Below are 144,179 nucleotides of genomic sequence, written 5' to 3' on the forward strand. Positions count from 1 at the left end.
TTATCCTTGCTGAACTAGGTTTCCCTTCACACTCATCTGCAATAGGGTGAAACTGCATTTTCCGTCAAATCTGTTGATGTTGAATTGGGTAGAACTTGATTTTACCGTCATCTCATATTACTCCACACTTCTTGGTGTAGTGCCCCACCTCGAACAAGAATCTTCTTGGACAATCTTTCTACTCCCAAAGATCCCTCTAGTCGCGATCCAACCACAACACCCACGATCACTCCACCCGGCCTCGACGATCACTCAAACCTTAGCTTTGATACGACTTGTTGAGAAAATCTGCCGGGTAAAAAAATTCGACCGTGCACAAATTAAACAGAAAAGTAAAACAAACAAACAAGCCACAAGATGAACACCAAGATTTTACGTGGTTCGGCCAAGCCTACGTCCACGGGCAAGAAACACGATCTTCTACTACTAGAGAAACAAAATACAAGAATTACAATATATTAATCACAAACCACAAGCCCGCAACCCTTTCCTTGCTTATCAACCCCAAGACCATACAAGAGAGTAACCCGAGAGAAAACCCAAGAGACTAACTCTGAGAAGAAAGTCAAGAAGAACCTTAAAAAACACTCAAAGAAGAAACCTTATTTCTCCTTCTCTTTCTCTCTCCCTCTTTCTCTCTCACATTCTCTCTTTCTATAGCCATACACTGTGAACACTCGAAATTTTGAAACCCAAACTTAAATTTTTGTCCACCCTTCCAAAGGGGAGGGCATTTTTGTCTTTCGAGTCCTATTAGGGTTAGGACTCTCAATTGAAAACTATAAATGCATCCTTTAAGGTTCTGCAAAACATAATTCAATCCTAATTGTTTCTGCAATCTTAGAAGAGAGAGAGAGAGAGAGAGAGAGAGAGAGAGAGAGACGTACGAACGACCTTGAAGGATCGATCGCGGAGCCTTCGTCTGCGAATCCGGGTAAGAACTTTGAGTATTCTTCGTTTGATACGAACTAAAAACAAGAATGATAGATTTTGATAATGTTTAAATCGGTTAGAACTTGGTGTATGATTGATATAAGTGATGAATTCATGGATCCCTAAGAGAACTTTGATTTTAGAACTATAATTAGGTTTAGATCGATCCCTAAAAAGATTTGATTAATTTTTGGTAATTAGATCTGAAGATTTTCTAGCATGAAATTGGATTAGATGGAATTCTCTCGTCGATACTAGTCTAAAGGATCCAATCACGCACGATTTGGATGTCAAACGTATGAGTTATGGCCGTTTTAGTGTAAAAAAGGTGAAAAATCGCATTTAGAAAAAGCTGGGTCCACGCAGGGGCGGACGACAGGCAAAATTGGAGGACGTCCGACTGAGTGCAGTCGGGCAAACTGAAAGATTTCCGGACGTCCGGCGCGGCAGTTTTTCCCCAAGCAGCTTAAACTTCAAAAATTCTTAACTTCTTCGTTTCTCGTCCGTTTTCGACGCTCTTGTACTCTACGGACATGCCGTAAATTCGTTCTTTCTGGAGAAAATAGTTTCGAAAAGTTTTGGAAACTTTATAATGATGAAAATTTAAAATTACTAAAAAGAATCCTATGACGGTTTACCGATTCTTTTCTGATTGAGCACCAAAGAGTATCTTGTGTCAGTGGAAGGATATATATGCCTTATAGGACCGATATTAATGATGAAACTCATGGGGAATATTTATACTATTGATTGTAGGTAACTAAGGTGTATTGTGAAGAGGATTTCGAACTTCAATCGAGGTGAGTAATAAGGGACTATACTGATGGGTTATCCCAAACCCTTTTTGAGTACTTTCTTATTGTTCACATGCTTTATTGTTTGAAAACTAATTCAGATTATTGATTATTTCACCCTATAGAATATTGAAAACCATGATACCTTATAGATTGAGACTGTATACCCATTATGAACCTTTTTGAACCACATGCTATTGAATACCTAAGCTTCTGAAAATCGATCAGTTTTTCTTGGGATGCTAATTTATTTCTGGACCCTAAGCCAATGGGGGAATGCATAATACCTTTGGCACCTAGATACCATTGGCCAGTGTAATTACTATCATATAGTAGACAGATATCAAATCAATAAAGATAGCACTATCGATGTGTCAAGAAACTCTAACCTATCGAATTTGACACCCATATTGAATGTTGAAATTGAATGATGCCTTATTTATGAAATTATTGCCCATTGAACTACCAATTACTGTTATCATTGAATGCGTTACCGTCTTTTGATTGCCTACTGACTATTGTTGCCTTTGATGCTATATCTGTTAGTGTAGTTTCTTATTATCTCATATGAGCGCGATTAGCTTACCCTTATTTAACATTTTCAGATCCCGAGGCGTGACTCCAGTGTGAGGTTGGAGCGGCAAGGGAGATTGCTATTGAAGATTCAACCACTTACTTTATTTAGTTTTTTTAGTGAGTATTAGTTGATCATGGATTCGCTTTATTCTTTTAGCATGGGTTGAGAGGAGATGGAAATAGATTGTAATGGAATAAATCATTTATGATTGAATAAGAATTATATGAGTTTTAGTTATGTTGAGCATGGTTCTGTATATTGCTAGCCTTGCATGCTTGTAAAGGTAACTTTACAAGTATGTGGCGCTGTTATGTTCTAAGTCATGGTAGGTGGTCTGGGGCATTACATACACCACTCTGCTGAAACCCAATTCATGGAAAGAGTGGAAACCTTTTATAGCTTGTCTTTTTCCAATAGCCTAAAAGAAACAATTTCTATTTTTAAGCATTTGCCTTCCCACCCAAGTAACCCACGTGGGTGGGAAATAAGGCAACTTTCACAACAGACGAATTGCTCTCTGTCGTCTCTTCTTCACATACACTAGAGCCTCATATCCTTAAAATCTGTTCATGTCTGCCTACTGATCGACGGTTCGATCTCCTCCTCTGACATTGTCCATAACAAAATCGTCACAACCTCTGATCGTACGGGTGCAATTGATCATGCTAGCAAAATCTTCCATAGGCTACTGTAATAATGGTAGAGCGGATGCTGCCCAGTTTGATGAAATGCCAGAGAGGAATGTGGTTTCTTGTACATCACTGATTTGTGGGTATGTGAAGGTCAACAATATGGAGGTCGCAAGGGCCTTGTTTGAAAGAAACCCTAGCTAAGACGATCATGTGATGTGATGATTTCTTTCAAACATCAGCATGGATTTTAACCCATTTGAACTTCATTCAAATGTGTTTGTAGGAGCATGGATATTGGCTATAGAAGGCGTGCTATCAGTAGATATTAGTAATTATTTTCCTCTAAACTAGAGGATAGATTTGACATCATTTTATAAATTTCAAAAAAAAAAAATTCAGTATTTGTCTTGCAATCTTATGTTATTTGCAATGGGTAGGTCAATTGTAATTTCCTTGTATAATTCATGTACAGAACCACGAGTGACAATTTGTAATTGTATTTTTGCAAGTCATTGTCATTGCTTCTTAAAACAATGAGTTGTTTCTTATGACTCCATGATTTCGGCATGTAGTGTGCCTAGTTTCCTACAACATAGTATGCGATTTATTTCTAATCCAGTAGTTTCATGTGCTATTATTGACATGTTATACCCTCACTTGATATTGAAAATTTGATTTCATTATGGCGTTCGACTGGGCGGTACCAAACCCTAGATTCGGAATCATGATCGATTCCCTTGATAAATTCTATTGCTTACCCAAACTCTAGAATTGGATTTGCCATTATGTTTACAACAGATTTGGAATTGGAATGGAATGTGAGCTGATTTTGATTCCTGATTCTGAAAATCCAAATGCACCCTTATTGTACTCTAATATACATCATGCGATTGATGGAATCTTAGAAAATCCTCTAAGCTGGGTAAGACCTATATTTCCATGGTGAGTAGGGTGTCAGGAATCTGCTAACCTAATTAGGGTCGAAACAGGACCACAAAATACATCGAGTAGGGGTTCTAGGTTCATTAGACATGTCGGTGGAATTAGCCCTTGAAAGTGGTGCTTGAATTCCTCATTAGGGTTTGTCTGTACGAATTAGCTCCTAATTAAAGACTATTGATCATATTGCTAATCTTATCACTCATCTTATACCAACAAGGCTACACGTTAAAAGCGCTTAGAGTTATCCGCATGTGTTGGGACAAGCAAAATAAGAGTTTTGTTAAAGTATAAAAGATTAAATAATGCCTTTCTCCAACAGCTTAAGCTTTTGGAGTTACGGGTAGTTTCACATGGTATCAGGGCCAAAGGTCCTGAGTTCAAACCTCTTGGATAGCAAAAACCACATGCAATGGCCAAACCCAAAAGAGGGGTCAGATGTGCCACGTGTACGCCAAACCCAAAGAGGGGTCCCACGTGAGGGGGAGTGTTAAAGTATAAAAGATTAAATAACGCCTTTCTCCAACAGCTTAAGCTTTTGGAGCTACTGGTAGTTTCACAAGTTTTTAAATAAATACTGACAGGCATCTAAGGACATTTCATGTTTGTTTGGGCTGGTAGAATTTTTAGAAATTTTGAAGGTAAGACTATCTTGGCTTTCTCTCACTATTAAGGAGTTGAGACCAATATCTAGGAGAAATAAGAAGCATTTTGGATGGCCTTAGATACTGTAAAGCCTTTAGTTTCTCAAATGTTTGGGTGAAATCTGATAGTAAGATCCTTATTGAGATGCTTTTCACTAATAAGGTACGTTCCCAGTTGGTCTATAAAGTACTATTGCCAGGAACTTAATCCTCTAATCTATCAAGTCTAATTTTTAACATCGATTTAGAGAAGGAAACTTGGTGGCAGATCATCTTGCTAATTTTGCATGTGAGATTAAGAATTATAAGGTGTTCTAGCATAGAGAAAAATCTTTCAAAGAAGGCTAGGGGTGCCTTGATATGTAATTCCTTGGGCATGCTCCAAGTATTCATAGTAGGTAAGTTTTTTTTTAATTATTTTATTGTTTCTTGAAGTAAGGTGGTATGCCCCCCGCCCCTCTTTGTACTCTTCAATCATATTAATAAAATTTATGGTGCCGCTTGGCTTCCTAAATAAATTTAGAGTGAAAAAAACCAGACCGCTCTCTTTTAGTTGTCTTTGGAGGCAAATCCATACTCCCCTTGGAATTTCATACTCATTTACCATTAGGGCCCGTTTGGATACCTGGTATTTTGTATTTGGATTTGGAATTAAGTTTTCGAAACAAAATGAATAGATCCTGCTAGCTCATGTTGAGGGAGACAGAGAGGGAAGAGGGTATTTCCCACTGGAGGGGAGAGGTTGAGGAGCAAAGAGGGTGAAAGAAATTGCCAGATCTGTGAATTTCCAATTACTTATTTCCACAGCATACTTGGAAATCTGATCTTTTTCACTGTCAGTTGCTGATTTGGAAACCCAAGGATTTGATCCGGATCCAAATCACAACGCAAAAAGGGCTACAAATTTGAGAAATCAAAATCAAAATCTTCTCGCCATCCAAACGGGCCCTTAATTATTTCATGATAGCAATAATTGTCTGTCTCAAAAGAGTGGAATATCTCTATTAGGCTAGGGAAATTAGAGGCATTGGTTCAATTCGACTCTGAGTGAAATATCTCTATTAGGCTAGTGAAATAATAGGCATTGGTTAAATTCGACTCCAACCTCAAAAAATCTAGGAGTCTACCAATTCCAATGGCTATAGGATTCGAAAAAAGGTATCAGTAATAAAGGATGAACAAATCTGAATTCTACCAAACTAGTAATATCATTGGAAATTTCACCTTGTGGTTATTCATGTACAATATTTTATAATCAAGAAGCATATGAGGCAATTGATTGTTTGCCAACAATCATAATTTTGTCTTTAAATCCACAGCAGTAAAATAATTTGTTACGACCCCGAATCGGTTCGTAACGTGATTCAATCTTCTTAGAGGGAAGATCAACTTCTTGATCCACTTCGAGGGAAGGATCAATCCTCCTTTGTGCAAGAAAACACAATTTCCAATAACATACGCTTATATAAAGCACTTAATGATAAACATAGAAAGATCTAGAAAGATCTTATTATAAGAATAGAATCCTAATCTAAATTAATATTCTAATCTATCCACTACTAAATATATCAGATCTAGAAAGATCTGATCTTACTTTCTAAAATAACAAAGTAATTTATTCCATTATAAATGGGACCCATCTAGACACGTATCATTCCACCCCTCTTAGAATCAACCTTGCCCTCAAGGTTGGAAATTAAGCTTGAAAATTAAGATGCGTAGAACTTTCTAAAATTCTTTTCTCTTTTTTTTTTCTTTTTCCTTCTCACTCCTTTTCTTTTTTCTCTTTGTCTTACAATTAATTACCATTTTCGTCATCAATGGTTGAGGCGACTCCATTTTCAAATCGATATCATCGTGCTGTTAGTCAAGGCTCCTTCATTGCGATTTCTTTGAATGATTTGGATGTTGGCGCACCGATGGTTGTGGGTAGGAATCTTTTCGATCGCATTGGACATGTTGAGACTAACGATGGACTTTTCGGCAACGACCTTTCTTTTGTGAATTTTTCAGCTTTTCTTATATTTGATTTCTTTCTGCCTGATTCTTTTCTCCTCTTCCTCTATTTCTCCATTTCCTTTTTATTGTGTAACCCTCCTCGATCTCTACGCTGATTTTGTTCAATCCTTCCGCGAACCGACGATGTCCTTCCATCAAATCCAAAACAAACGCTTTGATCTTCTGAAAATCTTCACGAATCGAATCCAAAATCTCCGAAGATATATAGCCATGGCGTAGGATCGACCGCTCTGACACCAATTGTTACGACCCCGAATCGGTTCATAACGTGATTCGATCTTCTTAGAAGGAAGATCAACCTCTTGATCCACTTCGAGGGAAGGATCAATCCTTCTTTGTGCAAGAAAACACAATTTCTAAACTAGTTTCTTCCTTGATTTCCATTAACAATAACATACGCTTATATAAAGCACTTAATGATAAACATAGAAAGATCTAGAAAGATCTTATTATAAGAATAGAATCCTAATCTAAATTAATATTATAATCTATCCACAACTAAATATATCAATAACAAAGTAATTTATTCCATTCTAAATGGGACCCATCTAGACACGGATCATAATTCGAATGGTTTTTTGCGTTCAAGAATAACACGACATTCATAATCCATGACTCTTCTGCCAAAAACGAACCGGATCCCAAGTGTAGCCTTGAAATGGTAGATCACTATGCCAGTCCACAAGTCCCATGCTTGCATATAAGAACGTCTTCCACTGAAATGAAGTTCTTTTTCTCAAAATTGAAATTTCTCTTATCAAAAGTTTGAGAAAAATTGTATGAACTGTGTTATGAGAAGAACATTACAAGTAGAGAAGTCGATAAAAGAAGTCAATTGTGTAAGCAGAGAAAACAAAAAAGCATAGTCCTCTAGTCTACAAGTAGAGAGAAACTGATGCAGGAGACTATGGTCATCTCATCCATACCCACATGGCATGGATGGAGCATCCAAAGAGGGCCCACAAATAACCCATTTAAACTTTCCATACGTTCGTTCCTTATTTTTAGAAATTCCTCTCTACAGTATTGTTTTTATTTATCTCCAATTTTAGATTTGCTATTATGTTATCTTTTTGAAATAGAAAGTAATTGGTGGCTGCCAAACATGAAGAGACAAATGGCTGAATTCCAAATTCCATATGGATACATTACTATAGGTGAAGGCAAGCTTTATTCCCATCTTGAGAAGCTGCTGTCAATTAGCAACTTCTCTACTCGTGAGATGCAATTGCTGATTTTTTAATTTCTTGGAGAAGAATGGTTACTTTATAGATGGCAAGCTGCTGCCAGATTAGTCTAGTTGCTATTTTTCCTTTTATTTTACATGTAATATCTATTATTAGTCAAAAGTTGCTGTTATGCTTAGTTTTCTTTTTTATGAATTGTAAGAGGAAGAAAGGAACGGTTGAACATTGGAATGAAATTTTGAACAAAGTTCTGTTTGTGAAGAGAGTGCTCTCACGTATTCATTGTAGTTTGCTCCAAAATGTGGTTTGCTCTTAGCACCACGATTACTTTTATTTCATACTCTCTTTGCACAAATCTCTTGTTGCTACTTGTACGTGGTTCCAACGTTAGAAAATCCTAAAGGACTGAAAAAACAATTTAAGCATAAAAGGCTCTACAAGAAGAATAGCAAGAGAAGGACATATGTGGTGAAATGGGAGCTGCGCTTGCCTTTTATGAGAAAAAATTAGAGACATGAGAGTCCATCCTGATGCTCGCTTGCGGATTACAGCCCTTTGCTCGCCCGGGGATCACAACAAGAAACAATACTTTTTGATGAAAGAAAACTATATTCATTGAAAAAAGAGATTACAGATTCACATCACTGGGGAGAGAGGACCTAGAGTAAACTGAGTCCCTCAATGCCTCAGATTTACGCAACCTATCGGCTAGATCATTGTCACTCCGAGGGAAATGAACAAAAGAAAGAAAATTACCATTAATCATACAAATAATCTCATCCAAAAACTTAGTTAATCTCCATGGTCCCATGCTCTTACCTTGAACCCAAGAAATGACATTTGAAGAATCGCCCTAAAAGGGAAGCTCAACTCCAAATTAAAGAGGCTCTGGAAATGGAAACTCTTGACTTGAGTCTCCTCTCTACTCATCATTTTTCTATAATGGAATAAACTTTAGTCTCCTCATATTTTCTACAGAACACCTTCCAAAAATCCATTTTCAAAACACAAACTAACCCGTTTACCTTTTATTTTGAAAATATTTTCATTAAGGTAAGCATATTTGCTGATTAGGGTTGTTGATCCATTGAGCCATTACATGAGTGACCAATGGGAATCCCTTTTGCAGATTCAAGCAATGTAAGGAATAAAAGGATATGTATCCCTCTCTGGTGATCAAGTGAATAGGATCATTCGAGAGAAAAGTACAAAATGTGGGCATTAATTACAAAATAATAATTATGAAACTCGGGTGATTCTTCAAAAACGAGTGGAAAAAAGACCTTAATACCCTTCTGACATGATATCATGCATCCTCGTATGTTGGTGCAAGACGGTACTTCCATGATTCTCTTTGCAGGTTACTTCAGGTGGCTTAAATGACACATTATGGTCAACAGATTCATCCGGTGGCGTACTTGTATTGTACCGATGGCGCACCTGTAGCATACCTCTATTGTACTAGTGGCGTACCTATAAAGTACCGGTGGCGTACTCGTATCATACGACGTGACGTGATGGGAAAGGGCACCCTCATTATGAGTCACCAATTTCTTCTTCCAGGAGGTGGTAAATTCAAGCCGTCGCCAAATAGATAGTGGGCCTTGGGTTCTTCATTTTCCCATCCCATTCTTCTCGCTTTCTATCATTTATCTACTACTACTGTAACTCTCTCAACACCATGTCTGAAGATCTTGATTCCTACTAGGATTGGCTTTTGTGGACGTAGAATCATCACCGGACAGTAAATACCTCCAGAAGTGCACTGGAGAGCCGGTGGGCGGTGGCCAAGAGGACATGCCGGGCAACTCTTGCAAAGGAAATTGAGAAGGTGGGGAGTTCCAATCCAAATCCTCCCCCTCCACCACTAACCAGGGTCTGCGATCTTCTGATGAGGGTCGCCACCCTCGAGGAGGAAAACAAGGATTTGGAGGCTCGGCTCCTAGGCTTGTCCAAAGGTGTAGGTCCCTCTAGAGACTGATTGTTCAATATCAGTGTATAGATGATTGATTGTGCAATGCCAGTGTATAGATAACTTTCTTATTTGTTTAATTGCATATAGTCAAGGCCCATCTCATTGTATATGAACTTTTGGTTAAATCACAAATGAGTGTTAGTATGATAGAAAATGTCCATGATAGATCAATTCAATGGAAACTTATTCTCTCAACAGGTTTGTCTGGCTAAATTCCATTTCGAACAACAGTTTACATTGTTATACAATAAGGGAAATGTTATCAACACTACTATATTTTGATGAGGGAACTCCTCACTTTATTAAAAGTATGGTCCATACCGCACCATATGATGATCCAAACCATCCATTAGATGGGCCACAACCTAAATAGGTTGTGCCCCAAAAACTATTTCCATAGGTTGATCCTAACCCTCTGATCTATGGAGGGTTAGGATCAACACTCTAACATTCAGATCGGAGGGTTAGGATCAACCTGTGGAAATGATTTTTGGGACACAACCTATTTAGGCTATGGCCCATCTAATGTACGGTTTGGATCATCCTATGGTGCAGGTCATACCCGTACTTTTAATAAAGTGAGGAGTGCCCTCATCAAAATGCAGTAGTGTTGATAACATTTCCCTACAATAATTATAGGCTAAAAATCAAACCAAATTGATTAACTGGATAATTTAATTTTAAATACCGATGGCGTTCCCTCTTTTAAATAACACAAAAGAATATTCAGCCACACCAAAGTAATAACTCCGGTTCCCTCTTTCAAATTATAGGGTAGAAATCAGAAGAAAATGATTAGCTGGGTAAATTTCATTTCAAAATAGATTGCTAGGTTCTTGGGTAGCCAAGTGCTCCAGTAAATCATGATCGATTCCATATAGACCTCTCTTGTTTCTAGCCACAAATAAATGATGGATTTTACAAATGGTTTCCTTGAAGCATTTTACAAAATGGTTTCCTTGAACCATTTTACAAAATGGTTTCATTGAACCATTTTAGAAATAAATGATGGATTTTATAAATGCCGACCTCCTAAAAAGATGCCGGCGTCCTTATAAATACGCCGGCATTTATTTAAAAAAAAGTTGGCTAGCAACATTACAGAGCGCTCAATTTGAATGCTTTACGCTGGTGTTAAATTAAGGCAAACAAAAGCACATCACTTTAGAGTTACGAGTCTTTCTGAACAAGAGTTACTAGTCCATCAGAACAAGATATATTTTCAAAGTGTTTATATTTTAAGAGAGTTAGAAAGTATTTGAAGTTCTCTTTGAAGCTCTCTTGAAGGTCTCTTTGAGGCACTCTTTGGTTTTTCAAATCCTGCAAAATATAATAGTTTTAATGGGTTTAAGGGGTAAGACATTTATCATTTTTTCTATATTAACAGTAAGGGTATAAGTCTCACAGTTCTCTATAAATCACTGGCATATTTGTTGTTGTCTATCAAGGATCAAATATTGTTGTGTTTTTGCTTGCTTCTATTCTATTGAATCTTAACAATCTGGGTTAAGAAGATGGAGGGGGGTAGAGTTACTTTTATAGTATACAGGAGTATTTGCTAGTGATTTGCTATTGCTTGATAAATCTCTTCATGTAATAGCAAAATATTCATGAGGAATGACAATGTATGATGAATGATGATTTGGCAGAAGTCCTCATGCACATTAACTGTCACGCCCCAAACCCCCACCCTAGGCGTAGGACATGACAGCGCTGTACACTTGCAAGACAAGTCCCATAGATGTACAAGGCTACAAAGCAATAATAGTAGAAAACCTGGCATTTCATAACTGAAATATTAAAGTCTCAATAATTGCGGACCCAATACAGTCAAATCAAATCTCAACTCTCCCCTGAGTCAAAATAAAATATATAATGAAGTCTTTACATCTTATTCAAAATACTCACTTCCTAATAAATCTGAAATAACTAAACTAATCTCCAATCCAAAGTCCAGATCCAAAGCTAAGCGTCCTGTTCCTCGTTAACCTCACGAGGGTCAAGACCTGAAAAATGTTATATAACCACAGTCAGCTAAAAAGCTCAGTACATAATAAAATACTACTCTAAGTATAGTCTAAGCTTGCCAAGGCTCAATAGGGGTCAGATAAACAGAATCAAAGCTGAATACTGAAGTCTCAACTAAATAATATGCACAAAGTAGATACAAGTGCATATCAAATAAGGTTTTTGTTAGCCCAAGGGTTCCCCATGGGTTCATTCAATCACCTTATTTTGATGATTAACAAACACAAATTGATTAGTCTTTTATGGACTAATTGTTTGCCTTGAGTGTTGTGCTATGGACAGGAAATTCACAGGTTAATCCATGATAGCATCAACACACACACCATTGATGGCCTATGCTTGAAGATGAACCAAACATATGTCAAAGGAGCTGGAGCATACTTCGATCAATCATGCCTTGGAGGGTCAACCAAGGAGAAGCTCAACATCAACCGTCTCAAAGCATTGAACAAACAAAGGAAGATCAATGAAGGCCAAAGCTTGTGGATCAACAACTTGGAAAGGAGCTTGAACCAAAAGGTGCCATCATCCTTGGAAGGTGTCAACCAAAGAATCTCAACCTTGAAGATCCTGAAGCAAGCCATACACTCAAAGAGAAGATCAAGCAATAGGTACCTCAAGAATTCATTCAAGAGAGTGGTCAAAATGGTAGAATGTATTCCTCTCTCTCTCTCTCTCTCTCTTGTGTTTTCTCTTGATCAAGGTACATCTTTAAACCCCTTTAAAATATATTTTCCAAAGAGACTAACACACCCTTTAAGGACTTAAATGGATAAGTGAATGGCCATGGTGGTGTACCAACATGTTGGGACCCATATGGCATTCAACACAACATTTAATAAAATAGAGATCTGAAGAAACAACCTGAACCAGCAACTAAATCCTATCAAATCTTATTTAAAATATTTTTAAATATTTTTGAAAATATTTTTAACAGATAGCTCTCATTTTTCTCATATCCGTAGAGTATAAGAAAGTCGAAATCCGACAAGAAACAAAGGAGATATGAATTTTTCAAGTTGAAAGCAGATTGCTAGAAATGCAGTCTCGGAGCTCCGAGACATTTCTCAGAGCTCCGAGAAAACAACCAGGAACAAAAAAAAATATAGCTGTTGTGGCCCAACGGCTAGTTGATTGGTTGACCCAGTTTTGACTGTTTTGCCCCCCAAACAGTCATATTGAATTGGGACTTCATATATACCCATTCAAAGGGTCTAAAAAGATGGATGAACATTCTCCAACTCAATTAAACCCTTGAAAATTATCTGGCCATTATTTTTGGGTAAAAATCTCTTTCCATCTCACTTGTGCCTTGATTTTGAGAAAATCATTAGAGGTTGGATTAGGCTTTACTTGTAATTATCTTTGAGAGACTATTGTCAGCTTTACATTGTATCAAGCCTTCAAGAGGCTAAAGAGTGTGCTTCTATCTTCTTTTTCATTGTAAACTTGGCAACAAAGGGCGCCGTATTTAAGACCCTTGGAGCTTGGACGCTCTGATTGTACAAGGCGAAAGGAACACCGTATTTAAGTTCCTTGGAAGATAGTGGATTCCTCAAGGAGAAAAAACTTGAGAAGAGTGGATTAGATCTTGGGATTAAGACTGAACCACTATAAATCTTCGTGTCTCTTGTGTGGTATTTATCTCTCTCTCACCCTCACTCTTATTTGTGCTTGCATTTATACACTTAGAATTGAGTGAGTAGTTAGCATTGGTAATTAACTTGCTTATCTAGTACCTTGCTAATTAGCGCCTTTAATCTTGTTAATTAAGTTTGCATGAACCTTCTCCCAAGTGTTTGATAGAAGGCCTAAAAGAAACCATTCATCTTATTCCTTTATCTTGTTGTGGGATTTACATTATATTTGTAATATTTAATCATCCACCAACTATTTTGATAAAAAGATTAAAAATGAAATAATCAACTAGGGTTTTCAAAAGTCACCTAATAAGTTTTTGTTAAAAGGGTCTAAGAGAGAATATCCACTTAAGCTGTTGAAAACTAACTAATCTTGCAAAAGTTTTTAAGGATGATAAATTTTTTAAAGACACCCAATTCACCCCCCTCTTGGGTTGCCTATTGGAATTTCAGTTCTGAATTAAAGGTGCAATAAAGCAATTCAATATCTAATTATGGTCAAAGCCAATAGGTTTTTCAGAATTCAAATACATTTCGAAGTCATCGGTATGGTCCATAAGACATGTTATTGCTTATACACCGACAGTACACGGTGTTGAAACTAGTTCCTCAAGTTCAGATACAAGTCGACAGGGCCAGCGTTTTATCCCACTGACGGACCAGAAATTCCAGTGTACTACCCCCACGGTGGGTTTCAGAATTTGCCAATTGTACTACCCCCATATAGCAGGGTTTCAGAAATACCTAAGCCTCCACAGAAGTGTTCAGAAGGTGTCCAAGGTTCATATTCAAATAGTTCTAAGTATTCAAAGTTCAAACTGATAGTTTCAATGGTTCAAAGTTTAGAACAAATATTCATATCAGTTATTTCAAAGATTCGAAAGTACGGTAGGTGAAACAAAATGGCATGCTAGACTCAAAGCTAATTCAGAACTTCAAAGGTATCAATGCAGGTTTCCAAGATCAATATTGATTCATAGTGAAAAGGGTTTATAAATACCCAAAGTAGTACGTTATTACGTACCTCAATGTCGTTTGTTCTTCCTTTAAATCCGTTTATGTTACAATGTTCCGATCTAAACAGGGCTTAGATAACAAATAAGGGTTGCAGAAGGTAACCCATAAAGCCAAAAATCTAATATTTAATGTTCACATTGATTTTCAAAATTTTCAGAGTTCTTTTTAGTGTTTTTAGGATTAACATCATCATGGAGTCTTCAAACATTTCTGAATCTATTTTTATCATAAAATACGTCTTCTACCGAGTCCATAGAGTACAAAAGCATCGAAAACGGATAAGAGATGAATAAGTTATGATTTTTCAAAGTTTTGTAAATTTTCAGGGTTCGGAAGTCCGATGGGTACCTTCGAAAGTCCTAAGGTCCCAAACCAAACTACTGGACCCCCTCGGAAGTCCAAAGGCCTCGAACCAATTCTACTGGCCTCCCTTCAGAAGTCCGAAGGTTTCTTTCGAAAGTCTGAAGGCCTTAGAATGGGTTTTTCGGGAGAATTCCATATTCGTCCCGAAAATTTCAAAAGGCCATAACTTCTTTGTTTTAACTCCGATTCGCACGTGGTTGGATTCGTTGGACTCGTATAGACGAGAGGAATCCATCTAATTCAATTTCACTCTCCAAAAATCTCAAATTTATTTATCATAATTAATCTAAGCTTTAAGGGCATAAACCAACCCTCGATTCTTAAAGTTCCAGAACTAAATTCTTAGTTTATTAGGGATCTTTAAATTCATCCCTAAATTCTTATACAATATTTTTTTACGCAAAACCGACATAAATCTCACCCTGATTCACGGCTTCGACTCCGAAATCGCGATCTCCTTGATTTTCTTCTTCTCTTTGTCTGATTTCTTTCTCCAGGACCGAACAAAATGTTTAGTGTTTGTTTTAGGCACGAAGCAATGTATTTATAGGCTTTCTTTGTGAAATCCCGAAGGGCAACAACCAAGAGGGGGGTGAATTGGTGTTTTAAAATTTTTCTATTTGAAAAGCTAGGGCAAGTGAGTTTGGCCTAATTAGTTCTAACCCTTGTTCAAGTTATATTAAAAATAAAAGGGAAAGAGATTACCAACACTACAAAAGAGAGGAGAAAGAGTAAGGAGACCACACGATGATTTATAGTGGTTCGGTCACAACTTGACCTACTCCACTACCCAAGTACTTCGCCTTGCCTTGGGATTTTCTTCACTATGGTGAGACTCCTTGACGCCATCTCACAAAGTGCATACACATTCACCTCCTCCACAAGGGGACACACCCTTGTATTACAAATCCACCTCCAAAGATGTTCTTCTTAGTTGCACTTCGGCCTTGATGCAAGAAACTCTTCTTTGCAATCTCACATACACTTGAAGGGAAAAAGAAAGGAAAATGAAGAACACTCAAGCCTCTTATAGGCGTATACAACTCTCAAAGCTCACAAGACTCCCAATGATTAACACTAAAAGCTTAGGGAGAACCTCTTGACAAGAAATGAATGCAAGTTTAAATGCTCAAGAGATTTGAAGAAGAATCCTTTTGATTTTCAAGAGAAAAGCTCTAAGTTTGATTTTCAAATATTCAAAAGGTGTTTAGAGAAGGTCTTTGATGGCGTTTAAATAGCCCTAGTTCATTTGGGAGAGAACAAGGGCAAAACTATAGTAAAACTGGGTGGTTGCTCCTACCCACTGTACACCCCAGCGTCTCTTTTGCGAGTCCGCCGCGGGTTACCGAGCCACGGCGGTCGCCCGCCCTTATCGGGCGCCCTTCTTAAATTTCAAAATCTTTATCGCTGCTGTCGACCGAGGTAGTCGCGGTCGCCCGCCAATAGCTTATTGTTTTAGAAATATTTTGGCTTAAAAAGTTTACACGGTCGACCGGACCTTCGCAGTCGCCCGCCATGGGCTTACTGTTTCTAAAATTCATTTTGCCTAAAAACTTTTCGCGGTCGACCGGCCCGATAAATTTCGAGATGTCTTGGAATTCCAGTAAGCATCTCGCGGTCGCCCGGCATGTCCCGGTCGACCGGCCTTGAGTAAAAATCTATTTTTAACTTTGAAATTCAGGAGCTTTTGGGCCATGGTTTTTGGGCTTTAAACATGTGGTTTCAAATACATTTATGTACTTAGAAAAATGGTTCTAGAGATGATTTGAAAACATGTCTTGAGATAGTCTTCAAACATGTTCTTGCACTTGTGGATCCCTTCATTCTTCAATACACCATACGGCTTGAAGGGAAACCACCAAGACTTGACTTTCTCCAAGACTAGCCCTTGTTTTTCTTGCTTCAAGTGTTGACATGAATGGACACTGTCTTAATTACAACACTAGAGCAACCATTAGCAAACTACCATTAATTTGGATTTGTTGATCGTCAAAACAAGAGAGGGATGTACCATTGGGCTTACATTCTCCCCCTTTTTGATGATGACAAGCCTAGATTGATTATGGGGATGGAGGCTCTCCCTTGATAAAATATTTATACAAATTTTGCCTCCCCCTCAATATATGCTTATCATAAATATGAAGATTAAAAGATATATGAATCTATTCGGAATAAATGACAATGAGCACAAGATAAGCATAGGTAGAGCTAACATGGTGGCTAGGGAAAGCATATGCATGGAACACAAAAGTGTGAGAACACACATGCATACATAAGCAATTTACCATTCTTCTCCCCCTTTCGTCACATAAAAAAGAATGGGGAATGATAAAAGCAAGTGAAAAGCCCCTTTTGTGGTGATATATATATATTTTTTGTTTTTTTATGTTTTTTGGAAAAATCAGTTTCTCCCCCTTTTATGTAGAATACATGCCTAGATATATATAGTATTTAGAGAGCAAGTAGACATGATCATGGTCTTGATGAGGCATGAAGCCTAATGATTAGAGGTCTTAATTAGAATGTGAGTGTACACTCTCTATCTAATGGATAAGAGGACTAAGAGTACAAATTGAGTAGCTTTTAGGTTTAAGTTGACATCATGATCATGCTTCTCATAACACACAATCATTCAAATATATATATATATATATATATATATAGTATATATATATATAGTATATATATATATGTGGATGCTATTTCAAAATTCTTTTACCTGTTGAAGTGACCACATATTCAAACCACTCATAAGATCACAAAATCTCTCTTCACTTAGGGGTTTGGTGAATATGTCAGCAAGTTGAGCATCAGTGTGAACGTAATCAATTAATATGTCACATTTCTGTGAATGAACTCTAAGAAAATGATGTCTTATCTCTATATGCTTTGTCCTAGAGTGTTGAATAGGGTTCTTGGTTAGATTGATAGCACTAGTGTTATCACAATGAATTGGAACACACATAAAGGTGAGACAATAGTCTTGGAAGGTGTTCTTCATCCAAAGGACTTGTGCACAACAAGCTCCTGCAGCAATGTATTCGGCCTCTGTAGTGGATAAGGCGACCGAATTTTGCTTCTTATTAAACCAAGAAACAAGAGATCTACCTAGGAACTAACAAGTGCCGCTTGTACTTTTTCGATCTACTCGACATCCAGCAAAGTCAGCATCAGAATACCCTACTAGGTTTAAATCATTGGACTTTTCATACCATAAACCTAGGCTAGGAGTCCCCTTGAGATATTTGAATATTCTCTTGACACATTGCAAATGGGATTCCTTAGGGTCTGATTGAAATCTAGCACATAGACAAACACTAAACATAATGTCCGGTCGGCTAGCAGTCAAATATAATATACTCCCTATCATACCCCTATATTTCTTTTGATCAATAGATGGGCCAAGATTATCTTTGCATAGTTTGGTGGATGTACTCATGGAAGTAGGCTTTGTTGGAGAGCTATCCATCCCAAACTTTTTAAGCAATGCTCTTGTATATTTTTCTTGATTGATGAATATGCCATTTCTTAATTGATGAATTTGTAGACCTAGGAAATATTTGAGTTCTCCCATCATGCTCATTTCAAATTCATCTTGCATACATTGAGCAAACTCTTTACACATACTCTCATTTGTTGATCGAAAGATGGTATCATCAACATATACTTGTACAATGAGTATGTCACTTTCTTGACGTTTGATGAAAATGGTTTTATCCACCTTACCCATATCAAAACCTTTGTCTAATAGAAATGAACTAAGCCTGTCATACCAAGCTCTAGGAGCTTGCTTCAAACCATACAAGGCTTTGTCCAATTTATAGACATGGTTAGGGAATTTGAAATCTTCAAATCCGGGAGGTTGTTCATCATAAAACTTCATCCATTATGTACCCATTTAGGAATGCACTCTTGACATCCATTTGATATAGCTTAAATCCTTTATGGCAAACAAATGCAAGAAGCATCCTAATAGCCTCTAACTAGGCTACGGGGGCAAAGGTTTCATCAGAGTCGATTCCTTCTTCTTGATTGTAACCTTGGGCTACCAATCAAGCTTTGTTTCTTTGAATCTCCCATTTTTCATCCAACTTATTTCTATAGACCCATCTAGTGCCAATCACAGGATGGTCTCTAGGTCTAGGAACTAATTTTCAAACTTTATTTCTTTCGAATTGATTTAGCTCCTCTTGCATGGCAATAATCCAAAAATTATCTTTCTCCGCCTCATCTATACTCTTAGGCTCTATATGTGACAAGAATACAGCAAACTCACAAACATTTCTATACTGAGACCTTGTTTGACTCCTTGAGAGGTATCACTGATGATTTGGGTACTTGGGTGACCAGATAGAATCCGTTTCCCTTTCCCTTGATCATCAACCTCTTTAGGAGGACTTTCTAGCTCCAGTGTTTCTAGAGTTTCGCTAATATTATCAACAGGCACTTCATTTTCAATTTTGTTTAGGTTTGTGTTTCGGGGAATAACCTCATAGTCTTCATCATCATGTGATCTTTTAATTTCTTCACTAAGTTCATCAAATTTCACATGAATAACTTCTTCACAACATGGTGTTCTTCTATTGAATACTCTATATGATTTACTTCTAGTAGAGTATCCAAGAAAAATACCTTCATCGGATTTGGCATCAAATTTATGAATGTTATCTTTTATATTCAAGCTATAACACTTACATCCAAACACCGTAAAATATTTAATATTAGGCTTTCTACCATTCCAAAGCTCATAAGGTGTCTTATGAGTCTGAGGTCTAATCATGACTCTATTAATGACATAGTAAGCCGTGTTAACGTCTTCTGCCCAAAAAATTCTGAGCACATTTTTGTCACTAAGCATAGACCAACCATTTCCTGAAGAACCCTATTTTTTCTTTCCACTACACCATTCTGTTGTGGGGTTTTAGGTGTTGAAAAATATGATCAATTCCATGTTCTTTGCAATATGAACTAAAGTGAATGTTTTCAAATTCGGTTCCATGATCACTCCTAATTTTTGAAATCTTACAACATTTTTCAACTTGTAATCTAATGCATAAAGTACAAAATTTTTCAAACATTTCATCTTTGGATGCAAGAAAACAAACCCAAGTAAATCGAGAGAAATCATCGACAATCACAAACACATATCTTCTACCATTAAGACTACATGTTTTCATAGGACCAAACAAATCCATATGCAATAATTGTAATGATCTATAAGTAGATATGATATGCCTAGGCTTAAATGAATCCTTGTATTGTTTACCAAGTTGACAACCTCTACATACAATATTATTCTCATATTTTAACTTGGGTAAACCTTTCACAATTTCTATTGAGGCAAGCCTCGACATTAGATCCATATTCGCATGTCATAGCCTTTTGTACCAAATCCATGAATTGTCTTCCGCAGAGGAAAGACATTTCACATCTTGGTCATTTAGCTCTTCTAGGACCAATGACTATAGGCTTCCATCTCTAGCCGCAGCAAATTTAATTTTACTCTCATTTTCTTTCTTAACTATGCACTTGTTATTTTTAAACAAAAATTCACAATTAACATCACATAGTTGGCTAATACTTAACAAGTTTTGATATAAGCCTTTAACAAGAAAAATATTTTTTATACTAAGATCTTTGAATTTAATAGTACATTCCCCAATGATTTTTCCTTTGCTATTGTCTCCAAAGGTAACATGTCATTGATTTTCCATGACAATGCTTGAGAATTTGGTGGGGTCTCCGGTCATGTGCCTTGAGCATCCACTGTCCAGGTACCATCTATCTGTTGTGGCTCTTGAGCTCAAACACTCCTACAAGGAAGATTTAGGTCTTGCTCTTAGGTACCCAAGCTATGTTGGGTCCTCCAATGTTAGTATCAAAAGACCTATCTTTTCTTACCCAAACAAGTTTAGATGATTTTCTCTTTCTACATGCATAGTTGTAATGCCCATGTTTTCCACAAAAATAGCATGTTGGTGAGTAGATGTCAAAATTCTTAGAGTTGACAAACTTGTTTTTGTAAGCAACCATCTTTTGGGGCTCTTGGTAGCCAAGACCTTGTTTCCCAATAGAAACCTTGCTTGCTAAAATTTCATCCAGTTTGTCTTTTCCATATGCATGTCGAAGAACAAGTGTATCATTTTCACTTTTAAGTTTCTTGTTCTCATTGTATAGTTTTTCAATATCAATATACAATTTTTCATTTTCTTCTTTTAAGTGATCAAATTTATATGTTTGATTTTCATGCTTTCCTTTTAGTAAGGTGTTCTCCATAAAGAGTTGATCATTTAATGAAGATTTTTTATCAAGCTCATTCTTCAATTTTCCAAAATCCTTGGTTATCATTTCAAGAGACTTTTTCAATTTTTGATTTTTGAAAACTTCAAGAAGTAGTGCTTTGTTGACATTTTGACAAGTGTCTATTAATTCATTCATGGTAGGTTGTTCATTTTCATTTTCACTTTCACTACGACTACTATTATCACTATCACTACCTTGAATAAAAGCATATAAGATTTGACTTACATTGAGTTTTGAGGAATCACTTACCATGTAGCACACGAAGTTGAATTTCTCATCTCCACTTGATTTGCTGTCTGATGTGTCGCTCAACCCATCCCAATTAGCACTGAAGCTCTTCGTCTTCTTGTCATCTCTTCATTTTCTTCTATCTTCCTTCTTCTTTAATGATGGACAGTGAGTACGAATGTGTCCCTCTTTACCACATTCGAAACATCGAATAGTATCATCATCATTATTTCTTCTTCTTCTGTCTTTATCTCTCTTTGGGGAGGTGCTTCTTCTTGAGCTTCTTATTTTCCGATTGAACTTTCCAAACCTAGAGATCCGTTTGGAGGGGAGAGCCATTTTTGAAGTTTGGTTTTTCATACTTAGCTCTCTGTCACTGTCATCTTCTTCGCTTTCGACCCTTGCCTTGAAAGCCACATCCTTCTTCCTAGATTCTTCCTTCTTTCATTTTCTTTTGCTTTCCCTCTTATTCATCTTCATCTCATGAGTGATGAGGTTACCCACGAGGTCGTTTAGTTCGAGGTATCCAAGTCTTTTGATTGCTCTATTGCCGTGATCATTGGATCCCATGAGTCAAGAAAGCATCTTAGGAGCCTTTGGACTAGTTCATAATTTGTATAGGTTTTTCCTAAAGTATTCAGCTCATTTACAATATTAGTAAACCTTGTGAACATGTTGGAGATAGATTCTCCTTCATGCATTTCAAAGGCTTCAAAATCACTAATAAACATATTTACTTTAGATTTCTTCACTTGAGTTGTCCCTCCATGGGTTGTCTCAAGTGAGGTCCAAATTTCCCTCGCCGTCTTACAAGTCGAGACTCTATTGAATTCTTCAGGAGAAAGAGCACAAAATAGTAGTGTTACTCCCTTGGCATCTAATGTAGCCTTTCTCTTGTCGACGGGACTCCATTCCTTCTTATCCATTGTGGGTTCAATGTACCCATCTTGTATTAACTCCCAAATTTCAAAATCTACGGATTTTAAATAAAAAGCCATTCTAATTTTTCAATACCCGTAGTTTAGTCCATTAAAATACGGAGGTCTATTTGAGGCATGACCCTCAATATACCCCGAGGGAGCTACCGGAAGAGGAAGGGGATTAGATGAGGATGGAGGAGGATCGGTTGCCATGGATCTTTCTCTTGTAGATTTTAGGATATAAAATCTCTATTAAGAGCCTTTAGCTCTGATACCAAGTGAAATCCCGAAGGGCAACAACCAAGAGGGGGTGAATTGGTGTTTTCAAATTTTTCTATTTGAAAAGTTAGGGCAAGTGAGTTTGGCCTAATTAGTTCTAACCCTTGTTCAAGTTATATTAAAAATAAAAGGGAAAGAGATTACCAACACCACAAAAGAGAGGGAGAAAGAGTAAGGAGGCCACACGATGATTTATAGTGGTTCGGTCACAACTTGACCTACTCCACTACCCAAGTACTTCGCCTTTCCTTGGGATTTTCTCCACTATGGTGAGACTCCTTGACGCCATCTCACAAATCGTATACACATTCACCACCTCCACAAGGGGACACACCCTTGTATTATAAATCCACCTCCAAAGATGTTCTTCTTCGTTGCACTCCGGCCTTGAAGCAAGAAACTCCTCTTTGCAATCTCATATACACATGAAGGGAAAAAGAAAGGAAAATGAAGAATACTCAAGCCTCTTATAGGCGTATACAACTCTCAAAGCTCACAAGACTCCCAATGATTAACACTAAAAGCTTAGGGAGAACCTCTTAACAAGAAATGAATGCAAGTTTAAATGCTCAAGAGATTTGAAGAAGAATCATTTTGATTTTCAAGAGAAAAGCTCTAAGTTTGATTTTCAAATATTCAAAAGGTGTTTAGAGAAGGTCTTTGATGGCGTTTAAATAGCCCTAGTTCATTTGGGAGAGAACAAGGGCAAAACTATAATAAAACTGGGTGGTTGCACCTACCCACTGTACACCCCAACGTCTCTTTTGCGAGTCTGCCGCAGTCGATCGAGCCACGGCGGTCGCCCGCCCTTATCGGGCGCCCTTCTTAAATTTCAAAATCTTTATCGCTACGGTCGATCGAGGTAGTCGCGGTCGCCCGCCGATAGCTTAATGTTTTAGAAATATGTTGGCTTAAAAAGTTTACACGGTCGACCGGACCTTCGCGGTCGCCCGCCATGGGCTTATTGTTTCTAAAATTCATTTTGCTTAAAAACTTTCCGCAGTCGACTGAGGGGTTGGCGGTCGACCTGCCCGATAAATTTCGAGATGTCTTGGAATTCCAATAAGCATCTCGCGGTCGCCCGGCATGTCCTGGTCGACGGGCCCTTAGTAAAAATTTATTTTTAACTTTAAAATTCAGGGGCTTTTGGGCAATGGTCTTTAGGCTTTAAACATGTGTTTTCAAATACATTTATGTACTTAGAAAAATGGTTCTAGAGATGATTTGAAGACATTAAAACATGCAAACACAAAATGCCAAGATGACTCCCATGCATTCTACGAACTATAACCTTGGGTCTTCTTGATCTTCAATCTTGTTTGGCGCTTGCACGATCTTCTCCTTGTCTTGAGATAGTCTTCAAACATGTTCTTGCACTTGTGGATCCCTTGATTCTTCAATACACCATACGGCTTGAAGGGAGACCACAAGGACTTGACTTTCTCCAAGACTAGCCCTTGTTTTTCTTGCTTCAAGTGTTGACATGAATAGACCCTGTCTTAATTACAACACTTGAGCAACCATTAGCAAACTACCATCAATTTGGGTTTGTTGATCATCAAAATAAGAGAGGCATGTACCCTTGGGCTTACACGTAGGAAGCCTTAACCAAATCTAATTCCCAAAGACAAAAATGCCCCTCTTTACAAGAGGGGGAAGAATTTTTGTAAAGGGGGGTATTTTTGGGTATTTACGTTCTACCCTCCTTACGAAAATTTTGTCCTCGAAATTTACTTATTGCGTACCTGAGTTTTCAAAGAGGAACGAATATTTCGATCGCATTTTCTCCTTCAGCTCTCAGGTGGCTTCACGTTCCGAGTGATTCTGCCACTGAACTTTCACATATAGAATAGTTCTTCGCTTGAGAACTTAGTCCTTATAATCTACAATACGGATAGGTTGTTCTTCAAATGACATATCTTCTCTCATATTCAAAGGTTCCAATTCAATCACATGGTTCGGATCCGGAATATACTTTTGTAACATAGACACATGAAACACATTGTGTACTCCAGATAATGATGGAGGTAAAGTCAATCGATAAGCCACTTTTCCAATCTTTTCTAATATTTCATAAGTTCCTACAAATCTCAGGCTGAGTTTTCCTCTAACCCCAAACCGCATCACTCCCTTGATGGGTGATACTTTCAAAAGTACCTTATCTCTTTTCTGAAATTCTAGTTCTCTTCGTCTGACATCTGCATAGCTCTTTTGTCGGCTTTGTGCCTTGCGAAGATGCTCTCTAATCAACTGAATTTTATCCACAGCTTGTTGAACCAAATCCGGGCCTAAGAGTCTTCTTTCACCTACATCATCCCAACATATGGGTGATCTACATTTTCTCCCGTAGAGGGCCTCAAAAGATGCCATCTGAATACTAACCTAATAACTATTATTGTAAGAGAATTCGATCAAGGGAAGATGATCATCCCAAGGTCCTTTCAAATCCATTACACAAGCCCTGAGCATATCTTCTAAAATTTGGATAATTCTTTCAGATTGTCCATCTGTTTGAGGATGAAACGCTATACTGAACTTAAGGGAAGATCCCATTGCTGAATGTAAGCAATTCCAGAATTGGGACATAAACCGGGTGTCTCTATTAGATACAATGACTTTAGGCACACCATGATATTTAACTATCTTATCAACATACAATCTGGCCAACCTTTCAGGTGTCAGGCCGGTTCTAAGGGGTATAAAGTGAGCTGTCTTTGTCAATCTGTCTACAATTACCCATGCAGAATCATTGCCTAACGGAGTACGAGGTAAAGTTGACACAAAGTCCATCGTATCTCTTCCCACTTCCATGCAGAATCATTGCCTGACGGAGTACGAGGTAAAGTTGACACAAAGTCCATCGTATCTCTTCCCACTTCCATTCTGGGATGGGATGCGGTTGTAGTGTTCCGGGTGGTCTCTGATGTTCTGCCTTAATCACCTGACACGTTAAGCACTGAGATACATACTGAGCTATTTTCCTCTTCATATTATTCCACCAGAAATTCCCTTTCAAGTCCTTATACATTTTTCGTACCTCCAGGGTGTACAGAATAACGCGAACTGTGCGCTTCCTTCAAATTTTTATTTTTCAAGACAGAGTCATTCGGAACATAATTGTGGTTACCAAACATCAAGGTAACGTCATTGTGAATTCAGAATTCAGATTCAAATTCTTCTTCTAACTTATTTATGATTTTACAAAGTTCTGGGTCAGATTCCTGAGCTATCTTGATTCTTTCCTACAATGTGGGCCGAACTTGGAGTGTTGCCATTAGTACCCCAAAGTTTGGTCCATGAATTTCTATTTCTCATCTTCGGAGGTCTTCCAAAATATACTTCTGAGAAGTAATCAAAGTTGTCAGATTTGCAAACAACTTTTGACTTAGAGCATCAACTACCACGTTAGCCTTTCCGGGGTGATAGCTTATGGTTAAGTTGTAGCACTTCTATAGTTCTAACCAACGCCTCTATCTCATGTTAAGTTCTTTCTGAGTAAATATATACTTCAGACTCTTATGATCAATAAAGAGTTTACATGGTTCTCCATACAGATAATGCCTCCAAATTTTCAAAGCAAACACGAACGCTGCCAAATTCCAAATCATGAGTTGGATAGTTTTCTTCATAAGGTCTCAACTCATGTGATGCATACACAATCACTTTGCCATTCTGCATTAACACACAGCCTAAGCCTTTCTTCGAAGCATCACTGTAAATTACAAATCCCATTCCGCTAACAGGCAAAGTTAGGATGGGAGCGAAAACTAACATTTGCGTCAATTCCTGAAAGCCCTTTTCACAATCCTCAGACCAAACAAGTTTTGTCCCTTTCCGTGTCAAACGGGTCAAAGGTGCAGCTATATGCTAAAAGTCTTCAACAAAACGGCGGTAGTATCCCGCCAAACCTAGAAAACTACGAATTTCAGGAACATTATTCGGTCTATTCCACAACATTACTGCCTCAATCTTCTTTGGGTCTACGGATACTCCGTCTTAGAGACCACATGACCCAAGAAGGAGATTGAGTTGAGCTAGAATTCACACTTCTTCAGTTTCCCATATAGCTTCTCTTTTCTTAAAGTTTATGAAACAACTCTCAAATGACGCTCGTGGTCAGACTGACTTTTAGAATATATCAAAATGTCATCAATGAACACAACCACAAACTGATCTAACAATGGTCTAAATATCCTGTTCATCAGGTCCATAAAAGTTGCCAGGGCATTAGTTAATACAAATGGCATAACAAGAAACTCATAATGGCCATACCGAGTTCGGAAGGCTGTCTTTGGAACATCTTCTGATTTGATTCTTAACTGATGGTAACCCGATCGAAGGTCGATCTTTGAAAACACAATTGCCCCATGCAATTGATCAAACAAGTCCTCTATCCGCGGAAGCGGATAGTTGTTCTTTATGGTAACCTTGTTTAATTCTATGTAACCTATGCACTACCTCATACTTCCATCTTTCTTCTTCACAAACAAGACTGGTGCTCCCCAGGGTGAAACACTGGGTCGTACAAAACCCTTTTTCTAACAGTTCCTCCAACTAACTTTTTAATTCCTTCATTTCCAAAGGTGCCATACGATACGGGGCCTTAGAAATAGGCATCGTTTCAAGAGTTAAATCAATAGTAAACTCAACTTCTCTACTCGGATGTAGCCCTAGAAGGTCTTCAGAAAACACATCTGCAAACTCCGTAACCACGGGAATGTTCTCAATGTTCAGATTATTATCATTAACTTCAACTGCTAACGCCAAGAAAGCTTTGTACCTTGTCTAAGAAGTCGACAAGCTTGCATTACAGACAAAACTATAGGAGTCGAGTGAGCTCCACTCCCTTGAAAATAAAATTTCTCCTCTCCAGGGATCTCAAAATTCACTACCTTCTTATTACAATCTACTAAGGCATAATGGATTGACAATCAGTCCATTCCTAAAATCACATCGAAGGCACATCTTACTAATTTGGTTAGTCAAAATTTCTTTTCCTACTGGAGTGCTAACACACAGATCATAATCAAGAGGTGAAGTAGGCAAACAGTGTAGTGCAGCAAAAGTAGATGAAACAAATGAGTGTGTCGCACCAGAATCAAATAATGCATGACCATAAGATGATGCTATATGCAGAGTACCTGATACTACTGTGTTGGCAGCCTGAGCATCCTGATGAGTGAGAGCGTAAGCTCGTGCCGGAACACGAGGCCTGTTGGTCTTTTGCTGCCCTTGAGAATTTACTGGTGCAGCTCTGTTCTGAATAGTCTGAGTCTGTACTGTCTGAACTTGAACCATAGGTGACCCCTGAACTGATTGGGCATCGCCCGCTGGATGAGGACACTCTGTGATTCTGTAGCCTACCTCGCCACATCAAAAACAAGCCCCAGTATTCCATCTACAACTCTCAGTAGGGTGGTTCTTCCCACAACGTTCACATTTAGGAGTAACGAATCTTATCGGTGCTGATTTATTCTGATAGCCCCCACGATTTTCTTGCTTTCCTCTAGGCTCTTTGAAACCAGGAGGTTTGGGCGCTTGCTGATTCGGGGCTGATCCCCTAGGAACTTGTCCTCCTTGGATTTCACTATCTCTATTTCTTTTCTTTTGATTAGCTTGAGTATAAGCTCTCACTTCTTGATGAACTGCCTCAAGTTTCTTTGCCCTTGTAGACACCCCCATTTTGCTCCGCCTTAACCATCAATATTCCGAGAAGATTTATAGGGTATAGCTCATCCATGTCATGGCCCGTCATTTGGACTGTTCAGATCATCTTATAGAAATGATTTGGGGCGTGACCAATTTACATTTCAAACCATTTATGTTTTGGCCCATCGAATGAACAGTTAGGATCATCTCTGGGAGGTCATTTTGGGAGGACAACCAATTTAAGGATGAGAGTATCATCGACAACCCAAAAATTTTAAGGACGAGAAAATTGACTTCCTTTTCTTAGGGGTTTCTAATATAGAAGGATTCTAAAAAGACAAATAAATAGAGAAGGGAAGAAGAGATAAGGAGAGATTGGAGGAGAAAAGAGGGGGCGGTTTCGGATTATCTTGCTTCCCCTTCATGATAAGTGTTCCTCATATATATCGAATAACTGCCCCTTCCCAAGAAAGGATTCGTTTTGGATCTCTCTCTCTCTCTCTCTCTCTCTCTCTCTCTCCTGCTGGTGCAACTCTCTCATCTTCCTCCATTAACGTCACCATCCCTGCTATCCTATTCCTCCATAAAGCCACCATCTGCTATCTTCTCCATACCATCCCCACACCATATACCCATCAGACAACTCTCTTCATTCTGCTTCATCCATTATATTCCCCATAGCCCCACTGAACCACCCATTGATAGCCTACCTCTTCCATCTGTTTTGATTGAATTTCTTAACTCACCCGAACTGCCTTGGCCGATCGCCCTTTTCATCCTCAACCTTTAGGCCCACTCAACACCGTGATCACTTCCAATCTATCACATCGACATTTATCCAAGACAGCATCAACTAGCGGTCGGCGCGTAAGGACCAAGGAAGTGTTCCGAAAAGTGGTAGAGTTTGACGGAACCGATCTCAAAGTATAGCAGCACTAAAGGCCATCATCCTCATAGATCTCAACAAAGGAGTACAAGGAGATCTCTTCACTTTGGTAGGCCTTTCTGCATCCTTTTCATTATTCTAAGCATAAAAAAATCATTTATATGGCATCAGATCATGATGTTCTGTCCTGTGTAGTTATGTTTTGAAGATTGGTCCCATAAATAATATGGTTCATGCTTATGTCTAGAGTCCCATGATCCCATAAATAATCAAAGCTCGCCCTTTATTCATCTTGGAAACAGTACTAACGGAATCATGTTTTGAAAATGTTTCTTAATTGGGTTCTCTGAGTTTTTGGAGTAATAAAGTTCTCTGATGGGGAAGTTAATAACGTGAGAAATGAGGAGTTTGGCGCAACTATCAAAATACGGTAGTGCCCCTATCGGTACCTTCCTTTAGGCTCCTGATGCTAGCACTACCATGTCTTAATAATTGCACCAAAACGGCTTGTCTTTGCTAATTTAATTGGACTCAGATTTTTTTTAGTAACTGCAATAACCCCTGTTGGCTGCTCTAGTCAAGGATAAAACAAGTTAGTGCAATTAAGAGTGTGTGGTTATGGTGAAATCATTCCCTAAAGGCAATTTTAGAGAACTGATATCTACACTACTACGTTTTGATAATGGTATAATTCTGTCATTTTCCCCTCTGTATTTATTATGATACATAGGGGAAAATACTGTAACCAAGCTAATAGCCCATTATAAAAACGTCGCAGTGAAGATTACAGTTCCCAATTGTTGAATGGTGCTATTGGCCAATATTTTCACAAAAATTAACTTGTTTCCGTCGTTCCGCATGTTTTTTTTCTAGTCGCACCCAAACCTAGACCGTACCAAGAACTCGCACCCTGAATCCAAAATCCGTGGCCTACATGGCCTTGATCCGAACCCCTGGCTCATTCAACCTTAACCCAATCCGGTCCCAACCCGGTGCAACCTAAGTCAACCCAACTCGACTCGGTGCAACCTAAATCAACCCAACTCGACTCGACCCGGATTCAACTAAATTCAACTCCTCGCACCTCACCCATATGCACTGTGTGCATTATTAGCATCCGAACCCAAAGTCCAAAAGTCATGCACTATGGTGCATACATCCATGCAATTCAATTTCTATCTACTGTGTGCATGCATCCCGTTTCCCATAGCCTATCCCACATCCTATACATCACCTAGCCCAAGCCTATATCCTTGATCCACAATTCTATCCACGTAAGCTAATCCTCATCCTCATCTGGAGCCCTCCGCCCACATGATCATACTCCCATGCTTCATCAATCCTCATCACCCAAGAGATCCCATCTCCTTAATTATTCCCCACTCAATTGGCCAAAATGCATGCACTTTGATGATTAGTGCACTGAGTGCATCCCACCCATTCAATTCAATGTACACTGCCAATCTACTCGGACCCACTCGGTCCAACCGAGCTGCAACACTCGGACCTACTCGGTTCAACCCAAGTCGCGCCTATTTAACTCAACCCCAATCCGTTCCAACCTGGACCCAACCCGGTTTAGCCCGAGTTGAGCCCAAGTTCAACCCGAGTCAGCCCGACTCAACCCGGAGTTAACCCAACTCGCTTCAGCCTAGCCTCAACCCGAGCCCAAACTGAACCAACTCACCCCAACTTGCCCCAATTCATCTATGATGCCATCCAAATTCCATTCAGGATGCCTACCCAGTGCCTAAGGCAACTACCCAGAATTGCCTACCCAGTGCCTAAGGCAAAACTGCCCAGAATTGCCTATCCAGTGCCTAAGGCAAAACTGCCCAGAATTGCCTACCTAGTGTCTGAGGACGCCCACCAGTGCCTAAGGCCACTACCCAGAATTGCCTATCCAGTGCCTGAGGACGCCCACCAGTGCCTTAGGCCATTACCCAGAATTGCCTATCCAGTGCTGCCCACCAGTGCCTAAGATGAACTTGTGGTTGCTGTTGCGGCTCTTATGAAATTTCTCATCTCAGTCCTTTCTTGTTCAATGTCATCTTGAGGCGGAGGTGCCTCGGGATTCTCATTCTGCGGTTGATCTCCCTAAATTGGAAGATCATGAACCACCTGCTCTTCCTGGACCCCTTGGTCCTGATTTTCCTGAATGTCTGGCCCCTCTTGAACCACATTTTGATATCCTCCAGTAATGTCATGGAGGGCTCTAGTACGATTTACTCGAATTCCACGACAACCACGTCCTCCTCGAGTTGCCATAATCCTAAATCCATTAAAACACTTAATCCGAATACTGTTTACCATATAGTTACATACATATATTGTATAGTAATACAAAACATTCCTATTTGGAGGCAATATCTATCCATCATATATTTCTCATGATTCTTACCCAATCACAAACTCGCATGCTTCCTAAGCGTCCGGTGTGCTTTTGAATTGATAATTGAACCCTGATAGCTCGGCTGATTTATGTGTTGTCAGGCGTCTCCGAAACAGACAAACCTATCAAGCGCTTCCTAATTGCTCCTTATCTAAATCCCCAATTCTCACAATCAAAGTCCTTCGTTCAAATGATTCTTCCTAGGACCTAAAGCCTAGGCTTTGATACCACTTTTCTGTCATGCCCTAAACCCCCACCCTGGGCGTAGGACATGACAGCACCGTACACCTGCAAGACAAGTCCCACAGATGTACAAGGCTACAAAGCAATAACAGTAGAAAACCTGGCATTTCATAACTGAAAAATTAAAGTCTTAATAATTTCGGACCCAATACAGTCAAATCAAATCTCAGCTCTCCCCTGAGTCAAAACAAAATATATAATAAAGTCATTACATCTTATTCAAAATATCGACTTCCTAATGAATCTGAAATAATTAAACTAATCTCCAATCCAAAGTCCAATTCCAAAGCTAAGCGTCCTATTCCTTGTTAACCTCGCGAGGGTCAAGACCTGAAAAATGTTATATAACCACAGTCAGCTGAAAAGCTCAGTACATAATAAAATACTACTCTAAGTACAGTCTAAGCATGCCAAGACTCAATAGGGGTCAGATGAACAGAATCAAAGTTGAATATTGAAGTCTCAACTAAGTAATAGGCACAAAGTAGATACAAATGCATATCAAACAAGGTTCTGAATTAAAGGTGCAATAAAGCAATTCAATATCTAGTTATGGTCAAAGTCAATAGGTTTTTTAGAATTCTAATACACTTCGGAGTCATCGGCATGGTCCAGAAGACATGTCATTGCTTATACATCGACAGTCCACTGACGGGCCAGAAATTCCAGTGTACTACCCCCACGGTGGGTTTCAGAATTTGCCAATTGTACTACCCCCATATGGCAGGATTTCAGAAATACCCAAGCCTCCACAGAAGTGTTTAAAAGGTGTCCAAGGTTCATATTCTAATAATTCTAAGTATTCAAAGTTCAAACTGATGATATATTTACATTAAAGGGAGGTATTTTGGGTATTTACATTAACAATGTTTGATGATCGATTTTCTAAATTAGAATAGGGGGTCCTATATAGCTGCCCTTGCAGAACACAGATACCCTTGATTCATCCTATATCATACATTTTTCATAAACCCCAGCCAAAAATTATTCGCATAGGATACGTCTAATATGGGGCATGTCGTCGGCCGTGAAAGAAAAGTCACAGTCCCTCGAGAGGCAATCCATGTACTTCATCACAAATACCTCACAATCAAATCTGCACGCATAGATGTTACAGTACGCATGATTATTTTTCAGTAGGGGAGATCATAGATAAAATCCTTTTAAATACACTCACTCATTATTCTGCAATGGTTATTTTGTTGCACTCAAAATTGGCTAGTCTTCAGGATTTCTGCCACAGTTTGTTAAGTATCTCTTAAAAAATTTAACCTATGCTGACATTAATTATATATAATGTTAGTATGCTTTTTTCCAACTAAAATGGGAAACAATATATGATTAATCATAGGAAACACTTACAGTACTCTCCACAGGTAGGGTGCTTTCTACGCCCAACGAGTCGAACATTATGAATACATTGCATTCCATATCTACCATAAGAAGAAATCAATGGACTCCGGTGCATATCAGAAGAAGTATACGTTTGATGTCATTAACAGGAATGCGGTTTAAGTCCCTAAGGTATGGTTCTAAAGATTGTGTGGTCGGTGGGTTAGTTTGATGTAGCTTTGCCTGCATTTAGAAGCTAGTAATTATAATAACTATGAAATGGATAATAATAAAACTGGTTAGAAGGCAATCAATGGTGACTTTCACCCACCTCAAGGCGGGACTAAAGGGCAATACACCGACCCTTACCCTGTGCTCCACTGTCACCCATTCGATTAAGGGGCTCACCATAAACATCAATGACCAACATAGAAAATTGGCTGGCATATGTCAATGATCAACCACCACATTGTAAGGAAGTTCAATAATGCTCACCGAATCTATAACAAGCCTGTTTGATTTGTAGAGGGTCATACGATGGCTCTGAGTTAGAAAATTCTTTTACCCAATAACTGTAATAACCGGTAAAATATATATATATATATATATATATACAAATAAATTAAAAAAAAATGGCCTCATAGGTGGGTAATCATCGGCCATTACTCATTTTTCCCCGAGTTAATCGGGCATGAGGACATCTGGCATAATGGGGCGTACGCGATTCGAACCCAACGCTGAGCGAGGATTGAACGGCTTCCTACCACTAAACCACCGTCCCAGATGTCAACTAAAAATGAGTAGATACTTACACATATTAAAAATTACCAATAGTCACTATTCATAATTACTATTCACAATAGTCACTATGCAAGATTACTATGCAGAAATACTACGTAAGATTACTATGCAGAAATACTATGCAAGTTCACTGTTGAGATAAACTATTCAAAATTACTATTCACAGCGGGTCCCACCAACAGAGGGTCCCACATCAGCGGGCCCCACACAAGCGGGTCCCACATCAGCGGGCCCCACACAAGCGGGTCCCACATCAGCGGGACCCACAACAAGCAGGACCCACAATTAGCGGGACCCAACGCTAGCGGGACCAATCACTAGTGGGAACCACTACCAGAAGGACACACCGCAACCACTTTCATTAACTCATTGGTTAAGCGGGTCACTCCACAACCACTATCATTAATGAGTAGTTGCGCTTCACCGACGAAAATAATAATTAAATAATATTAATCATCCTGTTACTATTCAAGCAGCCTTTACTATTCATTTATTTATACCTTTACTATTCCTATATTTTTAAAAGCATTTAAGAGAAGCATTTAAGAGGATAGTTGTGAATTTAATAATGTAGTATCTATAAATAACGGCTCTCATTTTGTTATTTCGACAAACCCTAGTAGAGCTAAAAATTCAGAGAAGAAAGAGTAAGAGAGAGAGAGGGAAAAAGAGAGAGAAGAGAAGGAAAAGGAAATCCACTTCATCACTACCAAGGTAAGTCTTTCATATAGATAGTTAAAGTATTTATTATGGGTAATATGGTTGGTTCTACCACCTATGTAAATATTAGGATAAAGCATGCATAAGAGGCGATAACTCGCTATAGATTATGCAAGTTTTATCATCTTATTTGAACGGTGAAATGCTAGCATAGTAACCGTAAAGTAAACTTTAATCAAAGAAAGGCGAACTGCTGAGCATAGTAGCCTATCTTATTTGAACGGTGAAATACTAGCATAGTAACCGTAAAGTAAACTTTAATCAAAGAAAGGCGAACTGCTGAGCATAGTAGCCTATCTTATTTGAACGGTGAAATGCTAGCATAGTAACCGTAAAGTAAACTTTAATCAAAGAAAGGCGAACTGCTGAGCATAGTAGCCTATCTTATTTGAACGGTGAAATGCTAGCATAGTAACCGCAAATTAAACTTTAATCAAAGAAAGGCGAACTGCTGAGCATAGTAGCCAAGAAATAAACTAAACCAAAGAATGGTGAACTGCTGAGCATAGTAACCTGTGGGGTCCACATGAATAGTAACATGTGGGGTCCACATGAATAGTAACATATGGGGTCCACATGAATAGTAACATGTGGGGTCCATATGAATAGTGCATGCTGGGCCCCATGATTTTAAAAATTTAATAGAAAGAACATTGAACACAGGGAACATTATTTTGGACATAGATGGACATTACCTGGACAGAAAGGACACTGCCTTAAAACATGAATTTGATAAAATTAGAATATATTTACAGGTTATCCACTCCAAGGTGTAAGCTCAAACAAACCTGTGATCAGAAAGCTATATGTAAGGGTTTTCGTCCATTGATTTTCTTTTGATATATGTAAGAGTTTTCTCCATTGATTCTCTTTTGATATACTGGATGTGAATATTTCATATTCTTTGATTCTCTTTATACGCAATTGCTATAAGAGTTTTTATCCTTCTAAGATCCACAATTGATGAGAATCCAAGGGGGATCCTTTCTTTCAAATCCCATTCCTTTCAGATAAATGACTTTACTGATAAAGTTATAATTCTATTTGTATCATCGAAACTTGTTTCTGTGAGATATGTTTATGTTTAGGGTTTATCTTGTGATACCCTAATTCTGAATATGGACTGAGTTATGATATGATGACGGGTGGACGCGTTATAGTCCTCCATGTGCACGTGGGTAAAGACGACTCTAGAGAGTGTAAATCTAGAGGATTATGAGCCGAGGTATGGCTATGAATGGGCCGAGATATGGCTATGAATGAAAGCATCTATGCTTAATGAAGTCTATATATATAATTCTTGATATCAAGTTCTGTAAGTTTTCTCTATACGTTTGGAAAGTATGTTGTGCTTATTCTTTCTTTCCATGTTTATAATGTGAGATGTCCTTTCTGCAAAATATCATGTTCTTATGAGCTTGACAATTCTACATCACTTGTTGTTTATACCCTACTGGGCTATTTGAGCTCACCCCTTTTTCCTTGTTTTATTGTTCCAACCCCCAGGTGAAGTATAGATGAAAGATGAGGAATGCTAGAGTTGAATCCAGAACTGTTCTAAAGGACAAATATGTTTTAAATATGTATCAACTATGTCTTGAATTAAGATGTAATAAGTTAGACCTAATTTCTGTAAACCCTCTAAACGTAGTTGTTGTATTTGAGATCTTGGGAATAATGAAAGTTTTTGAAAAAGATGATGTAATATTCTTCTACGCACCGAGTTGATATTTCCAAAAAAAAATCCGGGGCATTACAATAACTATTGTTTCCCTGGAAGAGACAAGTAGGTAGCTAACTCGACGTACCTAAATTACTATTACCTCATTCAAAGATTAACCACATTCAAATACAAAAAAGACAGGGGATTTTTAGTTCTTCCCTACTCTTCTCCGAGTGCCAAAAAGGCGTCCAACTTCTCGTCTCGACTAGACTCATGGATTTCTAGCCCCTCCAACACTATTGTTCTATTGGACCGATCAATGTCATTCGCACCCCTTTGTAGAACACTCACACGGTCAAGTTGAGCTTGCCCCTCTTTAATTGCATCTACTTCTCTCGCAAGCTCACTTAGCTTCTGATCATAGTCGCGATACTGTGACTTGACTGACTCTTGCTCTCCCTTCATCGCCAAAGTCTATGCTTCAGCAGCTTTCCTTAGCATTCTCTCATGTAACAGTTTTTGTTGAAAGTGATACACAATGTCGCCCGCTGGTTCCTGTTGGAGGAGACTATCATCAGCTTCACCCGTAATATCGCAGGCTTCATGCGCAACAGAAGCAAGGGTCATAAGATTTTGATGGACCGTTATAGGCTTGGACTGATCTGCTTGGCCATGGTTATCTTCAAGAACTCGTACACCAGTGGTTCGTCACAATAATGGATGTATGGTGATAATCTCGTGTACCGAAGGATGAAATATATACATATCGGTGACGATGATATATTACCGGGTCAATGGGATGTAGAATCATAACCTCATTCTGAATCGGTTGTATAACCCTGATGACCTAGACATTGATTGCTAGCAACCATTGAGAGCAAGTAAACATGAAGATTACAATCAATAATTCATGTAACCCCTCACTTCGGAGTCATTCAACTACATTTCCTTCACCAATTTAAACATTCCTTTACGCTCAATCCTCCTATTGTGTACAATATCTTTCCATTTAAATATTTGTGGCATCGCTTCAGGGTAATTGCGACGCCATAGATTAGTATGCTCAAACAGCCATACTTGAGAAAATGCAACTATATGGTTTAAGGTTTTGATATAAGAAGATCTAACAATTGTACTACTGGATTCCCCAGAATGTGATGGCTTACCTGAAAGACAATCGAGCATCAGGATAGATGACCTTTGCCAGTTTCACATTTATTTATAGATTGAAGAAGGTAGTCGTAGACAGCGTATGCCCATGCAAAATTCGATATGTTTTGAAAATTATCTATAAAAGGAAAAAACGACGCATCCACCTTGTGGTCCGTCTGATTAAAGAGAAATATACCGAACAGGAGCAACAACAGAAGTTTAACAACCAAATCAATACAGTCATCCTTATCGCTGCCTACTAAACGCTTAATTTCAGTACATATTTCACCCGCTTTTATAGATGGTTTGCTTAACATCCACCAAGGCACATTTGCACTGCGGCTCCATCTCATCGGTATTCTTTCCCACTAATATTTAGGCCTAATATTAATGCAACGTTTGATACATCAAATAGAACTAACTGACCACCTAATTTAATCGAGTTGCTCTCGCAATCCCACAGACCTAGTAGTATTGTCAGTATATATTTATATAATACAAGGCCTTCTATTTTAAATAGATGTCCGAATGGAGTTCTATACAACACATCATAGTAAATATCCCTAAGCTCTAGTTGTAGAGACTAAAGCTGCGACACAAACTTCCTTGGAGAGCATCTAGTCATCATGTACTTAAGGTTTCCCTTTCCCTGCAATATCACAGTAGTACAAGAAAGTGTGGATTAGTAGGGTTTAGGGTTTACGACATGAATGAGGTGGACAGAATTCTGGTTCGAATAGGGGACATGAAACACTAGATATTATTAATGGTCAGTATGAACGAAGGAAAATATATAATGTATGATTCACTGGCCAGGGCTCATTACAAGAAGCTTGCAAGGGGAATGGTAGGTTTCTTGCCTAGTGATATTCCATAGTTCGGTACGTTTGGATGGATTTTCTGACTAATTTCTGCGTGCAGATTACCTTCTTTAGGGTGGTTCTAAAAAGATTCCAACCTGAAGCGGATACGTGCGAAGATATTGTTGAAACAAAAAGACCAACGCAAGGAAACCCGTGAGTACTCGTCCTGCACCGTTAACACAATATACTCTTCATCTTTTTCCGGTACAGGTTACATAATATCAACTACTAAAATTTCAAATGCTAGATTCGATTGTGGGGTATTAGCAATCGAGTTCATAAAAGCTCTATGCCGGTACAAACAAATCAACTTCACTAAAGTAATAATTTTTAGAAGCATACAAAGAAATGAATCATTAGTCGAGTGCTTACACTTGTAACCTACGGCAGGAAGATATACAACGCCTACGCGTGGAGAGAACATTCAAGATGATGTAAGCCCAATGGTTTCCACCTTGGCATTCCCTTCTTATTTTGATGATTCCAATACACAAGTGATTTATGATCACTAATGTGTTTGATTGTCTAAGTTGTAGATCACATTGGTGCTAAGACAACATTGCTTGGATTCAGGCCAAGAAGATCTCATTGGACCACATCATGAAGGCCAAAGACATCGAAGTCCAAGACAAATGAAGACTTGAAGAATCCATTGAAGACCAAGTCATATTTAGATTGTAAAAGATCCAATCTTAGTTTTAGATTTTAGAGGCATAATTAAGCAAATAAACAAACACCCTAAATATATAAGTGATTGTCTTTGTGGTGTTCCAACTATGTGGAACCCTCATAACAATCCCAAGTTGGTGTAAAATTGGAAGCCCAAAAACAGAAGTGAAAATTTGCATGAAATAGGCTTCTCGAAATTCCGAGATAAATTCTCGGAACTCCGAGAAATATTCTCGGAACTCCGAGAAATGGTCCAGTAGACTCTTTTTCATCTTCTGTGTGTATTCCTGGAACTCCGAGATTTTTTCTCGGAACTCCGAGAACACTACAACGGTCGGATTTTTAGCCGTTGCGATTTTTCCTGGAATTACAACAATGCCATTGAACGGTCATATTTTGGTTTTCCTATATATATGGGAATTCCAAACATTCAAATTATCAATCCTAACACTCTAAAACTTCATTTGAACATCCAAAGAGTGAACCAAACTTGATTATGCCTTTGATCCTCTAAAGTAGGATTCGGATCATAGGCTCAATTTGTACATCTTCTGCAATTCTTGTAAACCCTTGTGAGGGATTTTTTTGTTCTTTCTTTCTTAGTCAAGAACTTTGTATCGGGCGAGTGTTCGGAGAAGCGTAGCCCACTCTCCGTGGTGAAGATTGCCACCAAGGTTAAAGGTAATCGGAATTTGTAATCGGCACCGATCTTCGCCGAAGTTAAGAAGATCACATAGTGAAGCCATCAACGGGTTTGGTTGGTGGAGTGGAGTAGGCCTCGCGTTTGGAGGACCGAACCACTTTAAATCTCGGGTGCAATCTCTCTTACTCTTGCTCTTTATTTGCATTTGCACTTTAGATTTAACTTGCATGCTTGAATTTCTTTTTGATCTCTTAATTTCCAAAATTGGGTTTGAGTTTTTAAAAGAGTTAAAACTTGTTAGTAACCTAATTCTTCCCTCCTCATAAGTTACCGTACTCGGGACCACCCTTGGAATTTTACTTGGTATCAGAGCAAAGGCTCTTAAAAGATTTTCTTTTCTATAAATCTTTGGAAAATTTTTCTTTAAAAATTTCAACAAGGGAAAGATCATAAGATCTTTGGCAACTTTCTAATTGTGAAATAGCGGATAGAAATGGAACCGGACTTCCGGAGAGCCATTCCACAACTAGACCTCCCTTCTTTAATGGGTCCAACTATGGACATTGGAAGACAAGGATGCGCATCTATCTTCTTTCGATAGATGTGGAACTTTGGCACATTGTTGAAAATGGATACATGTTGCCTTCCAAACCATTTGAAGAATGGAATGTCGTAGAAAAAAGGCATGCAAATTTAAATTACAAAGCTATAAATTCTTTGTTTTGCGCCCTATCTACGGAGGAGTTTAATCGAGTTGCTCTTTTTTATTCCGCCAAGGTTATTTGGGATACATTTACCATTACCCATGAGGGAACATCTCAAGTTAAAGATTCCAAAATAAACTTGTTAAAGAGCAAATATGAAATGTTTAGAATGGATCAAAACGAAAGCATTTCCGAAATGTATACCCGTTTTTCTAAAATTTCTAATGAACTAGCAAATCTTGGTAAATCTTATCCTACTGATGAGCTTGTGAGTAAGTTGCTTAGGTCTCTTCCTCCATATTGGGATCCAAAGGTAACCGCCATACAAGAATCAAAGAATCTCAAGACGCTAACCATGGAGGAGCTTGTAGGATCTCTCATCACCCATGAGATGCTCCTCACTAGCCGACAAGAGGAGAAGAAGCCGAAAGAGAAAGAAAAAGAGAGTCGATCTCTAGCTCTAAAAGGCTCCAAAGCGAACTCATCATCCTCTAGCGAGGCGGATAGCGATGAAGAAGAAGCTTTAAGAAAATTTAAAAGCTTATGGAGAAAGAAACATAAAAAGGATAAACCGAAGAAGAAAGAAGAAAGTGAAGTAGAAGGAGGAATAAGGTGCTATAATTGCAAGAAGACCGGACACAAAAGACCGGATTGTCCTCTTCTCAAGTCATCTTCCTCAAAATACAAGGGAAATAAGGAATGGAAGAAACATAAGGCTCTTGCCGCTGGATGGGATGCTACTAGCACCTCGGGAAAGAGTTCAAGCGAAGGGGAAGAAAAGAAAGATGATCTTTGCTTCATGGCACTCACCCATGAAGATGAGGTAAACTCTAACCCCTCGTGTTATTCATCTAGTAGTGATAGTGAAAAAATATCATATGATGATTTGTGCTCAACCTTGCACTCTCAAATTTCTAAAAATAGAGTTCAAAAGAAATCCATTTCAAAATTAGAAAATGAACTTAATTTTTTGAAAAATGAATCTTCTTCCAAATCTCAAGCACAACTTGAAAATTTTAAACTTGAGATTGAAACCCTTAAGGGTTGTTTGGATGAGAAAACTTGCCAAATTGCAAAACTCCAAAATGTGGCAAGCTATTCCAAATCTTATGAAGATGAATTTAATAATTTTCTAAATCAAATAACCCATCTTCATAATGAAAATGAAAGGTTAAGATTATGTCTCCATGGATTCTTAAATGGTGACAAAATTATTGACATAATCTTAAAGAAGACTAGTCAAAGACCTAAACATGCATATGATAGGACTAGCGTATCTAACCCTCATGTTAGATGCCATTATTGTGGAATAAATGGTCATTACCAATTCCAATGTGCATCTAAGATTAGGGATAATGGTGGAACCAAGAAAACTTGGGTTCCTAAAGCCCCATATGATTTTGATCATATGTGCTTAGATTAGGGGCTTGCTCTAAAATTGAATATCTTTCTATGGATAATTAAAATATCCCCTCTTATGTTGAATAAAAATTCTAAATAGGGGGAGTTCTAGGTTTGTCTTTTTCCTTGAAAAAGGGGGAGCTTTAAATTGAATATTTCATCCATTTGTTTCTCTTTTACCCCAATCTTTTTTATTAATGCCGAAGGGGGAGAGAATTCTAGTGTAAAGAAAATATGAATGCTTTTATTGGAAAATCTCTTGTGCTTGTCATCATCAAAAAGGGGGAGATTGTAAGCCCAATGGTTTCCACCTTGGCATTCCCATCTTATTTTGATGATTTCAATACACAAGTGATTTATGATCACTAATGTGTTTGATTGTCTAAGTTGTAGATCACATTGGTGCTAAGACAACATTGCTTGGATTCAGGCCAAGAAGATCTCATTGGACCACATCATGAAGGCCAAAGACATCGAAGTCCAAGACAAATGAAGACTTGAAGAATCCGTTGAAGACCAAGTCATATTTAGATTGTAAAAGATCCAATCTTAGTTTTAGATTTTAGAGGCATAATTAAGCAAATAAATAAACACCCTAAATATATAAGTGATTGTCTTTGTGGTGTTCCAACTATGTGCACCAAATAGGTGACTAAAACAAGGGATTCACACACTGCACAACATACATCATTTTGTTTTTATTTTATTTTATTGATTTTATTATTATTGGCTCCATGGGATGGATAGAGTACATGCCAGATGGTATGTCATTACCTTGATGGGATTGTTGTATCTATTTCCAAGCTATGCGCTGGTGCTGCAGCTGTAAACACTAGGCGTACTTGTGTTTACAGCAGCCGATGAGCAATGAAGCATACTATGTATAACACTAGGCGTACTTGTGTTATACATCTAAAGTATGGAACATAAGCATAGTACCCGATATATTGAGTCCGGAGCCCTACTTTCATTTTACATATATTATGTATATGAATATATTTGCTGACTTAGTGAAACCCAATTAGGATTTGCATGTGCTTATATATATTGCATTCATATAAAGACGAACATGTGTTGCTTACACATGTTGAAGCCTAGATTTAGGAACCATGTTCTATCCATAGATTATTGTAGCTCACCTTATGTGGCTACAACACAGTCCTAGTGTACTCACATGTCTGTCTTGAGTCAAGTGTCTTGACTCTGCGGGATTATATTTAAGGGCTGGTGCCCCTGGTTAGGATATATGTATATATCTATATATAGATTATTAAATTAGGGCCTACTATTTAGTGAGGTTTCCTTATCTAATCCAATATATTATATCAATTCATCTTTCAGATCTAGACCTGGTCAGTGAATTTCACTTGTCACCTTTATGGCCATAGTCTATCCTTTGACCGATTCATACTTTGTATCATTGATCTATATCCTACATATTTATATTAGGGCCTATTTCGTAGTTAGGTTTTCCTTCTTAATCTAAGCAATTCTTTGTATTTATCCATTTTGTGGATAATCATTAGATTATTGGCTCTTCATCCATAATCTATCCCTTGATCTATTGTTCATAAAATTGATCCGTGTTTTTCATCGTGGATTTACATTATTAGATTATGGTTTACTTATTAGATTAGGTTTTCCTTCCTAATTTAATCAATTATCCTTATCCATTCATTTTCGAAATATGATCAGATCGATACTTTTAATCACCATTCTTATTGCCTTGATCTATCCTTCGGTCTTTTTGTCGCAAATCTGACCCAGGGCCAAGCGTCATCATTCATGGTCAGTCCTTCATTTGATTACATCTCTTCGATGACCATTTTCCTTCTACCGATTCTGTGCTTATCTTGTATCTTGCCACCTTTATTTGAGTGCAAGTATCCTTGCTGAGAGTCCTACGTTATTTAGTTTCTATTCACATACCCTTATGATGACTTATGGGGATCTCTTTATATAGCCTTCATGCTGTCAAATTTTATGTAACCAATTTTCAGTGTGATCGCCATCCTTTGGGGTTGTTGATAAATCATGTGTTTACCTTACCATGACCCTTCTTACAATTGTTATATTGTTGGTTCTTGCCCAAGGGAGAGATGTGTTTGTAGTATCTCTTGTTTCAACCTGTGTATAACATTCAACGAGATTGCCTCACACTAAAGTTAGTTAGTGTTTGTCATTTCCATGACAGGAGTCAGACCTCATTGACCTCACCCATCTGCTGCACCGGTTTCCTTTTATTTTACCCAGATAAAATGGTTGTTCCTATGGACATCCTAGTAGGAATGGTAGAAGTTCTGAAGGAAGTATCTAGCGAAATGTCAAGTGTGAAGGAGGAGGTGGCCCTTCTGAAAACAAAAGATGATGGAAAATCCGTGATTTCTGAAGTGATAGAATTTCTAGGGGAAATATCTAGAGAAATGTCCAGTGTGAAGGAGGAAGTGGCATTTTTTAAAACAAAAGATGATGAAAATCCGTGATTTCTAAAGTGATAGAATTTCTAGGGGAAATATCTAGAGAAATGACCAGTGTGAAGGAGGAAGTGGTATTTTTGAAAACAAAAGATGATGGTAAATCCGTGATGTCTGAGGACTCTGTAGTCCAAAATCATCCTCCTGTGACCATTGATCCTATCAAGGCTATGATAGCACATATTGAGGATTCTGAAGAAGAACAACTTACTGAAGAGAAGTGTTTTACACCTCCAACTGTCGTAAGGAGAAAGAATTTGCTGACGAGGTTGAGAAGCTATCTCCTATGATCCCTATTCATGTCTCAGTCACGGTATCACATATTGATAATTCCCAGGGCAAGCAACATGTCGAAGAAAAGTGTCTCCCATCTCTTATTTCAGTAGGAAAGGTGAAGGAACGTGTTAAAGAAATTGAAGAATTGACAATTGATCACCAAAGCGTGAAGAATCCAATGAACGATAGCAAATCAGTTGCTGATTCTAAGAAGATAAACATTATTGAGTTGTCCCATCAAGCATCTCAACCTGTCATGCAGAAGTATGGTCAAGGAGATGAGAACCCAGCACAGAAGCCTAAGAAGAAGTTCACTCCATTACCGAAACCTCCAGCGGTCATTCTTCAAAAACTTGTTAAGGATGGACAGTTGAAACTCATGGCTCATAAGCCACCTCCTAAGATTCTACAACAAGGATGAATACTGTGAATATCACCAAGGCCCTGGTCATATCACCAATCGTTGTCGCTCCCTCAGATTTGCGATCCAGGACCTCATAGATAGGGACCGTCCCATTTGGCCCGGGTTTAATGCTAATCAAAATCCTTCACCTAGACGTGTTGATATTTCTCAAGCTGCTACTAAAGCTAACTTGACGTTTGGGGCTTTTTAAGATTCCTCCATCATCATTCATCCCACATTTGAACTGGGAGGTATTTCGGCTGCAAATTTGGGAATGTCAGAGCTAGAAATGTCAGGAGGTAGTTTTATGCCAGCGAGATCGTTACCGATACCAGTTATTGAAGATCAGCTTGAAGCCGGGTCAACAGGACCTACACCAGGGTTGAACCTCTAGTTATGGATATCATGGAGGAATGAGTGACACCCATAACCTTTCAATGCCAGTTCATTTACCATCGAAGAAGTGTCATGTGTTGTTTGTCTTTCGTTGAGTGTACACCAACTTTCTTCTCTTAGAGTTGGTAAGTCTTATTGTGTCGATGTAAAAAAAAGTGTCATGTTTGTCGGTCATGTTCATTCATAATCAGTTGTTTCCGTCCTTTGTCAAGTCCAATGTAGAGCCCATTGAGGCGATTTGAAAAAAAAAGGAGTTACTGATGTACTTAAGAGTCTTCAATTCAATAAAATTGTTCATTTTGTATCTTTGATGTTTTATGATTCACTCTTAGATCTAATGTTTAAAATAAAACTAAAGACACTCTTCTCGGATGAGAATGCGGACGAAATTCTCCTCGAGATCTGAAAGATGGTCAAACGAGAGGAAGAGCATCGAGCATAGCCACTCAAAGAAGAAATCGAAGCTATTGATAGTGGTATCGAAATTTGAAACTCGAGAAAGATGGATTGGCAAAACTTTATCTCCCGAGGAGCGCAAAGAATTGCTAAACCTGTTTAGAGGGGTTTGAGGTAGTCTAGCTTGATCCTATAAGGATAATTCAAGGGTATGCCCTGTTGTGATGAAAAGTAAGGCTCCATCGGCTTTAGACATCAGTCAAAAAGCAAAATTCTAGAGAGATATGAACGTCAAGCATCCAGTGGAGTTGATGAGATATTGAGTGAAGACTTTCAAAACCACTTGGGCCACATCTTTTAAATGGAATTCTGAGGCGGAATATTTCAAGAGAAGAGACAATTCATATGTCCAAAAGAAAGAAAATATCTAGAAGAAAGGAAAGGACGAGAGAAAGATAAAAGGGGAAGGGAATGTGTCCCTAAGACAACTTCTTAAGAATATCCAAGACTCATATGATGGAGTCAATGAGATAAACTGAATATGGAATTGTCTTCAATATTTGGAGACTAATGAGAGTTGAAGAATCTTGAGCATAAATTCAAGATCTTTGAGTCAAGTGCAAATTCAAATGGAGCATCGTGATGGAAGTCTTGCCGAAGAATACTGCCAGACTCCTCGACCAAAATATTCAAAGCCGTTGAACCTTATTCCTCAAGAGCTTGCACGTCAAAACACCAAGAGGTCATCCTTGGACGTTTGAGCCTTTATAGCCAAAATCCCAACGCTTAAAAAATCCTTTTGTGAGCCCTTTGAGCCAACACTTTAAAACCAAACAATTCTTTCAACCACATTATAACCAGGGGCATTTTATGCACCCAAAGTACGCGGACCTGATCCCCAGCTCTTCAGGGGTACGTAGGAAACCTGATCAATTCAGGTTCGATTAACCTTTGGGATAAAAGCTAAATCGGATCCCTTTCAAAATTTTGAAGCTAAAAAGCTATACCATTCTTTGTTAAACCCCAGGGCGAACTACGCGGACCTGATCCTCCATTTTTGGGGTACGTAGGTAGTCTGGCAAGACCAGATTCAGTCCAAATCGTTTGAACTTTTGATATCTAACCCATTTGAACCCAAGCCCACTTAGAAAGTCCTTCTGGTGAAACAAGCAAAGGTTCAAGGCAAATTAGAACAAAATCAGAAAGAAATGAAAAGAACGAGAGTCTGAAGACCCATTAGGTTGAAAACCCAAAACGGTGGCCTAGATAAAATCATGTACTTGCTAAGTCGATAACCAAAGGAGCCGGCTTATGCAAAATGAGGGTTGCGGTCTACTGGATTGAAAACTTGAAGAGGCAATCCAGTCAGGGGCAAAGACTTTCTAAAAAGTGAGCTGATAAGACATGGAAGGAGTTCCTCGATTATGAAGAACTCTGAAGTTTGAGTAGTATGAGAATTCCAGGCAAATGGTTTGCTAGACCAGAATCCTGGAATGCAATAATCATGAGTTCCCACCAGAGGAGATTCAAAGAGATGAAGAAATAATCACTACACAGGGCAGGATCTTAGAATCCGAGTAGTGTCAGTGAGACTTACTTTGACACCTTTCTAAACTAAAGGCATGAAGACTGAGCAATCCGAAGGGGGTAATAACCATGATAGAAATCCTGATGGAGGAAATTAGTGCTTCTTGACATGATTTTCAAAATTATTTTGATAGTGGCTAACCTTACTATAAAAAAAAACACATCAGGTCTAAGGGTGAATCAAAAGTGAGTCAAGTCCCTTGAATAATATACATCCTCTTTGATAGAGTCCTTAGAAATTTGTTTCTCATACTTATCCATTTTCCTTTCAAGGTCCAAAGTTGTTTGGCACTGGGAGAATGGCTGTATACCTTCTGAAGTGAAAAAAAAAGTGAATAGACCCTGGTTTAGGTATCAGAGAAAGGCGAGAAATATCTTATTCAGAGACTTTGAAGATGTCAAGTTTTAAGCAGTGAGTACTGGAAAGAACCTCAAATAATGGTCAATGAAAAGAGAAATTTTCGGGCTCAGCCATCATCCTATCTTTATTCTAAAGAAAGAACCCATGTAAACTCAAATTTTCCTACCTACCCTATTCTACTTTCCTTGGGACTCTTGTCATGGAAGTACAATACACTAGGGGCATCTTTTATGACTTGCGTCATAAAAGATATCGAACACATAAAGGGAATCGGTGCCAATATTTTCATCGAGTTGAGATAAGAGAAATACGGGCACATCTTTAGCCAAATCTCTAAACTTCTCAAATGAGCCCTCTTTCTAAAAGAGTCAACTACCAAAGAAAATCAATTTCCCCAGCGGAGTCTAGAATTTGCTCACACAACCTTCAAACCTCAGCACAATGCTTTTCACCTGTTCAAGAAGGGTCAATACTTGGAGAACCCATCAAGTTACTTGAGTTTGATCCTCAGCAAGGAACTCGTACTCCCAATTTTCTCGGCAAGAGGCAATCAGTCTACAAAAAAAATCATTCAAAATCAATCAATTCTCAGCAATACCCGTTGGTTCCCAAGGCTCTTTGTGGTCTACAATTCAGATATACCATGGACCCTTCCTTCCTGACTGACTCTTCATGATCTATCTTCTACGTTGTATCATGGACCCACTATCCTTGTCCTTTCTTGACTTTTCATGGTTTACCAGTCAGGTATACCATGGACCCTTGCTTCCTGAGTGGCTCTCTGTGATCTGTCTTCTACGTTGTATCATGGACCCACTATCCTTGTCCTTTCTTGGCTCTTCATGATTTACCGGTCAGGTATGGCATGGACCCTTGCCTCCTTTGTGGCTCTTTGTGATATGTCCTTTCAGATATATTATGGACCCACTATTCATAGTCATTCCATTCATATCTTTTATATGTCATTGTTTCTGCATGCTGGGCTCTTCGTGGCTTATTGCCATGGACCCCAGATTCAATGCTTGGCTCTTCCCGGGGTATTGTCGTGGACCCTTGATTCTTTTCTGCTGGGCTCTTCATGGTTTATTGCCGTGGACCCTAGATTCATTACGTGGCTCTTCACGGCTCGTCACCGTGGACCCTCGATTACTTCTTGGCTCTTCATAGCTTATGGCTATGGACCCTTGATTCCTAGTTTTCTAGCCTACCAACCACCTCATATCTTTCTAGCGAGGCTCTTCGTGGCTTATTATCATGGACCCTCGATTTCTGTTTGAGGGGCTCTTCGTGATTTATTAACATGGACCCTCGACTCCTGTTTGCTTGGCTCTTCACGGTTTGTCGCCATGGACCCTTGAATATTTCTTGGCTCTTCGTAGCTTATAACTATGGACCCTTCGATTTTCGTCTTCCCAAGAGAAAAAAAAACAATGTCTTTCTCACGAGGCTCTTCGTAGCTTATAGCTATGGACCCTTCGATTTTCGTCTTCCTGAATTAAAAAAAAAACAATGTCTTTCTCGAGAGGCTCTTCGTGGCTTATAGCTATGGACCCTCGATTCCTGCTTCTTGGCTCTTCGTGGCTTATTACCACGGACCTTCGATCACCGCTTGCTTGGCTCTTCGCGGTTTATCACCGTGGACCCTTGTTCTCCGCAAGGCTCTTCGTGGCTTATCGCCATGGACCCTTGATCAAAAGTTCCATTCAATTGTTGTTCTTTCTTGTCTAATTTGGTGAAAAGCTGGACCACAGCTCTATCTAGTTATTTTGTTACTATTAATGAAAAGTCAAGTCATGGTCCGTCGTTCCACAGTGTACCGCCACCCAAGTGCGGAGTCAGAAATACCTGTGTAACCGATGTGTTACTCGAGTTATATGTCTGGTGGGCTGCTATCCCACCAATATGTTTTGAATGCTAAGTTATGTGTCCAGCATTTCACCAAATTACCCATTAGTCATGTTGAATGTTGAAATTTTAAAACCAAAATTTCCTTGATAACATTCGCCCCGAGCGTAGAAAGAACCAATCTCTCTTGGATAGCATTCGCCCCGAGCATAGAAAGAATCAAGGTCTTTGAGAGTACCAAGCAAACAACCAAAATCCTTTCCATTCAAGACCTCTGAGGCATCACTTCCTTCCAACAATTCGATCTTTTCAAAATCATTTTCTTTATTCCCTTCTTCAATCTTGGGCTAGTCAAAATGTGTTGTCTGTTCAACTTTGACATTCGCGCGACAAGCGCGCTCTGCCAAAGAAGGGCATCTGCAGACACCACATTTTGACCGTGCCCTAAACCTTCCAATTTTGTGCAAAACCCATCAAATCAGTGAGGTATGACCCCAAACTCCACCCTAGGCTAGCTTAGGGTCTCATCTAGGTCCCTGCAAAATTTCGTCAGAATCTAAGCACGTTTGCCTAGCGAACAAACCTCGAAAAGCATCGTGGTGTAAAATAGAAAGGGGGTGAATTTATCCTGAAGGAGGGGTGAATGTATCCTGGAGAGGTCGTGGCCTAGGGCAAAAAAAGACACGATTCTGTTGTGCGCCCATCACTTTTTTCGCCCATGGTGCACTTATCAAAGATAGTAGTGCTGATATCAACATCCCTTGTGCTTATAAATACCATCTTAAGCCTCATTTGTGGGGGATCAAGGGTTTTCTTATGTTTTGTTTTAGAGAAGAGCAGAGAGGGAGAAGGGGGTTTTGGTAGCTTTCTTCTCCGATCGATCTATGTTTTCCGGCAAGCCTTCGGCCAAGCTTCGGACGGTCTCTAATCTTCTCGGAGTGTTTGTTCTTCCTTTATTAACCATTGGATGTCCTCATTTTCATGTTTGTCACAATATTCCAAATCGTATTTTCAAGTCTCTGAAACCCTAGCTTGACCTCAAAGCCTTGGATCCATGTTATAAAACCTGAATTCATTCAAAGCTTTGGATCTATACAATAGAGACCTAAATCAGTTGCTGTAGAATTTTGTGAACTTTAAATCTACCTTGATTTACTTTTTTCAGCCCTAGATCGAGAAGAGATCTCGTGTATTTGATCTCAAATTTCAGCAAATTTGAAAGAGAAGAAGAGGAATTGCAAGAGGAAAACAGAGGGAGAGGGGAAGAAATTGCAGAAAGGAAATCTCAGATTTTACTCTCCGATCACTAATCATTACTAGCATCACTGTTTTGGATCTAATTGCTTTCACTTTGACCCCCTTTTTGTTGGCCACTGCTATCTCCGTTTTGCATATGTAAAAGAAAAAAAAAAGAGCAAGTAGAATAGTTCCACAGATAATGAAGGCGAAATCTCAATTCAAGGAAATAAAAAAAAAATCAAGCTAATGATCCGATAACCGCCTGTAACTCTTGACCAATTCAGCACTTTGGCCATCTCCATACAACACAGGTAATAATTTGGCCGCCTTCATTTTTATGATACTAATGCTCACTAATTCTAATTTTATATTGAACTTGATTATCTTAGTCATTTTTATTAGTAATCAAATAATGAGTAGTTGTATTGATGAATCCGAATTAGAGACCCTTTTTTGTTAATAATTCTCTCTGGCACCATCACCTTCTACACTTCATCTCCCAAAATTCTTTTCATGATCTCACAGAGAGCTCTAAAAGTAGCTCTCATGCCCTCTTGATAATGGCTGCCCGACTTATCTCATCCATTAATTTCTTAATTGGATTGTGGGAGCTCCTCATATTGGAAATGGAAATTACTCATTTGATAGTTCTTTAAATACTAATGGATGGGTTAGGCAATGTCCTTATCATTAGTCTCTCTTAGAACTAATATCAGCACTATTATTGTCAGTTTTTGGATTATGAAAAACACATGCGTATATGTTCATTGGATTCATGTGTCCATAGTTGTCTTTGTTTGATTTAAATAATTTTGGGATTAAGATGCTTCTGTATTACACGTTAGATCCCCAACCTATATTATGAGCTTCATTCCAGATTTAATTTTCACTTCAGTTTAGCTCTCTCATTCAGAATTTGGCGCCAAGAATTGTTTTATACCTGTGTCATGATCTTAGCCTGTAAACAATGCTTGTAAGCCATTAGTCGTTGATGATGAGCACATTGTCATTTATTTATTTTTAGTAGTTAGATGGATTCATTTTATATAGCCCCTTGTTGTTGAAATCAGTTTTTGATTAGGGTAGTTGAATTGGTGTTACATAGGTAGTTGTAAAATGATTGTCATTTTTATGGAGATTTGAGTAGTTGAGATATTGGTAAAGTATTAGTGATTTATTTTCCCATTTGGTTGTTCAAGTTTCATCATATTCTTATTCATGACTTTAGTAATTGAGATTTCACCAAAATCATAGAATACAGATTTTGTAAAATGTAGAAATTATTTTGGATTTTGATCTTATATTAGTCATATGAGAATATAAAACCTGATTATGTTCTCTATTCCCAGTGGCAGTTCTTATGAGTTAGTTTACCTTGGCTTTTATGGTTTATTATATTTTTGGGTATACATAGGTTTGGTTTATAGTAACATGCCTCATTTATTTTGAATGGATACCAAGGTTAATAGGGGTTATTTGCATATACATGAGTTTTTAGCCTGATTTATTATGATAAACATACAAACTTTAGATTTAAGGGTAAATAGTTGAGTGTTCTCTTCTTCATTGCAGGGCGATGAAGGCGCTAGCCCAAGCCCATCTTTAGGGGACTTGCTCAGTCCAAGTAGCACTCCCCTCTTTTACTTAAAAGACTTGCCCAGTCTTTTAGGTGTGTATCCCTTGTACATTAGAAACTCATTCATTGCAAGGGCGATGAAAGAGGCATTTAGAGCCCACCCTTTTAGGAGACAAGCTATGTCTCGGCAGAAAAGTCATTCATCTTTTGAGACAGGCTTTGTCTCATTAGTGAGTCACCCATAGGAAGCTTGTTTAGCCTCATCTATAGAACACCCTCATTAGTTGAGGACCAATTTGGTCTGATAGTCACCTAATCATGTTCATCATTGCAAGGGCAATGATAAGGATACTTAGAGCCCTCCATAGGAGATACTCAGTGTCTCATTAAAGTTAATTGTTTCCCCAATTGGAGACAGGCTTTGTCTCATTGGTTATAGTTGTTCCCCTTTTTAGAAGACATGCCTTGTCTCATTAGTACTCCTCTCAAAGTTATCAGTTTATGAGTCAGTCTATTAGCATAGGAGTCTGTCCTTAGCTAGCAAGTCCGTCTTTCAAGAGTCAGTCCTATCATCATAGGGGTTAGGATTCTGTCAAACCTTTCATCAAGTCATTTGATTTTATCCAATCCTTGCAAGGCATAGGATGCTGTCCAACCCTTGCAGAGCTGTGATTCTGTCCAATTCTCCCGCAAAGCATAGGATGCTGTCCAACCTTTGCGATATATCAAGAGTCTGTCCTACCCTTATGATGATAAGATTCTGTCATCTTGTGTTAAAAACACTTGAAAGACCAGAAAATCTTCAAAATATTCCAAAAATCATGAGTCATTAGGAGAGTGGTTAGGAAATCTGTTCCGAACTACGTTGGCTTGATCCCTTTCCACAGGGTACGTAGTGCAGCTTGGGATTCATATCCCAAGTCTTGCCAAACTTTTAAAAATAAACATTTCAAACCTTCTAAAAATACAAAACTTCTTCAAAATCTTTTCGAAAAGATCTTCCCCTAGAGTTAGGTGTTTGTCCTAGATTTTTGGGGTGTTTTAGAGTTAGGAGGCTGTCCTGTTTGTATTGATATGGTGTGTCTTGTCGTGTGAGTGTCCCTAGAGTTAGGAGGCCTCGAGTCATGGTCGGTTAGACATTTAGTCGAACCGATGGCTAGACTATGAAGCATTTAGTCAGCCCCTGGTTTTTCTTAGGATGCACAGCCTAGTTACACATAGGATGTAGGGCTCACCTGCATTAGCTTAAGGCTAACCAGCTTGCATTAGTTAGGGCATATAGAGAGTCCTAAAAAAATTATAATTCACTTGAACTTAAGCAATCGTACAAAAAGCTTTAAAAATCAGTCGAGTCCAGTTGATCGAGTCTATGATAGCGGTTCTAGATGGTTAGGCATCGTAGTTTAGAATAGGTCATCGAACTACGTTGATTCTAATTCTTTCCGAGGCCGGGATACGTAGAGCAGCCAGGATGGATGGCCATCTTGGTCCGAGTCAAGTATTGCATTAGAGTTTTAAGATTTGTTGTGTCGAGTCGAGTGTAGAGTCAAGTCGTGATGCGTGTTTTGTTGTGTTTTCTTACTTTCATGTACAGACCCTATATCTTTAGCTGCAGCATGCATGTGTTTGCACACCAGAATTTAGACACCAATTAGGTATGACACTCATAACCTAGTTATTCTTAGGTGAAACTTATTTCATTTCTTTTGTGTGTGCTTATTAATCATCTCCGAGACATGCATGATTAGGTCGACGTTTCCTTGGAGATATATGTTCCCATTTCACATGATTTTCTCCCAAAACTTTTCAAAATCAATAAGTAAATGGCATAAGAGACCAGGTGCTTGCACTTGGGCGGACGAGGTGCTCTTCAGACCTTCCAAATTCGTAACCAGGCACGAACCTTCTTTTATATCTCTGGTTATCCTTTGCAACAGAGCATAGTATGGGATCCAGGGCCCACTTCCTTGGATGGCGACTCTTCTTTGTTTAAGGTACGTCTCGAATCCGGGCTAGTCCCCGAATTAAGAGGTATCTCACCTTTCATTGCCACTCATACTGTGAGAGGCACTTCTTTCGAGAGTTCCTTAGTAGAGCTCTCCATTCACGTGGATGATAGAGAGACTTTCTGGGGGCTCGTCCCTCGCCTCTCTCGGATCGGGGGTCCACACTACCATAGACAAAATAGATAGAGACGAGAGCCCTAGTGTTCCAACGGTGTAGGACAAACGGAGAGAATCAGAAACCCATTGTTTTCTTTCCTTTATGTCTTGTCATTTCTCATTATTTTAGTTATCTTGGTTGAGGTTACACTGCGAGATCCTCCCGGGACTCAAAATATGAAGTGTTTATATAATTTCAATCAAGATAACACCCAAACCGGTTTTTCCTCTTTTCTTTGCAAATCCACTTCATTTACGTACAAGAATTAAGCCTCGTCCTAATAAAGGATAAAAAGTGAAGATTTCTTATAAAATTCTTTAAAAATGCCAAATCAAGTCAAGAGACAGGGTTTGCTCGGGCATGAGGGGTGCCTAACACCTTCCCCGAATGTAACCATAACCCTTACTCAGATTTCTGTAAAAACCAAGCCTTAACAAATAGAGTGAAATTACGGGTTCTAGGCCCCAGACCTAGAGTACAACTTTGGTTATTGCTCCTCCAATGAAACTCGGATCTTTATCCCTGTTTCACCGGAAAAGCAGACACAGGTCCCAGGCCCTAACCGAGGTGGCGACTCTGGAACTCTTTTTCTTGTGAAATCCGGACTTCGATCCCGAGTTCATAAGAAACGTAGACAAACAAACACTCCCACTCCCAAAAAAACCCGATGTGGTGATCCCGCGCTTCCAAAAGAGAGCGACGGAAAAAAATCCGGCTCCCAAAGTATGTGATACAAAATGTCCAAGATAGAATTATTCAATGAAAACTTATTCTCGCAACAAGTTTTTCTGGGTAAATTCCAGTTCGAACCAAATTAATTAACTGAATAATTTATTGGGTAAAAAATCAAACCAAATTAATTAACTGGATAAGTACGCCGGCGCCAACACCCTCTTTCAAATTATATAATAGGGTAGAAATTAGAAGAAATTGATAAGCTGGGTAAATTTCACTGCAAATTAGATTGCTAGGTCTTGGGTAGCCAAGTGCTTTGTTAAATCATGTTCAATTGAATAGAATTCTATAAACCTCCTCTGCCAGCGGAAACAGTTAGGTACGCCAGCGGAAACATATTTACGCCGACGAAAAATAAAGGTACGCCGGCGGAAAGTTTGGTACGACAGTGGAAATATAGGTACGCCACCGAAAACAGATAGGTACGCCGACGGAAATATGGGGTACGCCAGCGGAAAGTTTGGTACGCCAGTGGAAATATAGGTACGCCACCGAAACCAGATAGGTACGCCGACGGAAATATGGGGTACGCCGGCGGAAGCTCACTTAACACCTTACCAAAATGATTAGCTGGTGCCGTTCTCTTTATTTCCAGTGTCTTTCTGTCCCTAAATCCAGAGAGATAGAGGACAATTTACCAACTCTTAAATATTGAACTGGTGAGATTCTATTAATTAGGGAGTTTGATGAACAAATGGAAGGCAAGGTTGAACAGACAGTAGAAATGAAAGAGTTGAAATGTAGAGGATGGTGAATACAGAGAGATGGAAACGGTTGAAATGACAGGGGAGTGCAAACGGTGGGAAATTTTTGGTTTAAAAATTTCAATAACGCCTGCAGTTTCATTAGAAGACGCCACCGTTCCATATTGATGTCCATGTGTCGTGGATCCAACCGTCTATGCATACTGGTGATAGCCAAGATTTAAATGAACCCAAGGGACTTTGGGTTCAAAAGAAAATTTCAAATCCAAACCAAACCAGCTGTGTATATAGTCGCCACCATTCCAATTAGTTTTTTAACACGTGTCAAGCATCCATCCGCCTCTGGTTATTTCCGACGGCTAAGATTGAGACAAACCCAAGGTTCTGTCGGTTCAAATACACATTTAGACGAACCAAAAGAAGCCTTGTGAAGCGCGCCAATGTGCAATGCATTTAATGGGGATGAGATGTACATTAAATACTAAGATGATGAAAAAGGAACCTGCAAGGAGAATCATGTTCATGTTGGAAGGGTATTAGGGTCTTTTTTCCACCCATTTTTGAAGAATCACCAAGTTTCATAATTAATTTAATTGGTACCCAAAATCTGCATTTTTCGGAATTAATGCCCACATTCCTTACTTTTGTCATCATTCAATGAGGGATTGACGAGGCACAATGGAGACTTGACCTGTGATGTCGGACATGATCTATAGAGCAGTGTGTCCTTGGAGAACTCTTTCTCAAGTTACATCCTATTTAAAACTTTAGAACCTAAAAAGTAACATTGCCAACTTTAAAGCACCTTCAGATTCTATTTGGAGACAAAAAAGGATTAGAAAATTAATTTGGAAGAAATTATACAGGGAGAAACTGGCTCCCAAAATCCACGTTGGGTGGAGAGCTATACAAATAATAGCTTCCCTAGATTCATATTTCAGATGAGTTTCAGTATGGTGACTAAAAGGTTTCATGTGTACGAATAAGAATGTGGAATAAAATGGCGACTAAGAAACTAAAGATGTTTCATGTGTATTTCCTTAAGACCATTTGTTCCTTGGATGCCGTATAAAAGGGATATTGTGGGAAATGATATTTTCCTACCCCCATCCGACGGATAAAATAACCCCCCCCCCCCCCCGCCCCCAACTTTATTTGTTAAGTTTTAAAGGGGGTGAATTAATTTATCTTCTAGTAGTGAACCATTCTCACGAAAAACGTTAAGCAGGGGGGCATATCATCTCCCAATGTGATATAGACGTAATAATGTAATTAGAATGTCCTGGTGATTATAAGTTAGAAACTAGAAGATAGATATTTTCCATACCCAATAGTATTTGAAAACACAAGAATTGCAAGGGGCTTTGCTTTAGTAACTGGTGACTAAAAATAGGACCAATGTGTTGTATTTGAATTGGTTAATATAGTTGCAAGAGCCACTATTGAAGGGATACACATAGGAGAAGATCTAGGCAAGGATCACAATTGGCCTAAGAGTAGAAAGACATGAGGATTGAGAGATTGGATTTTTTGATATTTTATGTGGCCTTGCAAGATTATTTTCTTATCAGTAATTAATCTAGTCCTTTCTTATTGTACTCTAATGTACTTCATGTGATAGATGGAATCATTGAAAATCCTTCATGCCAGATGGGACTTATATTTTCACGGTATGCGAAGTGTCATGAATGTGTATTGGAATAATTAGGCCTAGACAAGTCTATGTAAAACATCAAGCAGTGGTAGTATGACAATGAGACTTCCAATGTAATTAAAGTCCTTGGTAGTGGTTCTTGGAATATTATGGAAGGATTTGTGTGAATGTGTCCACTCTTGAAGATTGTTGACCCTATGTGACGTATCCACATCTCCTACCTAGCATATGACGAAAAGGATATGAAAAAATATCAAAGCTAACACGTCTCGAGAGGAAGTTGCCAATTTCAACGTGTTTGTTTTTACTAGATTAAGTGGTCCAATATCCTTTGTTCTTTATGACGATTAAGAGTGTAGGTAGCTGAGTCTAAGTCTATTTAGGTAGTTTGAGTTATAGTGGAATATGCGTAATAGGAGTTTGTTTATTTGTGGATACTATATTATATAAAACCCATGTGCAAGGGCTTTGTTTGCACGTGTGATATTATTTTTCTGAAATCAAAGAACTTTCTTTTTTCTTGTTTCGAGAAAGTGGTATTTTACTTGTTCTTAGTGGATTTGTAGAACACCCTTCCTGGAGTCGAAGGTTTGTTCGATCAGAAGACGATGGCAATAAACCCACGACTCGTTCTTCGCACTTATAAACCCACGACTCGTTCTTCGCGCTTCTGGCTATGACAGGTGGTACCAGAGCCCTACTACCCTCCATGACTTCCCACGGAGAAAGAGAAAATCAAGAAACCGTGACGATAGAGATGTTCAATGCTCTACAAGCTACCATTAATCCAATAGGAGAGCAATTGGCACGGTTGAATCCTATTTAGTGCAAGCAACCCTATATTTACAATGGTGATCGGCGACAGCATGCTCAAGCTTTGCATCGAGTTCAACGTCCCAGCCCTGACATTATGTATTTTCTCGATGATGATTACTCTAGCGAGAAGGAATTCGAAGACATCAATCATCCGAGGTATGCAAGCGGTCATGTTTCGCTAAGCACGGTTAGTGATCGCGACTATCATACTAAGGTGTATTTGCACGAGTTCAATGGCCAATCTCACATAGAAGACTTCTTCGATTGGCTTGTAGCAGTAGAGCAATTTTTTGACCATATGGAGGTACCCGATGAGAAGAAGACAAAACTAGTGCCGATCAAGCTTAAAGGAGAAGCTTCTGCATGGTATGAGCAACTCCAACTCTCTCGTATAAGGATGGGGAAGTTACCGATTTGGACATGGGCACGGATGTGTCAAATCCTTCGTAAGAGATTTCTGCCCATCGATTATGAGCAAATACTTTTCCAGCAGTACTAAAATTGCCGACAAGGAAGTAGATCAATGCAAGAATACATAGAGGAGTTCTACAAACTATCATCTAGGAACGATATTCCGGAGGTCGAGACACAACGAGTGGCATGCTACATCGACGGTCTTTGCCAGGAAAGGTAACTCTTCACACGGTTTGGACATTATCTGAAGCCGATAGAGCGAGTTGAGACAATGCTCGATCGTCCGGCTCAGAGAACTTTTTACATGAGTCAAGCTGTGGTAGAGACACCACAGACGATGGTTTTGACGGCGAAAAAGAAGGCAGTTTTTGGATCTTCCTGTTGGGATGAGCAAGTCTGTCCAAGCGTTCCCGACGCGAGGAAGAGGACGTGGAGATATCCTATCTACTTCAGCAACGGTCCCAATCCCACTGCATGATTCGTAAGAATCACAATTCGAACAACGGATCATGTGCTACAAGCGCAACCAAGTTGGTCACAAATCCAACCAGTGTCCCCAAGGTGGTTGACGTACTACAAATTTAGCGGTTGGTGTTGAACATGAAGAAGAACATGAAAAGGAACAAAACACAAAAGATCTTATCCATACCATTTGTGCTCTCGGGTAATCCTTGGTGATGCACCAAGTTATGTGCACATCAAAAGTAGAGGAGGACCCTAAATTTTCTCAAGTGGGGGGGGCAATCGTTTTTAACGAAAAAGGAATACCTTGCCAAATCCAAGAAGAAGTGGATATATAAAGGTGTCAAAAGAAGAAAAATAAGCTCATTGAGTCTAATGCTATGTACAATGCCAAAGAGGCCAAACGTCGACATGCCAAAGTCTTTGAGGTTGGAGATGCTATGACGACGTCACCAATGAATTCAAAGTCGAGTTCTATTCAAGTGGAGGGGAATGATGTATACACATCTCCTAGCAAATGATGATAAGGATTTAACAAAAAATGAAAAGCTAAAACGTCTCTAGAAAAAGTTGCCAATTTGCAACGCGTTTCTTTTTACTAGATTAAGTGGTCCAATATCCTTTGTTGTTTAGGACTATTAAGAGTGTAGGTAGCTGATTCTAAGTTTATTTAGGTAGTTTGAGTTATAGTATGGTAATAGGAGTTTGTTTAGATGGGGTTACTATATTATATAAAACCCATGTGCAAGGGCTTTGTTTGCACGTTTGATATTTTTCATTTTCTGAAATCAAAGAACTTTATTCTTTCTTCCTTTACAGAAAGTAGTATTTTACTTGTTCTTCGTGGATTCATAGAACACCCTTCATGGATTCAAAGGTTTATTTGATTGGAGGTCGACAACAATCAACCCCCAACTCGTTCTTCGAGCTTCCGACTACACCATTATGTGTTTGTGGAAACACATGAATATGTGTGCAGCCATATCTCATGCCATGTCTGACGGATGTGCATGTGAAAAGCAAAAGGGTTAAGGAGTTTTGTTGTTCTATATATACATCTCTCTCTCTCTCTCTCTCTCTCTCTCTCTCTCTCTCTCTCTCTCTATATATATATATATATATATATATATATATATATATATATATATATATGAGAAAATTGTTTCTACACACAAGTGTAGATAAGTTATCTACACACTAGCTTAAAATACAGTGGGGGCCCAAATTGTTTGGGTGATCCAAACCATTCATTTGATTGGCCCTCACATAGATAGGGTGTGCCCAAAAAATAAGCTTCATAGGATCATCCTAACCCTTCGAACCGTGGAGGCAAAAAATGAACAAATTTGTGAAGGTTTATACACGTCTATTTTACCTCCACAAATTATAGGGTTGGGATGATCCTATGGAGCTGATTTTTTGTGGACACCCTATCTATGTGAGGGCCAATCAAATGAATGGTTTGGATCACCCAAACAATATGCCCTCCACTGTATTTTAAGCTAGTGTGTAGATAACTTATCTACACTTGTGTGTAGAAACCGTTCTCTCTCTCTCTCTCTCTCTCTCTCTCTCTCTATATATATATATATATATATATATATATATATATATATATATATATATATATATATATATATATATATATATATATATATATATATATATATATATATATATATATATATAAAGGGCGGCCCAGTGCACTAGGCTCCCGCCATTGCGGGGTCTGGGGAGGGCAAGATGTACGCAGCCTTACCCCCGCTTTGCAAATAGGCTATTTCTGTCGTCTAGATATATATACCTATATGAATAAAAAAAAGTACAAGAAAAGAGAACCAGAATAAGAAGAAATAAGAGAAGAAGACAAGTTCGGTTGTAAGTAATTTGATACACACAAGTTTTATTTTGGTGACCATCTTTGTGTTTAGTGGAGCTATATACAAGTCCCTTGGTTTGGTATCTTTATATTTCATATGTTTTTTTTTCTTTTGTATTAGAAAGTTCCGTATATATTTTATACAATGATCCATTTTATTGGGGTCAATAATTGGCATCAAAGCTAACTATATTTGGTATTAAAGCCATCAATATTTGGTATCTAAAGTACAATCCTTAAAATTTAAGCACACTCCATTCAAAAATTTAAAAAGTTTATCATAATCAAATAATAATATATGATATACCGACGAAAAGTTCTTCAAGTTTAGTTTATAAAAAAATTGGTTCATCAATCAAAATCATCTACAAAATAAAAGAGTGAGGGTCTATCAAAGTGGATTTTATTTCTAAAATTCAAGTTTCAAGGTAACTTTTTGCTTCATATGTTTTGCTTATGAAAATTGTGTTTAGAATGATGACTATTTTTTAAAAGTTCCTTGCGATTGTTTATGATATGAAGTTTTTCAAGTTTAAGGGAGAGGAATATCCTAGTATTTTTGTTAGAATAATGAGCAATCTTCTTCTCTCTATATCTAGAAATGTGATTTCTAGTCTCAATTAAGTAGTCATTTTTTTATAAACCTAGAGAGAAATTTTTTTTTTTTATTTCTAAAGGTGGATATTTTTGGACATGTGTCTTCTATTATGAGCCTAGAAAGAGAATAATTTATTTCTTTGTAATGTTAAAGTTGTTATAAAAAAGCAATATACTTGTCAATATTTTTTTGTATATGCCGAAGAATAATGTGAATGGAAATAGTTTAAACCCTCAGTCAAAATTTTCTTAAAGAAGCTACTAAGAATTAAAGTTTCCTGTGTATAACATTTGAAAAGAAAGATCAGGCACGAGACCTAGTTATAAAGTTATAGTTGAAGTTGGTAACGATGGGTTTTACAATGAGAATTTGAAAGCGGCAATACTAAGAGCCGACTTAATATTAGTAATAATATAGTAACAGTGGTAAAAGTAGTAGTTTAAACAGTAGTAATTGTTATAGAAACAGTTAGGAAGTTTCTAGAACATTTTAAGTTGTAGAAGAGCCGACTTAATATTAATAAAAAATAAAAGTGTTAATAAAACGAGCTTTAAGATGAAGAAATAAGAACCATTTTAAAGCAAATTAAATTCAAAGAGGCACTGAAATATTCCAATGGGTTACAATAGCTAGGAATATTGTAATGCCTTGACACTACTATGCATTCAGATGGACTTCAAAGTTTAATTTTTTTTACTAATTTTTTTTTCTTAAAAGTATAATTACTAGTATCTCAAAAAAGATAAATTTCCGAAATGATACTTAAAAGTGTAATTTCTAGAGGATGAAGTATCCCGAAAAAAAAGATAAATTCCGAATAGATGTTGTTATATGATGGATAGTTAAAGCCCTATTCATTTTGGATTTTGAGAATTGATTTTGAGTCCAAAACTGATTATTAAAGTCAAATAGGATAAAAATTGTGTGTTTTATGAATTTATTTGGTAAAAATAGGCATTTACAATTGACTTTTTATAAAATTTGAAATAGAACTAGAAAATTCCACATACATCATAAAATAGAAAAATAATTAACGTAAAAAGGAGTACAAAAATAAAATAAAATTTGAATTTAAAAGTATGAAAATAACACATTTAATATATATATATATATATATATATATATATATATATATATATATATATATATATATATATATAATGAATGAAAAAGACATAATATAAAAATCCTAGAAATTTATAAATACAAAGTAATAAATATAATAAACAAGAAAACAATTCGTATTAAAAAAAAAGATAAAAGTTAAACCCTAAAAAAATTAAAAGAATACTGTATTAATTTTAAAAAAAAATTAACAAAACAAAGAAGATAAAAATATAAACAAAGAAGCCAAACTTAATAAATACAAAGTAATAAATGCAATAAAAAAGATAAGATCTGTTTTTAAAAAAAAGATAAAAGTTCATCCGCTTGCAAAAAATATTAAACCCTAAAAAGTTTTAAATAATAATGTTATAGTTAAAAAGATAAAATTTAACAAAACAAAGAAGATAAACATAGAAAAAAGGAACCAAGATTTATTAGAAATTTGAAAAAAAAATTAAATAATTCCATAAACATCATAAAATTTTAAAAGTGGCCTAAGCGAAGGATACTAAAAAAAATTGAATCTCAAAGAAAGTAAATCATATATGGAATGAACCAAGGCTTTTTAGAGTCTGCTTGACTCTACAAGCACAGTATCTTACCCTTAGATCTTTGACAACCTTCAAGATAAGGACCCCAGTCTTGCGTATTACCTGCAAAACTAACTATTAGTTTAGTTTCCATGTAGTCTAAAAGGTAGAATATCAGATATGAGAGAGAGAGAGAGTGTGTGTGTGATGCAGGGCAAATTATCATTCCCTTCGACGGTGATCAAAGTATTGTATTCCTTACAGGGTGTCTGAAGGGCCCACCTTTTTCTTTATTTTATCTATTTTGCCTCTGTTAGGAAACGAGGTACCTCCGGTTTTTTCCAACTGCATCAGGGAGAGAGATAGAAAGGGGGGAATAGAGGGAGGGGGGTGATTTCTTTATCTTCTAAAAATCTACACAAAATAAAATTCTAGTAATCTGGCCTAGTTAAAATTCACATTTAATAAAATCCATGGACCTTTTTACAAACATCTATCTAATTACAATATACCTGTAGTGGCTGATCTCAAAGCTTCATACAGAGCTTTTCATGAATAAACTCCATCTTGGGGACTATAAGCGAATAAACTGTAATCCAAACACCTTTCTCTCTCTATCTATTCAAATACATATTCCTTTGTTCATCTTCTTATTTTTTTTCTTCTTTCATCCATGTATAACTTTTTCATAAAAAAGCTTAAACAAGCCCTAAAGAGACAATGAATCCACAACATTCTCCATGACCTGTACCTGGGTCGAAAGGCATCGTATATAATCTGCGGCTTCGTCCAACAAGCTACAGAAATCCATGGCTTCCCCACCCGGCACAAGCCGTCGAAGCTCATCAGCTCGGCTCGGCTCTTGACCCCTCTTCCTTTTGCCCAAAACCACTTTGGGTGGACCCAAAACACGGCCGCTGGCTCGGGCTCGCAGCTTTCGAAGAATGGCTCGACTCCAAGCTCTCTTCGACCCCGCAGCTGAAGCCATGGAAGCCTCGGCCGCGACCTTGATTCTTCGGCTGCGGCTCAGTATGGCAGCGTAAGAGGAAGAAGGTTTATGGTGGTTTATTTTTGAAAGGGATTTTATGAAGCGAGAAGCTAAAATGGGTTTAAGGGAAGTAAGTTTGGAAGAGGAGAGAATAGAGTGCATGGCTGAGAAGAATACGTTATGGGTTTTTTTTTTTACTGTTATTGGTGGTACTTTGAAACCCACGTAACTTTCTTCTATTTGAACAGTATGAATGATTTTGGTGTAGGGTTTCAATGGGGTTCTTTGTACTGTTATTGGTGGAGATTTTCCTCTGACACAAAGGGGGCCGACTTGTTCAGTGACCGAAAAGGCAAAATCTTCTCTGACAGAACCAATAAAAGAGGAGAGAGAGAGAGCAGAATGTCTTTTGCTTCCTAGTTTTCTTGTCTTAGAAAAGGGTAAAAGATTTTCAAAATAGATGCACAGAACAAGCATGAAACAAGCAAAAGATCAGACAAGAATATGAGAAATAATTCTCATGATTTGTTCTTGAATTGGGTGCTAAGGGAAGAGAAAAATAAAAATAAAAATTTGGGGTTTGAAATGTGAGTTAATGGAGGTGGAGAAGAAGAGAGAGAGGAGCATGGAGATGAAGAAGGGATGGTGGGAGAGGAAGGAAACTTAGGAATCAAGGGGTATTGGTATGGAGTAGTGGGAGGTGGGTCCTCAAAGGGGAAAACCACCACATGATAGCACATGGTTCTCATGACCCACTTGGGTGACCAGAACCTTTTCCTTTCTTTTCTTTCTTTGCTTTCCCTGTTGGTTTTTCTTATTCCTTCTGTATTTCCATTATATTAAATTCTAATAATATATGGTTGGAAGAATTCTACTCCTCCACTTTATAACCTTAAGGAGAACAGCATAAAGTTCTCTAATCTTGTGTGTGGTGACTCACTAGAAAATGTCTTGTGGCACTAAAATAACTTAGATGCTGAATCATTATTCATTTAGGGGAAGATAAGGGGGAAGATAAGAAGAAACAAATTGTTTGAGTGTATTATAATTTCTTTCTAAATATTGATAACTGTGGAGATTGGTATATTTTTTTCTTCTCATATTTGTTTAAACAAATGTTAGGAAAAATTCTGTTTAAACAAATGTTAGGAAAAACTCTCTCTCTCTCTCTCTCTCTCTCTCTCTCTCTCTCTCTCTCTCTCTCTCTCTCTCTCTCTCTCTCTCTCACACACACACACACACACACTTACACTTCTAGGTTGTGTTTGGATTGCCGGAATCAGAAATCAGAATCGACATCATATTCCGATTCTCCATTCAATGGAATGAGAAAAATTGAATAAAAAATTTAATTAAAAAATGTAGTAAAAAATCCATTCCAACTCGGGTGGAATCAGAATACCATCTCTTGGGGCGGAAAATAGATTCCGGCATCTCCCCTCCCCCTATTTCCGCCCCAGTGTCAATTCTACCCCCTTGATTCCACTCTTTTTTCGACCAAACTCCATAATCGACGGAATTGGAATCAAATACCAATTCTGGCACCCAACCAGAAATCCAAACGCGTAGCATATCTATTTTGACTCTGCTTGATTTCAGTGTTTGGATCAAAAAAATTGAAGGGAATCAGATGTTGGAAAAGACACTGGAATGGAATTAAACGGAGAAAAATATCAAAATTTGTTTCCCGCCCCAACAGGTGGTATTGTCATTTCACCCCAGTGAAAATAAAAGTTTTATTTGAATTTTTTAATTAAATTTTTACTTTAATTGTTAACCATTATGTTTACACAGGGGAATCACTGATTCCAATTCCTTATTCCAGCAATCCAAATGCAATCGTGTTGTGTGATAAGCCATGGAAATGAGCAATTACAATATTGTTAGTGGGTTGGCGAATTTGATGAAATTCCCGACGACTCTGTGTCAACTCAGGTCCAAGGGGATGTAAGGCCATTGCGCGATATAGGTTTTGAATCGTTTGGAAACATTATGTGGCTCGGTTGGTGACTCTTTTGATCCAACCTGAATCGGTTGAAGTCAGTGATCCATAGATTAATAAAAAGAAAAGACCCTTGTTTTGAAACACGGATGCAGGTCAAAATGCAATCGAAGAAAATTCTAGTCGATGCGGTTGAGTACTCAGTTAGCGCAGCTGAGTAAAGAGTCAAAGGAGTTTTTATTGACTCGCGGAACGCGGCCAAGAAGAAGAGAGTCGACTCGGAGGAGTCTACAATGACGAGGGGCAGTTTTAAAACTATGGAAAAGACAAACTCTTGCACCTTGCAAGTCAAGAGTATTGTTGAACATGTGGTACTTAATTATAACATGGAAGACCGAAATCCAACAAATTACTCACCTACTCTCCTAATTAAAACCATAAAACATGCCTACTCTATTAGTTTCAACATTTTGATAATTGAAAATACATTTCACGGTGGTCCTTATTTTTCATCATGTTGTAAGGAATAATTTTGTCACTTTAGAGGATGCTGATAAAATATTATTAGAAAAATTGTAAAAAAAGTTATAGGTATTTCAACAAACAACATATTTAAAAAAAAAAAAATAGCCCAAGAGTAGGGAATTAAAAAACATGAATTTAAATGAACAAAAAATCATAAAAATTAAGACATGAAGTGAAATAAAAATACTAAAATATCAAAAAAGGAAAACATAGCCACTCGATCATTGTCCTTGAGTAACAACGAATAATATTTAACAAGGAATTAGGGGTGCAACTCCGGTCGGATTCAACCCGAAAAAAAGTCGGCTCCGGTGGGTATCTTTCGGGTCACGTTTGGATTGAGTTTTCCTAACGTGGTTTGAGTTCGGGTCCGGTTCGGGTTGAGAGCTCGGGCCGACCCAGTGAAACTCGGGTCGGATCCTGTTTGGGTTGGAAAAATGAGTTCCTGGGGTTGGGTCGGGTTCTGGTTTAGTAAATGATACCTCGGGTCGGTTTGGGTCGGCCTCAACCCGACCTAACCTGACCCGAGTAGCATCCCTACAAGGAATATCTTAACCACTTCATTATCGTATGGCTAGGTATTGCATGGATTGTGATCGTTTCGTACCAAGTGTCTTCTTTACATGATACATGTGCTTGTAAATATATTCCCACCAAAAAGTACAGTAAGACGCATGCACCTATATAGATGATCTAACCCGTTCATCTGTTGGTCCCCGCTGCAGATAGGCTGTGCCGCAAAAATCTTCTCCACATGATGAATGCAACCCTTTGATTTGTGTGGGTTTTTGAACTATCTTTTCTCGAACTTTCTCAAGTCTATTTTGCAATAAACATATTTGAGCGCGCGCGAATCATCCTATGGAGACGATTTTTGGGGCATAGCCTATCTCCGACCAGCAAATTAATGAACAGATTAGATCATCTAAACAGGCTGGACCCACTTAAATTTTTACAAGAGTGCTGCTATGGGGACAATCACAGTCAGAATCAATCCCAACAGTAAATCTTTTGGTCCCATGGAATACGTAAATGTGTAATCGATCAAGATCGTTGATCTTGTAAAGCACCATGTAGAGACCTAATGGTGTTGGGCCCATGATGAACTGATAACCCATTTCATAAGATAAAGGATTACAAAAATTCAATGGTTAGATTTTAATAGCAAGGAACCCTAAAACTAGGTTTCGGTGATCAAGCGGGTAGAGTTGTCTAATCAAAGCAGGGTCGAAAGAAATGTGATCAATGGATCTGATCATGTCCACGTTTCACTCATGAAGCCCAAAAAGTGGGTGTTAGAAAATTGGCAAAGAGCAAATTTGTTTTTTTCACAATTTTCTTTGGGAAATGATATCAGCACTTCAATGTTTTGATATCCAGGCTCTCCTTGCTTGTCTTTTAGTATTTAATGGGCTTGTGAGAGCTTTTTGGAAACTGTAATAACCTGTTTGCAGCCTTTTAAATGCTAAAAGACAAGCTAGTAGAGCACGATGTCAAAACATTGGAGTGTTGATATCATTTCCCTTTCCTTTGCACAAGAAGAGGAGAAAGACATGTAGAAGAAGCATATTGATTAGTTTAAGGCTTCAGATAATATCCTCTTGTTTTTTTTTTTTTATCAATATATCTGGTCGGGGTCCTGCCTAATCCCAGTATACCAATCAAAAAAGAAGAAAAGGAAGAAGCATATAGATAACTTATTGATGCCTTCAAATCACGAGATAGCGAACTCGTGGTCCCCCTGCCTTTAGCTTCACATGCAATGTATTTTTACAAATTGGACTCCTTAACCAACAATTTATTATGCTTAATGATGGGATTAGTAAAGTCCACGTGTCCACCTCAACATATCAATGCTATTGGCGTTGGCATAACAAAGTCATTATCCAAATGACATCAACACCACCAGAGAAGTGAAGAGAAAGGGGAAAAGATATTATTATATGGGATTTGCTAGGGACCATCACAGAAGCATTTCGCGGATGAGCTGTTGCATGTGAGGGCAGCCCCATCGTCGGTAGGGGCCCAGAGAGCTGTCTTCTCTTTTGGCGTTCCTTCGTAGATCTAAGGATGTCACCCCTACACACGAAATTTCACTCTCCTCTGTCTCACTCCAGTGAATTGGTTTCGAGAGCATGCCGCCAGGTGACAGCGGTATAAGGTCTTCTGCTTTCTCTGAGGCCTCGCCGACTAAGAGGCGCTGCTCAAATTTTGTCTTATTCAAAGGAATTAAATGAAGAAGACAAAATCTTCTAAAAAGTAAGCCTGGGTAGCTGTTCTCTCCTGCAAAAGTGAAACATGAAATGGTCTTCTACGAAATTGCCTAACAAATCGCATAATTCTTGGAAACATAATTCAAACGTAGTGTAGTGGCCCCACCCATATAGAACGTGAGCTAGACTTGGGTTGGTCTTGAGAAAGTAGTTCTCATCAAGGAGTCTTGTTATTCTAGAATTTATCTTTCGTCTTTATCTTAGGTTGAAAGATTAGGTCAAGTAGCTAGTTAACAGGGAAGATGTTTAACTATTTAGAATCCATGTGTAGGTAGGACAAAAGAGACAGTAACGTGTGATTTTTTGTAACCAATAGCTACATCTATTTAAAGAGGCTATGTCAGTAGTTTCATATGTGAATAAGATGGAATAAAAAAGTGACGTTCTTCTTCTTCTGTTAGTAATTCCTCTTCTATTCATCTTCTTTATCTATTCTTCTTGTTGATCAAATCCTACAAAGTGGTATTAGAGCAGAAGGTCATGGGATCACTCAATCGAGTAGAGAGGAGAAAAGCCAGGGCGAGTTCAAGAGAACACCGGCAAGGGTTCGGTAAGTTCGCAACATGGCAGGTAAGACCAATTCTGCAAATTTTCAGCAAAGCGTTCCTTTATTTAAAGGTGAAAATTTTCAATTTTGGTCTATTATGATGAAGACGTTATTTATGTTTTATAAATTATGGGAATTGGTGGAGAATGGGTATGAAAATTTTGCAGAAGTGGAAAGATTGACCACGGCACAAACAAACGAATTAAAGGAGAGTAAAAAGAAAGATGCAAGGGCTCTTTTCCACATCCAACAAGCTATGGATGAACCAATATTTCCAAGGATCATGGCTGCAACTACATCGAAAGAAGCATGGGATTTGCTTCAAGAAGAATACCAAGGTACTACGAAGGTAATTTCTGTTAAGTTACAAACCCTTCGTCGTGATTTTGAGAATTTGAATATGAAAGTTTGTGAATCAATTCAAGTTTTTTTCTCTAGAGTTAGTTCAATTGTAAATCAAATTAGAACTTATGGAGAAAAATTAGATGATCAAAAAATTGTTGAAAAAGTGTTAAGGGGTCTTCCAAATAAATTCTGCCATAGAAGAGTCTAAAGATTTAACTAAATATTCTACGAATGAATTAATGGGTTCTTTGCAAGCAAATGAGCAGAGATTGAATAGGACTACAGAAAATCCACTAGAACAAGCGTTTCAATCAAAAGTGGATTCGAAGAAAAGAACTGATGATTTGAATAAAGGTTTCCAAGGAGGAAAAGGTCGTGGACGTGGTGGATTCCTCGGCAGAGGAAGAGGTAGAGGCCAATTCAGTGGTTATCAGAAAAATCAAAGTGGAGGTAACCATGAATCTACTTCTTTATTTTGTTCTATTTGCAAAAGATCAAATCATAGTGATATAAGGATAGTGGAAATTAAAATAAAAATTCACCACAATATTTTTATTGCAAAAAGTATGGTCATATTGAAAAAAAATTATCATCAAAAGGCTCGGGAACAAGCAAACTATCATGAAGAGAAAAGTGATGAAAAAGTTGAAAAAGAAGATAACGTATTTTTGTCATGTCTAACTGCCAATGTTGAATTGAATGATGAAATATGGTATTTAGACAGTAGTTGTAGTAACCACATGACTAGGAATAAGGATTATTTTCTTGAAATAGATAAAACTGTCAAACCACGAGTAAGGATGGGTGATAACAATCATGTTAATGCCCATGGTATTGGTCCCATCGTTGTTTCTACACTAATTGGCAAGAAACAAATTCAAGATGTTATGTATGATCCTGGGTTGGCTCAAAACTTGTTAAGCTTAGGTCAATTGATTAAAAAGGGGTACCGTGCTATCTTTGATGAAGGAGAATGTAAACTTTATGATAAAAAAAAGTATGAAACTAGTTTTGTCTATTAAGATGACAGAAAACAAGATGTTTTCACTAGTGTTTTCAAAACTAGTATTCAATGCTTTTAGTGCATGTGATGACTCTATGTTATGGCATAGGAGATATAGACATTTGAATTTTGGTGGATTGTCTTTGTTGCAAAAATTGAATATGATTGTTGGTATTCCTTCTTTGAAATATGAAGGAAAAGTCTGTGAAGCTTGCATTTTGGGAAAATATCACCGTGAACAATTTCCAAGTGGTAAGTCTTGGAGAGCATATAAGCCTTTGATGCTTCTACATGCTGATATTTGTGGCCCTATGCAAACTTTATCTTTGAGTGGGAATAAATATTTCATTCTATTTGTTGATCATTACTCAAGGATGACATGGGTATATTTTCAGAAAGAAAAAGATGAGGCTTTCTCTATCTTCAAACAGTCATGGCACTTGTCGAAAACCAATGTGGTCATTCTATTATTGCTCTTCATACTGAGCGTGGAGGTGAATTTATTTCTAAAGAAATTCAGGATTTCTTCAAAGAAAGTTGAATCAAAAGATAGTTGACAACGAGTTACTCCCCAGAACAGAATGGAGTTGCAGAGCGAAAAAATAGAACCTTTGTTGAGGCTGCAAGGAGCATACTAAAAGACAAGGGGTTACCTAATGATTATTGGGCTGAAGCAGTAGCCACAACAGTATACCTATGCAATCGCGCTCCTACAAAATCAGTTCGAGGAAAAACTCCATATGAGGCTTGGACTGGAAGAAAATCCAATGTGAGTCATTTTAAAGTTTTTTGTTCTATAGCCTGTGCTTTTGTTCCATCTGAAAAAAACAAGAGTTAGATGATAAAAGTAGAAAGTGTATTTTTATTGGCTATAGTGTGGAGACAAAATGGTACCGACTTTATGATCCTCTTTCCAAAAAAAATGATCATAAGTCGTGATGTTATTTTTAATGAAAAAGAAGCTTGGAATTGAAAAAATAATGTTGAAGCCCCCTTATGTGTTCTAAATAAAAACACATCAAGTGAAACTCCTTCTCTTGATGTTTGTTTACCAAATCCTGATGAGTCACTAACTTCATCTGGTGATTCCTCTCCCATGAGAATGAGAAGTCTTGGTGATATTTATGATTCATGTGAGTTTGCCTGTTTTGCAATAGAGCCTTCTAGTTTTGTTGATGCAGTGAAAAAAGAATGGTGTGATACAATGAAGGAAGAGATTGATGCAATTACTAAGAACAATACTTGGACATTGGTGGATTTGCCTCCAAACAAAGAAGCAATTGGACTTAAGTGGATCTACAAGTCAAAGTTCAATGCCGATGGTTCTCTCCAAAGACACAAAGCTCGGTTAGTTGCAAAAGGTTATGCCCAAAAGCCATGTATTGATTATTTTGAAACATTTGCACATGTTGCTAGAATGGATACTATTAGAACTGTTTTGGGTATAGCAGCTCAAAAGAATTGCCAAGTTTTTCAGCTTGATGTGAAATCAGCCTTTCTTAATGGAGAACTTGAGGAAGAAGTGTATGTGGATCAACCTCAAGGTTTTGAAATCAAAGGCATGGAGCATAAAGTGTACAAATTGAAGAAGGCACTCTATCGGCTTAAACAAGCGCCACGAGCATGGTATAGTAAAATTGACAAGTATTTTCTTGAAAGCTCATTCCAAAAGAGTGCAAGTGAACCAACTCTTTATTAATAATATCCTAGTTGTTTGCTTATATGTGGATGATATGATATACACTATAAGTTCTCTTGATATGGTTAAGGAATTTAAAGAGAACATGTTGAAAATTTTTGAAATGTCATATTTGGGTCTATTGCATTATTTTCTTGAAATTGAAGTCATTCAAGGATCTAATGGGATTTTCTTATATCAGAAAAAGTATGCTTTGGATTTATTGAAAAAGTTTGGTATCGCAAATTGTGCACTTGCTAAAATACCCATGAATACTAATGAGAAACTTACTTTGCAAGATGGGGTTGAAAAAGCATATGAGAAGAATTTTAGAAGCATTGTTGGTGGATTAATTTATCTAACTCATACAACGCCAAATATTATGTTTGCAGTTAGTATTATTTCCAAGTTTATGCACAGTCCAAGCAAGCATAATTTTGGAGCAGCAAAGAGAATTATGAGATACATCCAAGGCACAATCAATTTTGGTATTGTGTACACAAAAGTCACTAACAACAAATTGATTTGTTTTTCTGATAGTGATTGGGCAGGTTTCATTGATGATCGGAAAAGCACAACGGGTTATTGTTTTAGTCTTGGATCGGGTGTCATAGCTTGGGCATCTAATAAGCAACGTACTACGGCGCTCTCAAGCACGGAAGCCGAGTATATTGCTGCTACAACTACAGTTTGTCAAGCAATTTGGCTACGAAGAATTCTATGTGATTTGAAGGAAGAACAAGACGGACCTACGTGGATGTTTTGTGACAACAAATCCACAATTGCCTTAACAAAGAATCCACTTCATCAAGGGAGGACGAAACACATTGAGATTCGTCACCATTTCATTCGAGAAGCTACAGCCAAAGAAGAAGTGGAATTAAAGCATTGCAACATTGAAGATCAAGTGGCAAATATTTTCACCAAAGCTTTGCCGGAAGAGAAGTTCAAAAAATTTTGTCAGATGATGGGAGTACAATCATTCACCTAGTTTAAATTAAGGGGACATGTTGGAAACATAATTCAAACGTAGTGTAGTGGCCCCACCCATATAGAACGTGAGCTAGAGTTGGGTTGGTCTTGAGAAAGTAGTTCTCATCAAGGAGTCTTGTTATTCTAGAAGTTATCTTTTGTCTTTATCTTAGGTTGAAAGATTAGGTCAAGTAGCTAGTTAACAGGGAAGATGTTTATCTATTTAGAGTCCATGTGTAGGTAGGACAAAAGAGACAGTAACGTGTGATTTTGTATAACCGATAGGTACATCTATTTAAAGAGGTGTAGACACCCCATTTTGACTGAATCCTAAACCCATGTTTTGTTAAAAAAAAAAATCTTTTAAATAGTTGAATTTGATGTCCCAAATTTAGTCCTAGCATAGGCCAGGGTCTCATTTAGGTCCCTCTAAAATTTCAGAAAAATCCGTCGCGGTTTGCATAGCAAACGAGAAGGGTAGGTAGTGTTGTGTAAATTTAATGTCGCAGAAGGGGTGTGCATTATCTTGACCAGGATGTGGCCTGGTAGGACTAAAACGTGGGTATTTTGCAGTATATAGGTGTTCCTGGGCAACTAAAAGAGCTAGAATTCTGTTTTCTTAATTATCACTAAACTACTTTCTGTGGACCACCCTTGCTCTATCAGAACAAAGTTGAAATATATTAAAGTGGGTTGTCTGTGCAACTTTAGGGGGTCAAATATTTTGGGGGATTCCCTATAAATAAAGGCTAGCTTCTTTGAGAAGCTAAGATCTTTTTTTTTTAAATCCAGAGAGAAAGAAAAATCCCAAATACCCTAACCCTAACCCCAATTTTCTTCTCTCCGGCTGTACTCCGGCCGATCTCCGGTGAAACTCCGGTCTTTCTTTGTTTTCGTATTCACTGACTTAGATCCTTGCTCATTTTCAGATCTAGAGTTTCTTATGTTCTCAAGAGAGAGAAATCCCAAATCTCGAACCCTAACTTCTATTCTCTTTCTTCTCCGGTTAACTACCTCCGGCAAGATTGCCGGATTTTCTTCAAGATCCGGCTAACAAGTTCCTCCTATTCTCTTCTTTATTCTTAAAAACTCTCAGTCATAGATCCATTCCATTTTCAATTTTTTTTACCTTTGAAATCTAAATCTGTTTCAAATTTTTTTTTTCTACGGCAGTTCTACTTGAGCTCCGGTTAATTCCGACCGAAAGATTCTCCACAAAATCTCTTCAATTGCTTCATTTACTAGTTTCCTTTGCGATTTGGATCTAATCTGTTTTGAAAAGGAAATCTCAGCTATGAAAGGTCAAATTCGTGCTATGAAATCCTCAGACATTCTTTTTACCTTACTTTTTACCTATTAAATCTCAGATCCTTACCTTAGAACCTCATATCTGTGAAATAAATTTCTCAATTTTAGATAAGGAGAAATATTTGTCTAAAATCGATCGAAGTCATCATCAAATTGCGTTCTCAAAAAAAGCGAATATTTGAATTCATCAGTTTTTCAGAGAGAAGAAGAAAGCGCAAGAGGCAATCTTTCAGGTAAGCGAACTAATTATTGAAAATAATCTTATATGCTTGTGAATGTGATTATCCTGATCGATTTTCATGAATTTCTGTTTATTATATAACTTTATTATGTCATTTCTGCATGATCTCTTATAGCAAGTTATTTGAGGTTCTTGTAGTAAAATTAAATTTAGATTTTCTAATTTTATTTTATTTTTATTTTTTAGAAATTGATCCTCTAATCTCAGCTCATCTGAAATCCAAGTAGTGACTTGGTTTGGCAACCTAGAGGGGGGGTGAATAGGATGTTTATAAAATCTTTACCTTTTAAAAACTTTTCCTAAGATTTCACCAAAGACTTATCCCTTGTTTAATTAAGTTTGAAATAGTTGAACTTAAACAATATTACAAATTAATATAAGTTCAAAACCATTGTTGATTAACAAACTTAATTAGGTAATTTTAATAGCCTAGTTAGCAAGGTTAGGATATTTGGGTTGATTATCAATGCTAACTACTCGCTCAATTCTAAGCACAAATAATCAAATAAGAGAGTGAGAGGGAGTGAGAGAAATACCAATCACACAAGTGACACAAATATTTATAGTGGTTCGGCAAACGGCCTACTCCACTCTTCTCAAGGTCGCACTTGAGGATTTCCACTATTGAGACCTCCACGACGCCCGGCTCCTAGGCTTTTACACTCCAAGGGAATTAAATAAGGATGCCCTTCCACCTTTACAATGACTCTCCTTCTCCGCCGAGTTCTAAGCGGTTCACCCAAGGGAATTAAAAACAACGGATGCCCTTGCCACCGATCGAGTAAAGAAGAAGATAAAAGCTTTGCCTCTATGTAGGCTACAATGCAAGTTGAAGCTCCAAGGATGCTCTCAAGAATAAACAAGTTTAAGCCTAAACCAATCTCAAAAGATTTTCTCAAATCAAGGCACAAAGAGTTTGGTTGGTGAGAGAATTTAACCCAAAAATAGTTCACAAATGATTTTCTAGGGTTTGTTGAAGTTGGACAATGTTCCTCTAGTGTTTTGGACCCTTGAATGGGTATATATAAAGTCCCAACTCCATGTGACCGTTTGGGGGGTAAAACAGTCAAAACTGGGTCAAAAAATCAACTAGCCGTTGCACCCCAACGGCTATATTTTTTTGAAGAAAAACATTTCTCGGAGTTCCGAGAAAAATTCTCGGAGTTCCGAGCGAAATTCTCGGAGTTCCGAGCAAATTCTCGGAGTTCCGAGAATTCAAACAGAACCTTTAAGTTTAGAATCTGGTGCATTTCTCGGAGCTCCGAGAATGTTCTCGGAGTTCCGAGCTCGGAGCTCCGAGAATATTCTCGGAGTTCCGAGACTGGATTTCCAGCAAACACTGTCTCACTTGTAAAATTCATATCTCCCTCATTTCTCGTCGGATTTTGACGTTCCTATACTCTACGGATATGAGAAAAATGAGAGCTATCTGTTAAAAATAGTTTCAAAAATATTTGAAAATATTTTAAATAAGTTTTGATAGGATTTAGTTGCTGGTCCAGGTTGTTGCTTCGGAACTCTGTTTTGTTCATTCTTGTGTTGAATGCCATATGGGTCCCAACATGTTGGTACACCACCATGGCCATTCACTTATCCATTTAAGACCTTAAAGGGTGTGTTAGTCTCTTTGAAAAACATATTTTTAGGGGTTTAAACAATGTGCCTTGACAAGAGGAAATGCAAGAGAGATAGGAATACATTCTACCCTTTCTATCACTCTCTTGAACTCTTCTTTTGAGCTGGGATCTTCTATGGTTGAGCTTCCATGCTTGACATCTTCAAGTTGTGGTACAAGCTCCTTGGTCCTTTGCATTAGGTTCTTGATCCTCGACCTTTGGCCTTCATGAACTTTCTTTGTTTGTTCAATGCTTTGAGATGGTTGATGATGAGCTTCTCCTTGGTACTTCCAAGATGTGATTGGTCCAAGTATGTTCCAAGCTCCTTTGCCATTGTGTTTGGTTCATCTTCAAGCATAGGCCAACAAGGTGCGTGCTAGTATGGTTTGACTTGTGTAGGACCTGTCTAAAGCACAACACTCAAGGCAAATGATCAGTCCATAAACAACTAATCAATTTGCGTTTGTTAATCATCAAAACAAGTTGATTGAATGAACCCATGGGGAACCCTTGGGCTTACAATCTCGCCCTTTTTGATGATGACAAACCAAATTGATTAGATAGGTGGGAGGAACCTCTTATGAGGATTTGATAGACAATTTAATTACTACTCCCCCTCAACATATGCATGAGTTATATTTAACAAATTATAATACAAGGATGCATATGATAATGGATCTAATCAATTATACAAATTCTCCCCCTTTTGGCATTAGCAAAAAGGAAGGATTAAGCTTTTAAGCACAATTACATAAAGCATAAAAGATATTCAATGAGAATATGATGCTCCCCCTAACAACTTATCATGAGTTACCAATTAAAATCAAAGTATAATCCAAAGTATATTGGCATGATAAGAGCATGTCAACATAGGAAACGAATCGACTAAGATAAATCAAGCCTATGTTAGAAAAACAAAGAGACATTCTAATTTTAGTACACATTCTTAGGGTATATCTTTGTAGAAATATAAATCCAATATAATTTTACCCTATGACCCGTAATATAATAATAGATTAGCAAGTTAAAGCTTATATTTAAAATGATAGATCATTTAAGCTTCCCCCTTTAGTATTTGTCATTGGCCTTAGATAAACCTAAGATTTAAGGCATGGCATGACACATAGGCCAAAGATATGACAATGGAATACTTGGCTACCAAAACTTATTCTTGGAATAGATGATATCATATTAGATCATCCAAGATAAGTCAAAAAGCCTAGAAGAATATGTCACTGAGACCTAGGCTATGGGCTTCTTGTCTTAAACTCTAAAACACACATAAAAGCACAAGACAAGCCCGAACAACCCATGTGGAGCAATCATGCTCCAAATGAGTGTACTTATCATATGTAAGGTGATAACCACATTAGGAATCATATGATAAGTAACTAAGGACAAATTTACCTTTAAGCTCCCCTTTTGAAAATGAATCATGCAATGCATGAATCCAAAAGGATGTCCTTGCATAGACTCCAAAGGTTTTTGGATATATTTTCCAAAAGATACCAAGTTAAACTCAACCCTTGGGCTTCAATGACACTTACTCTCCAAGTGTCAGTTTATCATGATAAAATGATAGCTATAGTCTAGCTCATCATGATAAACAAGCATAGCACAAAAGATTTTCAATCTTTGGCTCATGCTCCCCCTCAATGTGATATCATATTTTCAAATTCACGCTTTATTTCCCTAAGAATGTAACATACATAACTAGCTAGGGAGATCACATATAAATGTATAGCTATTCATGTTTGAGATGTTGGCACAAGGCCAATTTGTTAGATATTTTAATTAAGGTGAATGTACCGTCTCCCTCTTAGAATCTAAGAAGGCTAAGGGCACCAATTGAGTGACTTTTAAGATTAAGGTTTAACATCTCATACGTGTAGATATTATCAAACAAGGGGTGATAACTATAGAATATATATATACCAATTTGAGTTCAATTCTATAGGACTAAGACATAGTGAGAATGGTCAATAAAATACCATGTCTTAGAGAGACATCCATGATTCATGAAGGTGAGAGTATACCTTATGAGAAAGATATGATCATCAAGATTTCCATGGATAATCTACCATGTTTGGACACAAAGGGCATAACACATAATGTGCATGGTCCAAACATTACATCTACATCCACAACCACATGTAAAATGACAAGGCATTAGGCACAAGGTGCATAAGCCCTATTGAAAACAAAAAATGTGTGGGAGGCACATGTTCCCATCACAATCTAATGTATACAACCACCTTAATAAATTTTAATTTTACTCAAGTGAGTAAATGCCCAAATATGATTCTAGATATCTATGATATTGTCATTTCAAGTCATACATTGAATCTAGATTCATGTTTCAACTTCCCTACATATTATATCATTTTGTGATTCTAGGGAAAGATCCAAGGAAAATAGAGTTTAAAGAATAATATTTTGGCATATTCACAACTTTCACTCAAAAACTATTTAATTGCCAAAAAAAATTTCCATTTAAGTTCAAGTCTTTAAACCTATGGGTTTCTTCTCTTTTTGGTTTTGCTAGAGATATGTGATAGATCGTATAACCTAGCTTCTAGCAACTACCAAAATAATGTTCAAATATGATGATATACTTGTGAGTACAATTTGAACACAAGGGCACAAAGGTGTGGTTGAATATCCTGTAAGCACAATTTATGGTTTTCACATTAATGCTCTATTGTGGTTGTCATGTGGATGAAAGACATATTCTAAGTGCGATAAGATTTAAGTCATAGTGTGTGCACTTAGCAAAAATACATATAGATACATACAAGTCAAACAATATAAGTATATTGTATATATAGGTTGTTTCGTCACAAATGATTTGATCATGAAGCACATATCAACTAGATATTAAACATAAAATATCTAGGGGACCTTTTCCAATAGATATAACATTTTAGTGCAAGATATCAAAGCCTTATCAAGTTTCAAGCATAAAGACTTTGGATTTTCAAGGATGATCATTTGAAGCACAAAATATGGATACATGGCATTCAAGCAAGACAAGTATATTGTATCCAAACAAATTTTCATATGATATAAAATTAAAGCACATCCCCTAATCTAAGATAAACACAATACATATCATGTTGGGGTTTTTGGAACCCAAACTATCTTGGTTCCAAGCAAGTTTGCTCTAGGTGATAAGTCCTTTTTAACCCAAACAAACTTACTGCTTTTTACAAATCTAAACATACATTTAGATTTGTAATGTCCAAATCTACCACAAAAATCACAAGACATATATGAGTAGGTAGATGGACGGGATGAACATGATGATCTACAAGAATGGTCATGATGGCAATTATGTTTTACACTTTCTTGTAGTTTGTAATTTTCCAACTCAAGTTTCTCATTCTTGATTTTCAAATCATTGATTTCCATTTTGAAGTTATTTGTTTCAAGAGATGAGGAATTCTTGATTTTATCTTCTTCTTCTTTAAGGAATTCATTTTCTTCTCTTAGTGATTTAATGGTTTCACTTAGTTCGATAAAATTATTTTCAAACATTTCATTCTCTTCACTAAGATGTGCATGGTCTATTTCTAGTGACCTAAACTCCTTGTGAATACTAGCTAAATTATTTTTCAAGTTTGAATTCTTAGTTAGTTGATCCTCAAGTTTCTTATTCAAATCTTGAAAAGCACAATGTAGTTCTTCAAATGTGAAATCAATATTTTTCAAAGCATTTTCATTAGATTTCTCAATTATTCCACTTAAGCATAGGATTTCACTTTGACAAGATTTTTCAAGTTTGTTTAAAATCTCTTTAGCATTAGTACATGAGGATACCTTCTCATAAATGTGTGGTGGTAATGCACAACATGTTGCAATTAGGGCTTTTGTATTTAATAAAGATAATTTTTTATTATATTCATTTAATCCTTTAGATTTAGCATTTAAAATAAATCTATTTTCAATTATCTTTACCATATCTTTATCTAGACCTTTTAAGTATGTCTTCATATGGATCAACCATGATCCATAATCCGAACCATCCAAAATAGGTAGTCTAGATCCCATCTTTTAAGTTGCCAAAAAACTAGATCGTTCAACTCTTAACCGGTTAGGGTCTTAATCAAGAGCCCAAGCTCTGATACCAATTGAAATCCAAGTAGTGACTTGTTTGGCAACCTAGAGGGGGGGTGAATAGGATGTTTATAAAACTTTTACCTTTTAAAAACTTTTCCTAAGATTTCACCAAAGACTTATCCTTTGTTTAATTAAGTTTGAAATAGTTGAACTTAAACAATATTACAAATTAATATAAGTTCAAAACCATTGTTGATTAACAAACTTAATTAGGTAATTTTAATAGCCTAGTTAGCAAGGTTAAGATATTTGGGTTGATTATCAATGCTAACTACTCGCTCAATTCTAAGCACAAATAATCAAATAAGAGAGTGAGAGGGAGTGAGAGAAATACCAATCACACAAGTGACACAAATATTTATAGTGGTTCGGCAAACGGCCTACTCCACTCTTCTCAAGGTCGCACTTGAGGATTTCCACTATTGAGACCTCCACGACGCCCGGCTCCTAGGCTTTTACACTCCAAGGGAATTAAATAAGGATGCCCTTCCACCTTTACAATGACTCTCCTTCTCCGCCGAGTTCTAAGCGGTTCACCCAAGGGAATTAAAAACAACGGATGCCCTTGCCACCGATCGAGTAAAGAAGAAGATAAAAGCTTTGCCTCTATGTAGGCTACAATGCAAGTTGAAGCTCCAAGGATGCTCTCAAGAATAAACAAGTTTAAGCCTAAACCAATCTCAAAAGATTTTCTCAAATCAAGGCACAAAGAGTTTGGTTGGTGAGAGAATTTAACCCAAAAATAGTTCACAAATGATTTTCTAGGGTTTGTTGAAGTTGGACAATGTTCCTCTAGTGTTTTGGACCCTTGAATGGGTATATATAAAGTCCCAACTCCATGTGACCGTTTGGGGGGTAAAACAGTCAAAACTGGGTCAAAAAATTAACTAGCCGTTGCACCCCAACGGCTATATTTTTTTGAAGAAAAACATTTCTCGGAGTTCCGAGCGAAATTCTCGGAGTTCCGAGCAAATTCTCGGAGTTCCGAGAATTCAAACAGAACCTTTAAGTTTAGAATCTGGTGCATTTCTCGGAGCTCCGAGAATGTTCTCGGAGTTCCGAGCTCGGAGCTCCGAGAATATTCTCGGAGTTCCGAGACTGGATTTCCAGCAAACACTGTCTCACTTGTAAAATTCATATCTCCCTCATTTCTCGTCGGATTTTGACGTTCCTATACTCTACGGATATGAGAAAAATGAGAGCTATCTGTTAAAAATAGTTTCAAAAATATTTGAAAATATTTTAAATAAGTTTTGATAGGATTTAGTTGCTGGTCCAGGTTGTTGCTTCGGAACTCTGTTTTGTTCATTCTTGTGTTGAATGCCATATGGGTCCCAACATGTTGGTACACCACCATGGCCATTCACTTATCCATTTAAGACCTTAAAGGGTGTGTTAGTCTCTTTGAAAAACATATTTTTAGGGGTTTAAACAATGTGCCTTGACAAGAGGAAATGCAAGAGAGATAGGAATACATTCTACCCTTTCTATCACTCTCTTGAACTCTTCTTTTGAGCTGGGATCTTCTATGGTTGAGCTTCCATGCTTGACATCTTCAAGTTGTGGTACAAGCTCCTTGGTCCTTTGCATTAGGTTCTTGATCCTCGACCTTTGGCCTTCATGAACTTTCTTTGTTTGTTCAATGCTTTGAGATGGTTGATGATGAGCTTCTCCTTGGTACTTCCAAGATGTGATTGGTCCAAGTATGTTCCAAGCTCCTTTGCCATTGTGTTTGGTTCATCTTCAAGCATAGGCCAACAAGGTGCGTGCTAGTATGGTTTGACTTGTGTAGGACCTGTCTAAAGCACAACACTCAAGGCAAATGATCAGTCCATAAACAACTAATCAATTTGCGTTTGTTAATCATCAAAACAAGTTGATTGAATGAACCCATGGGGAACCCTTGGGCTTACATCATCTTTGCCTGTTCCATTTTGTATGCCTTATTTCAGTGATGATTTCTTGCTTATAGTGCTGCTGTTTGCATGTTATATTAATGAGAAATGATGTGCGTTTCAAGCCTTAGGATGTTTGTAAATAAAATATCTTCCCTGCAAGTATCCTGATGGTAGGGAAGTCATTGAAGGATTGCCATGATTTTTTATAATGTTTTATCAGTGTATGTGATAAATTTGAAAATGGAATGTATCTTGAGTTCCACATGTATGGATAGGTAGTTTCATCTAAGTTAAATAAATTTGTCCTCTTGATAAGAAGACAAATGGCAAATATATGATCCAAACTAGGTAGAGTAGAATTGGATTGGTATGTGTGGTTCAAATATTTGTGTTCTCTTCATATATATAGTTTGAGCAAAGTTTCTCTAGTCGGCCCCCTAGAGATGGTTTTCTAGTCCTCCCTCTTAAAAAACCGTTGGATAAAATCCCAGCTAATCTCAGCCATCGAAATGAGATTTCTTCATTTGGTAAGTGAAAATATCATTCCACACTGTGTGTCTCGACGAAGGTGTCTCGACGAAGAAGAAAACCCACGGTCTCTCTCTCTCTCTCTCTCTCTCTCTGTGTCTGGACCAAGAAACCCACCGAAGCTCGATGGTTTCTCTCTCTCTCTCTCTCTGCTCGACGGTTTTTCTCTCCCTCTCTCTCTCTCTCTGTCTCGATGAAAAAAACCCCATCTGAGAAGCTTGAGAGATGAGAAGAATCTTACAGAGATGAGAAGAATCTTACAGAGGAAGAATCTTACATAGAAAAACCCCATCTGACAAAAAAAACCCCATTTTTAGGGTCGACGGTCTCTCTCTCTCTCTCTCTCTCTCTCTCTCTCTCTCTCTCTCTCTCTCTCGACGGAGAAAACCCACCGAAGCTCGACGAAGAGATCCACCCATTGCTCGACGGTTTCTCTCAATCTCTCATACTCACAGATTTTTGGGTTTTCAAAAACCCTAGACAACTGATCGATTTTGGGTCTCTTCAATCCGATATTTGGGTTCTCACAACGACGATTTTGGGTTTCTCAATCGTGCCGCTCTCGCTCTCTCTCATCTCTCTGTAAGTTTCATCATCCCCTTCCTCTTCTCATTTTTAGGAACCTTGAAAGAATTTTGTGCAAAATGGTTTGATTTTTTTGGGGAATTTTTGTGTGGTTATGGCTGAGATTTTTTAGGGATTATTGATGGCTGAGATTAGATGGAAATTGATCCATCTAATCTCAGCCATCCAAATAAAAAACCCCTTGCTCTGTAAGATTCTTCCCACCTTCCTCTGCATATTTTTAGGGTTTATAAATGGGTGGAATTTTTTTTGTCATTTTGGCAATTTTTAGGCTCGATTTGCGGCTAATCCGTGGATGGGCTCGTTTATTAGCAAATTTTTTCTATCAATGTTTTCTGATGGATTTTCTCCTCACATTGAATCAATGAGCACACTGTTGCAAAACAGAGTACGATCCAATTTGATTATGGCTCGAATGCCAAAACTGTTATGGATAGATTATTGTAGCGTATGTTATTTTCCAATCAAAACATCAGGTACATGATATGAGGCAAGACTGGTTGGATACTTCTGACTTACACTTGTAAAATCCTATTTATTTTTGTAAACTTGAATCAGTGTAATTCTATTATTGTGTTTGTCTTGTCCTGTATGATATATTTTCAGATATCCAAATTCTATCTGATGATGAAGATTCTGAAATGCCCCTTAATTGTCGTTTTTCTTTTAGAATGGACTACTTCATGGATACTAACTTGGAGCAGACTGTTGGGCTATCAATTGATGACATCGATGCTAATAGGTTACTTTTTGATGATGAGGGGGAAGCTTTTGGGTTAATAAACAATGAATCTGTCGGCAATCAGTTACTTTTGGATGAGGAAAGGGAAAATCTAAATGATGGTGCCTTACTTTCTATGGTCAACGAGGAGGGTTGTAGTGGTAACAGTAGTGAAGATGATGGTGAGAGTCATGTATTTAAGGAACCCTTTCTTAACCAGGAGTTTGAAAGTGTAGAAGCTGCGTATGAGTTTTATAATATTTATGGGTTGGCCACAGGTTTTGGTATAAGGAAATCCAAGACCGAAAAGTCGAAGGCAAATCATGAAGTTATAATGAGAAGATTTGTTTGTGCTAGAGAGGGGTTCAAAAATACTAAAGATAAGAGGCAAGTAGGAAAAGAAGTGAAGTTGCATCGAACTGTAAGAGATGGTTGTGGAGCGAAGTTGGAGATTAGAAAGAAAAATGAGAAGTGGGTTGTGTCTAAATTTGAAGCCAAACATTGTCATGAACTCACATCTCCTGGCAAAAGACAAATGCATCGTTCACAGAATAACTTCGTTGATGTGACCTATAGGACGAATAGGTTTCAGATGCCTTTTGTACCATTTACTGGAGTTAACCATCATAGGCAATCTACCTTATTCGGATGTGTGTTCTTAGCAGATGAGAGAGAAGAGACATTTACATGGTTATTTGAGCAATGATGAAAATGCATGTTTCGTAAAGCTCCTGGTTGTATTATCACAGACATGGACATTACTATGAGAAATGCTATCAGAACCGTTTTCCCAAACACACGTCATAGGTTTTGCTCGTGGCACATACAGAGGCACCTAGTTGAGCATATTGCACCCATGCGAGATTCTGATAGTGAGTTTTGTAAGGATTACAATAGGTGGTATTTCAAGAAAAACATACACGAATGTGAGCAAGAATGGGAAAAATTTGAGCAAAAATATGGGATTGAAGAAAAAAGTTGGCTAGGTAACATGTGGCAGCTACGGAGTCATTGGGTGCCAGCTTATTTTAGGGACACTTTCACTGCTGGAATGTCATCCAGTTCACGTAGCGAAAGTATCAACTCATTCTTTGACGAATTTGTTAACCATAGCACTACTCTACAAGAATTCGTCGAACAATATGATAAGGCACTTGAAGATCATCGAAAAAAAGAAGCTGAAGAAGATTTCAGGACAAAATCTTCAAACGCAATATTATTGTCTTCAAGGAACAAATTGGAAGCACAAGCTGGCAAATGTTATACAAGGTCAATGTTTACGCTATTCCAGATAGAGATCAAGGATAGCAATGATTGTTGGTTTGACTTATGGGTGAGAATGGCAAAGTGACAGAATACAGTGTAGGATTGAGTGATGAGGAGACTTGGAGATGGTGCAAGGTTGTCTTTGAAGATTCTGAAGAAGGTGTGATGGTTACATGTGAGTCTGCGAAGTTCGAGATTGAGGGAATTTTATGCAAGCACATCCTTCGTATAATGTCCCTGAGGCGTTTAAGTAGCATTCCCGAGCGATATATATTGAGTAGATGGACAATTGAGGCAAGATTTGTTTTCGATGGTGGGATGTCTACGGCCGAAGAAGATAATGATGAGATTACACCTCTTCATAAATGGTTCCTAATTTCAAAGTACCAAAGATATTTAGATGATTATCAATGTCCGAAGAGCTTGTTCAAGAAGATGGATGAAACTCTTAACGGATGGATTGCGGATGGTGAATGGAATAAGAAAGAGAAGCAAAATGCCTTGTTAACTAGCGGAAGCCAAGTATATTCTAACATTGTCATGGAAACCCCAGAAATATCTATTCACGACCCCCAGCTTGTTAAAACCAAGGGTCGTCCGAGAAATGCTACACGGTTTAAATCTCCGATAGAGGTATCCCAAGCTGAATCCAAGAGACGGAGGTGTAAAAAATGTGGACAATTAGGCCATAATATGAGAACCTGTAACAAGAATTCAAAGGTATGGATTTCTACTTCCTTGTCTAGTTTTTTTAGGAGAGATAACATATATATCACTTTTTTCATTTACCATGTGTGCCAATAGATGTCGACAAAAAATGATCAAGAGGAATCAAATGAGGACGGACAGGAAAAGGAAGCGGAAGAGGACCTAATGGCAGATTGAACAATTACAACAGGTTTGTGTAATTTTTTTTTTAGTTGTGATCATAACCCAAACATTATTTTTTTCTCATTTTGTTGTTCCTTTTAATGTATCTGCTATATATAACTTACATGTGCTCTACATTTAGTTATTAATCTCTCATTGAGTAGAAGCAACCATTGATATTCATATGCCTTAGATATTCTCGTAGGAACTGAGGTAGTTTCAATGTCCTAGATTCTCCATCAGAAGTTTATGTCAATACCTTCCATTTGTACCCTGTACTACATGAATTTTGTCAAGCTCTGGCTACCCCCATGCACTGGTGTTCACAACATTTGAGAATGTATCATCATCCCAGATATAACCGATCAATTTGGTAGAATGACTTTGGAAACTCATGAGCTGGAGATTTGACTATCAATTAGCTTGAGCACTGTTGTTGTAAATAGCTCCAAAGAATGATCACAATATCACTTTTAAAGAATAGAGGATTTTGGTCTTTTCTCTTTTACATCTAAGAGATCATATTGACCAGTACGTAACATATTTGGTCAACTATATGGTAAAAGGGGATATGTATATTTTTTATGGTATCATTGGTTTCTACAGTCTATTGCATTTTTTGAGAAAAGGTGTTTCCCTTTGTATTGTGGCACACTATGTGACCATCCCAAACCTTTCCATATAATTATGCTGATGGGTGATACTATCATCTACCATGGTTTTATAATCTGCCATGATGGAGTAATATTGCTACATAGGGTCTGCCTCCAAATGATGATGCTACATAGGGTCTGCCTCAAAAGAATTTTGTATTGACAGCTTCCTTCGCTCCTCTTTTGTATTGACAGCTTCCTTCGCTCCTCTTGTTTTCTGCATCTGTGGACCCCGATCCGAGAGAGAGGCGGTGCGCGGGCCCCACACTCTAAGTCTCAGGATCATCCACGTGAATGGAGAGCTCTACCAAGGAACTCTCGAAAGAAATTCCCCTCACAGCATGAGTGGCGATACAAAGGGAGATACCTCTCAATTCGGGGACTAACCTAGATTCGAGGCGTACCTTAAACAAAGAAGAGTCGCCATCCAAGGAAGTGGGCCAAGGATCCCATACTATGCTCTGTTGCAACGGATAACCAGAGATATAAAAGAGGGTTCGTGCCTGGTTACGAATTTGGAAGGTCTAAAGAGCACCTCATCCGCCCAAGTGTAAACACCTGGTCTCTTATGCCATTTATTTAATAATTTTGAAGAGTTTTAGGCGAAAGTCATATGAAATAGGAACGAATATCTCCGAGAAAACGTCTATCTAATCATGCATGTCTCGGAGATGAATAATAAGCACACATAAAAGAAATGAAAGAAGTGTTGCCTAATAATAGCTAGGTTATGAGTGTCATACCTAATTGGTGTCTGAGTTCTGGTGTGCAAACACATGCATACTACAGCTAAAGGTATAGGATCTATACATGAAAGTAAGAAAACACAGCAAAGCACAAAACACAATTCAATTCTATACATGACTGGACAAAATGAGTCCTAACTCTAATGCGACCTGACTCGGACCAAGATGGCCGTCCATCCCAGCTGCTCTACGTATCCCAGCCTCGGGAAGAATCGGAGTCAACGTAGTTCAATGCCCTATTCTAAACTACGATGCCTAACCATCTAGAACCGCTATCCTAGACTCGATTCCACTAGACTCGACTGATTTTTAAAGCTTTTTGTACGATTGCTTAAGTTCAAGTGAATTGTAATTTTTAGGACTCTATATGCCCTAACTAATGCAAGTTGTTTAGCCTTAAGCTAATGCAGGTGGGCCCTACATCCTATATGTATCTAGGCTGTGCAACCTAATGAAAACCATGGGCTGACTATATGCTTCCTAGTCTAGCCATCGGTTCAACTAAATGTCTAACCGATCAACTCGAGGCCTCCTAACTCTAGGGACACTCACACGACAGGACACACCATATCAATACAAATCAGGACAGACTCCTAACTCTAAAACACCCCAAACAGCTAAGACAGACTCCTAACTCTAGGGGAAGATCTTTTTCAAAAAGGTTTTGAAGAATTTTGTAATTTTGAAAAGTTTGAAATGTTTATTTTTAAAGGTTTGGCTGGACCTGGGATGTGGATCCCAAGCTGCACTACGTACCCATTGGAAAGGGATCAAGCCAACGTAGTTCGGAAACAGGATTTCCTAACTACTCTCTTACTGACTCAAGATTTTTGAGATTTTTGGTTTTTTAGATGTTTTTGATATTTTTGACACGAGATGACTGAATCCTATCATCATAAGGGGAGGACAGACTCCTGATATCCCGCAAAGGTTGGACAGCATCCTATGCTCTGCGGGGGAAAAATACAGAAACACGACTCTGCAAGGGTTGGACAGCATCATATACCTTGCAAGAGCGGATAGAAGAACATGATCTGATGAAAGGTTGGATAAAATCCTAACCCCTATGATGATAGAATTTGATTCCTGAACAAGATGACTGACTCTCTAGACTAAGGACGGATTCCTATGCTAGTGGACTATCAAACTAAGATAAAGCTCACAAGTAATAAGGAAAAAGAGACCTTGTGCATATTTGGCAAAGGTAAAACACCCAGCCGGGCCGGACAGCTACCTAGCCCTAGGGTGCAACAAATGTGCAACCCAATACCCATAAGGGTAGGGGTATGTTGCCAAGCCGAGTAAGTTGTTCTCCCAAAACTAAACGACGCACAAAGAAGAGGTTTAGCAAGAGAATGGGACTGGATAAGTCTCTTAGACACAGAGGTAGGATAAAGAAAATTGCTAACGAGACTAGGCAAGTCTCCTAGGTACAAAGATGAGATAGAGAAAAATGCTAGCAAGACTAGGCAAGTCTCCTAGGATGGGCTTGGGCTATCACCTTCATCGCCCTTGCAATGAGAGGGGATTCTAGTATCTAAAGAAATTTAACAGAAATCTATAAGACTGTGTTAGTCTATCAAAGAGAGAAGAAAAGGCTACCAGATAATCGCAAATTCCATTCTATTCTTATAAAAATAAATCAAGTGCTAAGCAAAGAAGAATTTTCAATAAAAAAATACACAATCTATAGCAATAATAAAATGATAAACAACATTAATTAGTCCAGACCAGCCGCTGGATAGCCTAATAAAGTAAAAGAAAATAATATCAAACACTTCTATGCCCAACCACAAACACCACCCCAATATGGGGATGAAATCAGATGATGCTAAAGTAATCATCTGATATCATATACACATGATAATATTTCTATATCCCGCCTTGAAATCAGACAGTACTCATGTCGATAATATCGAATAGAGTAGTCATCTGATCTCCTTCTTCCTATTAAACAATTTATTTAAATAAAAAGGAATGAGTATAATAAGCTTTGAGATAATCTCACCTGAACAATCCATTTATCTTCAGAATCTAACTCAAAACTTAAGATAAAAGAAAAGTAATAAATTCTCAATATTTTATACAAATTTTTCCAATGATATTTCTAATCTATACAAAGTATAAATTAAAAGAGGCATTTATTTAATATATGTAAGCAGAGAAGTATAACTAAATCTAAAAAAATGATATTTGCTATTGTCAGGGTGAAATAAGGCTGTTAATATCAAAATGGAAATGGCTACCACTATTAAGGTGTGAGAGGGAAAATTCTAAGACTTACTAAAGGCTGGATAAGCCTAAAAATGAAAAGGGGAGCGCTATTCAGACTATGTAAGTCCTCTAATAATGGGCAGCAAACAGTTATGTACTTGTGACTAAATTTTTATACAAGTACAAGTGTACAAACATATATGACAGCAGCTATGCAAAGTGAGACAATAACATTGTGCTTCTTTAATTGATCAAAAATCACAATTTCAAAGCGAAGAAACTGTGAGACAGCAACTGTGTGTGATCATCTTTTGACAAAACCATTTCAGAGAAGTGAAATACCTATTTACAAAGGATATATTACCTGATTAATACATGGACATATATATATAAAAAAAAAATGAGCATCATCAGTTTTTTGATTCATACACTAAGACATCTTATTATATTTTTTATTATCAACAGATTTCAGAACTAGTTGAAAAGAAAAGACAAAAGTGAATTGTTAAATTCTCAAAACGTGATTGAACTAATGTTATTTTCCATAATGATACCAAACCAATTTTGTGTTATTATCCCAAACATAGCTACGTAGCCTCTTGAAAAATAAATTTTTTTATGCTGAAGTAATTCCTTATCCAAACATGATCATGATAAAACATGGAAATCACATTTTTTAACTTCTAGCTTTCTCTTATTACTCTATCAATGCAATAACCCAAAGTAAACTCGTACTATTATTAATTTTCAAAATAAATAAATAAAAATAAAATCAAAAAAATCAAAAAAATCAAAACAGAGTACATAAGGAACCATCAGGAACATGAATTGGAGCGTAACCTATTCCTTAAACTACCATAAATTGATCAGAAAATCCAAAAATGTGAGAGAATCCAAATAATCAGTGATTATATTCTACAGAATTGTTGAAGATTAATGAGAGTTTTTTTTTTATATTGGAAACAGGAATATGTAAGTGCAAGTCAAGAAGCATGGTAGCTCGAACTCCCATTTGAGATAGTACAAAGATATTCAACTAGGCATTAAGGAACATTAACATTGTAAGCCCAATGATTCTCACCTTGGCAATCTTCTATGTTTTGATGATTCCAAACACAAGTTGAATTGTGTTGTATTTCTAACGTGTTTGATGTTTAAGTGCATGTATTGAAGAATCAAGCATTTCAAACACTTAGATCAAGGAAAACGGCATGGATCGAGGCTTGTACATCCTTGAACACCATTTAAAGCTAAAGGACGATGAAGGCTTGGAGTATTCAAGGAGAGATCTTGAAGAGCCAAAGAAATGGAGGTGATCCATGCAAGAATTCAAGACTTGAAGATGTGCCTAAAAAGAAGAAGATTTGAAGGCTTAAGTCTTGTGTTAGATTGTAAATCTAATCCCTATTAGGTACCCCACTTAGAGGCATAATTAAAGTAATCTCACACACCCTAAATAAACAAGTGATTGTACTTGTGGAGTTCCAACACCTTGGAACCCTCATAGCAATCCCATCTTGATTGAGAACTGGAAGCCCAAAAACAGAATTGAAAATCTGCTCTGCATAGGCTTCTCGGAACTCCGAGAGGTTTTCTCGGAACTCCGAGAATTCTCGGAACTCCGAGAATTCTCGGAACTCCGAGAATTATTCTCGGAACTCCGAGAAATGGTCCAGTAGACTTTTTCCAATTTCTGTGTGGCTTCTCGGAACTCCGAGATTTTTTCTCGGAACTCCGAGAATTATTCTCGGAACTCCGAGAACACTCCAACGGTCTGAAAAAGAGCCGTTTGGAATTTTGCTGGAATTACGACAATGCCCCTGGAACGGCCATATTTGGGTTTTCCCTATATATATGTGTCCTCTATGCCTTAGAATACATCTCTCTTATTACTAAACATGTTCTAAACACATTAGAGAGTGGTAATCACCCTTGTGCCTCAATTTGGGATATCTAGAGGGATTAGACCTAGGCTTGAATTTGTATATCATTTCAAAGAGTGGAATTTGTGTGAGCTTGAGAGCTATCTACCCTTGAAGAGGGAAGTTGTATTTTCTATTTTCTTTGATTGTATTTGGGCGAGTGCGAAGGGACGCGGAGCCATCCCAAGGGCGAGTGTTCGGAGAAGCAGAGCCCTCTCTCCGTGGTGAGGATTGCCACCAAGGTTAAAGCGATTGTAATCGGCACCGATCTTCGCCGTGGTTAAGAAGATCAAATAGTGAAGCCATCAACGGGTTTGGTTGGTGGAGTGGAGTAGGCCTCGTGTGATTGAGGACCGAACCACTTTAAATCTCGGGTGCACTCTCTCTTGTCTCTTGCTTTATATTTGCATTGCACTTTAGTTTTAACTCACGTGCTAAAATTGTTTTATTCTTTGATCTCTTAATCCTTGATTTTGGAGAGCTTAAAATTTTCAAAAGGCAAAATTTTATTGGTATCAACCTAATCTCGTTTTAGGTTGCCGATTGGGCCCACCCTTGGAATTTCACTTGGTATCAGAGCAAAAGGCTCTTATATAGATTTGTGATATTTCAAATTTCTTCAAGAGAAAAGATCATTTTTTGGCAAAACTCATGGATTTTAAAATTGGTCATGACATCTCTATCCCTCCATCCTTTGATGGAACCAACTATGGGGAATGGAAAACCCGTATGAGGTTCTTTTTAGGATCTTTGGATTTAGAAATCTTAAATCTTGTAGAAAATGGTATTTCTAAAAAGGGGAAAATAGGATCCAAATTGCATGCATTAAATAGTAGAGCTTTGATTGCAATTTGTTGCTCGTTGTCTCCCCATGTTTTTGAGAAAATTTCAACATGTAAAGATGTACATGAGATTTGGATTAAACTTGAAGAAATCTTTAAAAATCATACTTGTCATCTTTCATTAGAAGATTCTATGGTTTCTCATTTACATGGTAGTGTTGTAAATCCTTGTTTAAACACTTTTGACATTAAAAAGGATTTCAACTCCTCAATTTCCAAACTACAAAATGAAATTGATTCTTTGCACTTGGAAATTGATGATTTCTCGCTCAAGAATATGCTTTGAATCAAATAAACAATGATTTGATTAATGTAAACAAATACTTGATTCAAAGATGTAAGTCATTTACAAAAGAAAATGAGAAATTGGTTTTTAAAAACCAAAATTTGCAAGAAGAGAAGAAAAATGTTGAAAATCTTAAATCTTCTTGTATTGTTACTTGTCCATCTACTTGTTGCACAAAATGTCATTTTTGTGGTAGATTAGGACATTTTAAAAATGAATGTGGGTTTAAATCTTTACCTAAGACTAAGATGATTTGGGTTGAAAAGAACACTTTAGGTAAATCTAAACCATATGGAACCAACTGGATGTGGGTTCCAAAAGCCCCAACCTAGTTTTCTATGTTTTTGCATTAGATTAGGGGCTTATGTTTAAATTGAATATCTTTATGAATTTTGGTTCTTTGTGCCCAAGACTTGTACTTAGATTGTTATATCTTTATCTTGGAAATTTGATTTGGATGATCCCCATTTATTGATGATTGTATTTTGTTTAAAAGGGGACATTTGATTTAGGGGAGCTAGAAAATGAGTTATCTTTCAAAACCCCATATGAGTTTTCAAATCCCTCCTTGTTTTGAATTTTGCTTTTATTAAGGGGGAGTTTTGATTTGTTTTATTCCTTGACAAAGGGTGAGCTACACATTGCATATTTTTTCCCTTATGTTTAAAACTTTCATCCCTTCTTTTTTTTGATGACAAAGGGGGAGAAGTTTTATGTTTAGTGTGCTTAAATGTATTAATCACCTTGTGTGTTGTCATCCTCAAAAAGGGGGAGATTGTAAGCCCAATGATTCTCACCTTGGCAATCTTCTATGTTTTGATGATTCCAAACACAAGTTGAATTGTGTTGTATTTCTAACGTGTTTGATGTTTAAGTGCATGTATTGAAGAATCAAGCATTTCAAACACTTAGATCAAGGAAAACGGCATGGATCGAGGCTTGTACATCCTTGAACACCATTTAAAGCCAAAGGACGATGAAGGCTTGGAGTATTCAAGGAGAGATCTTGAAGAGCCAAAGAAATGGAGGTGATCCATGCAAGAATTCAAGACTTGAAGATGTGCCTAAAAAGAAGAAGATTTGAAGGCTTAAGTCTTGTGTTAGATTGTAAATCTAATCCCTATTAGGTACCCCACTTAGAGGCATAATTAAAGTAATCTCACACACCCTAAATAAACAAGTGATTGTACTTGTGGAGTTCCAACACCTTGGAACCCTCATAGCAATCCCATCTTGATTGAGAACTGGAAGCCCAAAAACAGAATTGAAAATCTGCTCTGCATAGGCTTCTCGGAACTCCGAGAATTCTCGGAACTCCGAGAATTATTCTCGGAACTCCGAGAAATGGTCCAGTAGACTTTTTCCAATTTCTGTGTGGCTTCTCGGAACTCCGAGATTTTTTCTCGGAACTCCGAGAATTCTCGGAACTCCGAGAATTATTCTCGGAACTCCGAGAACACTCCAACGGTCTGAAAAAGAGCCGTTTGGAATTTTGCTGGAATTACGACAATGCCCCTGTAACGGCCATATTTGGGTTTTCCCTATATATATGTGTCCTCTATGCCTTAGAATACATCTCTCTTATTACTAAACATGTTCTAAACACATTAGAGAGTGGTAATCACCCTTGTGCCTCAATTTGGGATATCTAGAGGGATTAGACCTAGGCTTGAATTTGTATATCATTTCAAAGAGTGGAATTTGTGTGAGCTTGAGAGCTATCTACCCTTGAAGAGGGAAGTTGTATTTTCTATTTTCTTTGATTGTATTTGGGCGAGTGCGAAGGGACGCGGAGCCATCCCAAGGGCGAGTGTTCGGAGAAGCAGAGCCCTCTCTCCGTGGTGAGGATTGCCACCAAGGTTAAAGCGATTGTAATCGGCACCGATCTTCGCCGTGGTTAAGAAGATCAAATAGTGAAGCCATCAACGGGTTTGGTTGGTGGAGTGGAGTAGGCCTCGTGTGTTTGAGGACCGAACCACTTTAAATCTCGGGTGCACTCTCTCTTGTCTCTTGCTTTATATTTGCATTGCACTTTAGTTTTAACTCACGTGCTAAAATTGTTTTATTCTTTGATCTCTTAATCCTTCATTGGAGAGCTTAAAATTTTCAAAAGGCAAAATTTTATTGGTATCAATCTAATCTCGTTTTAGGTTGCCGATTGGGCCCACCCTTGGAATTTCACTAAATCTCATTATTCTTTAAAATGATGTGAAACACGTTTACTTTTTCTAATGAATGCATCCATGTCAGGCTATCGATTCCAGACGACAATCTTTAATGGTACCAGAAGCCCAATAGCAATGTTATAAACAAAATGATTTTATGCCACTTCGGAAGGTTAAAGACCTTGGAAAATACTTTTGACAAATCAAGGTCCTTAATTATGAAGGTGAAACATTCTTAATGAAAGAGGCCAAAAGACAGATGAGTTATTGCCTAAAAAAAATCTATTTGTCCATAACTATATCCTAGATATTAATGCAAAATGAGAAAAGATGGGAGTAACAGGATGAAAATCATAACAAAATATTATACTGAACCACATCTTATCTCACAACTGAGCGAATCTCATGATTGATTTTTTTTAGAAGAACATTAACGAGTAGAACGAGAAAAATTACAAATCAGGTTACAGAGTACAAGGAAGACATATGAATCTCATATTCATCAACAAACACTACGAACAAATGTCCAAAGCCATTAACAGATTTTTCACAAGATATTGGTTATAAAAAATAGCATAAATAAAAAAAAAAAACAGAAACATGATCCAATCAACCAATTCTTTACTCAACCCCAACTCATTATAACTAAATAAAATTCTCTCGAAAATAATTACATATAATACCTGTATAATTAACTTTTAAAAAAAAAATTTCTATAAGAGAAAACTACAGACTTATAGATTTATACACCGATATTTGCATTTGAACTCAACAGATCAGATTGAATTAGAGCAAATTAATTATAAAAAAAAAATACTTGTAAAAGTAGAACGAATTTTTTCTTATCTGCTGAAAAGCATCAACACCTGATCTACAAATGCTTTGATCTTCGTTGAGACTAAAAACCTGGATCTGAAGTGAGATTTGTCTTCCTCCTTTATAAATCTGAGCTTCTGGATGAGCAGATCGGAGCTAGGCCGGAAAAAATGGAATTCCGATCGGAAAATGACCGGAACCTTGCCGGATCTACCGGAGAAAATGATCGGAAAACACAGAGATCTATATATATATATATTTTTTTTTACAGATCTGAGGATTTGAAGAGAAGGAGACTAGAATCTGACAAATCTTGCCAGAAAATATAGTGATTTGCCGGATGTGACGAAGAAATGTCAAGATCGGAGCTGGAACCCGCAGAACGTAGATGAAGTTTTTTAGACGGAAAAGATCGGAAAGGATGACCGGCCGAGGAGTGAAATCTTATCGGAGAAGACGAGCTTTGACCGGAGAAGGAGTACAGAGGGGACATAGGGTTTTAAAGGATGAAATTAAGGTTTTTGAAGCTTCAAATGAACATTTGATGTTGAGGAAACACTAGCCGAACTAGAGAATTATTCTGACCGGAGAATGATCGGAATCTGACCGCAGATTGGCCGGAGAATGGCCGGAGATGACGGCAGATTTACTTTCTCTCTCTTTCTTCTCTCTCTCTAAAAGGGGAAAACGAAGGGATTTTTTTTTTTTTTTTTTAAAATGACACTTGAATTCGGTATTTATAGAAAAATGATAAAATTGATATCGGCAACACTATTTGATGGGCGCACGGATTTTTGATAAGGCGCGCGAAAACATGATAAGCGCACATTTCAATCGCGTCCTATTCGGCCCAGGTTTGGCAACGTTCCAGGATAATTCACCCCCCCTTCTGCGAACTTGCACTACGACTTTGCTTGACCTGTTCGCTAGGCAAACGTACTCGGATTTCGACGAAATTTTGCGGGGACCTAGCTGGGACCCTAACCTACCTTGGGGTGTAATTTGGGGTCCTAAAGCATCGGTTTGATGGGGTTTTGCATAAAATTGGAAGGGTTTAGGGTACGGTCAAAATGGGGTGTCTACAGCATCCATCGCTGCATTTGGAGGTATGGGTCTGCCTTTTCCTCTTTATTTATCAAAGTTACCATTACAAACGTGAAGGTTTAAATGGTGAAGGGGAATCAATTATATTTGTTTGATATTATATCTGTTTAATCTTAAGCTAAAATTACTTTACATGCACGTATTGATTTAACATTAATTTATACATATTTTGTTTTGTAGGTTAAAATGTTAATCACAAATGATGATGCGGATCAAGGAGATGATGAAGAGTAGATAGTGATGGTGATGATGATGTTTTGTTAAATCATTAGATGATGAATGTTGAACAATATAATACTTTGTTGAGGGAACAGTTTCAAGACTTTTGTTATTGATTAATTGTGATTTTAAAGACCTTTACCTACGGAAGTTGGGCAATTTGAAATCCGTAGGGAGAACTCAATTTTGTTGTAGTGAGGGCAGGTCTTTGTTCTTATATGCTCCGAAAATATAGTTGCTTGACTTTTCTAATTAGGGAACCACTTCTGCATCTTTGAAGCAAATGATGTAATTGTTGGTGAAATTTCTTTGCAGCACAGCAAGTTCACAGAGTTTAGATTGCTTAGAGGGTTTATTTTGAGATAGTTTTAGTTTTTCGTACAGTAGTAAAATGTCCATTTTTAGGTGTAACATGTATATATCTTGCCAGTCATGCTTGAGGGATGGGTTTGTGGCTGTATGTGCATATACATTCAGAATTCCTTGCTCTGCTGCTTAGCATCTCCCAACCCCAATCACTTCCTCCTAATTCATCAGCTCTAAGCTAGGAGGAGGCTGTCCCAAAGAGAAAAAAAAGCATTTCGAGGATGGTTTTATGCCCTTTTTTCTTATGGGTAAGTGGGTAAGTTGGGGTTGAAAAAAGGAGCATTACTGAAGAAGAAATTGTACTACGGAGAGTGCATGAGAAGCTTGCTCAGGTGCGCCCCACTTGTCAACACTATCTGGTCCCTTGATTTGGAGGATTTGGATATCTGTGCTTTTCTAAAAGTAACCAAACCTTAGACAGTTTTACCTGAAATAAGTTTTACCTTAAAAGGGGGGTAATGAACCATAGAAACTTTGTCTAAGGAAAAGTTTTTTCAAAAACCTTTGCAACAAGTAGTAAATCAGGGAACTTTTCGAACACAAGGATAACTTTTCCTATACAAATGCATTAAAAAAAAATCTTTGTTAAGACACTTCAGTCTGCTCTACATAATAATATATTATCATTTTCTTCCTTTCTTAAAGGGCACACGCACATGATTAAAATTTCAAGACAATGTCCTGGTAGAGAAAGACAGAAATTTTGAAATCTGCTCGTTGGCACTTATGAAAATAATATTTCGGTGATTATGTTCCGATCCTTTCACCCGTTCCCGAATGGGCCCAGAATTGCCTGTTTGCATTCTAGCAACACATTCTAGAAGCATAGATTTCCATTTTAGCTTGATATTTAATTATCATTACTCAAATTCATCCCTCTCCCGATCACTCAAATGCGGCCACATCGTCACCATCCACATTGGTCCGCGTCCACAACATCAGTTCTACACCCTACGACCCTCTCTGGCGCCTCCTCCGTCGCAACATCAAGTCCGAAATTCTAAACTCTTCTCGCGTTAAATCTTACACCATATCTATCACATTAATTCTGAAAAAAAGGCTTATTGCCTTCGAAATAAACCGATATCATACTCTTAAAAAGGGAAATGATATGTCATTCCTTGTTTTGATAATGAAATTCAACACTTTATTAGAAGATTTTTCTGATTTTTCTCAAGACAGCTTTATGGGATTTGTAGAGAACTGGTAAATTAAAAGAACAACTATTGAAAGAAAGCTTCATTGCGCCATTGCTAAAACACTAATAAAGCATCGCAGAATAGCAACCCAATTTACAATGAAGTGTCCATACAACAAACATAAACATAAAAAAAAAAAATTAAAGGTTAAGTTCATCAAATCATAACAGCTTTAGGGTCATGGCAATCCAAGGTAACGGCCTGAAACTTTTGAAGAGATACAGTAGAAGAGGTACCAACAAATCAAGAAAAAAAGGGCAACAACTCCAACTGCTTTATTCCACCCCTTCTCATTCTCTATGACTTTAGAGCGTCGCACCAAGAGCTTCAATTCAACTACCGCTTCCTTCGTTTCTTGAACCGACACGTTCAATCTCGATACCTCATCTATCAAGCTTCTCATATGGTTATTGGTTTCCCTCTGCCACCCAACCAAGCTAGATAACGCATCTCCCAAATCAGTTACCGCAAGGGCTGTCTCTTGCGTCGACATGTTCAATCTGCCTATCTCTTCTCCCAACCTTCTCAGATGGTTATTGGATTGCCATTCGCCCCTAAAATCCGGGTTGTTTAACACATCGTCCACCCATAGAAAATAATCGCACCTCCAAGTAATACCATCCTGGCATTATACAGATGTCAGTTCAACCTGTAAAATTGCCTAGAAATAGAATATTACTTAAACCATCTTTACTTACGTTGAAATGACATGAGTAGAATACCCATTCTTGATTACCATGCACATCAGTCTCGGCTATTTTCAGAGTAGCTTTCTTCTTACAATTACATTGAAGCACGGGGGCTCTGAACAGGGTTGACCTTCCATCACTATTGGAAGATGAAGCCATCAATTTCTTTAACCTCCTTGCAAAAAATAAAGAAAATATTAGAAAATGAACCCTCATATAATAGCCCCACAAATGGAGCCGAAAAATTGCCATAATCACAAAAAAAAAAATCCACCCATTTATAAACCCTAAAAAATGTGCAGAGGAAGGTGAGCAAGAATATTACAGAGGAAGGGGTTTTTCATTTGGATGGCTGAGATTAGATGGATCAATTTCAAGTTTAGAAAAATAAATAGGGTTTTACAAGTCTGCTAATAAATGAGCCCATCCACGGATTAGCCGCAAATCGAGCCTAAAAATTGCCAAAATGACAAAAAAAATTCCACCCATTTATAAACCCTAAAAATATGCAGAGGAAGGTGAGAAGAATCTTACAGAGCAAGGGTTTTTCATTTGGATGGCTGAGATTAGATGGATCAATTTCCATCTAATCTCAGCCATCAATAATCCCTAACAAATCTCAGCCAAAATCGTCGATTGAGAAACCCAAAATCGTCGTTGTGAGAACCCAAATATCGGATTGAAGAGACCCAAAATCGATCGGTTGTCTAGAGATTTTGAAAACCCAAAAATCTGTGAGTATGAGAGATTGAGAGAAACCGTCGAGCAATGGGCGGATCTCTTCGTCGAGCTTCGGTGGGTTTTCTCCGTCGAGACACAGAGAGAGAGACACACACACACACACACACACACACAGAGAGAGAGAGAGAGATAGAGAGAGAGAGAGAAAAACCGTCGACCCTAAAAATGGGGTTTTTCTATGTAAGATTCTTCCTCTGTAAGATTCTTCTAATCTCTGTAAGATTCTTCTCATCTCTCAAGCTTCTCAGATGGGGTTTTTTTCGTCGAGACATAGAGAGAGAGAGAGAGGGAGAGAAAAACCGTCGAGCAGAGAGAGAGAGAAAAACCGTCGAGCTTCGGTGGGTTTCTTGGTCCAGACAGAGAGAGAGAGAGAGAGAGAGAGAGAGAGAGAGAGAGAGAGAGAGAGAGAGAGAGAGAGAGAACCGTGGGTTTTCTTCTTCGTCGAGACACCTTCGTCGAGACACACACAGTGTGGAATGATATTTTCACTTACCAAATGAAGAAATCTCATTTCGATGGCTGAGATTAGCTGGGATTTTATCCAACGGTTTTTTAAGAGGGAGGACTAGAAAACCATCTCTAGGGGGCCGACTAGAGAAACTTTGCTCATATAGTTTATTCGATTCATTTATCATGTTATATTTTAAAAAGTTTAATTTTGTTAGCTTTCAGGATGATGAAAGACAAATATGAACATAGGTAGAGATTTTTCTTATTAGCATTATTCTGTCAAACAGATTACAAATATTTGTCAGGGGGCTTGAAGTAGTTCTTATGCATTTGGATATGTTTTGGGGGATATATATTACAAACGGTTTTGATTTTTGATTTATGAATTGTACAAAAATTTAGGATAAGGATTGATTCCATTAGAGTTTTTTTTTTTTTTTAAGTTCTTATAGAATTATAACAGCAAATATCTGATAGAATTCTTTTCAATGTAATTGATTTTTATGATTTTACTGGCTATAAGGGTATCAGTTCTGGAATAATTTTTAACTGATTGATTACCTTCTTGTAGTAGTTAGAGGTAAATAGGATGTGGTTGTTGTTGAATGATAAAAAAAATGAGAGTATAAATGAATAGAATTATCAGTCATGGTGTTTTTGATCTATTACAATTAGAGGAGATTAATTTGTTTCTTCTATTATGGTTATGCTTTCTTCTCTGTTGGTCTTATTTCAGCATCTGTAATGATTTAGTGGGATAGATATTTGTTGACACATTGATAGCATTGATCAATGCATCATAATGTATCAAGTAGATGGATGGTGAGAATATTTCTCTTATTGTGTTACATCCCTTGTATGTTGGTTGTGAATGTACACCTCATATAATACTCTATCTTGTGTAGAACTGGATTCTCATTTGTTCATTTTAACTTAAATACTAATGTTGTGTCAAAATGTTCATGTTATTTAAATTCAATTCTATTTCTTAAGTATAAAAAATGCATAATTTGAACCTTTTGATTTCATCTATAAACTGGATCTTTTCTTATAGGCATTTTTTGAGAAAAGTGCTTGTGCAGCCATGATTTTCTTATACTTATAGTTCTAAATTATTTTATTCATTAATTTGACTCTGCACTGGGTAGTTGTATGGATGGTATAGTGTAGATATTATAACAGAAATCATGTTCATATCAATTTGGGGTTATAAAATCAAAGGTAAAATGGATTTTTGAGCTGTATTTCATTGTCATGTTTTGATTTATAAAAGGCAAAAGATTGCTGTACAAAAGGCATTTATGGCTTTGAATTGAAATAATTAAGGATTTCTATTCGATTAAAAAAAAGATCTTTTAGTAAGGTACCATATTATAATTAGTATTGTACTTCTTGAGTAATGTTCATTGTTTTATTTTTACCCTTTCATTTGGCTTATTATGGAATTCTTTGGTATAAAGATGCTACAACATTGTGAGCTTAAAGTTATATGGTTGAATGCTATATTGATAACAGCAGCCCATACGATTGATAATGACAGCCTTCATTTTTGTTGTGTAGAATATAGTAATGACCCTAGCAGCCTTCGTGTTTTATTGGGTATAACAGGGTAACGATTATAGCAGCCCTCATTTTTATTGTTGGAACATGGAAATGTTTATGGCAGTCCTCTTTAATTGTAGAGTCCTGGAAATGATTATAGTAGCCCTGTTCTTGTTGATGAGTTATGGTAATTTGGTTTTCAAATGATCTGAGATTATAAAATTGGAGCAGATTTAGGAGAGATGTGGTGTGAAAAGTTAGTAGCCTAACATGATCGTACCTCTTCTTTTTTTAACAACTATAACTTGTAGTTTCTTATCTCTTCGTGTCTTGGACCTTTGTTTTGATTCATAAGATTAAGATGGTTCTATCTCATTTCAGTGAAGGTATTCTCATACATGTTCTCACTAAGCTTGCTCATATAGGTCTGAATCATCATATATATATTTTTTTATAACTATTATCTGTTGTTTTCTCTTAATTGGCATGCAAGAGTCACGGGAATTATAATGACATTTCAAAATTTAATAAAAATATATGGAGTTATACTCAGTGTGCCTGTCATGTGTTTGAATTAGCTTGTCTTGTGGATATTGTTTTAAGGAGTTTTGTAATGTTGGGATTTGATGATTATCTAGTGATAGATTTTTTTTATTAAAGTTCAAAATCATATCTTTAAAATATATTGTATACTTGTTATTCAAACGGGTCTGAAGAATATGTTGGACTAGCCTGCGTATGTGTTATTCAAACGAGCTGATGTTGCTTTTAATTAGCTAAATGAGCTGTAAAATGATAGTGGATTTGTATTATGTTGTTTATTCGCTTGTGCCTATTCATCAAGACATGATGTTAGTTTAATTAGGGTACAGGTGAGGATATCTTTCAGGTTATAGAACAGAACAGGGGTTTCATCGAAGGTTTTGTTGGGTAAAACTCTAAGACTAGGATGAGTAAGATCATTTGAATATTTGTGTAGATTGTGAAAAGTAAAAGGACTTTCACTATGGGATTATAGCAGAGTATTTATTGTGCAAGTTATGTGAGCATATTATTCAGGAGTTGTTCTTCAGATGAAATTATTACACTGAACTAGTTTTATATATATGTAATGGCACAACCATAGCTTACCAGGTCATGCTACCTTTGTTTTGTCATGTTTATATTGATTAGACGGCCTTCATAGGTAACTCTAATTTTCCAAGTTGCTAGATTTGTTCCCTGTTATGAGAATATAGTGGATTTTTTTTTTGTCTTTGAAAAATCTAATGATTGTTTGTAGATTGATGTTCGAATGAGTTCGTTGTTATGGTGAAAATGGATATTTAGGCTCATACTAGGAGTTTGGTAATGATTGAAGCCTGGTTAGTTTAGTGGAAATGACTTAAATTTTTCTTTAGAAATGATGCTAACTCAACTCCTGTTTCAGTTAGATTTTATTTTTTATTTTTGAACTCAATACTAAGGCTATTGTTTAAATCCAGATAATCTTACAGGTGAATACACAGATGTACATCACTTTTGTCAAATTAGATAATTTTCAGCAAAGATTGATTTGTTAAGATATCTTTTACTGTTAGATCATTTGTTTTGAGTTAGACCTAACTCTTCTTGTTTTAAGGGTTTTGCATGTTAAGAGATTTCTTTATTAAAGTTATTCTGATAACTTAATATCTCATTCATTAGTCTAAGAGTCTTTCTCTTGATATAGGATTTCGTTCTTTTAAGGTGATGAAGGTGCTAGCCCAAGCCCATCCTTAGGGGACTTGCTCAGTCCAAGTAGCATACCTCTCCTTTGTATAGTAGAATTGCCTAGTCTTTTAGATGCCTTTTAGATATTAGAACCCTTCTCATTGCAAGGGCGATGATAGGGATACTTTGATCCCTCCTTTGTATATAAGAGACTTGCACAGTCTCATCAGAACCCTTGTTTACGTCATTTGTGTCTCAGAGACAAGCCTTGTCTCATATAGAGATTTTCCCCTTTAGGAGGCTTACCTAGTCTCATGTTAGAGTGGCCTCCTCTTTTAGAGCGAGTCTTTGACTTGATAGTGTTATTAGAGAGTCTCTAACTCATTTGTACTCCCTCCCTAGTATTATTAGTTAGGAGTTTTTTTTTATTAGAGACTCACTCAGTCTTATTAGAGCTTTGCTCGTTTGAGATCTTAGATTCGTTTTCTCTGTTCTTGGGGAACTTCTTTATGTGCTGTGGTTTGTCTCTTTGAGATGCTAGTTGCTTGTTCGGGGTTTTCCCTTTAGCTTTAGGGCTTTGCCCTAGTTTGTGGTAGTACTTACGTGTTTTCTTTAAGAGTGAAAACATTTAAAGGTCCGAAACATTGGAAAGGCTATAAAATCTAAAAACATCAGAAATTCGAAATCCAAAAACATTGGAAAAGCTATAAAATCCAAAAACATCTATAAAATCCAAAAACATCAGAAATTCGAAATCCAAAAATATTTAAAAAGCTTTAAAATCCAAAAACATTGAATATTTTAAAACTCAAAAACATCAAAAATTTAAAACATCAAATGCCTTAAACCATTTGGAGTGTTAGGTTTTAGTTTGGAGAGTTCGTTTCGAACTACGTTGGCTTGATCCTCTTCCATGAGGTACGTAGTGCAGCTTGGGATTTATATCCCAAGTCCAGCCAAACTTTTGTAAATAGTTTTTTAAATCTTTTTGAATAAGCAACATTTAAAACCCTGTTTTCAAAAGATCTTCCTCTAGAGTTAGGAGTTTCTTCTAGATAGAGACTTTTAGAGTTATGAGGTTATTTTGATAGGTTGTTTGTTTGTTTGTTTGTTGTGTGCTTGTTTTAGAGTTAGGGGTCTGTCCTAGAGTTATAGGAACGCCTCCGTCCGGCCAGTCGGCGAGCCACATCGCCGAGTGATGACTAAAGTATGATACGCTAGTCCACCCTTTATTTTCCTTAGGAAATACAGCCTAGTTACACATAGGTTGTAGGAACCACCTACATTAGTTAAGGGCTAACCAGCATTTAGTTAGGACATATAGGGTGTCCTAAAATCCACAATTCATTGGAATTTAAATAATCGTAAAAGAAACTTTAATAACTGGTCCGGTCTTTTAGATCGAGTCTAGGATAGAGGTCTATGTGTCTTAGGCATCATAGCTTAGAATAGACGCGAAGAACTACGTTACTCTACTTCTTGCCGAGGCGGGGATACGTAGGTTTCTTTGGATGAATATCAGACCATCCGAAGACTCGGGCTAAATGGTTTAGAGTCTCAGGATTTGTTGTGTTGTTATTGTATGTTTTGATGTGTTTTCTTACTTTCTTGTACTAATCCTATACCTTTAGCTGTAGCTTGCATGTGTATGTCCACCAAAACTTAGACACCAGTTAGGCATGTCACTCACAATCTAGTTGTCATTAGGCGACACATCTTTTATCTTACTTTATGTGTGCTTATTATTTCATCCCCGAGTCATGCATGATTAGGTAGACGTTCACTCAGAGATATTTGTTCCCATTTCACATGATTTTTACCCAAAACTTCTTTGGAGTTAATGAAAATGGCATAAGAGACAAAGTGCTTGCACTCGGACGAATTGGGGGTGCTCTTCGGACCTTCTTCATTCGTAATCAGGCACGAGCCCATATATATTTCTGGTTATCCATTGCACAGAGGATTTGATTTTAGGGGTTCCATGGCCTATCCATGGATGGCGACTCTGAGTTATTTTCAGGTATATCTTGGTTTCGAGCCTTGGCTCTGAATCGAGATGTATCGCATTCATTTTGTATCGCCACTCATGCTATGCTATGAGGGTGGCATCTGTTTCAAGAGTTCCTTGGTAGAGCTCTCCTTTCATGTGGAGATCTAGAGGATGTAAGGACTCGTTTCCTCATCTCCCTCGGATCGGGGTCCACAGGCTGGCGACTCTACCGGGGAGTTCTTGAAAGATTGCCTAATTCTATATAAATGCCATTTTAATTAATTTTGAGGAGATTTGAGACAAAATCAAGTTAAATGGGAACTCGATCGTTATAATCCAGGGGCACCAAATAGGTGCATAAATAAAACAAAGGCTCACACACTCACTTTCATTCATGCATATATTATCTGTTTTGTGGTTACTTTCTGCTATAGTTTGCTGTGGATATACTATCAGATGACCTATTCGAGATACTATGAGTAGGAGCCGTGAGGGCTATACCCGCCTTCTAATGCCACCGCACCAGTAGTATACTCAGCACCTGGACACTTCGTGTGTAAAACGGACATAGTTCGTACACTGGACTCTATGTCACAGTGTACAAGTAACTATGCACCCGACCAGGTGGACCTCACAACGGTACCCCTTCTATACATTGCATTGTCCTCTTGTTTGCATATAGTGACGAACATGTGTTACTTGCACTTGTGGAGCTTAGAGTTAGGGGCCTTATCTTATCTATAGATTAGGGTAGCTCACTTCATGTGGCTACATACGCAGTCCTAGTACACTCATCAGTCTATCAAGAGTCAAGATTTTCTTGACTCTGCTAAATTAGACTAGGGATGGTGCCCCTGGTTAGGGTGTATATATGTATATATACCTATATTTATTGATTATTAGATTAGGGCCTACTTATTTAGTGAGATTCCTTATTTAATCCAATCAATTATATCAATCGTTTTTCATATTTAGACCTACCATGTGGCTCTTTCCTTGTCGCCCTTGTGGTTAGGGTCTATCTTTTGATTCATTCATGGTAAATTCGATCCTTATAGACTCAGGCCTACTCATCTTGTGAGGTTTCCTAGTCTACGTCTATCATTGATATCAGTTCATCTTTCAGATTTGGACCAGGTCAGTGGATTCTATTTTTGACACTATTATGGCCATGGTCTCCATCTTGTTTCATTGATGATAAATTCAATCTTGGTATTTTCTTGATTCTTAGACCAGGATCTACTTCTTAGTAGGAACTTCTTGTCTAAGTTGATCAAATATATCCATCCATCGTGTAGATTTTAGATCTAGTCCTTGACCCTACTTTGTCATTCTTATGGCCAGGATCTATCATCCAGTGACTATCCATTTGATCCATGTTTATCATTTATCTCTTTACCCTTAGATCATATCGAGATCATTGATGGAAAAGTTTGATCCTGCTTGTATCATACCTGTATCCTTTGAGTATATGATTTATTGTCAATACCCTTCCTTTTGTAATTCAATATTTAGAGTTGACCTTATTCTCATCTTATTTACCTTCCTTGATTATCAGGTGATTTATCATGTCTAATCAAGTGTTGAAAGAGTGGATTTCTGATCGTAGAGGTGGTCGCCTTAGCTTCTCTGGTCATGACTTTTCCCATTTCTACAGTCTTGCTACCCATAAGATTGATTGGAACCTCCTTAAGGCAGCCGCCACCTTTTGGCAACCGGATGTCCATGTGTTTCGATTCGGCATGCAAGAGGTCTGCCCTATTTTTGACGAATGGTGTTATTTGATGGACCGCGATCGCTCTGGCCCCTTGGTCAAAATTGATACCAAGTTAGGTTATAATCATGTCTTTGAGCAACTTATTTCCTCTCAAGTTGTTCCAGTTAAATCCATCTTAGGGGAGAAAGGTGTGTCCATTAAGCAATTGGTCAAATTTTTTGCTCAGCCTGGTAAGCTAACCAAAGAATTCCAAACCAGCTCTAGTCGTGCCTTGGTTTTATGTGTCTACTCCAAATGGTTACTTTCCCAAGATATCCATTATGCTTCCCCTAAACTTTTAGACTTTGTATATCAAATTTCCAATCCCCACCATGCTTGCAGAAACCCTAAATGGATTGGATGGCATTGTCAATGAAGTTTGTACCACTTTTGCTGGATCCCCAGTCCTTCTACACATTTGGCTCTGTTTAAAACTCCAAATTTATATACCTTTGCAAAACAAAGACTTTACCTTGTCCAAGTTTGACCAATGGGAACACAAAACTTTTTCCTATACTAAGGCTGAATGGATTGAGTGGTTAGCTTCCCGTCAAGCTGACCAAATTGCTTGGTGGTTCCCTGTTTATCATCAGTTTGTAATCCAGACCCGAGCTAATAGAATTGTCCAATTTCTTGGTCTGGAGAAAACCTCATTCTATATTCCGAACCGTATCTTCCGTCAGTATGGAGGACTTCAAACTGAATGTTTGCATGGGGATTTTCGAACTGAGTTTTATCTCCTAGCACCTGATCATCCTCTTGTACAATTCAATCGTCATATTGCCAAAGAAATCTGTAGAGATTGGGATCATAAAGTAATGCGATCATCGTGGAGCTTGCGAGGCAAGACATATTGTGGAGTATCCGAAGGGTATTATCAGTGGTTATTGGAGAACATCGAAAATCATAAGCCTAAGAGGGCTAGGTTGGAGGAAAAAGATGATTGAGAATCTTCATCCATCTTGTCCTAATCATCTTATAGTTCATAATTTCTTTGTTATGGTTATGACCATGTTATCCTTTATGTTACCAGTTTATCTTTGTAATCAGATCGAGTTTTATCAATGAAAGTGTGTTTGTTTTCTCCTATCTATATTTGCTCAGGATGTCTTATTTCACTCATCATTCATTTAATCTAATATGTTCATTTCCATTCAGGATTCTGAAAGAGAGCAACCATCGCTCCATCAAAAGATAACCAGTCCAGACCTACCTGGTCTAGACCTTCCTCTGTCTCTAGACTTGTCCGTCATTTTGACTCACCAATAGCATCCAAGGGCCGAAGAAGTTTGATATTTCTGAATATTTTGAGACTCCTAGTGTTACTTTACCGCCAAAGTTCAAGGCACCAAATTATGATAGGTATGATGGCACTGGGTGCCCGAGAAACCATGTCAGATGGTTCATAACCCTCTCTCAGCAGCACGGGTTGAGTCGTGAATAAATGGCTCAGCTATTTCCCATGTCTCTCATAGGAATAGCTAAAAAGTGGTTTCTGAAGTTGAAGCCGGAAGAAACCAGAACTTTGGATGATATATCGAACCTGTTTGTTGAACAGTTTTCGATGGAGGAGGGGATAGAAATAACAAAGAGAGACTTGAAGCAGCTAAAGCAAGGTCCCCAAGAAACTTTCACGTTGTTTATCAGGCGCTGGAGGCGCAAGTCTGCACAGTTGAGTCAGAGGATGCCAAAAGAATATCAGATGAAGTTAGTGATCAAAAGTCTGTCCTCACAATACTTCCATTTCATAGCACCACAGCATTATCCAAGTTTTGATCACTTGATAAAAACTGGCACCCAGACGGAGGATGCTATAGCTAAGGGACTTAGAGCAAAAACACTGTATGATGTGCGGGAAGGCAAGAGACCTATGGCCCCACCTAAAGAGGTCCATGCAGTGAATTACTTTAAGCCAGCTTTTAGACCAGAGGTCAAGGCTGTTGCTGAGGTGGCCAGACCAGTAAGGAAAAATATTTTTAGGCAATTCGATCCGCTCCCTTACCCTTTACCCATGATATTGAAAAAGCTGGTAAGAGACAAAAAGATAAAACTTCCGGATGTGAAACCTGTGCCAAATCCATTACCACCATACTGGAGGCTAGATCAACATTGTGAATATCACAGGAATTCAGGTCATCTGACTGAAAAACTATCTCGCCCTGAAGCATGCAATTCAAAACATGATTGAGAAGGATGAGCTCGCGGTTAAAGGGCCAAATGTTACTCAAAATCCTCTTCCGAACCATCGAGCTATCCCTCCTCCTGCAAGCCATCTTCTGACACATACTGAATAACTCCTTCTCCTTATTCGTTTGTGGAGCACAATATTCTTCGGCATACTGATCCTCGTCAAGGTCAATCTCCACAGGAGGAATATGAGGTCTATTGAGGTTAGGAAATGTAGCAGGAGGAGGCTGGATGACAGGCGCTCTAGAAGTAGAGGTATTGTCGGTATTCTGGGATTTTAGCACGGCCATTTCTTCTTTCAATCCCGATAGGATGTGAAAGGGAAATAGCCGTATGTATTGTCATTCAGTGACATCGAGATTGCGGAGTCCTCTTCATCTCAATCTTATGTTCCTCATTACGATGACATGGGGAAAGGAAGGAAGACCGCATACGTTCTAGGGATGGATGACTTTGAACAAGAAGATGTCGGAATTCCTTACGTTTTAAGTATGGATGATGATGAATTATTGTTGCTGGATGATCAATGTGACGAGATGCGTCACATGACCAGGGGAGGGCGAGTCTTTAAGCCTTCTGAGTTGAGCGCTGACAAACCGGCTGAGATTGCAAGGGTTGCTGATGGCCAGAGGCAGAATAGACTCGTGATAAATGAAGAAGATGATAATCTTCTGAAACAGTTGAAGAAGACCCAAGCGAACATCTCTGTTTGGGGTCTCTTGATGTCATCTTCAAAACACCGGAAAGTGGTGTTGAAAGAGCTAAACTCCGCTCAAGTATCTGTTGAGATAACTCTTGATGAGCTTGTCAGCGTAGTCTCCGTGGCTAGAGCAACGAAAACTCTTTCGGTCACAGACAGTGATTTGCCCCCAGAAGGGAAAGACCATACGAAACCACTCCGGATTACTGTCGTTTGTAACAAGAAAAATGTGCCTGAGGTCCTTATTGATAATGGGTCTGCACTGAATGTATGCCCGCTCAGTACAGCGACTACTCTTGGTTTCAGACCTGAGAGCTTTGTCCCTTCTGACCAGGGTATTCTGGCTTATGATGGGACCAAAAGAGATGTGATCGGGACTCTAGTTACAGAGGTACAGTTAGGAGGAGAAGAATTTGATATCGAATTCCAAGTGTTAGATATTAAAGCCTCATTTTTGTTGCTCTTGGGGCATCCTTGGTTACATAAAGTCGGAGCTGTCGCATCCACCTTACATCAGAAATTGAAATTCATTTTGAACAATAAGGTGATCACTGTTAAGGGAGACCCAGATTTTGAAGTGGGTCAGATTTCACAAGAATTGACCATGGAAAAGGAGGGAGATATTAGTTTGACTGGTTTCTCCTTGGAAGTGGCGACTATAACTATTGAAGAAGCAATGAATGAAAAGATCTTCTTCCTGAGCAGTACAAACTCCAAAGTCGTCAGAATGATCCGTCTACAAGGTTATATCCCGGGTGCAGGACTGGGCAGATACCATCAGGGTATGACTGAGTGGCCAGTGTTCAAGACCTTTAATGGTTTGTTTGGACTTGGGTATGAACTGACCAAAGCAGAGGTCAAAGAGATGAAGCGATACATGATGAAATGGGCAGAGTGTCGTCGCAGAGGTTTGGACTTGCCGATGGGACCATTTGATCTGACTATGAATGGGAGATTTCGCAAAGAAGGATCTGACATTCCATTTTGTGGCTTTGCTGAGGCATGGAAAGATTAATCTACAGGACAATGGCTACCGGGCTTTGAGATTTTCTTTGACTTAAAGCTTGATGATGAGTTGATGAGTCTGCAAAGCACAAGAGCTGAAGCAGATGCTGAAATAGACTGGGCATATACAATAGGGCCGGATGCACTGAGCTCCCTTTTTCATGAGGGGTCACAGACGTTGGCCGTGATCAGCAAGAGCCCGCTCGTACTGAATCCCACTCATCTTATCACCCCAGCTGAGGGACCTTTGACTAACTGGACCTCTCAGGTCCTACCTCAGGTTACTTTTCAGTCCTACCATTCTCCCTCAAAAGAGTCAGTTGTTCATAGGTATGTGTCATTCTCTGAGTCTAATTCAGAGTCTTCCATTTCTAATGATTCTTTTAATGCAGGTACCGTAGAGGTCAAGTCTATTTTCGAAGTTGGTGATGAGTCCACTTATCCTAGTGAGATCAAGTTGAAGGCTGTTTCTGTCGATGAACCTGATGTTTCTTCTTTGCATATGTTTGAATCGGTTGATACTGATGTCAACCTATCATTTAAGTCTGTAAATACATTTCATGAGTCCATTGTAAAGCCTGATGTGGGCCATTCATCATTGGATGTATTCAATTCTACTTTCAATGAAATAAAGAGGTTTTCTTCTGTGTATATTCCTGTTTCTGTTTCATCTACTGAATCTGCTTTAAAATCTGATAATAATAATGATAATCAAGACTTCCCCTCTGATGAGGATGCCGACGAAACTTCCCCTGAAATCAAACACATGATTCAACAGGAGGAGAGTCGCCGAGCAAAACCACTCAAAGAGGAGATTGAAATCGTGAATATTGGTGATGAAACCTTAATTCGGAAAATAAGGATTGGCAAAACTTTATCTCCTGAGGAGCACAAGGAATTAATCTCTTTACTTAAAGAGTTAAGGAGGTTTTTGCTTGGTCTTATGATGACATGCCGGGATTGAGTGAGGAGATTGTCCAGCACAAATTACCCTTAATCCCTGGCATTAATCCAAAGAAGCAAAAACCCCGAAAACTCAAAACTGAATGGGAGTTGAAAGTTTATGAAGAATTCAAGAAGCTTCTAGAGGTGAAATTCATCCAAGTGGTTGAATACCCTGAATGGCTCGCTAATGTAGTACCGGTGCCTAAGAAGGACGGGAAGGTTCGAATGTGTGTCAATTTTCGGGACCTAAACAAGGCAAGTCCAAAAGATGATTTTCCATTGCCGAACATTGATCTCCTGGTGGATAATACTGCTGGACATGCTCTGTTATACTTTATGGATGGGTTCTCGGGATATAACCAGATCAAGATGGCACCCGAGGACATGATGAAAACAGCATTCATTACTCAGTGGGGTACTTACTGCTACAGAGTGATGCCGTTTGGTTTGAAAAATGCCGGTGCAACTTATCAGAGGGCTGCAACTACTCTTCTTCATGATATGATTCACAAAGAAGTCGAAGTCTATGTAGATGACATGATCGTTAAAGCAAAGACTAGACCAGAGCATACAGTTGCCTTGAGAAAATTCTTTGAGAGAATCAGGAAATATCAGCTTCGCCTGAATCCAAACAAGTGTGTATTTGGAGTTACATCAAGAAAACTTCTTGGATTTATGGTCAGTGAAAGAGGAATTGAGGTGGATCCTCAAAAGATCAAGGCAATCCAGGAAATGGAACCGCCTAAGACAGAAAAGCAGATCAGAGGTTTCCTTGGGAAAGTTCAATACTTGAGAAGGTTCATATCTCATTTAACTATGACATGTGAACCAATTTTCAAGCTTTTAAAGAGAATTCCTCGAAGAAATGGAATGAGGAGCGTCAGGAAGCTTTTGAAAAGGTTAAACAGTGTTTATCTTTGCCTCCTATTTTATCTCCCGTTATTCCAGGCGAACCATTGTTGTTGTACTTGTCAATCACAAACACAGCAATGGGTTGTATGCTTGCTCAGAAAAATTCAGAATCTAAGCGGGAAAGGCCCATTTATTACATCAGCAAGAAGATGCTAGAATATGAGTTAAAATACATTGTTTTGGAAAAGACTTGTCTAGCATTAGTTTGGGCTACCAAAGGCATAGGCACTATCTGTTATCAAACAAGGTCTTTTTACTGTCACGGATGGATCCGTTGAAGTACTTGTTTGAAAAACCCACCCTTACAGGAAGAACCGCAAGGTGGTTGTTACTGTTATCTGAGTTTGACATCACTTATGTCACTCAGAAGCCTATCAAAGGACGGGTTATAGCATAGCAGTTAGCTGATTCTCCTACAGAGGAGAATATTTTTCTGAAAACTGAGTTTCCTGATGGAGAGATCATATATATTGAAGAAGAAACTCCGAGTACCAAATGGTCGATATATTTTGACGGAGCAGTCAATAACCGGGGTCAAGGGGTAGGTGCAGTTTTAATATCTCCAAAGAAAGAGTATATCCCTATATCCATCAAGCTTCAATTTGAATGCACGAATAAAATGACAGAGTATGAAGCCTGTATAGCAGGACTTGAGGCAGCTTTAGCTCTTCAAGTTCAAGACATAGATGTGTTTGGAGACCCAATGCTCATTATTTGTCAAATCAATGGGCAATGGACAACTCGAGAAGATAAATTGATCCCTTATAACACATATTTGGAATCTCTGGTTAAAAAATTTAAGAATATCACTTTTACTCACCTGTCAAGATCCAGGAACCATTTTGCTGATGCTTTGGCTACTTTGGCTTCGATGCTAGACATCTCTGCAACTATGGAGGTCTAACCCTTAGCTGTGAGATTACAGTGGGCTCCTGCACATGTGAATCCGATTGAAATATTGGCCAGGTGTCCAGATGGGAAGCCATGATTTATTGATATCAAGAACCTCATTTCTGGTAAAGGACATCCTCTTGAAGCTTCGAGCAAAGAGAGAAAGACTCTTCAGAGATTAGCTGCCAACTTCATCATTTGTGGTGAAGAGCTGTACAGGCGATCTTTTGATGGCATACAACTCTTATGTGTTGATGAGGACAAAGCTGCAGAGCTTATTGAGCAGACCCATGAAGGAGTCTGTGGCCCTCATATGAATGGGAAAATGTTGTCCAGAAAGATTTTAAGACTTGGTTTTTATTGGCCCACAATGGAAGCAGACTGCTTTGCCTTTGTGAAGAAATGCCACAAGTGCCAGGTCTATGCGAATCTTATTCATATTCCTCCTTCGGAATTACACTCTTTCTCTTCGCCATGGCCATTCTCAGTATGGGGGATAGACATCATTGGGAAGATTTATCCGAAGTCCTCGAGCGGGCGGGCATGAGTACATTTTGGTAGCTATCGACTACTTTACGAAGTGGATCGAGGCTGCATCTTATGCTTCCATAACTTCGAACACAGTTGCGAAGTTCATCCGTGCGAACATTATTTGTAGATACGGAGTACCTCATGAATTGATTTCTAACAATGGATCACATTTCAAAAAAGAGGTGGTACACCTGTGTGAAGAGTTCAAGATAAGACATCATAAGTCATCTCCCTACAGACCGCAGACAAATGGTGCTGTAGAAGCAGCAAACAAGAATATCAAGGTCATTATCAGTAAGATGACTGAGACTTATAAAGACTGGTCGAACAAACTTCCATATGGTTTGTGGGCTTATCGGACATCGAGCAGGCCTTCGACAGGTGTGACTCCGTATTCTTTAGTGTACGGAATGGAAGCAGTTTTGCCGGTTGAGCTGAGAATTCCCTCTTTGAGAGTGATGATAGAGGCTAATTTACCAGAGTCTGAGTGGGCAAGAACCAAACATGATGAGTTGCAGATGATAGATGAGAAGAGGCTGAGAGCCTTATATCACATTCAGGGATATCAAAGGCGGATTGAGAGACCTTTCAACAAGAAAGTTCGAGTCCGTGACCTGAAGCCAGGAGATCTTGTCTTGAAGTCTAACAGGGCACCGATATTTGATCCTAGAGGGAAATTCAGGCCAAACTGGTCTGGTCCTTACATTATTGATGGAGTCCTGCCTGGGAAAGCCATAAGACTCCTCAATGAAAACGGAGAAAAATTAAATGAACCTACAAACCTGGATCAGTTAAAGAAATATTACGTCAGATACATCAGGAGGTCATCTTTGATCGATTTGAGCTTTGAGCCAACAACCTACATGTTTAAAACCATTTGCAAACTCTTTGTGCCAATAAAAAAAATAATAATACTTTCTTTCTTTGACAAACTCATACCAGGGGCATCTTTTATCTTGCGTCATAAAAGAAATTGAACCTGAACTACGTTATGACCTGATCCCTTTTTAAGGGTATGTAGGTAGCCAGATTAATTCAGGTTTGGTCGTATCTTTCCTAACATTTTGAAAACAAAAATCTTTGAAACCCCAAAAGGGTGAACTACGCAAACCTGATTCTCATTTCTTCAGGGATACGTAGGCAATCTGGAGGGTCCAGATTCGGTTTAAATACATTCAAACACACCAATGTTTACCCTGCTTGAACCTAAGCCTACCTGAAAGTCCTTCTGGTGTATTTTAGGCCCAGGTTTGTAGAGAAACAGAAAGAAAGAAAAAATGATGGAGTCTTAGACCTGCTAGACTGAAAACCCGAAAGGGCAATCTAGGCAAAAGTTAGGGTCATTCACCCGCTAAGCTGAAAACCCAAAAGGGCGGCTTAGGCAAAAATTAGGGTGCAGAGCCTGTTGGATAGAAAATCTGCAAGGGTAGACAGTCCAGGCAAAATATAAGGCATACGGTCCGCTAAATCGAAAACCTGAAAAGGCGATTTGGTCATGGCAATGACTTCATGCAGGAAGGACAATTTCAAAGAGTCAACTAGACTTTCATTTTTCTTTGGCATCACTTCAATGTCTGAGTAAGCGCCAGCAAGGCTTCTTTTGATACTCTTTGAGTTAGAGAGGTTGAGGCTAAGTAATCCTAAGGGATAATAACCATGACTGAGATACCGAAAAGAGGAATGAAACGCCTCTAAACACGATTTTCAAAAGATTCTAAGAGTGGTTGACTTTTACCATTTTAAAACATTTATCAGTTTAAGAAGCAGATTCAGTCTCTCTTAGTGTAAAAGGTCATGTGTTTGTCAGAGTCCTCGTTTGTTACTTGTCAAAGTCTTTCCTTTGTCGAGTCGAGTTTAAGTTTCGAGGTCTTGTTAGTCAAAGTTCTCCCAAAGCTGGGGTGATAAAAAAACCCCTCAAAGAAGCAGAGAATTCATGGCTCCTGTGGATAATGTGAAACCGAGCAGAGTTCAGAAAGTGACAGACTCTTAAACTCCTTTGCAGTATCAGCGGATGGCTGAAATGAAGAGAATTTTGAGCAAGACAAGTTTCTTGTACCTGTGAAAAGCCTTGTAAATTCAAATGTTCATGAGATGAATCTTTTGTAAAACCCAAGTGTATATTAATGAAAAGCCTTTGGCCTGTTTTTCTTGTGTCGCTCTATAATGAATCTGGCTATGGAAGTAATCATACTAGGGGCATCTTTTATGACTTACGTCATAAAAGATGTCAATCAAATGATGGTATTTGAGATGGATATTTTCATCAAATAGAGACTAGAGAAATTTGAACATGCTCTTTTGAGTCGAACTCCTCAGTCCGGTTGTTCTCCTTTGGAGTCAAGTCTTTTGGAAATTCTTTACCCGAGTGGAGTTTAAAATTTATTCTAGCAATCTTCAAACCTCTGTTGAATGTTTTTCACTTTTGAAAAAGAGTAGATACCTGAGAATTTCTTCAAGTTACTTGAGCCTGGTCTTTAACCAAGATCATGTATCTTTTAGTCACTCTTTGTGAGAGATGACTGGTCTATCAATGAAATCAATAAGAGTCAATCGTTTGCTTCATTTGTTTTGAGATTTTTTTTAATAAGGTAGAAAGTTATCAGAGTCTGTATCTCATGGCCTGGTCATTTTCTTTCATCAATTTGAAAGTTTATAATGTCTTTTCCATCAATCATCCATTGTTTTGAGTTTCTAAAAAGCTTAGAAATTGAATGCTCCGTGTTTCACGGTCTTGATTTCCTTTCATCGTATTGAGAAGTTTCTAATAAAGTTGGGAATTACTGGAGTCTGTGCTGCGCGGTTTGATCTTTTTCTTTAGTTTTCGAAATAAGACTCTTTGAGTGTTTGGTTTTATACTCGTTTTGGTGAAGTTTTTCATACAATGATTAAAAAAAACTCTTTGAGTGTTTGGTTTTGTATCTGTATGGAGCTGGTTTATGCGGCACCATACAAATCAAGGTTGATCCGCAATGTGTTGCTACCTAATGAAATTAGGGGTCAGGCATATCTGCGAGGGTTCATATGGAGCTGATTTATGCAGAGCCTTATGAATCTGGGTTTACATGGAGCTGGTCTATGCGGTGCCATGTAAATCTTAGGTGATTGGTGTGGGACATGATCCCGCGAGAGGGGTGGGGCGCGAGCCGCCATGCACTCTCTCTTGGTCTCTCGTACCCACGCGATTGGCGTGTGCATTTTATTATTGATTCGTCTTTCCTGTGAACTTGGGATCACTAAGGCAATCCGAATTCCACACGAAAGAGACTGACAGAGTCGCCACCTAGATGTGGGATCTAGGACCCATAATTAACCAGAAATCTAGACTCGCTACCTGGTTACGAGAATGGAAGGTATGGGGAGTTATCCACCACATGCACCATTCTTGTCCGATAATCGGTCTTCGATTCCAAAAGCTAACTCTTTTAAATTTATTTTAAATGGCTCATTCAACTCTATGTTAATGTGCGAACTAAGTGACATGCATCCTAGAATCTAATTTCAATGTGAATCCTAGATGTGTATCTTGATTTATTAATTTGTCTGGATTCATTCTAAGTGAAAGTTCTCCTAGAATTCTAATTTCATGAAAACCCTAACTGATTTGATTAAGTATTTACAAGAAAATTAATATACAAAACACCACAATTTGTTTGTGGTGCCGACTCGCGGGTGGTATGCCATCAGACATCCAAGCTGCCTACGTACCCAAGCCTTACTGGGATCAGAGTCGACGTAGTTCGGTGCACCTAAGCTAAGCTACATATGCCTAACTCAACTAGGACACCGACTTAGACGGATTTGACTGTTTCAACAGTTTTAAGAGGAATTATTTAATTCAAGTTGAGGATTTTATTATCTTAGGATTTCATCTAAGATGCTATATGATTCTTATCTGAATGCAAGTTGTCCCTTAGACTAATGCAGGTTTGCCTACATCCTAGTTTACTAGGCTTGTCTTAAGGAAAGATTGGGTGACTAGTGTAACTAGACCTATGGTACGGTTGCTATACATAGCAAGCGTCCGTGATGAGGCTGGACTCCTAACTCTAGGACTCCCTAAAATTTAGGACACGACACAACACTAGTGTTCCTAAATTGGGCTCTAATGGTTCTTAGATTGGAAACCATAATCCAATGGTTCCGAAAGACTCGAGACAAATCAATTCAAATTCTTGAAGTTAATTAATTTCAGATTTCATGGATTTTCGATTTATGGACACTTGAGGATTACCAATGGTTCTAGGGTTCACCAATTTCGGCCCAGAATAGCATCCAAGGAAGGGAATCGTGCGTTCTTTCCTTGCGCAATTTAATACTTAGGTTATAACATCTTATTGCCTGGCATATCTCAGGATTTCCGTGGACAGTAACCTCGGAGCCAACAACATGCTATAGCTTAAGTATTCAAATTGTCAAAGATCGGTTGCAATTGGGATACGATTATGGATGCACTGGCCATTTTTCCAGGAAAATCTAAAGATCCTAAAATTTCTGTTTCAATGGATTAAGGAGTGAACATGTGACAAAATTTAAGGTTCTTTGGAAATTTTCACAATGATTTTTAATTAATTTCGAATTTTCAATGGATTTTATCAATTTTAAGCATATGAGTGATTTTACAAGTGAAATTATTGCAAACAAATTCGAAATGAGTTGAAATTTCTACAGCAGCAAGATATGATGAAATGTAGCTTACGGGAAGAGTTTTACAGATTTTTACATTAAGCTCATATTTAATTTCGATTTAACAATTGATTGACCAGATTGCACAAATAACACAGAAACCACTAGAAATATGAATCTAAATTCAATGAAATTTCTACAGTAATAAGATATAAGTAAAAATAACATACTGAGAAATTGTCATGAATTTTGGAAACCATTTACTATCAGTTTCAGATTTTTTAATTTTCAGACCAGATTATGAATTAACCCTACATCCCATATGAAAACAGATCCAAATCACTTGAAACTTTTACAGTAACTAGAAATGTGAGATTGAAGACTACTGTAAAAATTTTAAGAATTTTAGTTGTGATCTGATGTCAGTAACAATTCCTTCAAAAGCTGGTAAATTTCAAAGAAAGCATAAAATAATATACCAAAAAAATTCTACAAATTCTCAAAATTTCATGATAGAATGTACTGGTATTATATTAGTTTCCCACGAAATTTCATTAATTTTGGAATTCATTTAGTATATATTTTATTTTCGAAACACTCATGGAGATCATGATTTTGAGCATACATATTTAATTTTCAACTAAATCCAATTAAATACTAAAAATCATGCAAATATACCAAATAATTCTAGAAAAATCTAAAAATTAAGTACCTACCTGTGATCGAAATCCTCGTCGAATCCGAGAGCCGAAAAATTCGAAAATCGCACCGCCGCTTGATCCGCTTCCGCTTTCTTTCTCTTTTTCTTTGTTTTATTTTCTTTTATATTTTTTTTTATATGGAACAAGGGAGAGAGATGGGGAGAAACAAATAAGGAGAGAAAGTAGATAATGATAGTGTGAGAGTGAGAGAGTGAGAGATATTGAGGGAGGGAGATATTGAGGGAGAGAAAGAGAAAATTATCCAAAAACAATGTGTTGTTTTTCTCCTCCTTTCTTCCTCTCATCACCTCTCTTTATATAGTGAAAAACTTAGTGGAGAGGTGGAAATAAAAAATGAGAATGGTGGGTGTGGTGGAGAATAATGGAATATATAATGGTAATGGTGGGAATGGTGGTGGGAATAATGGAATATATAATGGTAATGGTGGGAATGGTGGTGGGAATAATGGAATATATAATGGTAATGGTGGGAATGGTGGTGGGGATAATGGAATATATAATGGTAATGGTGGGAATGGTGGTGGGGATAATGGAATATATAATGGTAATGGAGATAATGGTGGTGGGGATAATGGAATATATAATGGTAATGGAGATAATGGTGTTATTTTAAAGGGAAAAATGAAGTTAGTGGAAATGGTAGAGAAAGTTAAGTCATGCTAATGGTGAGTCCCACTTTGTGGGTTCCGCACAAGCGGGCCCCACATCAGCGGGCCCTACACAAGCGGGTCCCACATCAGCGGGTCCCACACAAACGGGTCCCACATCAGCGGGTCCCACACAAACGGGTCCCACACTAGCAGGTCCCACACTAGCAGGTCCCACACCAGCGGGTCCCACACAAACGGGTCCCACACCAGCGGGTCCCACATTCTCTTTTGCTCGGATTCTCATGAATAACCCTTCTCAATACTCAACGGAAAAAAAAAAAAAAAAAAAAATCAGAACATTGCAGGAATGACCAGAAAGATTTGAGAAAGCGTAAGGGACGAACACGGGAATGGAAAATACTGAAAAATTGACAGCGAAACCCTAATTTCTTTGTTGATCAAAGCAGAGCAAAATGGGGGTGTCTACAGATGCCCCTCTTTGGTAAAGATGACGTAGTCATCAAATACCAAAGTTAAAATGACAGAACCATTTTGCGTAGCTTTAATCGACAAAAGACTCTACACAAAACGGAACTTAGACGCAAACATTTACTACCTAATGCAAGACCCTAAATGAAGTCCTAGAATTGGAATGCAATAATAATAAAAAACAAAATCCCGCTGCGGTGCCGCTCGACATCACATTTATATGATGTTCAAAGAGAAAAGACCATTTTTGAATGGACTCAGAATGAAATACCATATTTTTACGGTTTCCAAGGAAATGAAACATCACATTTGTATGATGCTCAAAGAGAGTAAGAAACCATAGTTGTATGGATTTGAAGAGAATGGAATACCGTATTTTTACGGAGTTCCAAGCAAATGAGGTATCATATTTGTATGATGCTCAAAGAGAATAAGAGAACGTAGTTGTATGGACTCGAAGAGAATGGAACACCGTATTTTTACGGAGTTCCAAGGAAATGAGGTATCGTATTTGTATGATGCTCAAAGGGAATAAGAGAACATTTTTTAATGGACTCAGAATGAAATACCGTATTTTTACGGCTTCAATCTTCGGTTGAGATGAATTAATGAATTTGACAATGAAGAATTTGGAGATTTTTTCATGAATTTGAATTTGACGTAGAATTGGATTTGATGAATTTGGGGAATTTGAATTTGACGTAGAATTGGATTTGATGAATTACGGGATTTTGAATTTTGACGTAGAATTGGACTTGATGAATTTTGGGAATTTGAATTTGACGTAGAATTGGACTTGATGAATTTTGGGAATTTGAATTTAACGTAGAATTGGATTTGATGAATTACGGAATTCCAAGGAAATGAGGTATCATATTTGTATGATGCTCAAAGAGAACATTTTTGAATGGACTCAGAAGGGAATGGAATACCGTATTTTTATGGAGTTCCAAGGAAATGAGGTATCATATTTGTATGATGCTCAAAGAGAATAAGAGAACATTTTTGAATGGACTCAGAAGATAATGGAATACCGTATTTTTACGGAGTTCCAAGGAAATGAGGTATCCTATTTGTATGATGCTCAAAGAGAATAAGAGAACATTTTTGAATGGACTCAGAAGAGAATGGAATACCGTAATTTTACGGAGTTCCAAGGAAATGAGGTATCATATTTGTATGATGCTCAAAGAATAAGAGAACATTTTGGAATGAACTCAGAATGAAATACCGTATTTTTACGGTTCTCGAGGAAATGAGATATCACATTTGTATGATGCTCAAAGAGAATAAGAGGACATTTTTGAATGGACTCAGAATGAATGAAATAACGTATTTATACGGATTTCAAACAAATGAGACACCATATTTATATGATGCTCAAAGTTAACTCAAGGACAATGGACTATCGTATTTATACGAATTCCAAGAAATGAGACATCACATTTATATGATGCTTAAAGAGAAGAGACCATTTTCAAATGAATTCAGAGATAATTTGAGCTTTGACATAGATTATCAGAGAAAAGGAACTGAAATCTCTAATTAACAACTTTGGAAGCAAATGATTCCATACCACCATGCAGCAAAGGTCTTTCAAGGCTTGAACATGAGATGCCACTTCATTAGCAACCTGCCCCAGTTTAAGGCCTTCTAACCTTCTTCTATTCATTGACCAGAGATCATTCTTGCAACGATTTTTCACCATTCATGACAGTCGCACCTTTTCCAAGTTTCTCGGAATCTGTTAATGAACCTGCCTTCAGAGTGATTGCACCCTACAACAATTCTTTAAAATAGCATTTGTAAATTTTTCTAAAAATAGAACCACAGACATTGGTAATAAAAAGACAAAATAAGAAAGATTACTCAAGTGATCTCGTGATGCTTCTGACTTATCAGTATTTTCTTTTGGGTTAGGTTAGCCTCTTTTAAAGAATGTTTCTCCACTGATAAACATCTTAACTTATTTTTTAAGACAGTGATACTTCATATATCCTTCTATCAACTTTCGGATTGTTTTGAAATTAATGCCCTTAGTTTCGGGAATCATTGTTATTTTTGCCTGACCTACTGAGAGTTCAGAGGTCGATGTAATTCTTCTGGCGTGAACCCCATCTTACCACGACCAAGTATTCCTTTTTAGATTTTCAACTTGGTGGACCGTTCAACCTTAACTTTTGCCTGAATCGCCTTTTCAGGTTTTTGACTCAGCAGGCTACCCCCTTAACTTTTGCCTAAGCTGCCTTTTCAGGTTTTCAACTTAGCAGAGGAATGATCCTGAATTTTGCCTAGATCGCCTTTTCAGGTTTTCAATCTAGCGGATTTTCAAGCTCCATTTTTTTTTTTTTTTTTTTTTTTTTTTTTTTTTTTTTTTTGAACACCAAAAGGACTTTACAGGTGAGGTAGAGCTTTTCAAAGAATGGCTTAAGGTTTTGCAAGAGTTTCGACCGAACCTGTGAACAGGTTGCCTACGTATCCCAGTGTAGGAATCAGGTCATGCGTAGTTCAGGGGAATGCCCCTAGTACATTGGGTTTTGAAGGAAAATTTTATGTAGGCTCGAAAGGGTTTGCAAAAGGTTATATATTTTTTGATTTTGGGTTATGAATTTGGGTTTTATTCGGCCAAAAGACGGCCTTCTGGTGTTCAAGCATAGAACCTCTTGAGTTGATCAAGATTTGTTGGTTCCGGCAATATTTCTCCATTTAAATTACGGAGCTTGACGGCTTTTCCGGGTAAGATTTGGTCCACGATGTATGGCCCTGACCAATTAGGCTTGAATTTGCCTCTTGGGTCAAGCACTGGTGCTCGATTTTCTTTTAGAACAAGATTGCCTTCTTCGAGATCTCTGATTTTAACCTTTTTATTAAAAGCCCGAGCTATTCTGCGCTGATAACCCTGCACATGGTAAAGTGCTTTTAACCTCTTTTCATCTAGCATGTTCAGCTCTTTATATCTGGCGTCTGCCCATTCATTTTCTGGCAACTTGACTTCAGTCAATACTCGGAGCGAAGGTACACGGATCTCCACAGGTAGCACTGCTTCCATACCATAAACAAGAGAGTAAGGGGTTGCCCCAGTTGAAGCTCTAATTGATGTTCTGTAAGCCCACAATGCGTACGGCAACTTATTCGACCAATCTTTATAAGTTTCTGACATCTTGCTAATGATAGTCTTGACATTTTTGTTTGCAGCTTCCACCGCTCCATTTGTCTGCGGCCGATAAGGTGAAGATTTATGATGCTTAATCTTGAACTCTTCGCAAAGAGTGATAACTTCTTTCTTGAAATGAGATCCGTTATCTGAGATAAGTTCATGGGGAATTCCATATCTGCATATGATGTTGGTTCGTATGAATTTAGCAACTGATGCGGATGTAAGCTTTGCATAAGAAGCGGCCTCAACCCACTTAGTGAAGTAGTCAATTGCAACGAGTATGTACTCGTGACCACTAGATGACTTAGGGGAAATTTTGCCAATAATGTCAATTCCCCAAACCGAAAACGGCCAAGGAGAAGTAAGAGAATGCAATTCGGTAGGTGGTACATGGATGAGATTCGCATGTATCTGACATTTATAGCATTTCTTCACAAATGTGTGACAATCTGCTTCCAATGTTGGCCAATAGTACCCCAGACGTAGGATCTTCTTTGACAACATCTTCCCATTCATATGAGGTCCACACACCCCTTCATGAACATCTGCGAGAATTTCTTCTGCCTGATCTTCAGTGACACATAAGAGGTGAATTCCGTCGAAGGACCGTCGATACAGCTCTCCTCCACAAATGACAAAGTTAGCCGCCAATCTCTGCAAAGTCCTTATCTCCTTATTCGACGCCTCACTGGGATGCCCCTGGCCCGAGATGTAGTTCTTTATGTCCGTATACCATGGTTTACCATCGGGACATCTTGCAGCTATCTCTATAGCATCAACATATGCAGGAGCCCATTGCTCTTGAACCGTGATGGGCCTCATTTTCATATTGTGAGGTATGTCAATCATAGAAGCTAACGTCGCTAAGGCATCGGCGAATCTATTCTTCAACCTTGGCAAATAACTGAAAGTGATGTGCTGGAATTGCTTAGCGAGAATATCCAAGTATTCATGATATGGCAGCAACTTTTCTTCTTTGGTTCTCCATTCTCCTTGGGTTTGGCAAATGATTAACATTGAATCTCCATATACGTCAAGATTCTCTATGCCTAAGGCCAATGCTGCCTCAAGCCCAACAATGCATGCTTCATACTCTGCCATATTGTTGGTGCAATTGAATTGTAACTTAACTGCAAGGGGAACATGCTCATTTCGGGGTGACACAAGCAATGCCCCTACTCCTTGCCCTGTTTGGTTTGCTGCTCCATCAAAATAGAGGGTCCAACCAGTTTCTGGATATTCATCTTCTACCATCATGATCTCTTCATCTGGGAACATCGTCTTGAAAGGCTGATTTTCTTCTCGGGGTGCTTCTGCCAATTGTTCAGCAATGACTCGGCCCTTTACTGATTTTTGGGTTACATGGGTGATGTCAAACTCAGACAACAACAATAACCATCTGGCAGTCCTGCCTGTCAAGGCTGGTTTTTCAAAGAGATATTTCAGAGGATCCATCCTTGACAGGAGCAAGACCTTATGTGATAAAATGTAATGCCTGAGTCGCTGAGTAGCCCAAACCAAGGCTAAGCAGGTTTTTTCTAGGACAGTATACTTCTGTTCATACTCCAACATCTTCTTGCTAAGATAATACACAGCCTTTTCATGCTTGGTTTCTGGATCTTGCTGCGCTAACATACAACCCATTGTGGTTTCTGTTATTGACAAATAAAGCAGCAATGGATGTCCCGGTATCACTGGTGCTACTATCGGTGGTTCAGACAAACTTTGCTTTATCTTTTCAAAGGCCTGCTGACATTCCTCTGTCCATTCTTTGGAAGAGTTCTTCTTTAAGAGCTTAAAGATAGGTTCACAAGTTGATGTCAGATGAGCGATGAATCGCCTTAGGAACTGTATCCTTCCTAGGAATCCCCGAATTTCCTTCTCGGTTCTAGGCGGCGGCATCTCCTGGATAGCCTTAATCTTCTGAGGATCTACCTCTATACCCCTTTGACTCACCATGAATCCTAACAACTTACCAGAGGTAACCCCGAATACACACTTGCTAGGATTCAGGCGAAGCTGGTATTTGAGTATTCTTTCAAAGAACTTCTTGAGGTTCGGGATGTGATCCCTCCTTTCCCTAGCTTTTACAATCATATCATCGACATAAACTTCGACTTCTCTATGTATCATGTCATGGAGTAAGGCTGTAGCTGCTCTTTGATACGTCGCACCAGCATTCTTAAGACCAAATGGCATTACCCGATAGCAATATGTCCCCCATTGTGTAATGAACGAGGTCTTAGCCATGTCCTCGGGTGCCATCTTAATTTGATTGTAGCCCGAGAAACCATCCATGAAAGATAGTAATTCATGCCCGGCCGTATTGTCCACCAAGATATCGATATGTGGTAGAGGGAAATCATCTTTTGGACTTGCCTTGTTCAAATCCCTAAAATCTACACACATTCTCACCTTTCCATCTTTCTTTGGTACAGGTACTATATTTGCGAGCCATTCTGGATATTCCACCACTTGCAGAAATCCAGCATTCAACTGCTTAGTAACCTCTTCTTCTACTTTCAGGACCCACTCAGGCTTCATTCTCCTTAGCTTCTGCTTTTTAGGTTTAATCCCAGGCAACAAAGGTAGCTTGTGTTGAACAATGTCTTCGCTCAACCCGGGCATATCTTTGTAGGACCAGGCAAAAACTTCTTTATATTCCTTAAGTAGGTTTATTAATTCATCGCGCTCTTCAGATGATAGAGTATTTCCAATTCGTATTTCCTGTATTAAATCTTCTGTTCCGATGTTTATAATTTCGATTTCATCTTTAAGAGGCTGGGCTCGGCGCTCCTCCTCTTGTTTGAGCATATGCTGTAATTCAAAGGGAGTTTCGTCGATCCCCTCTTCCTCGTCTGAGGAGGGAGTGTTATCATTATTATTAAAGTCAGAAGCAAACACAGAGACATACTGAGAATCAGATTTCATTGAATTGAAAGAAGTTACATCATTATCATTGGACTCATCCTGAACAGGCTCAGGATTCACATAGTAAATAAACTCAGAAAATGACTCGCCTGGACTAGGCACTGACACCGATTCACTCGACTTGACTAGACTTGACTTAGCAATATAATAAGGTGGAAAAACATCAGAACTCCAGTTTGAAAGATTTTCTGTTGCAGGTGCAATCTGACTCTGAGGTTCAGTAAAGGTATCATTACTCTGAATAACTGCCACCAGCACATCTTCACAGTCAGTCTCTTCTTGCTTTTTAGAATGATCTAAAACGGGCAACTCCTGACAAACAACATCAGGCACATCTTCTTCGAACAAAGACCCCAACATATCTGGCTCAAGGCAGACTATCCAATCCTCAACAGTTTTTTCAACACAATATACCGGCGGTTCTGTTTCTGGGAGAGCAAGGCCACTGAATATTTCAAAACCTGGTATCATGATCCCTGTTACTGAGTCATACCATGGTTCAGAAAACCCATAGTATGGAGAAGTCTCACCTTCTTTGATAAAGTGACCATTCATTGATAAGGAATATGGAGTCATCGGGAGTATCCTTCCAGTGCGGCGGATTTCTTCCTTCAATTTCAACAATTCTTTCATGGATTCCTCTTCCTCCTCAGTAGGTATATACCCAAGACCGAAAGCTCCAGAGTTTGCTTTGATTGGGCGCCAGTGAGACGCTTTGCTTGGATCACGGCCTAAATTCATACCCGGAAAGTAGTTCATTTTTCTCATCATCTTGGCAACCACAGGACTGATGGCAAAAGGCAAATACAACTCCTCCCGAGAGGCATCTTCATAGGAAATAGCAGTAACATCGAATGCGAAACCATTCAAGTTGTAATCATCTGCTTTTGTAACTGGAAGAATCCGAGTTTCTCCTGTTATCTGCCCTATTTCTGGCTCTTCGTTGCCTCTGACAGTGATCAATTTTCCTTCTTTAATGAACTTCAGTTTTTGATGAAGGGTTGAGGCAACAACACCTTCCTTATGCAACCAGGGTCGTCCCAGAAGTATATTGAACGAGGCCTTGATATCAATAACTTGAAATTCCACCTCAAATTCTTGACCGCCTATAACGATCCTGGTGGTAAGGACTCCGACCACATTTCTGCGGGTATTGTCATATGCGAGGATACCAAGGGTTGATTCGGCAAAATCAGTGGGACCGAAACCCAAGGTAATGGCAGTTCTTAATGGACATACATTCAACGCGGATCCATTATCTACCAGCACAGACGGTACTTTCTTGCCTTCGCAAACAACAGTGACATGAAGAGCTCTAGCATGATTCCGACCTTGAGGAGGCAGCTCCTGGTCTGAGAAACTAATGGCCCTGGTGGCGTGTGTCAGAGCGACAACTTCAGCTAGTTGCTCTGGAGATATTTCTGAGGACACCTGTGTGGTATTCAGTTCTTTCAACACAGCCTCTCTGTGTTTCTTCGATGCTATCAACAACCCCCAAACAGATATGACAGCCTGAGTTTTCTTCAACTGCTGAACAACTTCATCATCTGGGTCCTTCACGTATTGCGGCTCCTCTCCTCGAGCCAATGCCCCTGGATTTTCGACTCTTAATTCAGCAGGTTTGAAAATTCTTCCACCCCTTGTCACATGTCTGACTTCATCCAATTCTGGCTCACCATAGGTGATAATTTGAGGGACTTGTGGCTCATAGGTGATTACCAAGGGAGGTACAGACTCCCTCAGGTATGATTCATCACAGAAGATGATTTCGGGTTCAGAAATGGGTTCTAAAGCACATATGAGGGTGAGAGGGTCAAACTCAGGATCTCCTATGGTTATGGCATTAACGGCAGCGGGAGGATTAGCATGACCAGGTAGCGGGTTTTGGGTAACATTGGGTCTTGGTTGGAATGCAATGACTTTCTCATCAATAAGTTTCTGGATTCTGAATTTCAAGGCGATGCAATTGTCTGTAAGATGACCAGGACCCCTGTGATACTCACAGTGTAGGTCGGCTCGCCAATTGGCAGGTAAAGGATTGGGGGGAGGCCGGGTGGCAGGTAGGGTTATGCGACCTGAAGCCAGACACTGCTTAAGCACCTCCGAAGATGGAATGGGAAGAGGAGTAAATTCTACCCGGGCTTGTTGCCGAGGTGCGGTCGCAGGTTGAGCATAGTCCATTACTAGAGGTTCCTGGGATTTAGAGGATTGAGCATTGGAATGGGAGATACTACTGACTTGGGCTGGTGGGGATTTTTTGAAATCTCTAGGATTTGGGTTGCTACGGTTGAATACACCTTGAGCCATAGCCTCCTCTATCTGGGTGCCAGCCACAATGAAGTGTTTGAAGTCTGGATAGTATTGCAATGACATGTGATACTGGAGCTGGGGGGAAATATTTTTCATGATTATCTGGACTTGCTCCTCCTCAGACGGGCGCTCCATCATCTGAGCTGCTATTCTCCTCCATCTTTTCACAAAAATCAGAAAGGATTCTCTCGAGTCTTGTTTTGTTCTCTCTAAATCCTTTCTGGTGATTTCTGTCCCATCATCATATTTGAACTGCCTGATGAATTGCTCGCCGATATCCTTCCATGTCCTGTAACGAGTCTTGTCCAAGACCATGAACCATCTCCTAGCAACCTTGGTTAGGGAAACTGGGAACAATTGAGCCATTTGCTCAGGAGATAAGCCTTGAGGCTGACACATGATGGTGAACATTTGTAAATGTGTGATTGGACAACCCACACCATCATATTTGTCGAAATCGGGCATTTGAAAATTAGCAGGAAGGCGGATTTCGGGAAATAGAGTAAGATCACTGGGATTGAAACTACCCTGGTCTTGAAACTGAATGTCTTGAACTTTTCTGGTAAGAGTCTCTAATTTCTCCATAACAGACTTATCAACCATGGACTGAGAAGGTCTACTGCGATTCTCGCTATACTGCTCTTTTTCCAAATCTTCTTCGGTTTTATCATGGATATTGATGAACATTGGCTGGACAGGTGCTGCTGAAGTAGCTGCTTGGTGCACAGGCCCTTTATCCTTGGACAACGATTGTCCGAACTTCTCAGAAAGTTGAGCCTTGATAACTTGGTTCTCTTCCTTGAGTTCTTGAAGCTGCCGGAGAATCAAGGTAAGAGTATCGGTGATAGCAGCGAGTGGAGGACTGTCCTGGTTTTCTGCCATTGGTGAGGATGAGGACGGGAAAGAATGAGATGCTGGGGTTCTCAGAGAAGGTGGCGGGGATACAGATTTCCTCTGTAATCGAGAAGAGACCCGAACCCAAGGAGTATTAGGGTTAGCTATGGTGTCTACGGCCCTGTAATATTTGAAAGACATATTTAAAATCAGAAAGAAGTAGACACTGATGTATGCATAGACGAAGATACTGAAAGAAAAAGGTGAACTTTTATTGATAGATCATTAAAGCTTGAGTACATGGTTCGATCTTTCAAAGATAGACTGATAAGAGAAAACATGACATTAAGCACTCTTTCTAGACTTCTTCTTTGGACGACTATCTTCCTCAACTGACTCCTTGAAAGATTTGATGACTCGAACATCCCAAGCAGATGAAACGGCTTTGACAATCTTGGGCTTGAGATCCTCAGGCGGATAGAAATGACGAAGGGGAGGCACAATGGATTGCTCCCTTCCATACTGACGCTGAATCCTGGCAGGAATATAAAAGGAAGTCTTTTTGAGGCCAAGAAGGCGAACGTAGTTAGCTTCTCCAGTATTGAAGACAGCTTCTTGGATTCCAGGGATTTGCCAATAAATCTGATCTTCATGGCGAGAACTCAACCACTCAGCCCAATCGCCTTTATGATTGAAAGAAACATCATGACGCCATTCACTGAAGGTGTATAACGTATGATCAAAATGCACAGGAGCTGCAATTTTTAGCTTGTGGCATAACCACACGTGAAGTAATGCAGGACATCCTGAGAAGGACCCAACAAAAGATCGAACATAAGAGCCTGGACCTGAGCTGGCACGAAGACGAGCCATCTCATCCAATCCATTGAAGGTTTCTGCAAGCATAGTAGGAATTGGATTGGCGCCACGATCCATCTGATCAACGAGGTCCAAGAGAACAGCTGACGCACAGCGAGAAAGCTGGACAGTGAGGAACCTAGCAAAGGAGCAGAATCTCAGAGCGCGACCTCGGGCTTTTTGAATATCAACAGCACCAATATGCCCAACAGGAGGGTAAATGTCAATCAGTTGTTGCATGGACACTTCCTGGTCTTTGATGAAAGAGTTCATGGATTCATCTGGATTATTCATCAAGCGAAGGAACAAAGGACGATAATCCGACACGTAAGATGGCTTCACCAGAGGGCCATCTACAGGATATTCCAATAAGGCACACCATTCTTCAAAGGTGGGACACATTTCTTGGTTGCCAAAACGGAAGACATGATGATCGGGATCCCAACACTCTGATGCAGCATAGAGTAATCCCCAATCGAGCTTGATGGTGGCCACGTAACCGAAGAGATTTTTCTCTTGCTCACTTATGGCATAGATATGGGATTCTCTTAATGTACCACGGATCCAATCAAGAATTGTACGAGTAGACATGGTGTCTGTAAGCCAGGAGAAAGGATACAGGGATAATCAGGATTACATGAACATGAGATTAGGATGAGTTCCTACCAATATAAAGGAAGTATGGATACTCGATCGAATCAGATAATATAAGATTAAAAATCGTACGATCGAGATGAGATGAGATAGCATAAGATTGCTTTCAACGGATGGATCATGAATGACTAATCCTATGAGATCTTTGGAAATGAATGGGATTTAAATCCTAACCCCAAAGGGAAAGTTTTTTAATCTTTGCACATTTTATCAGTGTTACCTGAAGGCATCAACCCTAATCCTAATCTAGCGGAGTGGAGAGAGGATCTCGACTCATGACTTTGTTTGTGTACCTAGGACCGATCGTAGCCATTAGAAGATGGTCTACGGCCTAATCTAGACACAAATAGGTAGGATATCCTAAACTAGGCTCACACACGTGATGCACATGTGTTCGTATACTACATGCATGTGTGGGTTAATCTAGGGGTAAGGCCAAGAGTTCCCTTAGCGCGAATCCCTGTTCGATATACTGTACCAGTGTCCGGCGTATCAGTACGTGAACAAGAGATCCGTTTACGTACCATAAAGGTACTAGACTAAGGGTGGAATGCTTCTCTAGCACAGAGGCACCAGGTGATGAAATCCCAGTCAACCATGCTAGATAACACTCCGGGTTCCTAAAATAGGACGTGTGTGCATGTGAGATGCAGGGGTTTAGATGAAAGTGATGTAAGTGTGTGCAATAAGTTCGCGCAATATATGATGCCTTCAGGTTTTGTTAGATTAAGTTTGAGTATATGTGATGAGAAAATAAAGCATACAAACTAATCTAACAAGCATAAAAGAGATAGAGTTTTCATGAGCCAGTTAAAATAGATTCAAATGAGTTATCCTTTGGAATTGTAATGAAGTTAGGTGGTCCCCAGCAGAGTCGCCAGACTGTGGGACATGATCCCGCGAGAGGGGTGGGGCGCGAGCCGCCATGCACTCTCTCTTGGTCTCTCGTACCCACGCGATTGGCGTGTGCATTTTATTATTGATTCGTCTTTCCTGTGAACTTGGGATCACTAAGGCAATCCGAATTCCACACGAAAGAGACTGACAGAGTCGCCACCTAGATGTGGGATCTAGGACCCATAATTAACCAGAAATCTAGACTCGCTACCTGGTTACGAGAATGGAAGGTATGGGGAGTTATCCACCACATGCACCATTCTTGTCCGATAATCGGTCTTCGATTCCAAAAGCTAACTCTTTTAAATTTATTTTAAATGGCTCATTCAACTCTATGTTAATGTGCGAACTAAGTGACATGCATCCTAGAATCTAATTTCAATGTGAATCCTAGATGTGTATCTTGATTTATTAATTTGTCTGGATTCATTCTAAGTGAAAGTTCTCCTAGAATTCTAATTTCATGAAAACCCTAACTGATTTGATTAAGTATTTACAAGAAAATTAATATACAAAACACCACAATTTGTTTGTGGTGCCGACTCGCGGGTGGTATGCCATCAGACATCCAAGCTGCCTACGTACCCAAGCCTTACTGGGATCAGAGTCGACGTAGTTCGGTGCACCTAAGCTAAGCTACATATGCCTAACTCAACTAGGACACCGACTTAGACGGATTTGACTGTTTCAACAGTTTTAAGAGGAATTATTTAATTCAAGTTGAGGATTTTATTATCTTAGGATTTCATCTAAGATGCTATATGATTCTTATCTGAATGCAAGTTGTCCCTTAGACTAATGCAGGTTTGCCTACATCCTAGTTTACTAGGCTTGTCTTAAGGAAAGATTGGGTGACTAGTGTAACTAGACCTATGGTACGGTTGCTATACATAGCAAGCGTCCGTGATGAGGCTGGACTCCTAACTCTAGGACTCCCTAAAATTTAGGACACGACACAACACTAGTGTTCCTAAATTGGGCTCTAATGGTTCTTAGATTGGAAACCATAATCCAATGGTTCCGAAAGACTCGAGACAAATCAATTCAAATTCTTGAAGTTAATTAATTTCAGATTTCATGGATTTTCGATTTATGGACACTTGAGGATTACCAATGGTTCTAGGGTTCACCAATTTCGGCCCAGAATAGCATCCAAGGAAGGGAATCGTGCGTTCTTTCCTTGCGCAATTTAATACTTAGGTTATAACATCTTATTGCCTGGCATATCTCAGGATTTCCGTGGACAGTAACCTCGGAGCCAACAACATGCTATAGCTTAAGTATTCAAATTGTCAAAGATCGGTTGCAATTGGGATACGATTATGGATGCACTGGCCATTTTTCCAGGAAAATCTAAAGATCCTAAAATTTCTGTTTCAATGGATTAAGGAGTGAACATGTGACAAAATTTAAGGTTCTTTGGAAATTTTCACAATGATTTTTAATTAATTTCGAATTTTCAATGGATTTTATCAATTTTAAGCATATGAGTGATTTTACAAGTGAAATTATTGCAAACAAATTCGAAATGAGTTGAAATTTCTACAGCAGCAAGATATGATGAAATGTAGCTTACGGGAAGAGTTTTACAGATTTTTACATTAAGCTCATATTTAATTTCGATTTAACAATTGATTGACCAGATTGCACAAATAACACAGAAACCACTAGAAATATGAATCTAAATTCAATGAAATTTCTACAGTAATAAGATATAAGTAAAAATAACATACTGAGAAATTGTCATGAATTTTGGAAACCATTTACTATCAGTTTCAGATTTTTTAATTTTCAGACCAGATTATGAATTAACCCTACATCCCATATGAAAACAGATCCAAATCACTTGAAACTTTTACAGTAACTAGAAATGTGAGATTGAAGACTACTGTAAAAATTTTAAGAATTTTAGTTGTGATCTGATGTCAGTAACAATTCCTTCAAAAGCTGGTAAATTTCAAAGAAAGCATAAAATAATATACCAAAAAAATTCTACAAATTCTCAAAATTTCATGATAGAATGTACTGGTATTATATTAGTTTCCCACGAAATTTCATTAATTTTGGAATTCATTTAGTATATATTTTATTTTCGAAACACTCATGGAGATCATGATTTTGAGCATACATATTTAATTTTCAACTAAATCCAATTAAATACTAAAAATCATGCAAATATACCAAATAATTCTAGAAAAATCTAAAAATTAAGTACCTACCTGTGATCGAAATCCTCGTCGAATCCGAGAGCCGAAAAATTCGAAAATCGCACCGCCGCTTGATCCGCTTCCGCTTTCTTTCTCTTTTTCTTTGTTTTATTTTCTTTTATATTTTTTTTTATATGGAACAAGGGAGAGAGATGGGGAGAAACAAATAAGGAGAGAAAGTAGATAATGATAGTGTGAGAGTGAGAGAGTGAGAGATATTGAGGGAGGGAGATATTGAGGGAGAGAAAGAGAAAATTATCCAAAAACAATGTGTTGTTTTTCTCCTCCTTTCTTCCTCTCATCACCTCTCTTTATATAGTGAAAAACTTAGTGGAGAGGTGGAAATAAAAAATGAGAATGGTGGGTGTGGTGGAGAATAATGGAATATATAATGGTAATGGTGGGAATGGTGGTGGGAATAATGGAATATATAATGGTAATGGTGGGAATGGTGGTGGGAATAATGGAATATATAATGGTAATGGTGGGAATGGTGGTGGGGATAATGGAATATATAATGGTAATGGTGGGAATGGTGGTGGGGATAATGGAATATATAATGGTAATGGAGATAATGGTGGTGGGGATAATGGAATATATAATGGTAATGGAGATAATGGTGTTATTTTAAAGGGAAAAATGAAGTTAGTGGAAATGGTAGAGAAAGTTAAGTCATGCTAATGGTGAGTCCCACTTTGTGGGTTCCGCACAAGCGGGCCCCACATCAGCGGGCCCTACACAAGCGGGTCCCACATCAGCGGGTCCCACACAAACGGGTCCCACATCAGCGGGTCCCACACAAACGGGTCCCACACTAGCAGGTCCCACACTAGCAGGTCCCACACCAGCGGGTCCCACACAAACGGGTCCCACACCAGCGGGTCCCACATTCTCTTTTGCTCGGATTCTCATGAATAACCCTTCTCAATACTCAACGGAAAAAAAAAAAAAAAAAAAAAATCAGAACATTGCAGGAATGACCAGAAAGATTTGAGAAAGCGTAAGGGACGAACACGGGAATGGAAAATACTGAAAAATTGACAGCGAAACCCTAATTTCTTTGTTGATCAAAGCAGAGCAAAATGGGGGTGTCTACAATTGGCTACCTTGAAAGAGAGGAGTCAGAGTTACCTTGATAGTTAAACAGATGAATTTTCAGCAATGGTCTGTATAGCCGTCGCCCTGGTATTAAACTCTTTGAGTGTTTGGTTTTATGCTTATTATCGTATACCTGTGAAAGGTTCGCATGGAGCTAGTTTATGCGGCACCGCATTTATTTTGAAAAATTGTATGGAGCTGATTTATGTAGCACCACATTTATTTTGAAAAATTGCATGGAGCTGGTTTATGCGGCACCACATTTATTTTGAAAAATTGCATGAAGCTGGTTTATGCGGCACCACATTTATTTTAAAAAATTGCATGAAGCTGGTTTATGCGGCACCACATTTATTTTGAAAAATTGCATAGAGCTAGTTTCTGCAGCACCACATCTATTTTGAAAAATTACATGGAGCTGGTTTATGCAGCACCGCACTTTTGAAAAGAAAATCTTCGGATGTTTGGTTTTGTAATATCTGTGAAGGATTCATATGGATCTGGTTTTTGCAGGACCGTACGAATCTGGATTTATATGGAGCTGGTTTATGCGGCACTATATAAAAAAAATTTCTTTGAGTGTTTGGGTTTTATATTTTGTTTTGGGAAGGCCTTGATATAAAAATCTTAGAGTGTTTGTGTTTTGTGTTTGTTTGTTTAGTTGAGTCATGAGCGTTCGAGAGAGGCTATCTCTTTGAGATGTCATGGTTACCATTTTTTTAAGGGTTAGTGAGATATCACTTTCCTATTTGCTTTGAGTCTTGTAGTGTCTTTTTGTTGTTTTACTTTTGTGGATACCATTTTTGAACCAAAAACCCAAAAATTACTTTGTTTTGTTTTCGGGTCGATCAAAATGAGTTGTATGTTCGGCTTTGGCATTTGTGTGACAAGCACGCTATGCCAAAGAGGGGCATCTCTAGACACCCCATTTTCACCGAACACTAAACCCATGTTTTGTTAAAAAAAAAAATCTTTTAAATAGTTGAATTTGATGTCCCAAATTTAGTCCTAGCATAGGCCAAGGTCTCATTTAGGTCCCTCTAAAATTTCAGAAAAATCCGTCGCGGTTTGCATAGCAAACGAGAAGGGTAGGTAGTGTTGTGTAAATTTAATGTCGCAGAAGGTTGTGCATTATCTTGACCAGGAGGTGGCCTGGTAGGACTAAAACGTGGGTATTTTGCAGTCTATAGGTGTTCCTGGGCAACTAAAAGAGCTAGAATTCTGTTTTCTTAATTATCACTAAACTACTTTCTGTGGACCACCCTTGCTCTATCAAAACAAAGTTGAAATATATTAAAGCGGGTTGTCTGTGCAACTTTAGGGGGTCAAATATTTTGGGGGATTCCCTATAAATAAAGGCTAGCTTCTTTGAGAAGTAAGATCTTTTTTTTTAAATCCAGAGAGAAAGAAAAATCCCAAATACCCGAACCCTAACCCCAATTTTCTTCTTCTCCGGGTGTACTCCGGCCGATCTCCGGTGAAACTCCGGTCTTTCTTTGTTTTTGTATTCACTGACTTAGATCCTTGCTCATTTTCAGATCTAGAGTTCCTTATGTTCTCGAGAGAGAGAAATCCCAAATCTCGAACCCTAACTTCTATTCCCTTTCTTCTCCGGTTAACTACCTCCGGCAAGATTGCCGGATTTTCTTCAAGATCCGGCTAGCAAGTTCCTCCTATTCTCTTCTTTGTTCTTAAAAACTCTGAGTCATAGATCCATTCCATTTTCTTTCTTTTTTACCTTTGAAATCTTAATCTGTTTCAATTTTTTTTTTCTACGGCAGTTCTACTTGAGCTCCGGTTAATTCCAACCGAAAGATTCTCCACAAAATCTCTTCAATTGCTTCATTTACTAGTTTCCTTTGCGATTTGGATCTAATCTGTTTTGAAAAGGAAATCTCAGCTATGAAAGGTCAAATTCGTGCTATGAAATCCTCAGACATTCTTTTTACCTTACTTTTTACCTGTTAAATCTCAGATCCTTACCTTAGAACCTCAGATCTGTGCAATAAATTTCTCAATTTTAGATAAGGAGAAATATTTGTCTAAAATCGATCGAAGTCATCATCAAATTGTGTTCTCAAAAAAAGCGAATATTTGAATTCATCAGTTTTTCTGAGAGAAGAAGAAAGCGCAAGAGGCAATCTTTCAGGTAAGCGAACTAATTATTGAAAATAATCTTATATGCTTGTGAATGTGATTATCGTGATCGATTTTCATGAATTTCTGTTTATTATTTGACTTTATTATGTCATTTCTGCATGATCTCTTATAGCAAGTTATTTGAGGTTCTTGTAGTAAAATTAAATTTAGATTTTCTAATTTTATTTTATTTTTATTTTTTAGAAATTGATCCTCTAATCTCAGCTCATCTTTGCCTGTTCCATTTTGTATGCCTTATTTCCAGTGATGATTTCTTGCTTATAGTGCTGCTGTTTGCATGTTATATTAATGAGAAATGATGTGCGTTTCAAGCCTTAGGATGTTTGTAAATAAAATATCTTCCCTGCAAGTATCCTGATGGTAGGGAAGTCATTCAAGGATTGCCATGATTTTTTTATAATGTTTTATCAGTGTATGTGATAAATTTGAAAATGGAATGTATCTTGAGTTCCACATGTATGGATAGGTAGTTTCATCTAAGTTAAATAAATTTGTCCTCTTGATAAGAAGACAAATGGCAAATATATGATCCAAACTGGGTAGAGTAGAATTGGATTGGTATGTGTGGTTCAAATATTTGTGTTCTCTTCATATATATATAGTTTATTCGATTCATTTATAATGTTATATTTTAAAAAGTTTAATTTTGTTAGCTTTCAGGATGATGAAAGACAAATATGAACATAGGTAGAGATTTCTCTTATTAGCCTTATTCTGTCAAACAGATTACAAATATTTGTCAGGGGGCTTGAAGTAGTTCTTATGCATTTGGATATGTTTTGGGGGATATATATTACAAACGGTTTTGATTTTTGATTTATGAATTGTACAAAAATTTAGGATAAGGATTGATTCCATTAGAGTTTTTTTTTTTTTTTTCTAAAGTTCTTATAGAATTATAACAGCAAATATCTGATAGAATTCTTTTCAATGTAATTGATTTTTATGATTTTACTGGCTATAAGGGTATTAGTTCTGGAATAATTTTTAACTGATTGATTACCTTCTTATAGTAGTTAGAGGTAAATAGGATGTGGTTGTTGTTAAATGATAAAAAAAATGAGAGTATAAATGAATAGAATTATCAGTCATGGTGTTTTTGATCTATTACAATCAGAGGAGATTAATTTGTTTCTTCTATTATGGTTACGCTTTCTTCTCTGTTGGTCTTAATTCAGCATCTGTAATGATTTAGTGGGATAGATATTTGTTGACACATTGATAGCATTGATCAATGCATCATAATGTATCAAGTAGATGGATGGTGAGAATATTTCTCTTATTGTGTTACATCCATTGTATGTTGGTTGTGAATGTAGACCTCACATAATACTCTATCTTGTGTAGAACTGGATGCTCATTTGTTCATTTTAACTTAAATACTAATGTTGTGTCAAAATGTTCATGTTATTTAAATTCAATTCTATTTCTTAAGTATAAAAAATGCATAATTTGAACCTTTTGATTTCATCTATAAACTGGATCTTTTCTTATAGGCGTTTTTTGAGAAAAGTGCTAGTGCAGCCATGATTTTCTTATACTTATAGTCTAAATTATTTTATTCATTAATTTGACTCTGCACTGGGTAGTTGTATGGATGGTATAGTGTAGAGATTATAACAGAAATCATGTTCATATCAATTAGGGGTTATAAAATCAAAGGTAAAATGGATTTTTGAGCTGTATTTCATTGTCATGTTTTCATCATATATATATATATATATATATATATATATATATATATATATATATATTATAACTATTATCTGTTGTTTTCTCTTAATTGGCATGCAAGAGTCACGGGAATTATAATGACATTTTGAAATTGAACAAAAATATATGGAGTTTTACTCATTGTGCCTGTCATGTGTTTGAATTAGCTTGTCTTGTGGATATTGTTTTAAGGAGTTTTGTAATGTTGGGATTTGATGATTATCTAGTGATAGATTTTTTTTATTAATGTTCAAAATCATATCTTTAAAATATATTGTATACTTGTTATTCAAACGGGTCTGAAGATTATGTTGGGCTAGCCTACATATGTGTTATACAAACGAGCTGATGTTGCTTTTAATTAGCTAAATGAACTGTAAAATGATAGTGGATTTGTATTATGTTGTTTATTCGCTTGTGGCTATTCATCAAGACATGATGTTGGTTTAATTAGTGTACAGGTGAGGATATCTTTTAGGTTAAAGAACTGAACAGGGGTTTCATCTAAGGTTTTGTTGGGTAAAACTCTAAGACTAGGATGAGTAAGATCATTTGAATATTTGTGTAGATTGTGAAAAGTAAAAGGAGTTTCACTATGGGATTATAGCAGAGTATTTATTGTGCAAGTTATGTGAGCACATTATTCAGGAGCTGTTCTTCAGATGAAATTATTACACTGAACTAGTTATATATATATATATATATATATATATATATATATATATATATATATATATATATAATGGCACAACCATAGCTTACCAGGTCATGCTACCTTTGTTTTGTCATGTTTATATTGATTAGATGGCCTTCATAGGTAACTCTAATTTTCCAAGTTGCTAGATTTGTTCCCTGTTATGAGAATATAGTGGATTTTTTTTTTGTCTTTGAAAAATCTAATGATTGTTTGTAGATTGATGTTCGAATGAGTTCGTTGTTATGGTGAAAATGGATATTTAGGCTCATACTAGGAGTTTGGTAATGATTGAAGCCTGGTTAGTTTAGTGGAAATGACTTAAATTTTTCTTTAGAAATGATGCTAACTCAACTCCTGTTTCAGTTAGATTTTATTTTTTATTTTTGAACTCAATACTAAGGCTATTGTTTAAATCCAGATAATCTTACAGGTGAATACACAGATGTACATCACTTTTGTCAAATTAGATAATTTTCAGCAAAGATTGATTTGTTAAGATATCTTTTACTGTTAGATCATTTGTTTTGAGTTAGACCTAACTCTTCTTGTTTTAAGGGTTTTGCGTGTTAAGAGATTTCTTTATTAAAGTTATTCTGATAACTTAATATCTCATTCATTAGTCTAAGAGTCTTTCTCTTGATATAGGATTTCGTTCTTTTAAGGCGATGAAGGTGCTAGCCCAAGCCCATCCTTAGGGGACTTGCTCAGTCCAAGTAGCATACCCCTCCTTTGTATAGTAGAATTGCCTAGTCTTTTAGATGCCTTTTAGATATTAGAACCCTTCTCATTGCAAGGGCGATGATAGTGATACTTTGAGCCCTCTTTTGTATATAAGAGACTTGCCCAGTCTCATCAGAACCCTTGTTTACGTCATTTGTGTCTCAGAGACAAGCCTTGTCTCATATAGAGAGTTTCCCCTTTAGGAGGCTTACCTAGTCTCATGTTAGAGTGGCCTCCTCTTTTAGAGCGAGTCTTTGACTTGATAGTGTTATTAGAGAGTCTCTAACTCATTTGTACTCCCTCCCTAGTATTATTAGTTAGGAGTTTTTTTTTATTAGAGACTCACTCAGTTTTATTAGAGCTTTGCTCGTTTGAGATCTTAGATTCGTTTTCTCTGTTCTTGGGGAACTTCTTTATGTCATGTGGTTTGTCTCTTTGAGATGCTAGTTGCTTGTTCAGGATTTTCCCTTTAGCTTTAGGGCTTTGCCCTAGTTTGTGGTAGTACTTGCGTGTTTCCTTTAAGAGTGAAAACATTTAAAGGTCCGAAACATTGGAAAGGCTATAAAATCTAAAAACATCAGAAATTCGAAATCCAAAAACATTAGAAATTCGAAATCCAAAAATATTTAAAAAGCTTTAAAATCCAAAAACATTGAATATTTTAAAACTCAAAAACATCGAAAATTTAAAACATCAAAAATATTTGAAAACATCAAATGCCTTAAACCATTTGGAGTGTTAGGTTTTAGTTAGGAGAGTTCGTTTCGAACTACGTTGGCTTGATCCTCTTCCACGAGGTACGTAGTGCAGCTTGGGATTTATATCCCAAGCCCAGCCAAACTTTTTCTAAATAGTTTTTAAATCTTTTTGAATAAGCAACATTTAAAACCCTGTTTTCAAAAGATCTTCCTCTAGAGTTACGAGTTTCTCTTAGATAGAGACTTTTAGAGTTAGGAGTTTCTTTTGATAGGTTGTTTGTTTGTTTGTTTGTTGTGTGCTTGTTTTAGAGTTAGGGGTCTGCCCTAGAGTTATAGGAACGCCTCCGTCCGGTCAATCGACGATCCACATCGCCGAGTGATGACTAGAGTATGATACGCTAGTCCACCCTTTGTTTTCCTTAGGAAATACAGCCTAGTTACACATAGGTTGTAGGAACCACCTGCATTAGCTTAGGGCTAACCAGCATTTAGTTAGGGCATATAGGGTGTCCTAAAATCCACAATTCATTGGAATTTAAATAATCGTACAAGAAACTTTAATAACTGGTCCGGTCTTTTAGATCGAGTCTAGGATAGAGGTCTATGTGTCTTAGGCATCATAGCTTAGAAAAGGCGCGAAGAACTACGTTGCTCTGATTCTTGCGAAGGCGGTGATACGTAGGCTTCTTTGGATGAATATCAGACCATCCGAAGACTCGGGCTAAATGGTTTAGAGTCTTAGGATTTGTTGTGTTGGTATTGTATGTTTTGATGTGTTTTCTTACTTTCTTGTACTAATCATATACCTTTAGCTGTAGCTTGCATGCGTATGTCCACCAAAACTTAGACACCAGTTAGGCATGTCACTCACAATCTAGTTGTCATTAGGCGACACATCTTTTATCTTACTTTATGTGTGCTTATTATTTCATCCCCGAGTCATGCATGATTATGTAGACGTTTACTCGGGGATATTTGTTCCCATTTCACATGATTTTTACCCAAAACTTCTTTGGAGTTAATGAAAATGGCATAAGAGATGAAGTGCTTGCACTCAGACGAATTTGGGGTGCTCTTCGGACCTTCTCCATTCGTAATCAGGCACGAGCCCATATATATTTCTGGTTATCCATTGTACAGAGGATTTGATTTTGGGGGTTCCATGGCCTATCCATGGATGGCGACTCTGAGTTAGTTTCAGGTATATCTTGGTTTCGAGCCTTGGCTCCGAATCGAGATGTATCGCATTCATTTTGTATCGCCACTCATGCTATGCTATGAGGGTGGCATCTGTTTCGAGAGTTCCTTGGTAGAGCTCTCCTTTCATGTGGAGTTCTAGAGGATGTAGGGACTCGTTTCCTCATCACCCTTGGATCTGGGTCCACAAGAGGCTACGTCAGTAGTTTCATATGTGAATAAGATGGAATAAAAAAGTGACGTTCTTCTTCTACTGTTAGTAATTCCTCGTCTATTCATCTTCTTTATGTGTTCTTCTTGTTAATCAAATCCTATATGTATGGGATTTACGAGGTAATTTCGAAGAAAGCCATTTTGCTGCTCATTGTTTTAGAAAAGAAGAACCATCTCGTGGCAGATTTTGTCTTATTCATTTAATTCATTTG

At 38.0% G+C, this 144,179-nt stretch overlaps 3 protein-coding genes and 1 long non-coding RNA gene across 4 annotated transcripts; 2 read left to right on the forward strand and 2 right to left on the reverse strand.

Moving 5' to 3' along the window:
- Window positions 1-31,894: 31,894 nt before the first annotated feature.
- On the reverse strand, window positions 31,895-63,920 carry LOC143889930 (uncharacterized). The gene is made up of 3 exons (XR_013254997.1): window positions 63,724-63,920; window positions 63,284-63,334; window positions 31,895-31,978 (listed from the first exon to the last, which is right to left on the reverse strand). It is a non-coding gene; the product is annotated as an uncharacterized LOC143889930 (long non-coding RNA).
- Window positions 63,921-64,361, reverse strand: LOC143891049 (transcription factor IBH1-like). Its single transcript, XM_077395702.1, has one exon. The coding sequence runs from the start codon at window positions 64,359-64,361 to the stop codon at window positions 63,921-63,923; it is 441 nt and encodes a 146-aa protein (XP_077251817.1).
- Window positions 64,362-85,251: 20,890 nt separating this feature from the next.
- LOC143891050 (protein FAR1-RELATED SEQUENCE 5-like) lies at window positions 85,252-85,851 on the forward strand. Its single transcript, XM_077395703.1, has one exon. The coding sequence runs from the start codon at window positions 85,252-85,254 to the stop codon at window positions 85,849-85,851; it is 600 nt and encodes a 199-aa protein (XP_077251818.1).
- An 80-nt stretch (window positions 85,852-85,931) lies between these two features.
- Window positions 85,932-97,618, forward strand: LOC143891051 (protein FAR1-RELATED SEQUENCE 2-like). The gene is made up of 2 exons (XM_077395704.1): window positions 85,932-86,486; window positions 97,565-97,618. Exons 1-2 carry the CDS (start codon window positions 85,932-85,934, stop codon window positions 97,616-97,618), a joined length of 609 nt encoding a protein of 202 aa, XP_077251819.1.
- Window positions 97,619-144,179: the final 46,561 nt, after the last annotated feature.

Source organism: Tasmannia lanceolata, unplaced genomic scaffold, assembly GCF_043159265.1.
Source record: "Tasmannia lanceolata isolate RefF3 unplaced genomic scaffold, GAP_Taslan_0.1 ptg000013l, whole genome shotgun sequence".
In the NCBI taxonomy this organism is placed as follows: domain Eukaryota; kingdom Viridiplantae; phylum Streptophyta; class Magnoliopsida; order Canellales; family Winteraceae; genus Tasmannia; species Tasmannia lanceolata.

Coding starts and splice junctions, on each gene's coding strand:
- LOC143891050 (XM_077395703.1), top strand. CDS start 85,252: ATGGACATTACTATGAGAAATGCTATCAGAACCGTTTTCCCAAACACA.
- LOC143891051 (XM_077395704.1), top strand. CDS start 85,932: ATGGTTACATGTGAGTCTGCGAAGTTCGAGATTGAGGGAATTTTATGC. Junction 86,487..97,564: donor CCTGTAACAAGAATTCAAAG/GTATGGATTTCT, acceptor TTTGTTTTGTAG/GTTAAAATGTTAATCACAAA.
- LOC143891049 (XM_077395702.1), bottom strand. CDS start 64,361: ATGCACTCTATTCTCTCCTCTTCCAAACTTACTTCCCTTAAACCCATT.